This window comes from Cannabis sativa, chromosome 9 (genome assembly GCF_029168945.1).
Source record: "Cannabis sativa cultivar Pink pepper isolate KNU-18-1 chromosome 9, ASM2916894v1, whole genome shotgun sequence".
NCBI lineage: Eukaryota > Viridiplantae > Streptophyta > Magnoliopsida > Rosales > Cannabaceae > Cannabis > Cannabis sativa.
Window position 1 is genome coordinate 2,834,058 of NC_083609.1, and position 134,878 is coordinate 2,968,935.

Sequence of the window (134,878 nt, forward strand, 5' to 3'; positions counted from 1 at the left end):
CTCAAAAGCCATCTTTTATTATCTCACAAAGTGAGATGTTCACCACCATATTGAAAAAGAATTTAAAATATTCTTTATTCACAAAATAGATGATAATAATTTCCACATCAATAGCAATAAACAATATTATATTATTACTATCAACATTATTATCATACTACATAACTCATACATTAATATAATATGTATGTTACTAATCAACATCTTATATGTAACATACACACAATGTCAATATTAAATTCACAAATAAATATGTTACATATCTCATATACATGTAACATATATACTTTAATATATATCATATAAACATAATATATATTAATTACACAACTATATATGTTACATACCTCACACATATATAACATATATACACTTTAATACACATGCATGATATATATTATATACTCATAATATATATTATATATGCATGTCTCATATAAATACATAGAAATAATTATTTCTACATATTTAATCTCACTAATATATATTATATATATCACATGCTCTACATATATATAATATATATTACTCATATATATACATGTTATATATTATATATCTCACATATATACATATAATAACATATAAAATTCAAATATCATATTATATATCACTATATATATTAATATGATATAAACACATGATCATGTATATGTCACATATATATAACTCATATATATCATATATATTACTATCATATAAAATAGTAAATCACATTATATACCACCATGCTCATCCATGAATAGTTTACACACAAAATCTCTTATCCTTGTATTCTCTCAATCTTGATTTATCACCTCTTCCATTGAAAAGGAATAAGCTTTTGATTGTTAGAGATATTATTACAATGGAAGAAAATCAAGACATTACAACACTATTGCAATATAATACAAGGATCAACAAAGAGATTAAATAAATGTTACAACAACATAATATACAACATATATACACTATATATATTATATATAAGAAATATAGAAGAAGATAAGAACACATGTAATATAAAATATGTATATATATAACAACAGAATAATATATATACACTCACTCACAACCTTGAGTGTAGATTAGTAGGGATCACCATGACTTGAACAAGGTATTACACCTTTGTCCAAAAGCTTATTTCCCCTATCTCTAAGCACTAAGGGAACTCTCTAGGAAATAGCTTTGGGAATTATCAAGCCTTTTAGGGTTTTCTAGCAAAGTGCTTTCTTGATAGAAACTTCATCTCAATGAGCACATTAGACTCCTTTATATAGTGTTTAGATGATCACTCTTAGGATTCAAAATACCACCTCATTTCTCTCCCATAAATGAGTATTACATTTTGTAACAACTATATCATCATAATTTTGAAATCCTTAAACCAAATTGTGTAACAACCCTTTTATTACACTAATAATGTGTGATCAACACAAGAGTTACAAATGACAATGTAACTCCTCTCCAAGTTACTATGTAGGTTACAAAAGTGTAGGTTAAATTATAGGTTACACATTTATTTACCATACACTTAATATATATTATTCACATAATATTATATATTACCACATTTTAATCTACATATTATTATATTAAAAATAATATAACAATCCATTAACGGTGCAAGAGCGAGACATGCGGTCTCAAGTGAGCATTAGCGAGGGTGTGTGTGTTATCACCGGTTTGTACTAAAGGAATAATGGTTCAATGCTACGGCAACCAAAATTTCATCAAACTTTGTGGTAACTACACTAAGGTAAAATTCAAGTCGAAAGACATTTTACCTAATGCACCTAAGCAAGACTTCTTTAAAAGTGTGTATTTATTCAATCAAAGTGGGGGAATGTTATATTTTGATATAATATTTTGATTGATTAAATAAATGTTACAAGTGTGTCACACATTTTAATCTAGTGGGGGATTGTTATATTATTTTTAATATAATAATATGTAGATTAAAATGTGGTAATATATAATATTATGTGAATAATATATATTAAGTGTATGGTAAATAAATGTGTAACCTATAATTTAACCTACACTTTTGTAACCTACATAGTAACTTGGAGAGGAGTTACAATTTGTTGTCATTTGTAACTCTTGTGTTGATCACACATTATTAGTGTAATAAAAGGGTTGTTACACAATTTGGTTTAAGGATTTCAAAATTATGATGATATAGTTGTTACAAAATGTAATACTCATTTATGGGAGAGAAATGAGGTGGTATTTTGAATCCTAAGAGTGATCATCTAAACACTATATAAAGGAGTCTAATGTGCTCATTGAGATGAAGTTTTCTATCAAGAAAGCACTTTGCTAGAAAACCCTAAAAGGCTTGATAATTCCTAAAGCTATTTCCTAGAGAGTTCCCTTAGTGCTTAGAGATAGGGGAAATAAGCTTTTAGACAAAGGTGTAATACCTTGTTCAAGTCATGGTGATCCCCACTATTTTACACTCAAGGTTGTGAGTGAGTGATCTTTTCTTCTTCATATTATATATATGTTATATAATATTGTGTAATCTATATATCTTCTTCTACATTTCTTATATATAATATATATAGTGTATATATATTGTATATTATGTTGTTGTAACATTTATTTAATCTCTTTGTTGGTCCTTGTATTGTATTACAATAGAGTTGTAATATCTTGATTTTCTTCCATTGTAATAAAATCTCTAACAATAATTTGTTTAAAATTTTTATTATTAATTTTTAGTTGAATAATAATATTGTTATTGTTTATTATATATTATTATGATTTATGTTTGAAATGATACTAATAATATTTTACGTTTATTATAACAGTGGTTTAGAAATATTTAATAATATAAAATGTTTATAAAAACATAAAATAAACAATAGAAGTGAAATTTAAATAAATAAATATTAAACAGATTTAATTTTAAGAAACAAAAAGTTCATAATTAATTATTAAAAAATAAATATTTATTATTCATTTTATTTTGATTAATTATAATTTAATTAGTTTTTTATTGAAATATAATATCAAAATAATACATATTAATGTATATAAATTTTAAAAGTGTGTTTATTTAAAGTTTTATAAAACAATAAAATTGCTATTATATATTATTGTATTCATGTTTTACATGATAATAATAATGCTTTATGTTTATTGTGACAATGATTTAGAAATTCTTAATAATAAAAAATCTTCATAAAATACAAAATAAACAATTTTGTGAAAATTTTAAAAGTAAATATTAAATAGTTTTAATATTTATAAATAAAAAAATTATTAAGAAATAAATATTTATTATTTATTTTATTTTGAATAATTATATTTTAATTAATTTTATGTTGAAATATAATATTAAAATTATAAACATTAACGTGTATAAATTTTAAAAGTGTGTTTATATATAATTTAAAAAAACAATAAAATATGTATTATATATTATTGTGATTCATGTGTGACATCATAATAATAATGCTTCATGTTTATTTTAACAATAATTTTGAAGTTTTTAATAATTAAAAATGTTTATAAAAACACAAAATAAACAAATTTATAAAATTAAATAAATAAATATTAAACAGTTCTAACATTTATAAACAAAATAATTTTTTAATAAGAAAAAAATATTTATTATTCATTTTATTTAGAATAAATATAATTTAATTAATTTTCTATAGAAATATAATATCAAAACTATAAACATTAATATATTTAAATTATAGAAGTGCGTTTATTTATAGTTTTAAAAGTATCAAAAAATCAATAAAATTCGGATGTATGTTTATTATGTTATTCTAATCAATGTTTATAATTATATTATGTAGTAATATATTTTATTTTATATATTATTTATAATATCACATATTTATTTTTGAATGAAAGTAGAAAACTTCATTAATTAAGAACAGTCAAATCGGCAATTACATAGCATCATGGACATTGCTACCAACAAAATAATAATCTGACCAATAACAAGCACTGCGAGCAAGACAATGACCGACATTGTTAGCAGATCGTTTAACAAAACAAACATTAACATGAGACAAAGAGTTTAATAAATTAAGTCAGAAAGTGATTATTGAACCAAACGTAGAAGGCATGGTTACATTACTTTGAAGAGCTTGAACCACCACAAGAGAATCGGTTTCCACGATAACATGTTCCCACCCTTTCTTCTTGATCCAACTTAAAGCTTCCTTAACACCAATTGCCTCCACTAAGCTCGGTTGAACACAACCCTCTTTGTGTAAACAAAAAGCTTCAATAAATTGGCCATTCTCACCACGGGCAAGACATCCTACACCAAATGAATTGGAGGGTGCAAATATTGCACCATCCACATTAACCTTCAAAAAACCAGACATCGGAATTGTTTATTGAAATTTAAAAATAAACATTAAAAATAAATGTTTATTATCCATTTCAATATGAATTATTATAATATTATAATTATAAAATATGAAATAAAAATTATATAATATTATGTATATAACTTTAATAAATAATTTTATTATTATAATTATGGTAAGTACTGTTATAAAATAATATAAAATAATATAAAGTAGATGAGAAGAAAGAAGAAGAAGATGAAGAGAGAAAGAGAAAGTGAATGAGAATTTCTGAGTTCTTTATTCCAATGGGGTGAACCCCTATTTATACAAATACAAGAGTGAGATATTAAGAAACTAAGAAAAAGGGAAACTAAGAAAAGAGTAATGTTAATTACAATTAATGGTAATAAATAAAAGATTTGGACATCCACATAATTAATAATATTTATAACACTCCCCCTTGGATGTCCATAATAACTGCCTTATTAAAAATCTTGCTGAAAACTTGATCAAAGGAAAAAGAGTATAGTGTAAACTAACTCCCTCTCATTTAGGCATTTGTGGAGATCTTCTAATCGACGAATTTCGATCTTGTCTGCCGTCTTCTCAAATGTTGATGTTGGTAATAACTTTGTGAATAAGTTTGTAAGATTGACACTTGATTGAATATGTTGAACACCAATATGCATTTTCTTGAAGCGTATAAAGAAGAATTTGGTGAAATGTGTTCTAACTCTATCTCCTTCAATGTACCCTCCTTTTAGTTGAGCGATGCAAGCAGTATTATCTTCATAGAGAACTGTTTGGGTTGATACATCTTTATTGAGTGCAATCCATATGTTTCCCAAATATGCTATGTCAATGTTCTCACTCACACACATTCTCTAATTGCTTCATAAAATGCAAGTATGTAACATGATTTATAGTTGCCTCGTTAAAAACCTTGCCAGAAAAACCCAGTGGGACAAAATCTGAGCTAAGGGAAAAAAGAGTACAATATATATTTCATATTCATAACTATTTGTAAGTTGCCTCGTTAAAAACCTTGCCAGGAAAACCCAGTGGGACAAAACCTGAGCTAAGGGAAAAAGAGTGCAACATGAATATGTCTCCCCCTCATGCACATATGATCCATAATTCTTTTGGTGATAATAAATCTCATAAGATTATTGTTATCACTTTTAAAATTAATATCACAATATACAATCTTTGATCATATATTTTCTATAACTCTTCCAGAGTATGTATGGACTTCTAAATTATAGATGACGGGTTCGTGGAACATTAATCTTTATCTAACTAATTGTATCATTCATGTGTATATACAATCTTGTTCATACTAAAATTTAACATTTCAAGTAGATATGAACATAACACATTAATGATAATATAAATTTCATTTGTGACAATGATGGTACTCCAATACCATATATTTGTTCCATCTTGTTGTATGATCTTAATTTTCATATCAAATGATCATATATCTATAATTCTTGATACATATGAAGTACTTCAGGACTTCAATACTAATGAACAAACTTTATACATTTAATATTTCTCGATATACAAAAGAAATAAAAGTTTGTTTTGCAATTAATCAAAAACTCTTCAAGAGTCTATCACAACGTATAATTTACGTATTTATATTGCATAGACAACCATAGGTATTTTTTCAAATAATAATTTACTTACATGTCTTTATTTCATACAAAGATCTTTGTCATATAGTGCGCGCGACTTAGAATTTATATCACTTAAGACATGTATTAAATTCTTCTAGAATTTTTAGATAAGGCTTATTTCAAATTCTCACTATATTAGGAGCTCCAAATAAATAATCTTTTGTTGCAACATTTATGTGACGCTTATAAATCTTCATAAAATATATTCCAGGCTATAATCAAATAATGATTATATTTTCTCAATATTTAAGCCTTACTTCAATCAATCTCATGTCTATGCAAACTTTGTACAACAATTCATTATGTACAAATACATATATGCAAATTTCTCATTAGAAATATTTATTTGCACACCCTACAGGTCTTACTTCACTTTATGTGAGTAAATTTGCCTGGATTGCGTCATAATATTTTGGCCAAAAATCAAAATATAAGTCGATGATTCTCGACAAATCTAATACCATGATCCTTGCTATCTCATGTTAGTTTATTGCATATGCAAACATTCAATATTTATTGTCGACAAAAATTTCAATAAATGATAATTTCCTCCCATATTGACATAACTTATAGAGATCTCTTTAAATTACATATTTTTCAAATATGTTTATCATTTATAGGTACCTATAACGAATCACTTCAGGGATTCAATTATGATGAAATGTGTTATGTCTAACTTCTCTTGGGAGTCTTTTCGAGTACCGTTTTCATCACGGTTATCATTTTAATACTTTATAACATTAAGGTATCTCCATGAGTACCTCTAGATTTAACAACTTCAGGGCAAATCAAATGAACATTTATTAATAATTTCTACATTGTTCATTTACGCTTCGTGGCGTTTTCAACTCATTCTATCTCAACTTTGAATAATATTGATTTGCAGTTGGTATATATCATTTTGAACTATATTGTTCTTATATACTTTGTGCAAGGATCATTTTTCAAAAATTATCATCGATCCCAACTGCTTCTCTCCCCCTGATCGAGAGATTTTTTAAAAATTGTGATATCTAATAATATTAATACACCTGTAGGGATTTCAATATATCACAATGAATCAATATTTGTTTAAACTCATATATACTATATGACATTGAACTTTAGGTTCAATAAACTTTAGTTTCAAGTTCAATCCTTATGAACTTAATTCATTTCTAAGAATGAGTCATACGTGTATAATTAGAAATACATAAATTTACACATTTTGTAAATGCATGATTATATAATCTTATCACATCGATAAGAAACTATGCAATAAAAATCTAACAATAGCTCAAGATTGTTAAGGAAATATAATTTAAATATTTTCTATGTGCAAATATATGCACATTCTTCTTTTGAGCCTTATAAATTAACAATGAGAAGAATCTTCTGGTTCTTCAACAAAATTTAGTCAAATTCTTTGACAATTTATTGCATATGATTGATCATGTCAAAATAATTCAATTCATGAACTTCAGGTTCACTATAATTTGTATTTCAATGAAACTTTCACAAGGTAATGTAAAATCACTACAACATATAAGTAATCATAAAAAGTTTCATTTTTATATACACGAATAATATAATTATATTATTCTCCAAAACATATACACTCTTGAGGAGTCACTATTATGTTTATCAAACTTTATATTTCTTCAGGAATCACTATCATCAATTCAATGATGTGTATAATTTAAAAGATACATGACAACTTCATCATGTTATTGTAATGGTCAAATAGATATAACCATAATATATCATTCATTTTTTCTAGTATCTTTTTAACAAGTCGTCTAATTTATTAATAGACTATTCATCAGTCTAATTATCATGACTTGATATATTATATATTTAAATGTACAACCAGTACATATAATAAGTTATTTCTTATCACTTTTATAACTAGATAAAAGTTATACATCTAGGTACATACAAATATATTTTACTACTCCAAGTAGCAATTGTATGTAAGACTTCTTCAGGAAGCTTTTCAAATAATCATTTTGTGATTCTTTATCACTTTGATTATATTGGATCACTAACAAATATTAGTAAATTATGTATCCACTTTTGGGAATATGCAAACTGAATTATATAGTAACTATATATATACATATCCTGTGCCAACAATAGTTTGAAACTATTGATTTCAAGAAATAATAAAATATGTATATATTAATTTGCTTCTGGCATTACCAATATATGTGAAATCTATATTCTTTGAAATAGAATTTCATGTCTATTCATTCTCTTTAGGTAATGATATTTAAATATTCTAAATGTACAATAAGTTTGTACAATTCACATTCTATTAAATAATCAAGTATACGTTTATCTTGATTATAAGTGTGTCCGTACTACTGTAACGCCCCAGTATTTTGCCTTATTTTACAAAAATACTATTTTCATGCATAATTTGAAAAGATAAAAAAATAATTTAAATACAACAGTGGATTTTAAAAAAAAATCAAAATGCAACAGAGAAGGATCCTTCATTTGTAAAACAAGATACAGTAAGTAAATAATTTTAAATAATGCATTTCCACTGTGTTAGATTTATCAACTGCTTAAAATAAAACTAAGGCACCACCAGCGTTCTAGATCGTTTGTCCGCCCGTAGCCGCTCACAGTATACGTACTTAACCGACCCCGCTCACTATACATACTTCCCTGTCTAATACCTGTAGGGGGAAAGTAAGGGGGGTGAGCTAAAAGCTCAGTAAGGAAATGCTTATCAAACAATACCATATAATATCACACATACCATTAATGTATTTATTAAGTTTTAGCAATATCATACATGCTCTTTTATAACTATAACCAAATAACTGTACATATGGAAACCTTTATCATACAAGTCTATACTATTTGTTCACACCGTACACATATACAGAGATCATAACTCCAATATCATACTCATAACATAACCATATCAATACTATAAATAATAATAACATTATCACAACATTGGCATATCATAGCCATTACTTACATAACCCGGGCCTAGCCTGACCCTACAATATCCTGGGCCTAATCTGCCCATAGAATAACATGGGCCTATGCAGCCCTACCATTGTTATAGGATAGGGTATCTCTATATTCAACAGTAACATCACTGTATCATACCCACCATAACAATCTCATACACGACTCAGTAAAATGCAGGGTAGGGTATCTCTACATTCAACGGCCTTATCCCGTATCATACCCCACCATGGTCCCCCACTTTACCTGAGACGTTAGCATACAACATACAACATACAACATGCAACATGCAACATACAAATATATCATACAACATACAACCTGAAACATACAAATACAACATACAACATATACAAGACATACAACCATAATCTATGTATCAATTCACAAACTCATATTGTGTCCATACCACACATTCTCAGTACCATATACATATTCATAATAACAAATCATAAATCATATTTCAATATATAAAGAATTTAAATTTATGCAGATAAATACATAGAAAACTATCTAATTTCCTTACCTCAAATCCCGCTGCTTAAGAGTTGTTATCTCGTCACTACTACCTATAATAAGACATGGGTCAAGGCCCTAATATTAAAATTCGTACTCTTACAGTACAGCAGAAAGATTACTATTTTTGACCAACAACTACACTAATTCAGTAAAAGTTGTCTTCATAAAAATTATAGGAAATTCCATTATCTTTCCAACGATATAAAGATCATTAAAAATAGATTAAAACTGAGAGAGTTATGATTGTTTTACTGAAACTATTTCTGAGAAGGAATATGGAGTAACGAATTATACGACTTAGCAAAAATACAAACTTTTTGTATTGAAAGGTTCAGAACTAGAAGATAACATCTTCATGAAAGTTTTAGGAAATTAAATTCCCTTTCCAATGATACCAAAATCTCTGAAATTGGAATTATATTCAAAGAGATATTACAATTTTACCAAAATAGTTTTGGAAGAACAAGATTCAAGAAACGAATTACATGATACAGAAGGAAACTAACTTTTCGACATAGTATAACTCCGAATTCACGAAATGTTTCTTCATGAAACTTATGGAAAATTGAATAAGCTTTGAAACCATATATAGATCATTAAAAATGGACAAGAATTGAGAGAGTTATGGTATTTTAAGTGAAAATACTTTTTCTGGGAATATGAAAAAAAACGATTTACAACAACATCAGAAAGATGATAATTTTCGACATAGAATATCACCGAACTGGTGAATAGTTTCTTGATAAAAATTTTAGATCATCGAATAAGCTTTCTAACGATATAAAAATTGCTGGAAACGGATCAATATTGAGAGAGATATGACTATTTTACTAAGACAATAATTTTCAGAAAAAAAAAAACGAGATTTCATAGTTTAACCTAAAAGTTCACAACAATAAGTGGAAGAACTCTCTTACCTCTTGATGACTCTTCTTAATCAGTGCTAGATCTTGAAATCTCAAATTATTAGAATGGTGATGATGATCTCAATGTTATGTTGATGAAAATCATGAGTGTTGTTTGGCGAAGAGAATGAAACAAGAAGGAAAATTATAAATCTTTGATAGGTAGCGAGATGGATAACTTGTAGGATATAGGATTTTATGAGTGTCCTCTCTAAGAATTGTATTCAGGCTGAAAGAAAGAGATTGAGATTGAGTTTTTATTTTTCTTAGGGTTAGAGACTCTGCATATTACGTATCAAGAATGTGATAGATTTAGGTTTTATAATCTAATTAAATCTATAAAAGAAAATAATAAAATAACCCCTATAATCTGATGCTAATTTAACTCTAAATAGAATAATTAAATAAAAATCTTATTTGTTAGATATAAGTTTTAAATTTAAATTTTAAAACTTAGGGTTTCTATACTAAACTTAACAGGTCGTCACTTTGTAACCTAATTTTGACCCCAATAAAGTTAAAATTACGATAAATCTATTTCTACATAATTGATAGATCTTTGAATTATCTTTCCAACGCCACTGAAATCACCTCAATCCGAGCTCTAGAACTCCAGATATGATCGTTTTAGTAAAACAGTTTTTAATCCTGCGAATTTATCCAAACCTACGAATTTTTAACATTAATTAATTAAACTCACTAAATATATTATAAAACCCTAATGGACCTTCATATTGGGCTTTAATTAAACGATTACTTACTCTGTAAAAATACCATAATATTTTACTTTCGTAGTTAATACAACTTTAACTCTCTAGAAAATTGGTACAACTACTCTAAGCAATAATATCAACTCACTAACAACACAAAGAAACAAGATAATTATCCTCGCTCAATTAATATCCAAAAAAAAAATTAAATACTATTTTAATCTGGATATTACATTCTACCCTCCTTAAAAGAAATTTCGTCCTCTAAATTTAACTTACCAACACTCGGGGTGTTGAGTCGTCATGTCTTTCACCATTTACTGCATTACCTCATTATCTACCATATATATGGACCCAATAAACATGCATTTAACCTATGTCTTATCGGTCAATCCATAACACATAAAATATACACAACTTAATTAAGTATTATTATTTCTCTATGCATTACTTAAATACCAAAATGTACTCCATCATAATAACTTACATATACATGCTTTAAATACTAAGTTTTGCAATCACATGCTCGTAATATATGAAAAGTTTTTCTTTCTCTTATGATCATCCTTACATGCCATTAAGAGTGAAACTATTTATTCTTCTATGAGCATCCTTACATGCCATTTAAAGTAACACTAATTATTCTCTAAATGAACATCCTTACATGTCACTTGAGAACACATTATACAATACAAAATAACAAACACAAAGAGTAGGGTAGAAGACCTTATGCAAACTTGTCCTTAATCATTCCCATTCTTTAGTTGAATGATATTACCTATAAAAATCTTACTTCTCTACTTGATTTTCTACTATAAGGCTACAATGTCATTCTTTCAATTTCATAGGTGTTACCCACTCATCGATAGACACTTGTTCCATGACACTTGGAAATAACATTTAAGCTCTTTAAAAGGTCTTCTATATATAAATATTTAATGATCCATTTCGACCACCTTTTTGTCTAACATTCACCTCTTGATATCCTTTATCCATGTATTCATTGCACTTGTCACGCCTTCCCATTTTCCTAGGTAACCACTGTCGGTTCCTTTTGTAGTCTCTTTCTTGTATCACTATATTGTATTTTCTTTGCTAATCTCTCCTATGGTGCTTGGTCCTCCATTACCCCCTTCAATCAAGTTGACTTGATTATGAGATTAGCTAGTTTTCTATACTAACTTTTATCTACTTTGGTATTATCTTGCTATAGTGGTGAACTTTGAATCTGTAATGCCGATAGATTCTGATAGTTATGTTCAATGATTGCTTCTTCTAATATACTAGCCATCTAAGATATCACATAATTTCATACTTATCATAGCATTGATTATTCCAGCCATATTCATGCCCTGTATATTGTAGCCTTCTTTAATTCACCAAAAAAAAAAAATATATATATATCTCAACTTCTTAATTGTACCTCTAAATCTTCCAAATCTCTTAAACATACATTCCAATACTGATTATTTACTTAAGACTATAACATATATGTATTAAAACATAGAAAGCACACTAATAACCCCTTTAAAATAAGTTCAATCCTACCATAGCTTATCGTAGCCCAACTATTTATTATTTGTTGACTTTTAACAATAAGTCAACCATACCAATCTCATAATGTATTGATCATCCAAGTTATCAGGGTAAGGATACTATATATATATAATTTGCAAACTATGCCGAACAGACCTTACTCTGTCCATCACTATTATACCTCCTATACCCCTACTTGTATTTGATTTATTACTGGAGACTCACTATTTATTATAATTCCTTAGTCAGGAATTTTTTATTCTTACTTCCCATACTACCTTTAAGCACAAGTCAATAATTCGTTCAAGCGTCTCATTTTACATCCAAACGCCACCAAATTATCAATACCTATCTTGTTTTTTTTTTCTTCTTCTAACTTTTGCACTTTCAATTGGACAAGACTTAGTAGTGTGCAATAAGTTAGTTATTGTCAGCTTGAGAGAGTCCTTCCAAAGATCTCTATTACTGGCTTTTTAGATTGAGAAAAATATCTAATATTATTTTTCCATTTTTTTTTTTTTTGCTCTTAACAATTTTAGCTTTTGACAAATCCATAGTCATTTTCTTCTCGGGCATTATAGGACCTAGAAACACCATCTCTTTTCAGCAGGGCTGAACTTTGTGAGTTTTCCTCTTAGTTTCTCATTAGATGACACTCCAACATACTTATACTATTGCCCATAATATAAGTCGTAATTGGATTGTAGTATCCTTTGCTTACGTTGTGCCTTGAATTCCTTTATGTTGCATGAGTGTATTTTCTAATCCCAACACTTATCAAAAACTTGTATAGTCCTTGACATGCCATGACATTCTTCAATATATGTTACTTTGGTCCTAATTGTGTCTCACTTTTCTCCTGTCTCTAAGTGAGGCTTTCCTAACATTTTCTCATTGAGCTATACTCCACACCATTGTTGTTGTATCAGTGAGTATTTGGAATCTAGGGATGTCACCCTTGAATGCTAATTCCTCCTCTTTCTCAAGTTTTGAATTTGCGATCTACTCTCTATAGTTGTTTGTTGTACACCTGCCACAAAGCTGTATCCACAATCTCTTAGTGGTGTAGTTGTGATCAATTCGAGTAGTCACCCTCTTAGTTGTCTCTCATTCATGTTGTACCCAAATTGTTAGCCGTGCTGGACTTTTTGTCTTTCTCCTTTGAAAATGTCTCTGTCGAAACCATACACATTTTTCTCTGTTATCTCCTCCACCAAGTAGATGACCTTGAGTTTAAAGTTTACAACTTTCCTTCGGTAATCTAATATTTGTTGATGCTCTGCTTATCTCTTAGTGTTTAAGATACCTTCATAAGTTATTACCTCTAGTAATTTTATCATGTCTCTTTCTAACTTCTCATTTTGGATTCTATTCAGCACACCGCACTCCTTTCTATATGATGGCATCGTCCTCTCCTGACTCATTTCTATAACATACTTATCTCCAATGTCTTTGCATACAATACTCATACTTCTTACCATCTAACTTAAGAGTGTGTAACTTATAGAATATCCAACAAGATAGTACCTTCTCCTTAAAGATCTATTATTTCATCCTTCTTAATAAGTAAGTTTCGTAAATTATCTTGTCCCGATGCGGTATAGCGTCTACTATTCTAAGTCATCCCTACTTCCTATATGTTGGGCTTCCATTCATGGCTAGGTGTAGAGACTGCTTCTTCAACCATTCATAGATAGGTGAAAATATATGCGTCGGTACTTAGTTGGCTATTGGTACATTTCATTATGTGCTTCAAGTTCCACTACTAGTGTTGGTGATATTTTGCTGAGCCTGTGAAAACTCTTCAACAAATTGTCTTAGTCATGCTCGTAGTCCTTCCAATACCTCTATTAGATCGTTAGCCTTAACTATTATTGGGTTCTCTGGAACATCAACCATTTGTGGGTCAGCGGAACACACATCCTTAGCCCCCACCTCTATTGGTCGTTCCTTTCACATTGATTCTAACTGATCTTCTAGTTTCATGTTTACAAGAAAGGTTGATTTAAAAGAAACAAAAGAGTTCAATTATTGGAAGAGAAGATTCTATGTACATATCTAAACTTAATGTTGTCAAGCTTAACTAGTAATATTCTATTTATCAAATAAAGTCTTATGAACTCCTAATATAATTTATTCTAAATTTTCAAGAAAGGAACACGGTCCTTCCTAGTTAAATTCAAGACAATAAAGAAATATAAACCTATACATCTTCTTCCTAAAAAATGTAATCAATCATAAGAGATAGAGGGTACTATTGATGTCTCTAAGCACCACCTAAGATGAGGCTCTAATTATATGTATCACATATAAGACTATTAATGGCAATACCAAGAAAATTAAAACTAACACTTACATAATAGTGAGAGGGATCTTTTTCAGTCTTCTGTATGTATACCGTGAGTATCCTTCGGGCTAACGGACGATCGGCTCTGATACCAACTGTAACGCCCCAGTATTTTTGTAAAATAAGGCAAAATACTGGGGCGTTACAGTACTACAGGTACGCGACCACTATTATTCAATTCCACACATATATAGATTTCATGCACTTTGATTGTGTGTGGTATTTCATCTTTTGGTTGTTTCCAATTTCTTCTGGAAATATTTGAGTAGCAAACAATGCCATTGATTATTTAAAATCATTACATTCACTTCGGGGAATGACGTTGAACAAGTAGAACATTATTATAAATTTCTTAAAAATTTATTACTTGTTCATATATAAAAAGAAATTACTCAACAATTTCTTTAACAATATTTCAAAGAATATATGAATACAATTTTTGCATAATCTCCAAGATGTATGCAAAATTTGATCTTTAATATATGTCACATGTAATAATTTCCAACATTGCAAGTAATAACAATGTATAGTAACATGACTAATACAAACAATCTTTAAAAGTAGTTGAATTCAATTCGTATCATTCTCTGCAGGGAATGATGAACAATAAATACATGTCTCATGTATTTAAATAACATTAGTCATGCTCACTGTTATTCTTATACTTTGATGTTTCAATGCAATTTTCTTAATATTCTTTTTGGGTATTCAAAACCCACTATAAAATTGCATCAATAATAATCATTTTTAATGATTCTTTAGTTGTATTCACATAAATACAATCATTTTTTTTCTTCGATAAATATAAAACATTTACTTCAGGAAATGTTTGTCAAAATGTATATCGATATTAGATTACTTTTCATTGTCCTCAAAGAATACAAGAACATATATATAAATATGTATTCATCTCTTTCATTATATATCCATCAACTATATGATGAATATTACATTTGCATAATCTTCAGGATATATGCAAGATTTTATTGAGGACGCACAATCATCAGGATATATGCGATATTTTATCGAGGATGCATAATCTTCAGGATATATATATGCAATATTTTATCGATGATGCATTATCTTCAGGATATATGCAATATTTTATCGATGATGCATAATCTTCAGGATATATGCAATATTTTATCGATGATGCATAATCTTCAAGATATATGCAATATTTTATCGATGATACATAATCTTTCTAGATATATGTATAATTTATATAGATTTTCTCTATCATATCATAGGCAAACATATATTGTAAATATTATGAATGATAAGTACATAATATGTATATATATATATGAATCAATAATAAATATATAAAAATATATACATACATATATAATATATAGATATATATAGATAAAAAGAAAAAAGAAAACAAAGGATTCTTGAAATTGTTTCAGTCAGATAAGTATATATATAAATATATATTTAGTGTATCGTGACTTTGAAACAATTCAAGAATTTTAACAAGATACTTACATTGGGTCTTAGGAAGAGACTCATGCTTGAAGCTGGGCAGAGACTCGTGCTGATAACGTGTTATAAAATAATATAAAATAATATAAAGTAGATGAGAAGAAAGAAGAAGAAGATGAAGAGAGAAAGAGAAAGTGAATGAGAATTTCTGAGTTCTTTATTCCAATGGGGTGAACCCCTATTTATACAAATACAAGAGTGAGATATTAAGAAACTAAGACAAAGGGAAACTAAGAAAAGAGTAATATTAATTACAATTAATGGTAATAAATAAAAGATTTGGACATCCACATAATTAATAAATGTTTATTATCCATTTCAATATGAATTATTATAATATTATAATTATAAAATATGAAATAAAAATTATATAATATTATGTATATAACTTTAATAAATAATTTTATTATTATAATTATGGTAAGTACATTTATATTTAATTATTACCATATATATTATAAAAAAAAATGAAAAAAAATTCTAATTATGTATAAAAATGTATCAGAAAAGAAAATGGTAATAAGTTTTTTTTTTGTAATTAATTAAAATAATCTATACATACATTTATTTATATAAAATGCCAATAAAAAAAATCCTTTTAATCTATCCAAGAGAAGGGAGGAAGGTAGAGCCAAAGGGTCATACCGCGAGAACCGTCCAGATCGAATCCAAGAAACCCAACCCATCCAAATCCGAATCCGAATCCGAATCCGAATCCGAAGGTGCGTGCGGACGGTGAGATGCGACAACATCGTACCAACGGTAAGATATTGTTTTGGGTGGGTTTCTCACTCTTTTCACCAACCATTTTATTGCTTAATCTTCTGTCAGTAACTCATCAGCGCCTAACCTCGTTCACTTACTGATCGGAGAGGAGTATAAAGAATTACTTCACTCAAAGGTACGGCCTTTCATCTATCTTTACAGATATATATTCTTTGATGAGTGTTAATGCAATTAAATCAGCCTGTGTTTTGTTCAGAAAAATAGTTTAGAAGGAAGAAGATAAGTTAGTGGTTTTGAAATATGCTAATATACTGATTTGAATGCAAATTGAGTTCTCTTGTTGAAACATAGAAAGAAAAGATTGAAACTTTATCTGGTTGTTTGATTTTTCTAAGCCATTCTCTCTATTCTACATTGGCATTCTAGCTCTTTTTATAGGGATGATTTTTTTCCCCTTCTTTCTAAGGATTCTTTTAAACGTTAATAGTAGAAATATGTTGTAATATAGAACTGGACTTTGTTCTGGTCTAGATGGTTCCGAGATTTTGTTCTTAATCTTCTTCCATTTGAAGCGAAAGAAACTTCCATATTTGTTTGATTTTGGTTCGATGGGATTGCACACACCTCCAGAATAGAAATTTCTGCTTCTTTTATGCGAATTACATATTCACATGGTATTTATTACTTGTTTGATGAAGTTTTTGGTGACATTGAGAAACTTCCCTCCAAATAAAAATCTAATTTATGGTGTTTCTATTTGAATTGGAATTATTCTCATAGTGACAAATAAGTTACCTTTGCATTAAATGTGAAGCAATTCTGTGTGGGCTAAATGGTTTAAAGTTTTGTGCTTTGATTGATTGTATTATGTGGGCTTTCGTTTTTTTACTCATTTGTATTGAATTCAGCCTTGAATTTCATAAAACCGAGCTTTCTTATGTCTTGTGTTAATGGCTTTGCAGAGGACTTGTACAACTTAGTATTATATACAAACAATTGAATATGACTTCCGCTATTTTCAGGAGCATTCAAATGCTCCCTTTCTGCTACCATACAACAACAGCATTGTTCAGAAGAAAAAATAGGATCTTGTTTTGCACAATGAAAAGCACACAAGCCCAATCAGCCACACAAGAGAAGCCTCCTGCTCAAATCAAAGTTTCATCTCATCCTAATGCTAGAGCCATTGATAAAATCTCCAAAGACTATGAAGCAGTTATAGGGATAGAAACTCATGTCCAGCTCTCTACTCTCACCAAAGCCTTTTGCAGTTGTCCATACAACTATGGTTCTCCACCAAACACCAGCGTTTGCCCAGTTTGCATGGGTCTTCCTGGTGCTTTGCCTGTCCTGAACTCGAAGGTTATTGAGTGTGCATTGAAAGTGGGGCTTGCCCTTAATTGTAAGTTGTCTTTAAACTCCAAGTTTGACAGGAAACAGTACTTCTATCCAGACCTGCCAAAAGGGTACCAAATATCTCAGTTTGATATACCAATTGCAACTGGAGGATACATTGATTTGGATCTTCCATTGGAGTATGGTGGTGGGCATAGGAAGTTTGGCATTACAAGAGTTCACATGGAAGAAGATGCAGGGAAATTGCTTCATTCAGAAAGTGGAAGCTACTCTCAGGTTATTACTATTCCCCTCTTGCACTACATATTTCTATATTTCTTACTGAAGACTGAACTGTTTACTTCTGAATTATCTACTGTTCTAGTGTTAGTATATATAAACTCAAGAGGCAGTTTGGCAATAGGCACTCTAGAGAAGAGGGAATAAAAATTGTCCTTCATTGTGGAACTTTGGTTTTTTAATTAGAAGTAGTTTAGATCATTCAAATGACTGAAACTCGAATTTTCTGCTTTGTCAGGAAGTTGATCAATTTGTATGAACATTTTAATTGTGAGCTAGTAAATTTACATGGAACCAGTTTAGCCAAAATTTTGCACTGAAGCACTCTTGTTCTATCTTTTCAATATTGTTTCTACCTGCAGGTTGATTTGAACAGAGCCGGGGTTCCATTGCTTGAGATTGTTTCCGAACCTGATATGAGAACTGGTATTGAGGCCGCAGAATATGCTGCAGAGTTACAGCGTTTGGTTCGATATCTTGGTGTTAGTAATGGCAATATGCAAGAAGGTTCACTTCGTTGTGACGTGAATGTTTCAATTAGACCAATTGGGCAATTAGAGTTTGGGACCAAGGTAAAATTTCTTTCTTGAGAATTAGAGAACTTGGAACCTACTGAAAACATAGAAGACAATAAGTTGATAGGTGAAATGTAAGTGAGTGATCCATCACTATAAGTTTATTCCCCAATCACATATTTAACTTGTGTATTTCCAAAAATGCAAATAATGAAATAGGGGCCAAAACAGTTTTACATGGAATTTTTGTAACTTGCTGAAAAGACCACCGCTAATGATCCCCAGTGATATTTAGATAGTAAGATAATTTTTGCTATAAAATAAGTACAATACTACATTGTTGAATTGTTGTATCTGCTATCTGACCAGTTTTTCCATGTTTGAAAGAACCAACATTTTGGTTCCTTACTTTTCTAGGCAGTGGGAATAAAAACTAGATTACATAATGCCAAATTATGCCAACTCAAGAATCACTTAAGAAGCAGGAAATGACGCCTATTGGAAAAACATTGTCCCACATGAATTAAATGTAAAAATATTGAGTCATATATAAGAACCTGAACTACTCCACTCATCACTATTTGGTTTTGAGATGGAACCGCACGATTTCTGTGAACGCCTGTTTTTTAATTGCTTGTTATCTTATTATGAGTTGCGGTAATCATTTTTTTTTTCATGAGAATATGTTGTGCAAATTTGAAAAAGAAATGTATGACATAGACTGCTTATGTGATAAATTTGGATTAGTCTTCTGTAGATTGTCACAGCGAAGCTCTGAGGTTTATGTGGAATTTTATGATGAGTTTTCGTTGTACATTTTTTGGATTTGAATACCTGATTGCATTTTGTATTGGCAGGTTGAGATAAAAAACTTGAACTCCTTCTCTTCAATGGGCAGGGCAATTGATTTTGAAATTGCAAGGCAGGCACTTCTTCTCAGTCAAGGGCGGGGTGATGAAATTGTACAGGAAACTCGTCTCTGGGAAGAAGGTGGTCAGGTCATTGCTAATTCTTGCTACTTCTACCAGTACTTTTTCTTATTAAATTATGTAGCTTTCATGGTTTATTTCGTTTTGATATATACACTCCTGTAACCTTTCTTTTGTATTTCAGAAAACCGTTACAATGAGGAAAAAGGAAGGACTTGCTGATTACCGATATTTCCCAGAACCAGATCTTCCAGGAGTTAGTCTCACCCAAGAATTTGTTGATAGTATTCACACTTCTTTGCCTGAACTTCCAGAAATGAAACGTCGGAGGTATGAACAGATGGGTCTAAGCATGCAAGATGTTCTTTTCCTTGCAAATGACATAAATGTGAGTCCTCCAAAAGAATTTGATGGGATTGTTTCTGTTCAAAGCTTTATATCACCAATTCAGTTGTACATTGTAGTAATTTATTTTGATAAAGGGCTATAAGTGTTGATTATGTGTTTAGGTTGCAGATTTTTTTGATGCTACAATTGCAAAGGGTTCTGATGTGAAACTTGCTGCCAACTGGATTATGGGTGATATTGCTGCTTACATGAAAAATGAGAAATTGACAATTAATGAGATTAAAATTACTCCCCAAGAGTTGTCTGAGTTGATTGGTTCAATAAAAAGTGGGACTATCAGTGGGAAAATCGGAAAAGAGGTAAAGCGCGTAATTTCATTTCTATTTACAAATTTCTTCTCTCCTTAACTCCTCTCATGTGGATGATAACGAGTCTTGTTTGCAGGGTAGTGCCATATTAATTTGCCTAACCAAACCAAAAGGAAGAAGACCTTAGAGTTGCTTTGGCATTATATTATTGTTGTTCTGACTTCTTACAATAATAATTTGCAGATATTGTTTGAGCTTCTGGCAAAAGGCGGGACAGTGAAGGGAATCATAAAAGAAAAGGATTTAGTTCAGGTAAGTTAATCTATTTGTTTTTGGAGATCATATGTACTTAAGTAGGAGCACTAATCTATGCATTAGATGCTGAAAGTTCAGGAGTGTATGATTCTACAGGAGTGTATAATAAACAAAGGGTTTTTTTTTCAATGAAAGGTTATTAGTTATAACATTGCAGTTATGTACCTAAAGGAGAAAGTTTAGAAACTTAACGATCGTTACATGACAGATTGTAGACCCTGCCGAGATTGAGAAAATGGTGGACACGGTGCTTTCGGAGAATCCAAAACAGCTGGAGCAATATCGTGGCGGGAAGACCAAGTTACAAGGATTTTTCGCTGGACAGGTACTATAGATTTCGTGTTTAACTTACCTTTACATATTTTCCATTTGCCTTTTACAATAAAGTTTATACATTTATGAGTTATAGTTAGTTAGGAACAACTTGCCTTATGTGCAGATCATGAAAATGTCTAAAGGTAAAGCAAATCCCGGGATTCTGAACAAGATCCTGCTTGAGAAATTAAATGCCAAGAGTTGATGAAAATGAAGGTAGTTTTTACATGATATAGACAAATCTTGTTCCCTAGTTTAGTTGCATGGCTTTTCATGGATCTTTTCTAAGCTAAGTGATTATTAACTTCACTAAGGCCTCAACACCGAGCTGGCTGAGACCTGTAAACCAAACGATCGCTGCACGTGAATGAATTTTCTTGCTCATTTCTGGTAGAAGCATGTTGAAACCTCTTGCTCTTGAATTTAAGAGTGAAGTTTTTTTTGTTTAGGATTTAATAATAGTGTTATTGATTGTAAGCTTTGGCTAACAATTGAGATGAGTTGTAATTAAATTGTAGCTTCATATTCATCTTTTTGTAATTTATAATTGACTTGATATTCATTGTCATCAAGAACAAAATCTGTGGAAAGGGTACCATATTTTCAATACAATTTGATAATGGAGTTCTTGGCAAAATTTTGTTACATATTTTGTATTCAAATTAGCATGTTGAATTGAGAAATAAGGTAAAATAAAATGTCTTAAGGCCCAATGTTACTGTTTTATCTTGCAAATTAATAGGGGTTTTTGTCCTAAAAGGAAGCTAATTTCCATTTGGCAATTGACCAAATCTCAAGGAATGAGCCAGAAAAACATCTTCCCCTAAATATAGCATAGAACCCCCAAAAAGCATATACATGTGAATCACACATCAAAGGGTAGCTGTTGATACAGTTTTCTATTATGGACAAACACAAACATGTAATGACCAATTCACATTTTATGTCCATTTCCATCTTCCATTCCAAAATCCTCCTCCTGGTGTTCTTGAGGGCAACACTAGAGGTAGAGGCGGATTTCTAGCTATTCATGGTTGCCATGGGAGACGGATCAGCACGTAGGGTAATGGTAGTGGCTGATCCAACGAGAGAGTCTGCAGGTGCGCTCCAATATGCCCTATCTCATGCAGTTCTCGAGGAAGATGAGTTGATCCTTCTCCACGTGGAAAATCCATGTTCATGGCGAAACACACTGTCCACGCTCCTTAAGTGGCCTAACCTACCGGTTAACTCCATCTCTGCCTCCTCTACTATAGGCATGGAGGGTGGCTCGAACGAGGTTGATTTCCTCGATGAAATGAGGTATGCTTGCAAACTTGCGCAACCTAAAATACGTGTACGTGTTGAGAGATCACCGATCGAAGGCAAAGAGAGGGCATCCACCATTCTCTCACAAGCTAAAGCTATGGGGGTCGACATTCTTGTCATAGGACAACGCCGGAGTTTCTCCTCAGCCATTTTGGGGTGAGTTTTTTCAAGCTCATTACATTGCATTTTTTCTTTACGATGGTGAAATGTAGTTTATAAACTTGACTCATTATATGAGCTTTTGATTGCCCAAGTTTTATGACATAAGATTATCTAAAAAAATCTTGAAACTAGAGAGAGAATTCAACCATGGAATACACAAGAATGAGCCTAACATTGTAAACCAGATAGTTTGTGTAAAAGTTTGTAAAACATTGGAAATTCAGATTCTGAACCGCTAAACCTGAATAGGCTTCAATGGCAACTTTTGCAATACCATTTTTGACAAAAATTTCCCTGATTTTCCTCTGCTCTTTTTCCATGCTTGAATCATTTGCCTTCTTTTTGATAGCATGATTTTTCTTCGGAATGCAGTCCGCGAAAAGCATCGAGTCAAGTAAATACCAACTATAACTAATAATGCTACAATGAAATTTGAACAGTCTTTGGTACTTAATTCCAAACATAATTCTGTGTATGCAGATATAAGCGATCAGGAGGATCAATGAGAGGTATAGACACAGCAGAATACTTGATTGAGAATAGCAATTTCACCTGTGTTGCAGTGCAGAAGAAGGGCCAAAATGGAGGATATCTTCTCAACTCCAAAACTCAGAAGAACTTCTGGCTGTTAGCCTAACACGCCAACCTAACTCGGGCTTGGTTTGTTCTCAAGCTTGCGAGTCTTCTTGAGACATCAGATGCAGGTCAAAATCGACTCAAGCTGGTTCACTGATCGTATCGTTATGAGGTTGATCAAGTCTACCACTTTCTCTGGTCATAGAGTGAACCATATGATGATATTTCTCATTTCCAAGTACTAAACGTGTGCATGTTTGAACACGATTGGCTCTTAACCACTAGAAAATGTCATCAAAATATATGCTAGCAGTAGAAATGAGAACTTCCCTTTTCTTTTTTCTGACTTTTATCACTTTTAAATACGAATGAGAACTTCCCTAAAAGAAAATGGTAAACACAAGGAAAAATATAAGATTGTGTGCCTATTGTTATCACACCACATATAGAACATTGAAACTATTTAAAGGAAAAAGTACTGATTTTCAGAGCTCATCACGAATAACTCTTTCTAATGGATCGTCCAATATATTAACAACATTATCATCGACCACAGCTCTTGGTCCGTTCGCTGCTTGTCGAACCATACCAGCCTTAATAGCAGCAGTAACTGTCCTTTGCAACTTCAGTAACCCCATACGCTTTGAGACAACATATAGAACGGCACAAGAGAATAAGAAAAATCCCAAAGCAATTATCATCCTGTTCAGATAGAATTAATCATGAGTTTTTGACAGATATAGATAGTAGTCATTAGGAATTTGAGAGTTTTCTCTTTCTGTACCTGTCCATGACATCTTGCCTCTGCATCGTGGAGAGTAAGTTTCTGGTTCTCATCAACAATGACCGGTGGCCCTTGTACTCACTTTCAGCCTTCAACAGTACTCCAGTTGATTCATCTGAACAACCCACCACCACATTCATAGTTTTAATTTAAAGGCAATGCAACTAATCGAAAACATATTTTGTGTAAATCTACGTTGAGTCATGAATGAATCAAAATATAAGCATGGAAATCCCTCAAACTGAGAACCCTATAACATAGATGATACTATGTATCTGGTAAAATCTGTAAGACTGGATATGAAACACTACTATGTCCAAATGAAATTGTTGAGCGGCTAATTCTAGACCATACACGTACAAGCTCGTTAATCATGAAAGAGGCGGTGAGATGTAAAAGCTAATCACACAAAACAATTTTCAGCAATGGTTCTTTTCCTTCTTTTCTCTAACTATGCAAACATCTCAATATTTGCTCATATAGATTCTTGTTCCCCTGAGTTTATTAAAGTATCGAAGGCCATACAAAATCCAAACCGAAAATATCCAAACAGATAGGCTGCAATGCATGGCAGAGAAGAAATTTACACCTAATCTTGAAATTAGACAAACTCACCAGTAGTCATCAGTGTACTTGCAGTTCTTTCAACCTCCTATATAAACAAAGAAATTAACTCAGAAAATCTGTTCCAACACATCCCACCCAATATCTTATATGACTTAGAATAATGGAACACTAAGAACTAAAAAATGGGAAGGAGCATTTACTAGACCTGAACCATCAGTTGACGAGTTCGACGAAGGCTCTCTGTGATGCTTTCTGCAGCAGATGTCATACCTGCTTTAGTTCTGGAAGACAAGTACAAAAACAATTTTTACATCATAATCATAAAGAATACATATCAAAATAATGAATGAATGAAAGCCATTTCAGGAGAAGTATATATATATACATATTTCGAATAACATAAACATAAACATACTGTAGGTTGCGTCTGCGGATTGTAGACTCTTCTCCTCCACCTAGAAGTAATTCTCTCTGCAATATCACATTGAATCATTTTCTTTTTATTCAAAATATATTTATCAAAGAAAATCATATATAAAGAACTATAGCAACATCTAACAATTCCTAAGCTTCATGGGTTTAAAAAAAACAATGACCACTTTATTGAAAATAATCAAAATTGAGTACATCATGAAGAAAATGATGAAAAAATATCCATCCAAACTAGTTTAATATTCACCATAAGTGATGTTAATTCACGAGAAATCTTATAGGGTGTACTGTGAACATGAATTAGGGACGCGGAAATTGAAAAGTAAACTAGTACTATTGTCTTACAATAATTCTAATTTAATACAAATTGAGGATCTCATAGAGATTGATAAAACCAAACAATGTCAGCCTAAAAAAATGAAGAGGAAATCCTAATTGAGTTAAATTCTAATTGATACATCAAAATTGAGTAACACCATCCATAAGAAACGAGTCTAATACACATACATGTTTGGTAAAACTTCATTATTCCATTATGAAAAAAGTAAGACCAAAGCATAAAATATAGCAAAAAGGGATAAAAAGAAAAATGTCCATTACTTCATTACCTCTTCCTGAGCAGCTTTTCTCATATTTTCCTTGGCTTTCAAATTAGCATTTCTCAAACTCACTCTCAAGCTGATAATCAAAGACAATGAAATAAATTCATTAACACCAAACCCCATTAAGAATTCGACAAAAAGATTTGATTTTTGTTACCTCTGAGATCGATTCGTCCATGACTCGAGCAAGGCCTTAGCCGATTCAACCTGATCATCGTTGGGCAACTGAGGAGCGAGTAGATCAAGCTTGAATTGCAGGGAATTAAGCAATGCCAAACAATCTTGAGCAACCCCATTCATCCTGGGAAGAGAATCTTTGGTCGTAGTAAGATTACTGTCTTGTTCAATCGATTTTGATTTTCCATAGTTCTCGATTGCCTTAATTTGGTTGACCAACTTAGCGAAAGTCTCATCCCACTCGTTCTTGGCCTTCTCAACCTCCTCTTCTACAATGTCCATTCAATCGATCTTCTTCAATTCAACGCCACCACTCACACTCACATCACAATTACGTCTCGCTCTGAATCCCAAGTGAAGTGTGTATATTAAAGGTGCGGGTCGGGTCGGTCTTTTGGCCCGTGACAATCGATTTGGTTCTAAAGGTGCTTGATTTCTTTATCAAAATTAGTTTTTTAGTGCTGGGGTTTCTGTACTGGTTCAAATCTCCGAACAATCATAACCTCAGAGCATGGATTTGGTTGTAAAGGTGCTTGATTTCATCTGGGTTTAGGCATTCAATCACTTTTTTCTTCTTAAATGAAATGAAAAATTTGTGGATTTATCTGACTACTACTTCATGCCATGTTTGGTAAATGGTAACAGGTAATAACGTTGTTCCAATTATTATTTTTATATCTTTTGCTGCATATCCTCATATATGTATATACTTTTTTTTTTTTCTTTTTGAATTATACTGTATACGAACTCTGACAAAACACTCACAACACAATTTGAAATGAAACTTTTTTATTTAAAGTTCATAATTGAGGAAGCCAAATGGAAAAGTTCTATTCTTAGTCGGGTCATGAAGTTTACAAGGTTAAAATTCCAATTATTTTAGTAAGAACACGATTGATGGGGTTAAAAGGGGAATTAGAGGGGCCATTGGAATCAGTGTTCCAGAGATGAATGTAAGGTACCTGGGCCTTCCTCCGTACTAGACAAAAAGATGCTGATTTTAATTTCATCATGAACAAGCTTTCCAATAAGTTGCAACGGTGGAAAGCGACAACTCTCTCTAAAGCTGGGCGAGCCACCCTTATCAAATCAGTGGGACTGGCTATGCCGGTGTACTCCATGCAAACTACCAAACTCTCGAACCGACTTGCGACTAGAATTGATGGAATAGTTTGTGATTTTCGGTGGGGATCCAACAAAGGTAACCACGGGGTCCACCTCAAGGCCTGGGACAAATTGTGTCTTCCCCACAAATAGGGCACACATTATCTTTAATAGCCATACGATGTTCAAGAATCATGCAGATGGGGAGCATATTAGAAAATATACTCCACCACAGAATTTTATGTCGCTCGAGAATTATATTCCTCCACAACCTGTTTCATAAGGAAGGGGCAACATCACAATGAGTTGCACGGTCTAACGCTTGGATCATATACGCAGATTTGGTAATGAACTGACCATTGAATTCTTTAGTCCAAATCCAGTAGTCCCTTCCCTGTCCACTAGGTCTCCCACTCTTAAGGATGGTGGAAACGGTACTAGGATCAAACAGGAGACTTGCCACAAAATGAAAACCCTCAGTAGATATGGGGTGAAAACGCGACGCTGACAAACCCATGGGTCTTTCCATGCATGAGTATTTTGACCATCAACTATCATTTTGCAAGCGCCTTTCTTTAAAATATCTTTCGATTTCATCACATTCTTCCAAAACCAAGAATCAGATCCCTTATAAGAACAATTGAGGAAATATTTCCCTCTCAAGTACTTGGCCCTTAAAATATCACAACAAAGCGATTGATGCCCAGTGATCAAGTTCCATCCCCATTTGGCCAAAAACGCTTAATACATCTTCAAGGTCTTACGAAAACCCGATTCCCCCTTGCTTTAGGGAGACATAACCTATCCCAGGCCTTAAGATAATACCCTTATTACCTTTTTAACTATCCACCATAAATTCCTTACTAGACCATAATTTTGGTCGCCATTCTATTAGTAAGTTTGGTGGTCAGCATAAAACAATCACATTCATACTATAAGAGTAATATTAAATAAAAATATGCATTCCTATTATGCCAAATGTAGTAAACTATTGCTGAAAAAACAGTTGCAACAAGTTTTGCCTTGACATTCTTGTTCATATCTTCAATCCAGGAGGTCCAATCTCTGTACAACAAGGGCCAATTGCAGCCCATCCAAGCATGAATCTGGATAACAACTTGTTGAGAGAAATCACAGTTGAAAAGTAGGTGAGAATGGTTCTCATCAGCCTTCTCACAGACCGGGCAAAGGTAACTATCAAGTTGCATAAGCACCCATTGCAGATGATCACAGGCTAATAACTTGTCATTCACAATCTGCCAACAAATAAATCGATGCTTTGGCACACTCATCTTGTTCCACACAAAATGTTGATACCTGATCTTTTCTTGGTTAATAAAGCTCCTGTAAAGCAAATCAATTATGAGCTTCCCATTGCAGCTAGCATTATCAATATCTTGTTGAGAAAAGTATCTCGAATGTGGCATAATTTGCATCAATACCAGCTTTTATCTACCTTAAATTGGTATCTCCAAATGCTTTAGCCTTTGAAGTACACATTGTTTATTCATTTGACCCATAAAGTCTCATGTTGGTGACTTATGGCTCAAATATATTTAGCAAGCATTGCCTTATTCCACTTAGCTCCTTCACCAAACTTCAACCCCACATATACTTTAGGTAAGCACACTGTAGTCCAAGAGGTTAGGTGAAAATCACTCTTCGTACCATTATTGCCTCAAAGGAACCACATGCATAACTTGTCTATCTTTCACAATGCTTTGAGGAAACAAGAATATATTCATCCAATAATTCTGCAACCCAAAGAGCACTGGGTTAATGAGTTGGGATCTCCCTGCATAGGAGAGATGCCTCCTTGCCCAGGTGTGAAGACTAAGCTTTATCTCTTGAGAATAATCCCACAATCTTCCGCTTTCTATTTTGTAGGCCTCATAGGGACCCCAAGGTATTTAAGAGGAAAAATTTTCTCTTCAAACTGTAACACCTGAAGCAACATAGCCTTGTCAACAATTGAAACTCCCCTAAAGTACACCTGGGATTTGCTGAGATTAGCTTTCAATCCTGTGCTACCATAAAATTCACCAAAAATCTTCTTAACATGAGTAACATACCCTCGATTAGCTTTACAGAAGATGATGAGATCATATGCAAAGCATAGGTTAATTATCTTCAGATTTTGGCACTGAGGGTGGAATTTAAAATCATGTTGAAGAGCCCCATGCTGAAGGATTCGAGTAAGGTACTCCATGACCAAAACAAACAGTAAGGGGAGATTGGATCTCCTTGTCGAATACCCTTTGCACCCTGGAAACTCCCTTGCAATCTACCATTCATCATTAAAACATAAGAAGTACCACAAAGACACACCCTGACTTAATGAATGAACCTGGTAGGAAAATGCAAACACACTAAAAGTTTCTCCAAAAAACATCAATCTACTTTATCATAGGCTTTGCTTAGATCTATCTTCAAAGCACACCTCGAGGAGGTATTTTTTCTGTTATAAGTCATCAAGTCTTGAAAAATGAGGATTTTATGAGCAAGAGATTTCCCCTTGACAAATGCACCCTGATTTTGACCGATTAAAATAGGAAGAGCTTAAGCAAGCCTACTGCAAATCATTTTAGAAATGCACTTATACAAAGTGTTACAACACACATTGGTCTGTAATCCACCGCTCTACAAGGCATCTCAATTTTTGGCACCAAAGCTATCACTGATTCATTAAACTCGAAAGAAATTTTCCCAATGTTAAAGAAATCGAGGATGGCCTCTGAAATTTCATCTCCTATTTATTGCCACATTGCCTTATAGAACTTTGAATTGTAGCCATCGGCCCCTAGACTTTTGTGCCAAGAATGCTAAACAAAGCCTTTTTTTTTTATATCTTCTTTGTTAATCTTTCTGATCAACCACAATTACATCTCAATATCAAGACAAGGCCTAACATCAATACAATGAGAATTTAATAGGCTTTGTTGCTGAACTGAAACTTCCCATGAATCCGTTGAAATAGTCCAAAAAATGTTGAATAACATCATTATAATCATCTATAACTTTCCTCTGCTCATTCTGAAACGAGACAATTCAATTCTACTCTCTCCTTTTTAATACAAGTGTGGAAATACAAATTGTTGTTATCTACCTTCTACAGCCATGTAACTTTGCTAAGCTGAATTAAAAAACTTATTAACATAGCAACATGAATTTGATACCTAGCAACAGCATGCTTTTCAGCCTCCTGGACTGAGGCATCAATTGGAGAAGCCTGAGCTCTAGTAAGAGCAAGTTGATACTCTCTTTTAGCTTGATAAACCCCTGCTCAACATCTCCAATCTCATTCTTGTTGATGGCTTTTAAAACATGCTTGAGTTGAAGTAGTTTCTTAAAAAACCTTGTAACCCTCTCTCAACAATAGGTTTATTAAAGTTAGTCATAACAACCTCTTTGAATTTACTGTGAGCAATCTAGAGATTGAAAAACCTTAAAGGTTTAGTTTTCGAATTTCCATGCCTATGACTTTTAATGAGGCAATACCAATGGTTTGAGTTCACATCCCACTGGAAATCAACCTCATCATTAGGCATTTCATCCACCCAATCTTCATTAGAAAAAAGATGATAAATCTTTGAGTAAATCGTTTTCCCACCATCCTACTTATTAGACTAGGTATATTTAGAGCCTAAGCTCTTAAGAGAATCCACCTTATTTTGAGGAAGCCAAGTTGTGGAGTCAATTAACTCAGCTGAACTAATTGCCTTATCCACACCACTAGAATTCTCCCTTCTGTGATAGTACAACAGTAATAATGTCAACCATGGAACAATCTAGAGTCATCATGTCATCAACTTTAGCCTTCTTCAACTTTACCCGCACTAATTTGTTGTTCTCTGAACTTCACCCAATACTTTTAAGCTGAAGATTGGAAATCTTCCTTCTCAGCATCCTCAACCTAGTTTGAATTGGGCACATCTTTTTCAGAGCTCTTCAATCTACCACTCACTGACTTTCCGAATTACTTCAAAACTGATTGTTCTATCAGTTCCTTATTCTCAAGCATCTACAAAATCAAATTTATCTCAAGCATCACAATTCCCTCATGTTCCACATTAGTAATCGTAGCTTCCTGGTTTGAAGGGGGCTCCTCGATTCTAGATCGATACGCAAGCTTTCAAGTAACCTACTTCTTCATCGAGAGAGAAGCAAGTTCCTACGCACGCCTTATTTAACTATATATTGAATTTTCTTATTTTGTTGTAATATTATATTTCTTTTTTTTCATTTTATAAAAATTTGGCTGAGTTTAACAGTAATTTTCATTTTTATCTCAGTGTCTTGCTTAAGCATAAAGTTAAAAAGTAAATATAGATAAAAAGACACAGCAAACACATTGCATTTCTTAGGAAAAACTTGATTAAATAAGAAATTGTCTATAATTAACATTCCATAACATATACATCTAAACAATTTCAATCTGTCTACCTACCTACTGAGGTTTGACAATGGAGAATCAGAAACAATGGAGCAACAGTTAACAAAAACCAAAATTGCTGCAGCCACTGCTTGTTCAAATTAGAGCCACATTTTTTCAGCAAAAATTACAATCATATACATAAATTTGGGAGGGAGAGCACAAACCATTCCACTGTCTTCACTGATTAGTGTAGAAAAGATTAAACCGAAATCGGAGATGCGTGACGAGTCTGACGAGTTTTTCTTTAACAAACAGTGATACTCTCCGGTGAAGGAGTGGAAGTACCAAAATTCCTATGTTTGCCATCAGCAATATTAGTGAGATTTAATCCTTGGTTAGGAAGCTGATTGATGAGAAGGGTCTCAAGTTGGCAGGCTAGACTCTTTCCCGGGACTGTGAAATAAAGGAATCTGGCCTTTTGCATCCCGTCCTTTGAGCGGTGGGTACGGATTCGTCCCTCCAAATCATCGGTCTGTGGTAATGGCAATGATGAACATGGAAATTTGTTTTTCAAATTAGCATAACAGTATAATGACAATGGTACAAATGAGGTAAATAAATAGATTAGTTCATTGGAAGAATACCTGTCCCACATATAGTTTTTTATCAGGCCTGAGCATCACATAGACACAAGAAGCACCTACAGTAGAAGGAGGTGGTTGTTCCCTAGGACCAACCGGAACACAATGGATTTCGCTAAGTTCGGGTATCTTTTCTTTCTTGTGGAGCTCTATCAGCTTCTTTTGACATATCATAATTACATTTGTCTCAACTTCCTTCTGTAAGACTTCCATTTGATTTAGTGACCTGCTCCTTTCAGAATCTTTTCTTCCAGAGTTATTTGATTGAAAATCGGGTCTGTCAGAACCATTCAAACTTTCATAAGAACACAAGTGTTGTATTTCGGTGTCATTTTCCCCTGGAATCCCTTCTTCTGCATAAACTGAATTATAAAGCTCTTCAGCTCTTTGAATTATTCTTTCAGAAATTCCTTCTCTCTTAGCTGTCTCAAATGCAAGGCTTTCTCTACAAATCCCGTCTAGCAATTTCCAAGTCGGTTTTGTTTGGCCGTTAACATTTACAGATCCCATTGCTTTAAACACAGTGTTCTTTGCATTGAGTGGCAAACTAAATATCCCGTGCAAATGAGTGGATACAATTCCAAGACAACCTATTTTATCAAGAGTTTCAACAATGCTACCGGCAATACAAGTCCCCTTTGCTGTTTCTGTTCCTCGGCAAATTTCATCTATAAGCACGAGACTTCTTTTACTGGTAGAAGCAATAATAGATCGAATCTCTGACATCTCCACCTGATATATAGAAAATGAGGTAATGAATGCCATTGTTAGTGATAGTAGCAAAAACAATCGGTGTTTAAGTTACACTGAAATTTCAGATCTACTGCAATTTCTTACAAACAAGCTGAGAACTACAAGCTATTGTGCCTACCAATGAATGTTCAAAGGTTAAACAAAATGAAGAGACGAAGATTTTCATATACTGGGGATCGGAATTGTAACTGCCATTAATGAACATCTTATAGCAATGTCAGTGGAAAGAAGCATGTAAAGATACCTGAAATGAACTCTTTCCATCAGCTGGACTATCGTAAGATTTCATGTGAAGCATAATTGAATCAAAATGAGGAATTAAAGCTGACTCTGCAGGCACCATGAATCCACATGTTCCAAGCAATGCAGCAGCACAAATTGATCGAAGTAAACTTGATTTACCCCCACCATTTGGTCCAGTCAAAAGAAATAGTGACTGCATATCAACAGTATTATTTACAGCACTACCTTCTGCAACCTCAAACCAGTATGGTGATAGACCAACTAGTTTCATCCCATCTGTTCCATTGAAAGATTCTACATCCTGCATTCAATTCCTTAATACACATGAGATGTCAAAACAATTTAATAACATAGTTAATATGATATTAGATAATATATCTTACATATTAGGATGCTTAAAATATCAGATAAAAACAATATGAAAACAACAAGGTGCTCCAGCTAAAGGTAATCGAGACATCAAATATTCTAGTCCATTATTGTATTAGTGATATAGTCTTCTAACTTCCCCAGACTGGCCTAAACTGACAGACATTTTAATATAACATGGACAAGTTGATGAACGTACTGTGTAGGTGGCAGTATCTTTAACAATGCCGCAAGAAAATGAAAATTCAATCTATATGGACTTACACAAGAACAGACGCAAATTCTCGCTAGGACAAGGGCAACAATATATTAGCTTAAATTTGAGAAAATCTGTCAATAATTCATGAAGTAAAACCATTATAACAAAAATATGTAGTGCCTACTTCAGCAACTGTAGACCATAGGATAACACCAGTGGGTCCACACTCTTAGAGCAATAATATTAGGAAGCTCAACCTCCTCAAACACAGAGAAGCAGTTTATACATGGCTGACAAATTACATTTCACAAGCATCCCGAATTTCAGTGTTCCTCCTTTTTATTTAAGTGAAACATAAACCAACTTCATTAACTTACTGATTCAGCTGAACTTCCAAACTTAGTTTCAATATCCCCCACGGCTAAATTATCCAAAATTATTTGCATGATATTGAAAATCCTACATCAGAAGAAATTCTACTTAAAAATTATTTGACAGTTTTCAGAAAGAAACATTTACTTCACACCAGGCAGGGGAAATAGTTCAGCGATTCGGCAGTTAGAGCATTAGCATTATACTATCCTTTTCTCTCCGTTTTTTTTTTTTTGCCATTTGTAGTATTAATTAGAGTAAGAATACAAAGGTACTACCTTAGATTTAGAGGACTCGATAAGCATTGGAAAAACCCACTGCCTTCTTCTGCCTTCACTGCAAGATATCAATAATGCAACAGTTGAGGAGTCTGAAAGATAATTATTGAAGTAGCATTGTTTCTGTTAATGGTCAAACACTGAATATTTTACAACAGAAAGATGGCAAACTACAAAATTCACAAGCTAAAGAAAAGCATCTAAGATACAAATTAAATACATAGGACAAACATTTCTTATTTTTGGTGGCTAATATGTCTTAATTGACTGAACTCTTAGGAGGCGTTTGGTTGGGAGGAATGAAAATATAGGAATAGGAATAGGAATAGAATGGAATAAAATTTAAAATGCATAAAAAAAATTGATAAAAAAATAATTAAATTTTTTTTCTTGTTACATTGGAATGGTCATTCCTTTCTTTTTAAAATGAAATAGTCATTCCACTAAAATGGTGGAAAGAGCATTCCAATTCCAATACTTTAAAATGCAACCAAACAAAGGAATGAAATGAAAATTGTTTCCTTTCCATTTCATTCCATTTCATTACCTCCAACCAAACACCACCTTAGTGTATTATTGCAACTTTTGTAGGTTGTGGTACTTTTGTTATTATTTTGTCAACTAAGAATTAGGATTTCTATATTTATTTAAGTTTTTGTAGTGTAATTGAAGCCAATTTGACTATCCAAAAACTAAAAAGACAAAATGAGACTAGTCAGTTATTTTAAGCCACCATTTAACATACCTATTGTAAACACATGAACCAATGATTGGACATGACAATAAAAGACTACACTAAACCTCTTCCGCCATGTAATTGAACAGCATTGAAGAGCTTATTAAATTATGAGACAACTAACCTCACATGAGAAAATAATGCCTTTGCTATAACTAGAAGCATCGAAGAAAACACTAGAATATTGGTTTTTGCTTGCAATTCAGAAGAAAGTGTCCTCAACAATTCCAAGACCCTTGCTTTAGCCTTGGCACCTGCTTCGTGGTACCTAAGGGAGAAAAAATATTTACCATATAATTGTATGTTTGAAAAACAATTAGAGAAGCTTAATTAAGGCACACAAAAAACACCTTGTTAAAGCATCCTCAACCCTTATTGTAGTAAACCACTCTTCTCCAACCTTTCTGCCTTTGGAATCTAAAGCTGGTTTAAGATTTTTAATCTGTTCCTCCCCAGGGGTACCAGCCCATATAGCAGGCGAAAACCGTTTACCCTTAAACCAAACAGCCTCATGCTCCCTAGCATATAATATTTCCCCCTTTGGGCCACCAAGTGGGGCTGTGGTAGCCTTTATTCTTGTAATGATGGGCATGAAAGCTTCAGTAACCTGCCAAAAATTGAGCAGACAGATTAAGGAAAGTGAAAAACACGACCTTAACACAACACTCAAATAATTTTTTAGACTGGAAAATGCATATTTCATAAAGCCATATATATTTTTTTAAAAAAAAACCCAACAAAAAGTTCACCTGAATTTAAAAACAACACCACTGTCCAGGGACTTCCATGAAGTTTCAAAGTAATTAATGTAGAAAATCAGATAAATCATGGGATGTTAATACCACTGTCTAGGGACTTCCATGAAGTTTCATTATTAGGGCTAGTTGTATGATACAAATCTACTGGATGTTTTCCTTATTTTTGGCTTATCTCTCTTGTAGGTTCTAATCATATTCAGGGATTGTTATCTAACACTATGTCTATAAATAAAGTTGAAATCCTGTTAGATATAAAACAATAAAGTCCAATTTTTCAAGCAGCCTTCCTATTTCGTTTACAACTAATAACTCTAAGTGAAATTTGTCCTGAAAGGGAGCACATGAAACTTCTAGTCTTTATAAATGCTTAAGTAAGGTGGATGATTATTGTTTAAAAAAACAAATGCAATTTAAGGTACATTGCATTTGCATAAATCATTGAGATAAACTGTAACAGGTGAAATTAAACTCTAAAGACTCACAGCTAGAATTAAAGCCTCAGCAGCCCTTTCCACTTCCGCAAATTCCTCCTCTATATGGATCCTCTTGACACGACATTTCCATGAGGACTCCATGTCCTCAAAGAAATCATTAGGAACAACAGAAGAGTAGCCTTCATTGTGATCCATTTCGCCATCTAAAGTGATCATTTCACCAATCTTATCCGAAGCCCATTTACAATTATCAATCTGGAAAAAAAAAATCTTACAATTTCATGGCGTGCATGAAAATTAAACCTGGAACTAAAGTTACAGAGATAAATATATTCAAAGCATAATTTTTTTCAGCAAGTACTAATACATTTAATCTAAGTTGAAACGTTAGGCGGCTGATACAAATTACAAAATCTATAAATTTACTATGATGTGATGCAATCATGCTTTCTTCCTTTGTCAACAAGTATTGAACAGAACTTAATACACCACTCACTAATGTTTCAAAGTCAATTTTCAATCCGGTGGCCACCCATGTAGGATCCATCAACAACTTTAAGATTTCATTGAGCTCTGAATTTTTGTGCATGTGCAATACTTCATCAACTACGTTTTTAATCCTACAGAACTCGATATGATTGGCCTCCCTTAATTCAAGTAGCTTCACAAGCTGCTCAACAAACAAAAACTTAAGATTTAGATGCCAAAAATAGAAATACAGAGTGTTGTAATGTAAGTTGTTATTTTTACTTTCTAGGAATCTAATTTAAAAGATTACCTTTGCAGGTGAAACACAAGTGAACTCAGGAATTGAGCAGGTGACAGTGCTCATAAGTTTGCAAGTTGCTGCTCAAGTAAATTATATAAATTAGAAAAATATTAAAATTTGAAAATAGTACGACATTCCAATGAAAAATCATGAAGTAAAAAGTATGAAAATCTTCACCGTGAGATGCAATACATGTCAACTTACCATAAGAATAATGCAAACATTTAAAAGCATTAGTGACAAGTAATTTTTTAAACAGATTTATGACAATGTTATGTTAAGATGATCTTAGAATAACATCAAGCATATTGAAGGGCCTAGTGTGGCTTAAATCTGAGCCTTGAAAAGCTCATTACCCTCTTGGCGCATAATAACAACAAAATAATTTAAGGAAACAACAAAGAGAGAGAGAGAGAGAGAGAGAGAGAGAGAGAGAGAGAGAGGGGAACCACTAGTCTTAGACTGGCCCACACTTGAATTTATTGAAAGCCCTCACTTGTGGCGGAGGAAAACCGTGGTAACAAAGGCAAGGCTCAAAATAATAAAAAAGAAAAACAAACAAAACAATTACATTGAAACTATAGCAGTGTTTTCCAGTCTTTCATTAACTATTACTATAAACATTATTAACCTGAAACCTATAGTGGTTTCAAAGACCACTAGTTACTACTTTAGCCATAAAGGTTAATCTTTTCAATTTGCCTTATCATCAATCTTTTGTATTCAGTATGAGAATGACAGGAAGAGAGACTTGACATGGAGACATCATTAAGCCACAGTGCCATTTAGATTGTGACATGCGAAACAAAACTAGAGAAAAATCTTGCTTCACATTAACAAGCAAATAAAATTAGTAGTTTTGTGATTCACAAGTAAATTTAAAGGTCTAATGAGTAGCATTGGCAAACAAAATGCATATGAAATTGCAACCAGAGAATGAATCAATTTAAAAATAGTCACTGCTCACCTTGAATAGTGAATGCAATGTCATATGCAGGAGGATTGAGAAGAAGATCTCTAACATAACTGAAACAATAAAAGAATAACAAATAAGCAAGCAAAACATTGTGGTGCTCAACAGAAAAAAGAGGTGGGAGGAAAAAACAGATACAATGTGAGAGCTTTTGGAAAATGTTTAACATACTATTCGAGCTATAGTGACCTTTTCAACAATACCATTCTTAAAGAGAGGAACATGAATAATGAATACTCACATCAGTGGTAGACCTGTACAATTTGATGGAAGTAACACCTTCAACAAACAAGGTATTCCCTCGGTCGGAATGGCACCTGAGAGAACAAAACCAATTAGGATTGTTTGACACATTATTTTATCAGGATTCTTAAATGTGTATATGTGGTACGTTATGAAACAAAACCAACCAATCTGAGTTGCTGTTCCAAGGGTCAAAGGCCGGGGCCTATTTTCCGAAGAAATAGTGACATTCCTAAATGTAACTTCATCATCAAGACCATAAAGTTCCTTCACCTAAAAGTTCATGGAATGACCATAACATCCAAAACATAAAATGACACTGAAAGTTATGATAAACAACAACATGCCACAAATATGAACCTTAGACAAGAGGTCAGTCACAGGATTGCCATCAAACCATTCAAAATGTCTAGCAACACATTCTCCCCATAGTAGGCCTCCCTCACCATATTCTCCCCAACGACAAGTGCCTGCAAAGGAGCAAAAGAGGAGAATAAAAACATGAACATCAATTACATGTTAATATGACTACAGTAGAAGTAAGAAAATTATAGCAAAAATTACAGATGACATTTTTTTTTTAATTAGGCTCCCCGCCTAACCCTACAATATTTGCGAAGAAAAACATTACAACAATTTCCATGTACGTGTCAAGGAGGGACTCAAACCGCAGACATTACAGGAGTAAACCAAATGCTTGATCGTTCGAGCTACCCCTCTTGGTTATGAACAAACAAAATTTATGTAAACCTTCAAACACTAAATGTTAGATTAGATGTTGGGTCTCCATGGTTTTTATAGCTTTGATTTAGCCCTTAAATATTTAATATTCTGCTCTTTCCCTTCTTCTCAAGTGTGTGACTATGACCTGACCTAATTGTTTATCAATCATGTCACATCACCCAAGATTCTATGCAGCCAAATAACAAACTGCAAATCGAAGGGGCATCAACATATTGAAGCTAGATATCTAAAATACATTGAGATTAATGCCCTAAAGCCCATGCATAATCACGAGCACTGTAGGTAACCGCCCTTGTGAGGGCAAGCTTTTAATAGAACAAGAAATTATATCCTCGTGGAGCTTTATGTAACCTATTACTAGGCCATATAGCAGCTAGATATGTAGACAACTAATGAACTAGTTAAAGTAGTGAGTTGTGTCATTGAAACAAAGAGAAGCTTGATTTTTCATTGCAGAAATTGTGAAAAGACTTCATTTTATCACGGTACATTATGCAACATTTCGTACAATTGTCATAAAGATGCATGTTTGGCAATTAGTTAAGAAGTTTGAACAAACCTGATGAATTGTGCCTCAATGATGTGTGCAGAAATAAATGATGGCACCGACACGTACGAAGCTTGGTAACCAAGGCCTCCTCAGTCAAACCATCTTCAGATGAGTATGTTTTCATAGTCTCTAATACTAAATTTATGCAATATCCTCTGGCAGAACGAGATATACCTAAAATGACAGTATAGTTTATTATCTAATCAATCAGAATCCCTTTTAATTGATGTTAAATAAAATTATTTCCTCTGATGAAATGAAGCAACGTATGTGACAAAGAAAGCAATTTGACTTCATAAAAACACCAGGAGACAGGGGCATAAATGATTTGTATACAAAGGAAATAAAATCAACATGGAACAAAAAAAAAATTATTAATTTAAGCATAATATCTTCCAAAACAAATGCATTTTGTAATAATGTGTTTAAGTCATACCAACAACAGGCATTGGTTCCGGAAAGTCAAGATCATGATCAAGACCAACTAGTCCAAAGACATAGGGACTACCAGGATGTGCATGCCTGCATGCTTAAGAAAATAAGTCAGAAGCAAGATATACACGTCTACCATTTGAAAATTGCTTGATGCACATCAAGCATAATGAACAACAAAAGTCAGTTGAAAAATTTGGACAGCAGATTGAAAAATTGAATATTAATATGTGCACCTTTACTTAACAAAACTTAACTAATTAGGATTATAAAAAAGTATGGACTGCTTGAGACTATGAAACTATCTAAGCAACTAAGAAAGAGAGAGCAAAAAAATATGCACTACATGATATTAGAAATATTTCAAATTTGCAGAAAACAAATCGGGTTTGTGACATGGAAAATTGTTTGAAGAAATCGTGACAGGAGGTTTCTATATCAAAGATGACATATGCATGTGTGTCCACAGAACAATGCTCTTTTCAATTTTTTCAAAAGTGTGACTGCCTGTTAACTATGACACATCATGTACATATAAAATGGAATCTTCTATAGATTTACACCTAACCAGCTTCTGAGTTCAATAATCTTTTTATCAATTTCTTCTAACTAATCAATTTTACTACTAAATCCCTTCTACAACAACATCAATAAGTTCAATTAATGTAAAGCATAAAACTGCATGTTATTGAGTATGGACCATGCAAGTATATACTTTTTTAAGAAAATAAAGATACCCAGATATGAAACGATTTTTCCGAGAACGAGCATTTGCTGGACCCTGAACTTCTTCAACTATGCACTACAATGACCAAAGCAATAGCACTCAGCAAATATTCAATTCATTTGAAATAGCTATGCATGCATGGAAGGAAGATGAACAGAATCTACAAGATGTAGAACATCATAACATCAAAGATCAGAGAATCCGTATTGTATGCTCAGTTAAGTACTCACATCCCCCAAAATATGCTACTGCATGGATGAGTATGGTGTCGACATGAAATATATATATAGAAAAGGAAATAAAAAACACTTAAAAACTTTTAAAAGTAAACTTCAATGAAAAATTTATTTTTTAAAATACTTTGCAAAAATCCTTTTTGCATGGACTTAGTATAGTGTTGAGTGTGGTTAAGCTTAGTTGAGACTTGAGAAAGACTACTTCGCAAGAATTTTAAAGTCTTCTTAGTACAAGTCACATTAAAAAAGGTCTAGTTCATAGAAGGGGAAAAAAACCATTCATGGGACCTAGGAATGACAAGGGACAACAAGAGAAAGAACATGTACGGCAAAAACTTATGGGTGGTTATATTAAGTATGCCAACATTTTCATAGAAGAAGTAAGAATAACCGCATAACATGTTACCCTACCACTGAATACCCATTACGTGTCAGGTCATCCAATGTTTGTCGCAGGTTCTGCAAATACATTGCATTGAAAGAAACAGAGTTAAGGAATAAGGAAATAGATGTAAGGAATTCACTGTAAAAAAACTTAACATGTAAAAAGTATATTTATTTTGGGTTTAATGGTTGAACTTGGTAGTTGGTACACAAGAAAGGAGTCATTGTGGAAAAACAAAATTGCAAAGACTAAAAACAATCTTGATATACCAAACTATTGAAGAAGTCTCTCAACTAATCATTTCCTAAATATATAACATACTGCAAATGTTATGATCAAATGGTTACAAACCATTTAGGATAAACCTATAATCGCAATAAAATAAACACAAGATGCATATTAAATAAATTTAATTACCACAACAGGGCAACCAGCTCTTGGAATACTATCTGAACGAAGACCTCCAAAAGGATTCAAACCAGCATATTCAACCAAGACACAGGCATCTATCCCGAGTGCTTCATAGAATTCACCAACCTATTCAAAAAAATAATTATGCACCCATCACTGAATGAAAAAAGTTAGACTTCCACAAATCACACAGATTCGCAGTGACGTGAGACAAATTAAAAAAACTTCCACCAACAATATGGCAAAAAAGACAATACATACTCTGCAGAGCAAAACCTCACGTGGAAACTTTGACTTGAACTGCAAGATCTCCCAGTTGAGTGACCCCTCTTTCAAACTAAGGCAATACATTTCTTATTAGTGATTTATAAACAAGGAAATTAGCTCTACGATGATTTAAGAAACAGGGGAGGTTACTTTTCACAGTCACAGAAAAACATCTTAATAGAGGATATAGTTGGCTGGTTGAATACCGTTGTTTGTACTACAGGCAAAAAAAAATCCAGTTCTTTCAGAGAAGATAAGATTAAGCAAAGAAATGATGAAAACTAAGTATAGAAATTCACAGGGACAGCACAAATCGAGGATAACAGAAAATATAATAAGAAAATTTCTCTTAAATCAGATGCAACACACCTATAAGAGCAATTGCTTGACCAACTCACCTTTTTAACCACTTCAAATGTATTTCTGTATATATTTCTTATGAAACAACTGTCAATAAAATGACAATGCAAGGTTTAACTTAATTGATGGTCAATGTATTTCATTTTAATGACAATACAACAAATAGACAATTACATGACTTATTTTAAATTTTTTTTATAGTTCAGAAACAATGAAATATTATCAAATAAAAGTTTAGAGAAGAGAAGACTTCCAATACCTATACCACCTAAAGAATGAAAAATACAAGACACATTTTCCAAAATAAGATCATAATATAAAATCAATGAAAGTGGAACCTTACTTCCTAGTGGTAACAAACCAAATTTTCAGCATCCTCAACTTTTTTAAAAATCTTCCGTCTTTACATTTTGTTTTTTCGAAGCACCCAAAAGATGGCAGGATTCCAAGACATAAAAATATTATTTAGATAGACAAAGAACTCACTTCCCATTTTTCAAGCTAACATCCAAGCCTAGCAAATTGGAATACTCAAGCCTTTTAATTAGCTGAACAGTTGAAGGCTTTCTGCAATCTTCCATCCTCTGCGATTAAAGAATGCCTATTAGAAGACCTAACAGTTAGCTCTCTAAATTTTCAATGCACAAAAGATGTAAAGCTAACATACCTCCTTCCACCAAAGTATATTAGAAAGCTCCTTTTCACTCAGAACACTGTCCAAAGGCTTAACTTTCTTCACGGTTCTTGCACCTCGTCTCAAAACCTTTTGATCTTTGAAACAAGAAATCTTCCCAAATGCTCTTCTTTTGTTGTTTGTACCAAGACCAAGTAATGTTAGAAGTTAAATTTGAGTTAGCAACAATGAATATGCAACTGAAGGAAGCAATCAATTACAAATGAAACTGTTATTCTATATCATAGGTAACTAAGGCACCCCTCTCTAATCTAATCAAAAGGAGAATACTATTGCTTTTTCTACAAAGGGAAACAAACTACATTCGTATAACATTGAGCACGACAAGGATTTAACTTAAGTTCCATCGTTTCTGCAATTCAATATCCAAACAAAAATAGTCTGGTGGAAAATTAAAAGACCCCATCAAATTTTGAAACTCAATACCAGCAAACCAAAACTCAAAATTGGACAATATTTAACACAATTCTCACTACAATTTTTATAAAAAAGATGACATTTTCCATCAAAACAAACAGAAGAAAACTGGCATAATCAAGCATAAAAGTAAACAAAAATGCACACGGTAAACTCAGTCAGCTTCAACAAAACAAAGCAAAGAAAGAGAGAGAGATTACAGGGCGACTGGGGAGGGAGTGAAGGAGCTGTAACGAGAAGGATGAAAACGAAGAAGCAGAGCGAGCGAGCGCCAACGAGGAGAAGAAACGACGACGTTTCGCGTGGCCATCCAATACATGTTGTTGATGAATCGAGGAGATTGATTCACATGGATGGAGAATATGTTGTTGAGCAGAGCAAGGTTTGTCTAGGGTTTATGAGTTTCTTCTTCTGAGCTCTGTGCTAAGTTGATGCTAACCTCTCTTCCCGCCAGAACCAGAGCCAGAGTCAGAGCTAGACAAAAGAGAAGAAAAAGACAATTTACTCCTCACTCGTGTGCTTTGTACGAACTCGATAAGAGAAGATTTTGTCCTTTTATTTTTCTTCTTTTTTTTTTTTGGGTAAAAGAGAATTTTTTTTTAAGAAAAAATGAATTACTTTGTGCAGATTAGAACTGAATATCGGTGGCTTTGGTCGGTTTTTTTTTTAAATAAAAATTCAGAATTTGATTTTCGATTTGGATTGGTGCAATTCGAAAACCGACCAACCAATCTAGAACCTATCTTAAAACCGACCTTTTTGAACCTCGGTTTGGTCGATTTAAACCGCCCAAACCAAACTTTTTTAAAAAAAAAATATATGATACAATTTATTCTATAAACACATTATTCTACATTTTACAACTATAAACATACAAATTAATTGTTCAAAAACTAATTATCTTATTCTTTTAACTTTAATATTAATAAAATAATAATATATTATTATTATATATTATTAGTAACTACAATACATAAAGCAAAAAAAAAACTTAATAAATTAATATATATGTATAACGGTCGGTTTTAGTTTTTTCGGAGGGTTTATTACCCAAAAAAAAAAACTGACCGTTCAATGGTAGTTTTAACCGTTAGCGATTTTTTCGGTTTTCGGTTTCAATGATGTTCGGTATGTCGGTTTGAACGGTTTTTTTAGTTTTCTAGATTTTATGCTCAACCCTAATGCAGATCTCGTCCCAATCTCTTCAGCTTATGTCAATTTCGGAGATCACGTGCTATCTATAGGAGTCTTTTACTTTATCCTACTTTACTTGGGTCATCGGTCATATACCTCATGAGGGTTCCTATCCTAAAGATAGTCCACCACACATAAGTCAGTCTTCAAGGGCAAAACATAATCTCTCACAATTGAGGAATCGAGTGAGAGTCGAGCCCTTAACCCAAACAAGAGAGGAGGTTACTACAAGACTCCGTAGAAATATCGTGTTATGGTTTGGTAATTACTAAAAGCATTCCCAATAGGAAAAGGTAAAATAGCTCATTAGCTAAAATTTTAAAGAATTGGATAAAATTACACCTCCAACAAGTTAAGTAAATGAGAGCTAAAATAGTTCATAACTATTCTTTTAGCTACATATGGCTCAATGAGAGCACTCTCATCAGCTTGTCTACTATATTCATTAAAATATTTTACTAATTTTTTTTTTTTTTCTATTTTACCTAGCACTACATTAGCTTCTCTATTTTTTATTTATTTCATTTAAATATTATATTTTTATTATATTATATTATTTTTTAAAAATCAAATAAATTAGTATAATAATATCACACATATATTAAAAAATGTTTTAATAAAACTAATGTTTTAAATCTCTCTCTGGGATGATTTTCGCTGCCAGTTGGGATGATTTTCGTTGCCGACAAAGTCTCACCGTCAAAAATAGAAGTCACAGGCCTCCCCATCGTTCTCTAGAGTCAAGGCAACCATAACCTTCGTTATGTTTCAAACGACAAACTTCGAGGTTCCTAAAGCTCCTTTTATCATTTAGTCACAGTTAAGATCTCGACGAGTAGAAACTTTTGAGTCCGATCTAATCCTGTCTGAGATCCATTGAGTAAAACGACTTTCAGAAACGTGATCTTCTCGTAAAGATCTTTTATATCTCGTTGATGGTTTCCGCAAGCTTTGTCGTTAATGGTTGGTGGCCACCGCGCGTGGTGGAACTCCAGTGAGCTTAGAGATCAGGGTGTGGCTGGCGATGGGGTGGGTGGGGTTCGGGGTGCTGGAGGAAGTTGATGAGATCGGGGTGGTGTGGCTAGAGGAAAATGACGAAAGAGACAAAAAAAGAAAAAAAAATATGATTTTAAAATATACATTTTTAGTTTTTTTTTTTAATTAAAATTATTATTTAGACTAATAATACTTTAACATGTAGTATTTTTAAAAAGTTAACGAATCAGTTAAATTTAGGATTATCAGACTTATAAAAAAATGTAAGACTATTACTACTATTTTTTGCGATTAAAGACTAATTTACATCAAAGTAAATTTTTTAGAGACTTTTAACGTAATTTTTCAAATTAATTCAAGGATTACACATCTCTTCATTATTGATTTATTTTGTCAACAGATCACATATTAACATCTAACATCTTCTCCATTAAATTAAATAATAAAAAAAAAAACATCACACATATAATATAACCTTGTCACACCAACACAACAACACATGTACCCATCCCTCTTTCTATAACTAAACAAAGCATAAAATTAAATAAAAAAAGACCAAAATAAAATAAATAAATACAACTCTAACAATATAAAAAACAAAATACTTGATAGATTAATAGAATATTTCATATTATAAGCTTATATAAACTAATCACTCATTTGTTTTTTTGATCACATGATTGAACACATTGCTGTGGTGGCCGCAACAAGATTTCCCAAACTCACTGCAATCTGCATTATCTGTAATGCTCGATCCACTTTTTTCTGATCATACATAATAACACATATTCCAATTAAATATTAATATACTATTATTACTACTTATTAAACTAATTTTCATGAAAATTTTGTGGAATTAAAAAAAGAAGGAGAATAATGAAAATTGCTATATATACTTACATTTTTGGGGGGTTGTGTGTGTGGTACAATTGTCCCTGAAGTGCTGGCCGACGATCGGAACGAAGACCTACGACGTTTGCTTCCACTTCCCTGTATTTTTATGATATTTTTATCACATATTTTAATTTAATAATTATTATAAAAAATTATTTAACACTGTCTCATCTAAGTCACATGTGAGATAAATGTATTAATTATATAATTAACTAATGATAATTACTAAGTGATTAGCACCACTTAAATTAATATTATATTATTATTAGTGTAATAAAATATTAGAAAAATTATTAGATCTAACTCAACTTAATAAAATGGACTAGCGTAAACTATGTCAAACAATAATTGTGAACAAATTGATCATATTAGGGCACCCAACATTTCAAAATTGATCCCACTCCGATACCATATTAAGAAAGTTATTGGACCTAACTTAATTTAACAAAATCGATTTGTTGTCCTCGCTTTATTAAGTGAATCGAGTATATATTTTTACCGAACTCTAATATTAAATATACTTAATTTAATGTAATGAATTTTATAGAATATGACTAAATCTTCTTAAATATTAATAACTAATAAACATGAGCAAAAATCATTATAATTATGCAAATGAAAAATTATTAGTACGTACCTTGTCATCATCAGAGTAAAAAGTATCATCATTGACCCCTTTTGATTTATCTAGCTTAGTCTTTAGCCTAAGCATAACAATTGGATCCAAAAACACTTCATGGGAATGATCATAACTTTTGGTACGAAAACAATCAGGGCAAACATTGAAGATGTAATTGCAATCATTCTTGAAAAAGCATTCTACACAAGTAAAATACAATCCAACAATGAATTTATTTTTGCAATCTAAACCATTGCAAAATGGTCTACCGCTTTCGATTATGTAAAGTAGAGTTATCACATCAGCATAAATCAAATGATCTTTTTTTCCTCGCTTTAGTTGGTCGAAGAAATTCTTCGATCCAAATTGGGGGAATCCAATATCTTTCATGTAAGCGGAAAATTCCCGAAATTTGATCTTGTTTGGTAGGGATTTTGTTTCCATTTGTTCAGAGAAAGTTTGAATTGATTTCTGAGTTTCATGGTTGAAATGCTCGTAGTATGCGTATGCCGTGTCCCGCAAGTCATCCATAATTGAGACTCTTTTCTATCCTAAAATATATATAAAAAAAAAAAGTAACACAAAGAGAAATAATTATATAATTATTAATTAATAATGAACAAAATGTATAATATTATAAGTACCTTTTCAAACAATAGTACTAGTAGTATTGAAGAAGAGCAGCACAATGTTAAACACAGAGATCTCACACAAATGGATCATGGAACTATTTATAGAGAGATTTATTACTTATTACTTTTAAGGCTAAACTCTAAATTATTTAAGTAACAAATTATTACTTAAAGTTATTTGCTGTAATTTAATAAAAAGTAGTGGGAGAATTAACCCAACACAAACAGTTATTCTTCAGTTTTTGGTCTTTTCTTATATATTAATGGTAGATCACTAGATCTATATAGATATATATTATATATAAATAATTTATGTATATGACAACGTACGTATATCGAGACACATGATATATATTCATAATAATAATTATATAAAAAAAGTCAATTATGATCATATACTAAAATGAAGTGAGAATATTATATACTAAAATGAAGTTTCATGACTATGTATAATTAGATTTCCATAGATCCATTTCCATCCATGATGATCTATATTTTGATCATATATAGATCTAATATCTTGTTCTTTTTAATTACGATTTTGCTTTCATAAATTTAGGTGAGTTTGGAGTGTGTGTATAAGTAGTGTAATTATTAGGGGAAGATAGTAATTACATAATTATACTATATTTTAAAATAAAAAGTATGTTTAGACATTATAAGATAGTATTTACTTATAAGTTCTAAAAAATTTATTTAGTAAAATAGTTAGTAATTATATTTAAAAATTATAATTTTTAATATATTTTATGTTTAAAATTGAAATTTTTTAGTAATTACACAATATAAGTAATCTCTCAATTACTTGTAAATACTACATAATTATATGTAATATATTACGTGATACAAATATGCAAAACTATGTAATTATTTTTAATTTACACCCAATTTTAATTCTCTTGGCCTTCCAAATGTGCTCTTAGGATGAGTTTTATTTTTTTTAGTTTAGTAAGGTGCCACATTAGTAGGTCCATTGTAATTAATAGTTTATTATATTATTTATTTAATTGAGATCTAATAACAAATTATACTAATAATAATATATGACATTTCATATATAGTTCTCAATACCTTAAGTTCCCCATAGCAATATTTACATAATGTTTTATATTTAGGTGTTATTAGAAAACATATTAATACTTAAAATTTATTGCTAATTATAATTTTAGTTTAATTGCGGTAATACTTTAAAATTTATAATATACTTTTCATTGTTTTTGAAATATCATATATTTTTTTTTAAAAAAATATTAATAATAATAAAATATATTTTTTGGTAAAAATAATAATAATAGAAATATATATTAATGTTTTTTAAATATGTGCAATGGATTTAAATTTAAATTGTAATATTAAAAAAAGCTTATGTAATTATACAGACACATTTAATATAAGATAAAAAAAAACAAGAGAAATATGTTGAGTTTAAATTTAAATTGTAATATTTTTCGAAAAAATATAACACTTTTTAATATAACCATATTTAATATCACATACACATAAATATATGGAATAATTACATAAGGTACCATTTTTTGTAAAATATTTACATTTTTACGTTCAAAAAATGTATTTTTACATTTTTACGATTTTCCAAAAAATAACACGAAAACAACATAAAATCAACAAGAAAACAACATAAAAGTAACATCAAAATAACAACAAAAAAATAACAAAAAATAACATACATATAACAAAAAATAAACAACAAATGAACAAAATTTCAACATAAAAAGACCGTATTTTATGTAAATAAAATCAAAAAAATCGTAAAAATGTTTAAAATTCTGTGAAACCGTATTTTTGTTGTTTTTGTGCATTTGTGAAATTAACCCTAAATATATATTATAAAACTTTTATTATTTTTATGTTACATTTCCATTGCACAAGAGAATTTCTTATCAAATATAAAAATAGAAAGCTCCATAATTATATGGTTTGGCATCTTACATTATATTTTCAATAAAAGAAAAAAAATTATAAGTTATATTGTTTTTCACATGATTGTACACATTGTTGTGGTGGCCACAACAAGATTTCCCAAACCCACTGCAATTTGCATTAGTTGTAATTTCCGTTCCGCTTTACTCTGATCAATCATTAACAAATAAATAAACTAGCATTAATTAAAACTAAATTAGTTTGCTAAAACAAAAAATAAATACTTGACTGACTTAAATGTCATCAGAAAAATATATTAAGGGCTCGTTTGGAACGCCGTAGGTCGTATTGTATTGTATTATATTGAACTGAATTATATATCATATTTTTATATAATACTATGTTAAACTTTAATTTATACTAAAATATTATATATTTAGGTGTCTATAAAAGTTAAAACCACATATAGTTTTACATAAAAATATTTCATAAAATAAAATTCAATATAATACAATACAATACAATACGATCTAATACGACGTTCCAAACAAGCTCTAAGATGCTTATCTATACTATTTATTAAATTAAAATATATAAATATATAATATTAAAATTCAATAATATATAACGGAATAAGGTAACTCTTAACATTATTAGACCAATTCTTGTCCAAAAATACATTTTATTGGATATGTCCCCACGCTATATGTTTACATTAATAATAAAATTCCAGGAAAAAAACATTAATAATATATAAATTAATAAATGAGAATTTTATTGGTAAGAATGTTATAAGAATTGTAATGTATTTATATAAATTTATTAATGATTTACATTATACTATACCACAACACTATTCTATCATTTTTAAAAAATTTAGAAGAATTATTTAAGGTACTCGTTTGGAACGCTGTATTAAGTCGTATTGTATTGTATTATATTGAATTGTATTTTATGCAATATTTTTATGTAAAACTATATGTGGTATTAACTTTTATGGACACCTAAATATATAATATTTTAGTATAAATTAAAGTTTAACATAGTATTATATAAAAATATAATATATAATCCAATTCAATATAATACAATACAATACAATACGACCTAATACGACGTTCCAAACGAGCCCATTATACACCTTAAATAATTAATTACACGCAATGCTCGAAAAATTTAAAAACTAACATGCCTAGAATTCTGATTATTTAAACTTTTTTTTCAATACTGTAAATATTTTTTCAAAATGTTCTTAGAAAGGCATATGCAATACATGCTTGTGATATATAATACACATACACAATATTTTGATTATAATTTTTCCACATATATTAAAATTTTTTAAAAAAAAAACGTTGCTGGCAATAGAGAAAAAAGTGATGATTCTACTATGAGAAATTAAAAATATATATTTTGAAGAAATTAATATAAATAATAAAGAAGATTGATTATTTATTATTATAATGAGAAGTACACTTACAGTTTTAGGCTTTTGTTTATTCACAACAATTGCCTTTGAACTGCTCGCCCAGGACTGAGGTGTACTATTTTTGCTGCCTTTGAACTGCTTTTATATTAATATATATATATATATATATATTATTAATTTATCCAATCATATATATGATATTTTTCTTTTGGAGAAAATACATGACAATAGATGATGGAAGAGTGGATATATAATTTTAGAATTTTTTTTTTTTTATGAATGAAAAAGCTGAAGAATAAAATGGCCTATGTTTTACGAGATTTTTATATAATTTATTTATGATATTATTACATTTTATTTAAAAATATATTCATATTATTTTTGCACATATATTAATTATCATAATAATATATAGATTTTCATGATAATTCCAAATTTACACTTAATAAAATCACATCTAAAATAAAATTAATGAAGCAAATTATAAACAATAAAAAATCAGAACTGTTGAACAGTACCATATAAATAAATTTTTCTTTGTTAAAATATAGTCAAAATCTTGTTATATATGAAATTTGACCAGAGACAAATCACAAAATTATATATTCTCTTAATTTTTAAAATAAAATTATATATGATATATATTAAAAAAAACTAGCTCAAATTCATATGTATTTATTTTACCTAATTAAATAAAAAATAATACAAAATAAGATAGGAGCAAAAATCAAATTAATTAATGTTATGTTATGTACGTACCTTCTGATAGGTAACATCATTATTAGATGATGATTGATCTTGCTTGGTTTTGAGCCTAAGCATTACAATTGGATCCAAAAACTCCTTGTGACAATGCTTATAATGTCCATTGTAAAAACATTTAGGGCAAACATTGAAGAAATAATCGCAATTGTTCTCGAAAAAGCATTTGACGCAAGTAAAATACATTCCAGGAATGAAATTATTTTCGCAATTGGTTCCTTGGCAAAATGGCCTACCGCTTTCTATTATGTACAAAAGAGTTATGATATCCGCGAAAATCAAGTGATCTCTCCCTCTTCGCCTTAGTTGGTCAAAGAATTTTTTCGAACCAAACTGTGAAAACCCGACGATGTTCATGTACTTGGAGAATTCTTCGAAACTAATCTTGTCAGGTACTTTAGTTTCCATTTCTTCACAAAATGCTTTGATTGCTAGCTTTGTTTCATGTTTGAGAAGATCATAGTATGCGGTTGCCGTGTCATGCAAGTCATCCATATTATTATTGCAAACCCTAATTAACTACTATTAATATCTCTATATATATATGGCAAGTAGTTACTATATATGTATATATATTTAGTTTTGAGCTTAATGTTTTGCTATTTATGTTGTCTACATGCATTAGCTATATTATATATAGTGAGTTTGGACGCGGAAAATAAATTTATATTAATTAATATTAATTAGGAGTGCCGCGTAACTCAAATTAAAAAATTCAGATACAATTTCGTGTGTATATATATATTTATATTAATTTTATAGATTGAGAAAACTTCTATGGTGGGAATTTATAGGGACATATTTTAAACCGTTAATTATGTAGAATTATTGATCTTCAGTACCATATTTATTGTATATACCTAGCTATACACAATTCTAATCTAATTCAAAAGAGTTTACGTGTTTAATAAATTATCAAAAAAAAAAAAAAAAAGTAACCTCCAATGACAAACATGGCCCACCATCAAACAAAAATCTGACACTCTTTGTAAAAAAAAACACATAACCTGTATAAATATATAAAAAATTTCTCAAAAAATATATATATATTTATATATATAAAATAAAAGAAGAATTACATTATATACTTATTTTTTATTTTTATTTTTATTTTATTACTCTTTAATTTATACCTAATTTTATAGATTATATTTCTATTATATGCATTAAAAATTTTAATTTAATAAGTTATAATTTGTGACAGTCAGTAGTCCCGTGATCCGTAAGGGGAAATACCGGGTAAGCTGTGCAATCCCACACCGCCTGGGGAAGGTCAAGCGCGATGATTCTGAGACTGTGTAGGTATGGGACTACACAGTTGAAGAGAGCTTAAATGGATTGATTGGTACTACCTATGTCAACAAGGTGCATCTTGTTTTTCGGTAGCCCATCTCGAAAGAACTCCACAGTTAAGCGTGCTTGACTTGGGAGCAATTTTAGGATGGGTGACCTCCTGGGAAGTTTTCCCAGGAAGCGTGCGAGTGAGGACAAAGCACGCTAAAAACACTCGTGTTGGTCTGTAGGGCCAGTCGTCAATCCAGGAAGCAGCCAGAGTGACGTACTCGTGTATAAGAGCCATTCATTCCGTGGGTGTAAGGACCCAATGGAGGCTTGAAGCGGGGACGTTACAAAATGGTATCAGAGCCTTGACCCAGCCGGAAGTGTGGTCGACGAGGACGTCAGACCCCGTAAGGGGGGGTGATTGTGACAGTCAGTAGTCCCGTGATCCGTAAGGGGAAATACCGGGTAAGCTGTGCAATCCCACACCGCCTGGGGAAGGTCAAGCGCGATGATTCTGAGACTGTGTAGGTATGGGACTACACAGTTGAAGAGAGCTTAAATGGATTGATTGGTACTACCTATGTCAACAAGGTGCATCTTGTTTTTCGGTAGCCCATCTCGAAAGAACTCCACAGTTAAGCGTGCTTGACTTGGGAGCAATTTTAGGATGGGTGACCTCCTGGGAAGTTTTCCCAGGAAGCGTGCGAGTGAGGACAAAGCACGCTAAAAACACTCGTGTTGGTCTGTAGGGCCAGTCGTCAATCCAGGAAGCAGCCAGAGTGACGTACTCGTGTATAAGAGCCATTCATTCCGTGGGTGTAAGGACCCAATGGAGGCTTGAAGCGGGGACGTTACATAATTATAAAAAAAAAATTTATCAATTAAAATTATTTATCATGTAAACTTTATTATATAGCTTTTTAAATGTAATGAAAATTCTAATCATCATTATATTATAATTCCATTAATTATTTTTTAAAGCAAACTAAATATTGTAATAATAATTCTAATTCCATTAGTATTATCATTACAATAAATCAAATATAACCTTAGTTATTATTAGATGAGTTATAATTAATTCATTAGTGGCTATGATATATATTAAAAATTAATTGGAAGTCTTTTTTTTTTTAATATTTCCTTAGAAAACACCAAAAGTCATCTGTATTATATAAAGACACATTATTGTCACGGAGACATTGTCACTAACAATTCTTGTTAAATTTAATGAAATGAATCTTTCTCTTACATATATATATACTAGCAAAAAATTACGTGCGAGGCACGTATACTAAATTTTATAATAGGTATTTTCTACTTTATTTAAAAGTGATATTAAAAATTAAAGAAAAAATATTATTAGTTATTAGGTGAGATTATTAAAAATATAATAGATGAATGTTACGTGTCAAAAGCCATGTATGATTAGTAATATTTAAGTTTTTTTTTAATGTTAAATGTAATATTAAAATAAATAATTTATGAATGATAATTGTAAAAAAACATAATAGTAATTTGATAAAAAAAAATAATATATTGTGCAAAATTTTAATAAATAAAAATTAAACTGAAAATGTTAGTAAAATATAACAAAAGCAATAATATTAAATCTATGAAATTAAAAGCTAAATAATATGTAAATTGTTGATATTTTTGTGAAAGAAACAAATCTATATCATATTGTTAAAGACAATAAATTATGGAGATTTTCAAAATTAAAAAGAAACATATACAATTGAAAACACTATTGAAAAAGCCCCTCTAAAAACTTCCTCTGGATATAGTCCTTTGACCGAGCTTGTTAAAGAATGAATGCTTTAGCAATATTTTTGCAGAAGGGAGCCTTAAATAGTCTTTTATCAAGCAAGAAGCAACCATTTGCCTAAAGCTCTAAAGAAAGACACCAAAGAGAAAGAAGCTCATTCACATGTATAATCATAATGAATGAAAAGTATAAATAAGATATTAAGAGGTAAAGATCATACATAAGAAAACATATCATCCGAAGGATTAGTAACGCAAGGAGGTCCACTTTGCAGTGTCATTAGTAGTATCTACTCACAATTTAAAAATTGGTTCAGATTAAACTCTATTCGTAATTAAAGTGATTAGAGTCCAATAAATTGAGCAAGCTATGCACCTTTATTGGAGGGTATCTTGAGAAAGGAACATGACCATGAGCAAGCTCTGTTGCAGTTATACCAAAAGACCCTAGAGAGAGCTAAGACCCTGAATTGATTCACTTAAGTGTGCATTCGTTACAAATATTAGAACACAGTTAGACCAGCAAGATGTCCCAACAATCGTGTTCCTTAAAGACCAAGGGGGCAGCAGTAATTTCACAGTTTTTATCTTGGTTGATCTGAGAGTATCGATAGATTTACACTTCCTGAATCACTTCATAATGGTGGCAAAAATTTGAATCTGAATTCTTATATCTGAACTTTGTAAACACATAACAAACAGAAGAATGTTCAAAAAATTTCCAAAATATATATACAACAATATTTTTTCTCTTTAACATAAGCTGTATGAAGATAACCTTTTCCAGAATTCTATATAAGTTGAAACAAGGAACCTTCTTTGCCCATTAAAATGATCTTGGTAACTGAAAACACAAGCATCATCATGCTACTTGGAAAACTTCATCGCTTCCTCCTGCCTAGGAAATGTAGACCATATTTCCCTACTAAACACACAATAACACTCAAGTTACAACTCACTGAAATGTGACTTAACAGAAGTAGAGATATCAGTAGCAATGTAATAGGAGAAATACAAAGAAACACCTTGAGCTCAAAAAGATCCACACGAATTTCATTCAACAATCGCAATAGCAACCACAAGTAAATACTTTGTCAATGGAAGATTGTATTTTGGGTCGTTTCTTGAGTTTTTGGGATTGTAATTCTGGAGAAAGAATTGATGGGCATGTAGAAACACCATGCCTCAACTTTCTTTTACTTGCCTTCCTCTATCCTACATCAGATTCCTACATTGAAAGCACATAAGAGAAAACCACACGAATGAGAATGAATTTCTAACACCCTTTCGCCCTAACAAACAGAATCTTTAAAAGACATTGATGAATGAAAATGAAAAATGGATTGAATAGATTGAATGAATGAAATGATGATAAGAAAAAGAAATTGCCAAGAGTAGAAATACCGCACTTGAAGAGGCTTCATAAATTTTTATATCTGCTATAAGTAATAATAAAAACACCATCAGTATAAACTTTTTTTTTATATAAAGTAGTGAACAATACATGATTATAAACCAATTAAAATAGCAGCAAAAAAATATTAATGGAATAGAATGAGTATCATATGAACCAGTAAAAAAAAGAAGCATTGCATTGCAGTCTTATTTATACACCAGTAATATTCCAAATTTACATCTTTGTATAGGATGATACAAACTTGGAATGACTTAACCTTGTCATGAAACTTATCTTCTGCAAGTGTTGCCAATAAAATATAATTTATGATATAAGGCTGATGTTTTCTACTTCATAAAAGTCCAATTAATGAGGATTACCAATATGATTCTCATGATTCTCAACCTCGTCTTCAATCAGCAAATGATCCCAAAATTGAATTAAATATGTAAGTAGTAAAAGTAACTAAATAATTAGTAAAAAACTACCATCTATTCCGTATTTTTGAAAACCAAACAATCATAGTTTTAATAATGTCCCATTTAAACAGAACAAGGAAGCAAGGAAAATCAAATTAAAAATTTAAATAATCCATACAAAGATCAAGTGTAAATTGGAATTCTTATCTCTTATTTAATGGTGATTTGATTTGATTTGATGAAGCACTCAATTGAAGATGTAGATATACCTAAGAAAAAGGAAAAGTGAGATTTAATTCAGTCAGACCCAATTGAGAGACTATAAAATTTTTGAAAAGAAAAGCAGAAACAATGGTGAATGAAGAAGATGAAGAAGAGAGTTGGGCTGGACTGGCTGGATTTTTTTTAATCTAAAAAGGGACGAACTTATATGGGAAATAGTCACGAAGAAGAAAATAATCTACCAAATCAAAAAGAAAAAAATTAAACATGAAAGTCGTAGAATAAAATATTAGATTGATTGATTTTTGAGAAAAATACCAGAAACTTGGATTTCAATTGAAAAAAGATTTCTTAAATGAAAAGAGGAGAATCAGCCGCAACAAATGCTTGAGTTATTGTCACAGCCCGTAGTTGAGGAGTGAGATGAGAGGAATGCTCGATTTAAAAAGTTACCAATAAGTGATTCTAGAAATATGGTAGGCGGCCAAAGAATCGGCTTCCAATATTGTTTAATTTTTTTTTTAATTATTGGGTTTATTTTTTGAAATTGGAATGAAACCGTATAATTTGTTAGAGAGATATGTGGGTAAGATATTTTTTTTAATTTTAAAAAAGATCGTTTAATTTTTTGGGTTTAATTATTGGGTTTATTTATTTGTTAACGTTTAACGTTAACAGTCTGTTAAGTTAATCGTGTAAGGCTAAATAAAAAAAAGAATCGTTAAACCAAGAATCGTTAAACCAAGAATTGCCGTTAGATAGGCACTTTTAATATATAAAGATATATATAATAATTATATAATTAAACCGTGTTAAGTGTTAAGTGTTAAGATATACTTTGATTAATAATATTGTTTTGTATGTAGGAATAATTAATGATAAAAAAGAATTAATCAAAGAGAGAATTAATCGAAGGATATTTTTTTTTTTTTTTGGGAAAATCATGGCCATTATGAAAGCCAGTGAAGAGAGAATACACTATAATCATTCTAATATGTATATGTAATTAAGGAAATAATTAATATCAAATAACAGAAAACTAATGAGACAAATATTTGTATGTTATTATAATTAAAAGCAGAAGTACTAATTTCATTCAAAAAAAAAAAAAAAGCAGAAGTACTTAAAATAATAATAATAATAATAATAATAATAATAATAATAAGTACTTATCTTGAAAACGCGGTATTAATTAATAAGAAACTTTCAAAGAGGTTACATATTAAATTTTATAATGCATCCTCCTCTAAAAGATACACGAGCAGCTATTAAGCACGATGCTTAACATTTTTTAGACATGTCGTTTTGCGATTAGCTAACAATACTTCTAAAAAATTATTACATTTAAATATATAAGACTCAATACTTAGTTAGACCAATAATGATATTGACACGTAGAAATGTGCTAAACACTACTAGTGCCCTTTAACATTTCTTGAGATACACTAATGTATCTTTATTTATTTCAGTATTTGAGAAAAACTTTTAGTACAATTTTTTATAGTCATATTTGTTATGAGAAATACTAAAAGACACTAGTGGTCTCTAACACATTTCTATGTGTCAATATTGTTATTGGTCTAATTAGGTATCAGGTCCCATATAATTTAATATAATAACTTTTGGGGAGTATCACTAGTCAATCGCAAGGCGACATGTCTAGAGGTGCTAGGCACCACTGGTGCCTAATAACAATGCTCATTTGTTATAGTTATTTAAAGATGTTATAAAATTTTGAGAAATTTGAAAAAATAATTACCACGTTAAAAACAAGGTTCATTCAAATAACCTGTTACAGCGTGACTTTTTTTATTTTATATGCGTGTGAAATAGATTGTTTGAACATTGGTTTTTATATTATAAATTATTCTGAACTTATTAAAATTTTACAGAATGTCTTAAATAACTATAACGTATATAACTATGAAAAAAAAAACAAATTAAAAAATTATTCTAAATATTAAAATAAATAAACTTACATCGATTACAATTTTTTAAAGAAGTGTATTATAGCAACCTATATTTATGTTGTCACCATAAAATAATAACAAAAGGGATATGAATCTTTGTCCCTTTGACAAAATTGTATATAGTTTACAAGTAACTTGTTAAATATAAAACCAAAAGCAAAGAATTACTGTATATTAGAATATTTTTCAATTATGGAATAAAATATTAAAATTAATTTTGAGATAATGAAAATTTCATATTTATTGAATTTAGACAAAATTAATTAGATGATATACTATGATCATATTGTGATATTCATTACTCGATTTAATTTTCTAATTAATTGTCAAAATATTCTGACAATTAATGTAGTGTAGATACTGATGTAGTATCTCACCTATAAATATAGGGTCTTAGTCCCCGAGCTCTTCACTCATTCTGTGTAAATAGCAAATTCTATCTAAAGAGAGTTGAGAAAGCTCGGAAGTCTGATTTCCCATATGTGACAGTCAGTAGTCCCGTGATCTGTAAGGGGAAACACCGGGTAAGTTGTGCAATCCCACACCGCCTGGGGAAGGTCAAGTGGGATGATTTTGAGACTGTGTAGGTATGGGACTACATAGTTGAAGAGAGCTTAAATGGATTGATTAGTACTACCTATGTCAACAAGGTGTATCTTGTTTTTCGGTAGCCCATCACGAAAGAACTCCACAGTTAAGCGTGCTTGGCCTGGAGCAATTTCAAGGATGGGTGACCTCCTGGGAAGTTTTCCCAGGATGCGTGTGAGTGAGGACAAAGCACGCTAGAAACACTCGTGTTGATCTGTAGGGTCAGTCATCAATCCAGGAAGCATCCAAAGTGACGTACTTGTGTATAAGAGTCATTCATTATGTGGGTGTAAGGGCTCAATGGAGGCTTGAAGCGGGGATGTTACAAATGGTATCAGAGCCTTGACCCAGCCGGAAGTGTGGTCGACGAGGACGTCGGACCCCGTAAGGTGGGTGATTGTGACAGTCAGTAGTCCCGTGATCCGTAAGGGGAAACACCGGGTAAGCTGTGCAATCCCACACCGCCTGGGAAGGTCAAGTGGGATGATTCTGAGACTGTGTAGGTATGGGACTACATAGTTGAAGAGAGCTTAAATGGATTGATTGGTACTACCTATGTCAACAAGGTGCATCTTGTTTTTCGGTAGCCCATCACGAAAGAACTCCATAGTTAAGCGTGCTTGGCCTGGAGCAATTTCAAGGATGGGTGACCTCCTGGGAAGTTTTCCCAGGATGCGTGTGAGTGAGGACAAAGCACGCTGGAAACACTCGTGTTGATCTGTAGGGTCAGTCATCAATCCAGGAAGCAGCCAAAGTGACGTACTTGTGTATAAGAGCCATTCATTCCGTGGGTGTAAGGGCTCAATGGAGGCTTGAAGCGGGGATGTTACACCATACCAAAGCTATCACTGGGATTGAAGCTTAAAGATCAATGACTGGAGATATTTCGATCATTTTATTGCATATACAGTTTCAATATGTTTATAATTTATTCTTCTTTTCATATCATTCATATATACTTTATTTTTCATATCAAATTAAGTCTAACAATTGATATCAGAGCGTTTTTTATCTATGTCTTGATTAATATTTTAAGTTTTTTTACATGTATATATATGTATATGTAACGTCCCCGCTTCAAGCCTCCATTGGGTCCTTACACCCACGGAATGAATGGCTCTTATACACGAGTACGCCACTCCGGCTGCTTCATGGATTGATGACTGACCCTACAGACCAACACGAGTGTTTCCAGCATGCTTTGTCCTCACTCGCACGCTTCCTGGGAAAACTTCCCAAGAGGTCACCCATCCTTAAATTGCTCCAAGCCAAGCACGCTTAACTGTGGAGTTCTTTCGAGATGGGCTACCGAAAAACAAGATGCACCTTGTTGACATAGGTAGTACCAATCAATCTATTTAAGCCCTCTTCAACTGTGTAGTCACATACCTACACAGTCTCAGAATCATCCCACTTGACCTTCCCCAGGCGGTGTGAGATTGCACAGCTTACCCGGTGTTTCCCCTTACGGATCACGAGACTACTGGCTGTCACAATCACCCCCCCCTTACGGGGTCCGACGTCCTCGTCGACCACACTTCCGGCTGGGTCAAGGCTCTGATACCATTTGTAACGTCCCCGCTTCAAGCCTCCATTGGGTCCTTACACCCACGGAATGAATGGCTCTTATACACGAGTACGCCACTCCGGCTGCTTCATGGATTGATGACTGACCCTACAGACCAACACGAGTGTTTCTAGCATGTTTTGTCCTCACTCGCACGCTTCCTGGGAAAACTTCCCAGGAGGTCACCCATCCTTAAATTGCTCCAAGCCAAGCACGCTTAACTGTGGAGTTCTTTCGAGATGGGCTACCAAAAAACAAGATGCACCTTGTTGACATAGGTAGTACCAATCAATCTATTTAAGCCCTCTTCAACTGTGTAGTCACATACCTATACAGTCTCAGAATCATCCCACTTGACCTTCCCCAGGCGGTGTGAGATTGCACAGCTCACCCGGTGTTTCCCCTTACGGATCACGAGACTACTGGCTGTCACAGTATATACGATCAGTTTATTTTTATTTATGGCCGATTGTGAATTCTTTTTATTTTTTTGATCTTTTGATTCATGTAGTTGTTAATTTTATTATATATTAATATTTTATATATATCAAAATAATTATTTTTACATATATATACATGTATATTCATATTTATATATATAATATATTGGCGGACTCGGAATTTAAAGTGAAGGGAGCAGGAGGACAAAAATAATCTCAGAAAGAAAAAATATAAATGTTATATTAGGATTTGAACCCTTGACCTCTAACACATATGTAATCTGGCTTAACCATTACACCCAGCCTATTATTATGTGTATGAATATTATCTTTTATTACAAATATATGTTGTAACTAACTAAAATACATATACATTTATTTTCCGATTTTTCTTTTCAGGAGCGACTGCCCCCCTCGCTACAATTTGGGTTCGCCCCTGAGTATATATATATATATATATTTCACATATATATATTTATATATATATTATGTTGTTTGCATAATTATTATAATCCATTCTATATTTATACCACATGCCCGTTATATGAACTTTATACCTCATTCTCTCTTAATTGGATCATCAGTATTAGGGTTGAACAACATGTAATTTAATCCAATTACGAAAAATTGAATATTGTATATCCACTTACAATTGGATTGGATCGATTATTGGATGTCAATATCAAAATCCAATTAAAAACCAACCCATTCCAATTACGTTTATGTATATTAAAAAATTATTTATATAATAAAAATATTTTAATTATATTTTTAGTGATTTTTTTTTTTGTGTTGAATATGTAACACTAGGTTATTTTATGTATTTATTTTCATGATATTGTATTCTATTTTATTTCTTAACAATATTATTGTTTTAGTTATTTCAAACTTTTAGTTGCCTTACACTTGTAACAGTGATATTTTTATGGAGTATTAAACTTAAATAAAATGTGATATTTAATTTTTATGTTTTTGTTTTCTTCATATTTTTAAGTTAATATTAAAATTTAGGTGTGTAATTAGATATGTAATTAAAAAACTGATTCAATCAAATTAGCAATTGGATTGAATTTTGAGGTCAAATTAGATTGGATCGGATGATAATTTTTCAAATTCAATATCTAATTGAATTGAATTGGATGAGAAAAAAAATGTTGGACTAGATTAGATACCCAACCCTAATCGGTATGCACTTGGAGAGTATTCTCATCCCATTAAGGATGTCACCGCTACAGTAAGCTAGTCTCTCAAAAGGCCAAGCATAATCCTTCTCATGAGAGACTATGGTGGGGTTCGAACCCTTAGCCCAAACAAAAAAAGATGATAGTAAAAGCATTCATATTACTACACTACACAATATGCGGTTAATTTTAAAGCATTATTATTATTATTAGAGTATTGCTAGGCATCAGTAATGTCTAGCACCCCTACATATGTCGTTTTGTGATTAGCTAACGATACTTTCTAAAAATTATTATATTAAATTATATGAGACCCGATACTTAATTGAACCAATAACGATAATAACACATAAGAGTGCTAGATATTATTGATGACTTTTATTATTTCTCAATATTATTAAAAAGGCACGTTTTTTAAGAAAAAAAATAGAAAGAGAAAAAAAAAAAGGAAAACACATGTTCTACCTTAGTTTGTTTGTCGTTGACATATATCAGTAAAGATAAAAAAAAAAAACGTTGGAGAATAATATATTATTACTCAACATAATTTACAAACACGAAAATAGAAGTAAATTCATATTTTGTTTGAATTTAAAATAAAAAAGTAAAATTTAAAAATAAACAAAAGATTCACAATGACATGATAATTAGCTGTGCCTTTGTTCAAGGTAATTAACATAAATCAGTGTAATAGAAATCAAGAAGTAACATATATAAAAGATGAGCATTGTCATTAGGTATCACTGGTGATTAGTACTTTTTCTACATGTTGTGTTGCGATTGACTAACAATACTCACTAAAAATTATTATATTAAATTATATGAGACTCGATACTTAATTAGACTAATATCGATATTAACATATAAGTAAGTGTTAGGTGCCCTTTAACATTTCTGATAATAGATATTATAAATGAGAAGCTTGTGTATAAGGAATTTTCTTTCTTATATGTGTCGGTGTATTTTTATACGTTTTTAACATAAAATAAAATATAATATCCTACATTTTGAGTAGAATAGAAGGATCAAGGATCATTAATTTATAGTTTAGTTAGTCCATGTTGACGGCTCCAAAGTACTCTTCTACATACTTTTCCATTAATTACTCTAGTATTTTTTTTTTTTTATTTATTGGTGTAGAAAAAGAATCTTAAAAAGAACCAATGGATATCTAGCACTAACTAAAAATGTCTACAGTTCTCGTTTGGTTGGGAGGAATAAAAATATAGGAATAGGAATGAGAATGGGAATAGGAATAAGAATAGAATGGAATAAAATTTAAAATGCATAAAAAAAATCGATAAAAAAATCATTAAATTTTTTTTCTTATTACATTGGAATTGTCATTTCTTTCTTTTTAAAATGGAATAGTCATTCCACCAAAATGGTGGAAAGAGCATTCCATTGGAATGCTATTCCAATACTTTAAAATGCAACCAAACAAAGGAATAGAATAAAAATTGTTTCCTTTCCATTCCATTCCATTTCATTACCTCCAACCAAACGCCACCACTTGTTAGGGTTTATAAAACACTTGAAAAATATATAAATCACAGATCCAAACATATTCCTATAAGTGCTTTAATATAGAAAACCCTAAATCATAAATCTATAAAGCCTTTGCTAAATTAAAGAAGAAGAAGATGATAAAATATGAGCGGAAGCACTAACCTGAAGCCATTGTTGGAGATTGCAGAGAAGGTTTTGATCTTCCAAGAATACACTATTTTCTAGAGTATTTTCTCTGATGGGGAAGGAGAGAATACAGAAAACCCTAGTGTTTCTTGAGGACCACTACCTATTTATAGACTCATCTTAGAATAAGTTTTGGGTATTTATAATTTGGCCCCTCAACAAATTATAAATTAACTTATGGTATCTACACATTAATTCCATGACACTTTAATACCCTTTTGATACCCATAACATAATTGGTCACTTAATTTTGTATCACACTTTATAATAGCATATACATTATACATATGTGCCCACATAGGATTTTTAATCCAACAATCTCCCACTTGGGCAACATATGTTACCTGATAAATGTATAACCTTATGAGCTCAAAATTTGCTATTATGTAAAGGTATTCACAACAATCTCGTCCATCAACTATACCCATATAGGATCAAAGCGATTTTCGTCATATCAATCATGACTAAACCCATCAATGGTCACATATACAAATATAGCCAAATGACATAGATCAATCATGGATGTGTAGCATGGAAATTACATGCAATGTGAATCGAACATGCCTATTTCCAACTGGTCCTCCTTAAACCAAAGTGAGCCAATAATACTACTTATGATCAAGTAGTCTAAAATCGGTGTGCAAAATCTAACCACCATATTTTGAGGAAATATTAGACTCACACATTACTAAGGTAAAAAAATATAACAATATATATAAAATTTAAGAACTATACCATCCTAGCTAGCGTTCCCCAATAACATTACTCATAGACAAATGTAAAGGGCATCTGTTTAAATTATAGTGTCATTATAGTATGAGAAATGTTAAAGGGCATCTGTGGTATCTAGCACTCTCCTACATATTAATATCGCTATTGGTTCAATTAAGTATCGAGTCCCATATAATTTAATATAATAATTTTTAGGAAGTCGCTAACCAATCACAATGCGACATGTCAAGAAGGTACTAGGCACCACTAGTACTTCATAACAATACTCTTATAGTATTATCTAAAACTTCTAAAAGTAGAGTTAAATAATGGAGAGGAGATAGAGATACCATTTGTAGTTGAAGATGCACTTATTATGTAACAATATTTTACTCATTGTCATTACTATGTATATAAACACATGTTTTTCTTTTTATATTGTTTTGACAAGAGTATGGGATACGTAAATACGATCTTGTTCAGGCATGGGATCCTTTGACAGCTAACATTATTTCCTTTTCCAACAAAAGTGTCTTCTTATAAATACAAGCACCAGTAATAAAAAAAATTAACTAAATAAATTGTCTTCCTATAAATCGCCATGGCATATTAGTATTTAGTGGTTTACAAAAACTTGAATAGCACTTCATGATTAGTTAGTGATATACTCCTAAGAACTATTATTCTAAGGTAAGCATTTAGTTGAGAGGAATGAAAATATAAGAACATGAATGGAAATGAGAATAGAAGTTGGAATAGGAATAGAAATGGAATGAAATAAAATTTAAAATGCGTAAAAAAAATTATTAATTTTTTTTTCTTTTGTTACATTAGAATGGTCTTTTCTTCTTTTTTAAAATGGAATACTCATTCTATCAAAATAGTGGAAAGAACATTTCATTAGAATATCATTCCAATACTTTAAAATGCAACCAATTAACAAAAGAATGGAATGAAAATTGTTTCTTTTTTATTCCATTTGGCCATTTCATTACCTCCAACCAAACATCACTTAAGTTATATGGAATCCGACATTTAATTACACAAATAATAATATGATACTGAGGAGGATTAGGCACCAGTGGTCTCTTTTACTAATTCTTTTATTATCTTAACAAGATTTTAATAAATATCATAAAAAGAGTGCTACTGTCAACCCCCTAATATAATTTTTTAGTCAACTTCTATGTTCAAAAACACATGCAAAAATACTTTTTTTAAAATATTTTTATAGCGGTATTCATTATACTTACAACATCATTCCCGTAAATTTTTGAATATTTTACAGTGCCGAAAATATGTTTAAAGGTTTTTAAACGCGCGTGGTAAACTAGAATATCGAAAACTCTATTTTTAACATTGTAAACTATTCGAAAATTTTTCAAAATTAATTGACAAAGATGATATTGTAACTATAACAAATACTGCTATGAAAAAAAGAAAAAAAATTTCTGAGATGTAATTTCGAGCGTTAAAATTAACTAAAAAATTATAATAAGAGATTATAATTATCCGTCCTAATATTTTTTTAGAGAATCGTTACTTTAGGGAGAAGAGAACACGTGCTTCTTTCTATATTGTTTTGATAGTAAATTGAAACACGTTCTTCCTTTTCCAACAACTTGTCTTAAACTATAAATACAACACCAATACTAACCAAATTTATTTAACAAATCAAACTAAATTAAATTATGACATCAATTTTCTTCTTCCTTCTCTCTACTCTTGTTTTCATAATCTCATCCTCAGATTCAGAAGCAGCCATTGTTTTCCCACTCACCAAAAACATAATCAACTCAACCAGTCACTACTACAGCACCACAATCCAAGTAGGCACTCCTTCAACCACCATCAATTTATTCCTCGAAATCGGAGTACAACTCACAAGCTTCACTTGCGACGACACAGGTTACGATTCCTCCACTTACCGTTTCATAAATTGCAACACCAAAAAGTGTGGACGTTTCTTGGGACCCAACCAATTATCAGGCGGTTGTCTTCAGTGTGCTTCTCCTAAACCATGGCCTCATTGCTCCAATCAAACTTGCGCTTTAGCATTTGGAGATACCGGTGGATTAAGCGAAGATTTCTTCAAGCTCAAAACGACGTCGTCGTCCTCCTCCAATCTCCTTCAAAATTCTCCTCGTCGTCTTCCTTTCGCTTGTCTTAACTCCGATTTCACAATCGGTTTCATGAATCGTCTTCCTCTTGGTACTAAAGGCTCACTTGGTTTAGGAAAGAACCCATTCTCTTTCGTTGCAGAGCTTTCTTCGGCTTTTAATCTTCCTAAGAAATACGCCTTTTGTATTCCTTCCAATACTAAATCAACTGGGAATGTTTTCATCGGCGGAGCACCTCATAATTTGTCGACCAATCTCCTCAGAACTCCTCTTGTGATTAACCCCATTTCTTCGGTGAATGAGTTAGTAAGAATATTTCATAGGAGTCAAATCCATTAAAATAGACAACAAAAGAGTTGTTAATTTTGATACTTCTTTGTTGTCCATTAATGCCACCGATGGAGTTGGTGGCACTACCCTTAGTTCTTCAGTTCCTTATGCCGTTTTGCATAGTTCCATCTATAAGGCTGTTGTTTCGGATTTTGTTAAGAAAGCCGCTACTCGGAATATTACCAGAGTAGCGGCTGTGAAGCCCTTTGGTGCGTGTTTCAGCACTAAAGGGGTTCATTGGACGAGAGCGGGACCCAGAGTCCCGACTATTGATTTAGAGTTGGAAGGGAAGAATAAGAGCGTGAATTGGAGAATACATGGTGCTAATTCGATGGTGGGAGTTAATGAGAATGTGATGTGTTTGGGATTTGTGGATGGTGGGTTTGAGCCAAGAACTTCAATTGTTATAGGTGGGATTCAATTGGAGGACAATCTTTTGGAGTTTGATTTGACAACCTCTACACTTGGATTTACTTCTTCACTTTTAGTCAAAGACACTTCCTGTTCTAACTCTCAATTCTAGGCTATAGCATTATACCAGCATCATCTTTAAATTTTCCAAAAATGTCGTTTTTCTTTTTAAAGCATTAGTCCTTGATTAATTTTTTATTGTGTTCTTGAATGAACCAAAAAGACAAGTGAGTTACAAAGAAAACTTTCCTCACTTGTGTTCGATCACTCTCTAACTTTCATCTCTCTGAATTGGATTACAAGTATAATTTAAATGATATAAGTAAAAGGAGAATGGTATATATAGCTAAACAAAGTCCCAAGCCTCTAACAGAAATAATTAAACTTCCAGCTAACAAACTCTATCCAAGTTAGTGAGTAACTAACTGAAAATGGTAACTTATAACCATTCCTCACAAATCTTCACCTTGGTTCAAGTTAAGATGAGCCAAACATAGCTCTAATTGCTGTCCAATCAAGACCTGAGGGCTTAGCTAACCCCAATATTGATCAATTCCAAGCAGTACTCAAACTTTCTGCTTGGAACAACTTTGGTTAACATGTCAAAGGGGTTATCTTTAGTGCCAATCTTAGCAATATTGACAGCTCCTTTTTCCACAATCTCTTTTATGAAATGGAACTTTATATCAATTTGTTTTGTCCTCTCATGAAGCACTTGGTTTTTTATCAATTAAATAACACCTTAGAGTATGTTTGGTATTGTTTTTTGTTTTCAAAAAAATGTTTTTAAAGTTTTCAAAACACAAGTCGCGTTTGGTTAGTATTTTCTAAAAACAATATTAACCAAAAGTGAATTAGTTTTTAAACAGAAAACAACATTTTGTTGTTTTCAAAATTCTTGATTTTTGTAACTTTGTTTTCTGAAAACAGTTTTCAAAAAATAAAGCCAAACAAGCCTAATTGTTTTCAAAAAACAATTTTTCTGTTTTTAAAAACAAAAACAATTTTTAGTTATGATAATAAACATGCACTTAGTTGTCACAAAACACAATGATAACCTTTTGCTCAATCCTGAATTCTTCAATCAAACCAATCATCTAAACAGCTTCCTTTATAATTTCAGTGAGGGTCATATATATTCAGACTCTATTGTAGATAAAGTAATAACCACTTTTGCAAGTTGCTTTTCAACTAAGAGCACTCCCACACATGTTGAAGAAATATCTTATCAAGGACTTTCTAGTGTCTATGCAACTAACAAATTTTATTGTGGAACATCAATACAAATTTTAATAACAACATTTTTTTTATCTTCAATAAAATAACATTCTTATATTTTGCCACCTAAACTTTTTACCTCTATTCTCCAAAATACTATTGTTAAAGATGCTTTAATATTGCTCATGTGAGTGATTTGTGTTTGGTGAGATTTAATTAAAAAACTTAATGAGCACGTGTTTTTCTATATTCCTTTTGGAAATTTTATTATATAATACTTAAAAATATATGCATTATCAATTTTTAGACTTTTAATTAATTTATATTGAATAATATTTATTTTGGCTTGCTTTTTCCTTTTTACTTCTTTATATTAATAATAGCATCTTAAAAAAAATAACTCTCTCTAACTCACTCATCTCTTTGCTCACTCTTTCTATCAGTTAAAAAAAAACCTATTAATGACCACAACGTCCGGCGGTGACAGCGGAGATTCCACTAATGTCATGAATCACGCACAATGATTGTACAAAACTCGCAACACTCGCAATAATGGATAAGTGTTTTACAAAATAATTTTTTAAATATTTTAAAGAGCGTGTTGTTGTTGTTGTTTTTTTTTTTTTTTTGCGAAATGACAGGATCTGGTTTTTCCGGTGAAATCTAGAAATTTTTACGTTATATCGATAGTTTTCGATAATATGTCAATGTTTCATCGATGGTAAGTGTACCAAAATTAAGAAAGACTCTTATCGATAATTTTTCGATGGTTTCTCGATTATCTCCATAACGGTGTGAATTTTTTATGTTTTTTTTATTTATTATTTTTTTTTTGCATTTTTTAGTTTCTTATCGATGTTATAATTATATCGATGGTTTCTCGATAATTTTCATGATTGTGTGAATTTTTTGATGCTATAGAAATTATCGAAAAACCATTTATATACCATCGATAAGAAATTGAAAAAAATACAAAAAAAAATACACAACCATAGAAATCATCGAGAAACCATCGATAAGAAACTGAAAATGAAAAAAAAAGTAAAAAAAAAATAAAAAAATTCACATAGCCATGGAAATCATCGAGAAACCATCGATATACCATCGAGAAACCATCAAGATACCATCGATATACCATCAAGATACCATCGATATACCATCAAATAGAAACCATCGATAAGAAACTTAAAAAATAGAAAAATAAAAATCACACAACTATGAAAATCATCGAAAACCCATCGATAAGAAATTGAAAAATGAAAAAAAAAAGTAAAAAAAAAATAAAAAATTCACATAGCCATGGAAATCATCGAGAAACCATCGTTATACCATCGATATGCCATTGAAAAATTATCGATAAGAGTCTTCCCCAACCTTGGTACTCTTACCACCGATATATTATCGATAAACCATCGATATATATAACGTAAAAAAAACAGATAACACTAGAAAAATCAAATTATGTCGTTTTGCAAAAAAAAAAAAAAAATAGGAATTAATTGGGTCATGCAGTTACAACTCTCGATAATACATATTGAAACTGATGCTTTGTGAGTCTTCAATGCTTTAAATGCTTTATCTTTAGATTTATCATGTACACGGATTTAATTTTTTATTTACGTTGTTTCTCTTATCTTTTTTTGTTAGAGTTATTGTTTCTCATTCTAAGAAAAATATTAATCAAGCTACACATGGATTAGCAAAATATGTTTTAGAGTTAGATAAGATATTTGTTGAATAGGAGAAATTTCTTATTTAATTTTCTTTGTTATTGTAAATGACTTTTGATTTATTAATTATAACGTTTAATTTTCTAAAAAAAATAAAAAATAAAAATCAATCTTTGTGTAATAAATAAAAATCAGGTATAATAAAAAGTTAGAAATTATATGTGTACAGAATCTTTTTTATAATTATGTGAATTTTCATTTTTATATATATAAATTATAATTATGTACAATCAATTAAGTACTTTTTAAAATACATGGGAGTGAAGGAGTGATGACTATAATTGCACTTAACCATAACATTAAGTAGTAGTGCTAGACATTATGATTTAGCATTTGTTTAACTATTTTTACAAAAGCAACGTTACAAATAATAATTATTATATTTAGATATATGCAAGTTGATAATTAAATATTGAGCATTCTTATTAGCACTATCTAAAAAGTTATATTTTATAAAAAAATTATTATAATAAATTATGTGATATCCGATATTTAACTGCATCAATAACGATATGACACTTAAGAAGATATTAAGATATATGCAATTTGATATTTAAATATTGAATATTGTTATTAACATTATCTAGAAGTGGTATCATATGATTAGTTAGTAATACTCTAAAAAAAAAATTATTATAATAAATTATATAAATCTAAATTAAGTACATATCTTCTTCTAAAGGGTTCGTTTGGAACGTCGTATTAGGTCGTATTGTATTGTATTGTATTATATTAAATTGGATTATATATCATATTTTTATATAATACTATGTTAAACTTTAATTTATACTAAAACATTATATATTTAAGTGTCCATAAAAGTTAATACCACATATAGTTTTACATAAAAATATTGCATAAAATACAATTCAATATAATACAATACAATATAATACGATCTAATACGGCGTTCCAAACGAGCCCAAAATGATTTAAATTGGTTTAATACACTAATTTTTAATATTGCATCTTCATTCCTATTGATATTGTTGATGTGAGCTGAACATCGGGCAGGTTAACTGGGTTTCGGGTTCGCGGGTTTTGGGTTTACGGGTTTCGGGTTCAAAAAAATGAAACCGAACCCGGACCCGGATAGAGCACGGGTTGGTGGGTTTGCGGGTTTCGGTTGGCCGGGTTGACCGAGTTGGCGGGTTGACCCGGTCAACTCGGTCAACTCTTTAAAAAAATTAATTTTTTATTCAAAACTAATAAAAATAACAATAAATTAAAATAAAATTTATATATTATTTAAAAATTATTATATATTTCTGAATATAAATTATTTAATATAATATATATAAATTTTTAATAAAAAATTATATATAAAAATATATTTAATTTATATTATTTAAGAAAATAAATTTATAAGAAAATCAAAAAAAATAAAAAAAATCTGAGAGTTTAAATTTTAAAACAAGTTTGGGATTTTTTATTTTTCAATTAATATTTTAAAAAATATATATAAATTGTAATAATAAAATAAAAATAAATATAACATATTTAAATTGTAGGTTGGCGGGTTCAATCCGAAACCCGGTATTCCTAAAAACTCAACTCGCGAACCCGCCCGAAGGGTACCGGGTTGACCCCAACGCGCCCGAATATTTTTTCAAAAAAAAAATTTGCAGGTTCATCGATTCGGATTCGGGCGGGTTGCTGGGGTTCGGGTCGAACCCGCTAGAAATGTTCAGCCAGTGGTTTTTGTTTGGTGAGATTTAATTAATTAAAAAACTTAATGAGCACGTGTTTTTCTATATTCCTTTCCCAACATCTTGATTCTTTTTTAAACTATAAATACAACACCAATACCAATAGTAGGCACTAAGAAAAATATAATAAGAGCAATATGGCATACTCATCATCATATTTCCTCATCACTATTCTCTCAACTCTCCTTTTCATAATCTCATCATCACAATATTCAGAAGCAGCCATTGTTTTCCCACTCACCAAAAACATAATCAACTCCACCAGTCACTACTACAGTACCAAAATCCAAGTAGGCACTCCTTCAACCACCATCAACTTACTCCTCGAAATCGGAGTACAACTCACAAGCTTCACTTGCGACGACACAGGTTACGATTCCTCCACTTACCGCTTCGTAAATTGCAACACCAAAAAGTGTGGACGTTTCTTGGGACCCAACCAATCATCAGGCGGTTGTCTTCAGTGTGATTTTCTTAAACCATGGCCTCATTGCTCCAATCAAACTTGCGCTTTATCATTTGGAGTTATCGGTGGATTAAGCGAAGATTTCTTCAAGCTCAAAACGACGTCGTCGTCCTCCAATCTCCTTCAAAATTCTCCTCGTCGTCTTCCTTTCGCTTGTCTTACCTCCGATTTCACAAACAGTTTCATGAATCGTCTCCCTCTTGGTACTAAAGGCTCACTTGGTTTAGGAAAGAACCCTTTCTCGCTTGTGGCAGAGCTTTCTTCGGCTTTTAATCTTCCTAAGAAGTACGCCTTTTGTATTCCTTCCAATACTGAATCAACTGGGAATGTTTTCATCGGCGGAGCACCTCATAATTTGTCGGCCAATCTCGTGAGAACGCCTCTTCTGATCAACCCCATTTCTTCGTTTTATGAGTTAGTTCTACCATATACTACTTCGGAAGAATATTTCATAGGAGTCAAATCCATTAAAATAGACAACAAAAGAGTTGTTAATTTTGATACTTCTTTGTTGTCCATTAATGCCACTGATGGAGTTGGTGGCACTACCCTTAGTTCTTCAGTTCCTTATGCCGTTTTGCATAGTTCCATCTATAAGGCTGTTGTTTCCGATTTTGTTGATATGGCCGCTACTCGGAATATTACCAGAGTAGCGGCTGTGAAGCCTTTTGGTGCGTGTTTCAGCACCGAAGGGGTTCGTTGGACGAGAGCGGGACCCAGAGTCCCGACTATTGATTTAGAGTTGGAAGGGAAGAATAAGAGCGTGAATTGGAGAATACATGGTGCTAATTCGATGGTGGGAGTTAATAAGAATGTGATTTGTTTGGGATTTGTGGATGGTGGGTTGGAGCCAAGAACTTCGATTGTTATAGGTGGGATTCAATTGGAGGATAATCTTTTGGAGTTTGATTTGACAACCTCTACTCTTGGATTTACTTCTTCACTTCTAGTTAAAGACACTTCCTGTTCCAACTCCCAATTCTAGGCTCATCTTTAAATTTTCCAAAAATGTCATTTTTCTTTTTAAAGCATTAGTCCTTGATTATTTTATGGCAGCAACTTTTTTCGTTTTTAGTGTTTGTAATTTTTATTTTTTTTATCATGGCTGTTGTGATCGAATCACATAGACAGCTCGAGAAGAATACAAACACACAAAAACCTCAACAACACAATAAATAGAACCAATAAAAAGAGATTAAATGAGGGAAATAGGCGCGAAAATTAAAGAAAGATAACACCAAGATTTAACGATTTCGAGCCATGTGCAAGGCTATACATCTCGATTGAATAGCAACCTCAATCCTCTTCATTAATCAGACCAAGTTTCAGGGAATACAAGTCTTGTAACTTTCCTTAGTACTTGTGTTCGATCACTATCTAACTTTCTTTTTCTCTCAATCTCTCTGAATTGGATTACAAGCAGGGGCGACCCTAGGTTAAGCGGGTTAGGTCTGCACTTAGGGCTGACTCATTTTAGGAGCCCAAATAAAAAAAATATCTTTTAAAAAAGAGATAATTACATAAGGTACTATTTTTTTTTGTAAAAAAATTACATTTTTACGTTTATTTTTATTTTTTTTTACATTTTTACGGTTTCTATAAAAATAACACGAAAACAACAAAAAAAACTACATAAAAGTAACATGAAAATAATATTAAAATAACAACAAAAAATCAACAACAAATTAACAAGAATACAACATAAAAAGACCGTATTTTCTATAAATAAAATAAAAAAATCGTAAAAATATTTAAAATTCTGTAAAACTGTATTTTTGTAATTTTTTTGTTATTTTTGTGTATTTGTGAAATAATCCCTACATATTTTTTTAATAATTTTTAAAAATATTTTTATCTTTATAGTAAGGGCTCAATTTTTTATTTTACCTATAATCCATTTCAATTCAGGGTCAGTCATGATTACATGTATAATTTAAATGAACAACATCAAATTACTAAAAGTGGAAATCGATCAAGGGAATCCAATCAAACAGAACAGAAAATGAGAAGACAACTTATACAAGGAAAACGCAAATGGCGAAAAAGAAATGGTTACGGCTGATGGTAATAATCATATGTAACGTTCTTGAATAAGGTAATTGATTTAGTATACGACAACACATCTTGAAAGGAAGAAGAAATATCTATAACAGAAAAGTTCTCAAAAAAGAATGAAGAAATTAATCAACGCATAAGTGACACACGAATTAGAAGGTATAAGCTTAACCAACTTTTTAGATCGCGATGCATCTCAATGCCTGAAGTTAAACTTTGATGCTGCTGTGAACTTTGATGCAAAAATACCTAATGTAGGTGCACTACTACAAATATCAGAATTCGCGACGATTCTAAAAACTATTTTTTTCGGGGACCGTCGCTAAAAAAACTAAGTAACTATTTAAAACCGTCAGGAAAAATTTAGTATTCTCGACGATTTAAAATCGTAGTAAACAAAATAGGTGATGTTTTTTTTAATAAAATGCGATTTTTTAATGGACTCTTATAGGCGATGGTTTTTAACCGTCGCTTATAAGGGTCTATTAAAAAATCGCCACCTACTTCTCGCCACATTTCCCACGTGCCCACCTACTTCTTTTTTTATTTCTCACATGCCCACCTATTTCTTCTCCATTTCCCACACCCTAAAACAAAAATCTTAACTCTCCAAAACTCCACCCACGCCTTCGCACCATCACCCTCCTCTCTCGCCGTCTTCCTCCCTTTCTCAATCTCTCTTTCTTCTCGTCTATCTCGTCCATCGATCTTCACCCACCCCTCCTCTCGTCGGTCTCCCTCTACTGTTTGTTGCATACGTCGGACCACCACCACCTCCCGTCAGTGTCCCTCTCATCTTCATCTCATACGGCGGACCACCACCACCACCACCTCTCGTCCGTCTCACTCTCTCTCTTTCTCTCTCTCTGAGCTCGGTATAAATGCATTTATTTATTTATGTACTTTTTTATTTATTATATATATTTAATTTGTTATCGTATAAATTTAATGTGTTTTAAAGTTAGTTGTTACTGTAACAAAATTAATTAGTTGTTTTATTTTAATTTAGGTAAAATTATAAAACTAATGCAGGAAAAAAATAGGGGAAAATATAAATTTTTCTGCCATTAATGGCAGAAAAATCTGTATTTTTTTTTTAACATTCCCGACGGTTTAAAATTGTCGCCTATAATAGGGTATAGGCAACGGTTTTAAACTGTGCCATATAATATAAGCGACGACGGTTTTAAACGGTCAGGAAATCCACATTAGCGACGGTTTTGAATCGTCACCTATTTTGTCTGTTTTACAACGGTCATAGAAGCGACGGTTATAGAAATTGACGGGAATACTTTAAACGACTGTTTAAAAACATCGAAAAAACCTATTTTTGTAGCAATGATGCAATCATACAAGATCATAATGGCCATGTCATCACTGCCCTTTTAAAAGTTGTACAAGGATGTTTCATATCAGATGAGATGGAGGCTAAAGCCCTTTTTCATAGCCTTAATTGGGTCACGTAGTTACAACTCTCGATAACACATATTGAAATTGATGCTTTGCGAGTCTCCAATGCTTTAAATGCTACATCTTCAAATTTAGTATGTTTTACAGATTTAATTTCTAATTTACGTTGTCTTTTATTCTTTTGCCTTAGAGTTATTGTTTCTCATACTATAAAAAATATTAATCAAGCTGCACATGGATTAGCAAAATACGCTTTAAAAGTTAGATAAAGATATTTGTTAGATGAGACAAATTTCCTACTCCATTTTTCTATTATTGTAAATGAAATAACAGTTAATTCTCTAAAAATACAAAAATAGATCTTTGTGTAATAAATAGAAATTAGGTAAGAGATAATAAAAAGTTATAAACTATTTGTGTAAAGAATCTTTCTTATGTGTCGGTTCATTTTTGTATTTATAAATTATAATTATGTACAACCAATTAAGTACATTTTAAAACATATGGGAGTGAGGGAGTGATCACTAGTTGCACTTAAATCATAACACTAAGTAATAGTGCTAGACATTATGATTTAGCATTTGTTTAATTAACTATTTTTTCAAAGCAACGTTATAAATAATAATTATTATATTAAGATAGATGCAACTTGATATTTAAATATTGAACATAATATTCTTATATTTTGCTACCTAAACTTTTTACCTAGTCAAATATTCTCCAAAATACTATTATGAGAGATACTCTAATATTACTTATGTGAGTGATTTGTGTTTGGTGAGATTTAATTAAAAAACTTAATGAGCACGTGTTTTTTAATATTCCTTTTCCAACAACTTGTGTTAAACTAGAAGAGAAATTTTATTATATATATTCTTAAAGATAGAGAAATGCTAAAAAAACATTAGTAGTGTCTAGTACCTTCTTATATGTCAATATCGCTATTGGTTCAACTAAGTATCAGGTCTTATAATTTATAATGTAATAAGTTTTATGAAGTATCGCTAGCCAATTATAAGGTAACACGTCTAGAAGGTGCTAGGCACTACTGGTGTCCAATAGCAATGCTCTTAAAAATATACACATTATTAATTTTTAGACTTTTAATTAATTTATACCAAATAATATTTATTTTAACTTGTTTTCTTTTTTTATTCTTCTTATATTAATAATTGCATCTTAAAAAAAATAACTCTCTCTAACTCACTCATCTCTCTGCTCTCTCTTTCTATGTTAAATAAAAAACTCATTAACGACCACGACGACCGACAGTGACAGTAGAGATTCCACTAAAGCCATGAATCACGCACAATAAAAAATCAAGATCGATCTTTAATGTGTTATAGATAAAAATGAGATAACAGATAATAAAAAGTTAGAAACTATTTGTGTAAAGAATCCTTCTTATAGTTATGTGTCGGTTATTTTTATATTTATAAAAATTATAATTATGTACAACCAATTAAGTACATTTTAAAACACATGGGAGTGAAGGAGTGATCACTTTAATTGCATTTAAACCATAACACTAATGGTATGTTTACTAATAAGTAATAGGAATCAATAGTAAGGTAATTATTCCCTTACATTTGTTTACTTACATTATTAAAATTACGAAAGGGAGAAGTTGATTAAATAAGGGAGAAAAAAAATGGAGAACTTCTCCCACCAATTTTGTAAGGAATGCCATTAAGGGTAATGGATTTTTATTATTTTTATTTTATTTTTTAATATTAAATATATAATGACAATTTTGTCTTTTAAAATATGTCTTGCAAAATAACTACTATATAATATAGTTTAACTCAAAAGGGCAATTTAGTCAATTTAAGCATTCCGATTACGTTTCCTAATAAAGTAAACAAGATAAATCACAACTATTCCATTTCTAAAAAATTTTAGTATACAACATATTACAAATATTGATTCCGATTATTTTTCATTTATTCCGTTACATTTCTCCATTAATTTATTCCGATTCTGATTACTGTATACTAAACGTGCCATTAGTAGTGCTAGCTAGACATTATGATTTAGCATTTGTTTAACTATTTTTTTAAAAGCAACGTTACAAATAATAATTATTATATTAAGACACATGCAACTTAATATTTAAATATTGAGTATTTTTATTAGTAATATCTATAAAAATAATATTTTATCATTGATTAGTGATATTTTAAAAAATTATTATAATAAATTATGTGATATTCAATACTTAATTGCACCAATAACAATATGATACTTAAGAATGTATAAGATCTATTCAACTTGAAATTTAAATATTGAGCATTCTTATTAGTACTAGTTAGAAGTGACATCTTATAATTAGTCACCAATACTTTTAAAAAAATTATTATAATAAATTATATGAGAACCGATAATTTTTTTTTTGAACAAAATTAATTCATTAAACAACAATATCCGCTATCACAATAGACTGAAGAGCATGTGGAACATTGCTCTCAGTAAAAAGACGATCAGACCAAAAACAAGCACCGCGAGCAACACAATGTGCAGCTTTGTTAGTAGATCGTTTAATATGACAAATAGAAACATTATGTAAAGAAAAAAGAATCAATTGACACTCCTGAACAAACAAACCAAAAACTGATAGAAGAGCAACCAAGCTATCAAGAGCTTGAACAACAACAATACAATCTGTCTCAACTAGCACATTGGACAAATTCTTCGACTTCAACCAACTAAGGGCCTCCTTGACGCTCAATACTTTAGCCACAGCCGGCTGACAAGCCCTAGAATGCAAAGAGGAACTAGCTTCGATTAACTCTCCATGACAATCCCTAATGACCAAGCCCGTACCATATTGAGGTGTTGCCTCAAAAATCGCCCCAACCGTGTTGATCTTTAGCTTCCCAGCAAGCGGCTTTACCCAACAAACACTGCTACCAACAACAGTAGCATCAAACAACAGCGGTTCAAACCTGTTCTCTTGAGCCAACAGCCAACTAGAATGACACAATCTTGCCACTTGAACCACATCCGTAGCCTAAGAAGAACGACCCTGCCAAAGAAGCTCATTTCGAGCTTTCCAAATACCCCATGCTATCATCAAGAGCTCATCCACCAAAGTCACTCTACCTCCTGACAGAAATGCTTTAAACCAATCAGCGAAGGTAGATTCTGCAGAAAAATGTAACCCCACACCCGACCTATGCCAACATGATTGAGCAAAATGGCAGCCAACCAAAATATGAAAAATGGTTTCTTCATCAGAATTATAAAACGCGCAGCGAGAATCAACAGTAACATATTTTGTACGCAATTGGGTACGAGTTGGGAGACACCCCGAGATAGCTTTTCAAGCGATGTGAAGAAACCAATAACAATATAAGAAAGTATTAATTAGCTACCACTCATATCTTATTTTAATATTGTTGATGTGTGATTTTTGTTTGGTGAGATTTAATTAATTAAAAAACTTAATGAGCACGTGTTTTTCTTTATCAAAAAACATCTTGATTCCTTAAACTATAAATACAACACCAATACCAATAGTAAGTACTAAGAAAAATATAATAAGAGCAATATGGCATACTCATCATCATATTTCCTCATCACTATTCTCTCAGCTCTTGTAGTTTTCATAATCTCATCATCACAATATTCAGAAGCAGCCATTGTTTTCCCACTCACCAAAAACATAATCAACTCCACCAGTCACTACTATAGCACCAAAATCCAAGTTGGCACTCCTTCAACCACCATCAACTTATTCCTCGAAATCGGTGTACAGATCACAAGCTTCACTTGCGACGACACAGGTTACGACTCCTCCACTTACCGCTTCGTAAATTGCAACACCAAAAAGTGTGGACGTTTCTTGGGACCAAATGAATCATCAGGTGGTTGTCTTCAGTGTGCTTTTCCTAAACCATGGCCTCATTGCTCCAATCAAACTTGCGCTTTGTCATTCAGTGAAGACACAGGAGGATTAAGTGAAGATTTCTTCAAGCTCCAAACGACGTCGTCCAATCTCCTTCAAAATTCTCCTCGTCGTCTTCCTTTCGCTTGTCTTAACTCTGATTTCACTATCGGTTTCATAAATCGTCTTCCTCTTGGTACTAAAGGCTCACTTGGTTTAGGAAAGAACCCATTCTCTTTCGTTGCTGAGCTTTCTTCGGCTTTTAATCTTCCTAAGAAGTACGCCTTTTGTATTCCTTCCAATACTGAATCAACTGGGAATGTTTTCATCGGTGGAGCACCTCATAATTTGTCGGCCAATCTCCTCAGAACTCCTCTTCTGACCAACCCTTTTGCTGCCGGGAGCGAAATAGTTCCAAGAGGTACTACTTCCGATGAATACTTTATAGGAGTGAAATCGATTAAGATTGACAAAAAGGTTGTTGATTTCGATACTTCTTTGTTGTCCATTAATGCCACTGATGGAGTTGGTGGCACCACCCTTAGTTCTTCAGTTCCTTATGCCGTTTTGCATAGTTCGATCTATAAGGCTGTTGTTTCGGATTTTGTTAAGAAAGCCGCTACTCGGAATATTACCAGAGTAGCGGCTGTGAAACCCTTTGGTGCGTGTTTCAGCACCAAAGGGGTTCGTTGGACGAGAGCGGGACCCAGAGTCCCGACTATTGATTTAGAGTTGGAAGGGAAGAATAAGAGCGTGAATTGGAGAATACATGGTGCTAATTCGATGGTGGGAGTTAATAAGAATGTGATGTGTTTGGGATTTGTGGATGGTGGGTTGGAGCCAAGAACTTCGATTGTTATAGGTGGGATTCAATTGGAGGATAATCTTTTGGAGTTTGATTTGACAACCTCTACACTTGGATTTACTTCTTCACTTTTAGTCAAAGACACTTCCTGTTCTATCTCCCAATTCTATAGGCTATAGCATTTTCAGCATCATCTTTAAATTTTCCAAAAATGTCATTTTTCTAATTAATGCATATTGTCCTTAATTATTATGGTAGCAGCTTTAATGTCTTCTGCAACTATTTTGTTTGTAGTTTTTTTTTTCTTTTTTTCTTTTACATAATCATGGCCTTTAAGTATTTGGAGTGCTAAAAGAAACTGTCTTCTTCTCTCTATATTACAATATACAATAGTAGTATGTTTTATGTAAGTAAATGACTAATATACTCAAATAAATACAATTTAAACACTCAGTCCTAATCCACACGTTTAAGACTATTTTTTTTTTCTCTTCTTCGTGTTTCTTCTCAACGAACCCTAATAATAAGTTTAATTATTATTTTTCTTCTCTTCACCTCATTATTTTTTCTTAAGATTTTTTTCTATAAACTCATATCTATCTCTTATCTTTAAATCTATCATTTACTTTCTTAAAATCCTTAAAAATAAAATCCTAATTTATAATCAATCCAATCTCTATAGATAAAACTAAAGAAATTATTTTAGTTTAATTACTATTCCAGTAAATTTTATTATATATATATTCTCTAATTTATATACATATATCATATTATACTAGACAGTAACTACGTGCAAAGCACGTTGTATTTTTTTTTTGGTAATTTTTTATTTAAAATATTTGATTAATTTATTAATAAAAATATTATTTATAAGTTTTATTAAATATTTTATAAAATAAGATGTTTGTTCATTTAAAAATATTACATAGGATAGGTATTTTAATTGTTAAAATATTACTTATATGTAAATTATAATCTAAGATGGAGATTTAGTAATTTTTTTTTGTTTTACTTTTTCAATAGAGTATACATTAAAATTCTTGTATCTTTGAGTCTTCATCTTCTCTTGATCAACATAAATTTGTAGTATGTAATACTTAGTTGACAATTTATTAGAAATACTTTCAATATATTTAATCTTTTTTTGAGAAATAAATTATAAAAATTAGTATTAGTCTTCAATTATTAATGATTTTACTATATAAATAAATAAGTGTAGCTTGAAATGCTACTTCTTTAAAATAATCCATTATTTTCGTTACATTAGATCTTAAAAGTTATTTTATTTCGTGACCAAACATAATCACAGATACGATTCTAGTATTATCATTTATTTGAGCATATAATCTTGCATTAAAAATATAGTTATTTTTACACTTGGATGGACTTGTATGTACGAATGACTTATAACCAATTATCACTTTTGCTTTCCAGTCATATATTGTTGGATCGATATTATTGATTATGGTCTCTATATTGTTTAATTTTTAAGATTAATAAAATTAAAGGTATATTGTTACAAATATAAATATTTCATAATAGTATGATTTAAAAATAGGCTAATTAGGATTTTTACTTCTGAACTTTGACATGTATCAAATCATGCCCCTTGAACTTTTAAGATCGTTAAAAATACCACTGAACTATTGAGATTGTTGAATTTAAGGATGTTAAAGTTTGAGGGGCATGATTTGGTAGATATCAAAGTCTAGTGAGCATGGTTTAGTACATAAATAATCACTGAAATAATAAAATGAAATGAAATTAGAAAAAAGTCCTTAAATCTAACAATTTCAATAATTCAGGGGGCATGATTTGATAGATGTCAAAGTTCGGGGGTAAAATTCTAATTAGCCTTAAAAATATTTAATGCATATTATGATATAATTAATATATTAAACTTTAAAAAATAGTAATATTGTGTTATAAATAGTAAAATACAATTATAAGATATATAATTATAAAATTAAAAAAGTGTTTCTTTAAATAAATATAAATCTTGTTTTACTTATATATTTGGATGTTCAATCTTTTAATTTTATTTTTCTCTAACTTTCAAATTTTTTTAATATAAATTAATTATTTTTTATATAAATTTAACAATGAATTTTTGCATATATTTCCACATGATGGTGTTGACATTATTATTTTTAAAAATTTCCCTAAAAATAATAAATAAATAAATAAAACTTGACAAATTTAAACGTTTTTTTCAATTTATTTTATTCTTTTAATTGCAAGGACAAAATACAGTGCACCATCTTCGATACATTTAATTATTATTTATATATTTAATTATTATTTATTAATTCATTTATTTATGAGAAAAATATAATAATAATAATAATAAAAGAAAATATCTCAAAGAAAAAAAAATATCCCAAACAACCTTTGATAATTTTAAATCAAAGATTTAATAACCTAACCATTCTAATGATCCTCTCTTTCCCAGAAAAACTACTCTTCTTCTTCCCAAATACCTAGTTTTATATTAATATATAAAAGGAATGGATTCAATAAACATATTTTATGATATTAGTTTTAGACCATCAGATTAAATAGAATCTATGAGCCCAAATAAAAAAAAAAAATTACCCCCATAAATGCATCTTTCTCCCTCATCTCATTTGCATTAGTTTCATTCTGCACCAGTACTTTGTCTATTAGATTTTATTTATTTTAAATATCTTAATTGGTGGCCGGTACTTTATCTATTAGATTTCATTTATTTTAAATAACTGAATTGGTGGTCGACGACGTTAACTGAAGAGTTTTAAATACAAAAATCCGATTAGGCGAGGGAATAGATATAGTTGACAAAGCTTTTAATTTTTGTTTACTTGTTTGTTTTAATTTTTAGCAGATACCCATTCCACTTAATGCTTATATATATACATAGAAAGTTATTGAATCATTTGTGATTTGTGCGAATAGGTGTTTGTGAATGGTTGTCTCTGTTAAAGTTAACTTTTTAGTATATTCTGTTAAATATATAACAATCTGTTAAGTACACAACAAAATCTGTTAGATAGACATTTTATATATTAGGTAAGATATGTATATAAATATTTACATTACATAATACATATACATAATTTTGTTTAGATTTATCCTTTACTTTTGGATTAGATTGGATCGGATACTTACCTCTAAGTCAGATTATTATTAAATTTTATTTTGATAAAAATCAATTCAGCATTTATACTATTTTAAATAATACAATATTATTTGACTTTTAATTTTTACAAAACACATAATTTAAAATAATATTTACTCTTAAATATATGTATAGTTCAAGTTTCCTTATTTGACTTCTTTTTCCATAATATTATGTAGCATTTGTCAATTTTTTTCACCCCTAAATTAGCTTCACATTCACAATGCCGTGTCATAATTGGTCTTTTCTTTCCATAATACAATCTTATCCCAAGAATCAATTTCTTTTGGTCATTTTACTTCTCCTCACAAACTATATCCAAAAATATATAAAAGGGTTATTATCGAATAATATTGAGATAAGATAATTTGAAACCTATGAAAACTATATAAAATGATTTTGCCTTCTTCTTCTTTTATTTTATTATTTTAGTTTAAATGTTTTTAGTGAGTCTAATGTTGTTCTAATTTATTTGTTTGTTTTTACGATTGTCTGTCGTTTTTTTTCTTCCACTGAATACGTGGCTCTACTTGTAGTCTTAGATTGAACTCCTACAATTAGACTTATTTTATTGAGTCAGATTATTTAGCTAGCTATTGTTAATATTTTTTTTCTAAGGATTCTTCTTTCTTTAATGATCTTGGTTCATTACTTGAGGATATTGCAAGTTTGATGTCTAGCTTTTTTAGGTTATTTTTAATTTATATTCGTCAGTCAATCAATATAGTTATACATGATTTAACTCAGTATGCTTTTCGAGTAAATAAAGAACTTGTATGGCTAAATGAGATTTTTTTTTGTAAGAAATTCGTATAATGCGTTTACTTATAGAATTATAGAATGTGAAAATAAAAAATAAGTGTGATTAAGTTTTTATTTTCCTAGTTTTATAAAACAATGGGAGAAAATATGTTATTATAGGATTGTCACTCACTCACCCTCAACTATTTATAAATTATAAATTATTATTTTTACTACTTTAATCAACAATGTTTTTTTGTAATTTAAAATAATCTATTTCCATTTGAAAGTAATTTCGATTCCAATTCTTAAAAGTCAAACGAATAACTTTTTCTAATTTTGATTCCATTTCATCAATTTTATTTTGGAAAACTGTCAAAAACACCCTCTTTGATGTTTTATTTATAACTTCACAACTTAAATTTTTTAATAAAATAATACATTTTACTCAACAAAAATAAAAAAAAAATAATTAAAAAACAATAAAAAAATTAACAAACAACTATAAATCAACTATAAAATAACCAAAAATAACCAAAATAAAAATCATAATAACTATAATACAACTATAAATAAACTATAGAACAATTAAAAAACAGTTTAACATTTTTACTGAAAAAAATATTTTTATAAATAAAAAAGTTCAAAAAACAAAAATAATTTTTTTTTTTAGTATTTTTGTAATTTTTTTTTTCAAATTTTCCGTACATTATATAAATATTTTTATATTTTTTTTAACAAAAATATAATAATAATAATAATAATAATAATAATAATAATGTTTTATTTATATTTGATTAGAAAAGAGGAGTGAGAGGCTTACATGTATATCTGATTGGACACAATTTCCTTCACATAAATCAAAGACTCAAACATTAACACTCCAACACCAGCCTCCTTCTTCTGTCCACGCACATACACGCCGCCGCCTCCTCTGTTACAATCAACTCTCATGGCTTCTTCTGCAATTGCTCCAAATTCAGCTCCTTTTCTAAAACAGGTGACTTTTTTAACTTACCCACTTCCCATTTCCTTACCATTTTCATAACCCATGTTTTCTTTTTGTCTCAGAAAGAGTTGGGTGCTGCTCTCTCTTCTTTCTCGTCATCACCGGCATTTTCTGTTCAGAGATGCAAGAGAACGGTCTCCAAGAAGATTTGTTCTGTTATGACTCCGCAGCAATCGGAACGCAAGCCCGCCACCACTGGCTCGGTTGGGGTTTCTTCTATATTTGATTTTGGGGGAGATTTGCGTTGATGGGTATGGTGTCTTACTTTTTTTTGGGTTTGGATTGTTTTTTTAATCAGGTCAAGACAGCCATGACTATGACCGAAAAGATTTTTGCTAAGTCTTCTGAGAAAACCCATTTGAGCCCTGGTGAGAATGTTTGGGTCAATGTTGATGTTTTGATGACTCATGATGTTTGTGGCCCTGGTTCCTTTGGTATATTCAAGAAAGAGTTCGGAGAAAATGCTAAGGTATTTGATTTTTAATGGCTTTTGGATTGTGGTGATTTTTTTTGGTTGAACTTGTGTTATTAATTGGAAATGAATTGTTGCAAGTTGGCGTTTACATCTCTTGATTGACCGAAGTTATATAGTAATGAATGTAAGAGTTTGTATATGAATTCAGAGAAGTAATAGTTTAAGTTGTAGAAATGATTTACCCAATAACCTTAATTATATGCTTAAATCAATGTAACAGTGTCTTAGATTGGTAGAACACATATTTTAATTATGTATAGGGAGTGGATTTCGATAGATTATACTGAGAGAGAGAGTGAGAGAGAGACTTGGTGCTGGCAATTCTCTTCAGTCAGTGTCACATTTTTATAGCTAACCTCTTAAGTTTACAATGTTCTGATTAAGCATTTGTTGGAGGAAGCGTGTGTCTGAGTGGCTGTTAACGTTGCGAAAGAGGCTAGAGTTATAGCTAACTAACTCAGACCTCTCTGTTCAAAGGGAGGAACCCTTCTTATGTGGTTTCCAACTTCATAATGGCCGATATATCTCTTCTCGTTTTACATGTAGCTGTTTTGGAACTAATTGTTGTAATTTTTAATTTAAGGTTTGGGACCGTGAAAAGATTGTGATCATACCTGACCATTATATATTTACAAGTGATGAACGTGCGAATCGGAACGTGGATATCTTAAGGGATTTCTGCACTGAACAAAACATCAAGTACTTTTATGATATTAAAGATCTGGGCAACTTTAAGGTATGACTAACAATTTTCACTATCTATTCTGTTATTCTAGTTTTATGCTGCTTTGTCCCTTAGTTATGGATATTGAAATAAGCTTGGTATATATTTGACAGGCTAATCCAGATTACAAAGGTGTGTGCCATGTAGCTCTTGCTCAAGAAGGTCATTGCAGACCTGGAGAGGTACAGTTTCTTTGTCTTAAGATTTCTTAGTCTCCTAAGAAAACAGTATAATTTACATTGCACTTGCAGATATTAATTTAAACCCCTTAAATTGGTTTCCAGGTCCTGCTAGGTACAGACTCTCATACCTGCACTGCTGGAGCTTTTGGACAATTTGCTACTGGAATCGGGAACACTGATGCAGGTTTTGTGTTGGGCACTGGCAAGAGTCTGCTTAAGGTTACTTTTACTTGATTGAATTTATTCTGCTCTTCTAATGCAAATACAATAATCTATTTAGTCTGCATGAATAGAATAATAGCCCAATGGGGCTTTCTCTCATCTGTAGCCTTCTAATGTCTCTCAGTGCTTTGATCTCTCTTCACCTTAAGATAATTACAGTTTTCTGATGTATTTGGTAGTATTTTTCTACTGTTCATAAGTGATATAGCTTGTAGCTTCAGATAAGTTTCCTGTGAGCTTGGTGCTATTCTTATTCATGACTGTTGATTGATATTTGGAACTTTAGATTAGTTAGTTACCAGTGAAGTTTCTAAGCTTGATGCAGGAAATTAAAAAATAAAATCCTCGTAAGGATCTAAAACAATAGCACTTCTGAAAAGTTTCCTGTGAACTTATTCTACTCTTTTGCATGAGTATTAATATTTGGAACTCTAGACTAATCACCAGTGAAGTTCCTTTTTTTTTTCCCTTTTTTTTCTTAACTCATTCACTCTCCAACTTGAGATTCTACCACTTTTGTGGGATCTAATTTCAATAAGAAGTGCTTGAGTATCTAATTCTTATGTGCCTCACCGACAGCAAATAAGAGCTGCGCGCTATCTAATCTCATAAAATTGCTAGTCTTCTTGACCTTAGACTGAAATTCAAACGTCCTTGTGTGCTGAGGGTATGGAAACTGATAATAGAAGAGGGCTACCACAAAGAGTATTTCGCAAAATAGCTTTTTTTATTTTTAAAGGCCTATAGTCACACTTGACATCCTTACAGAAATTCTCAACACCCTATTTGGAAGGCTATTTTCCAAAAAGAATACCAATTTGCAAAGTGACATTATAAAAGAGTTTATTTTTACCAATTACTTCAAAGAATGATGAATTTAATGCTGCCCATGTATACATGTTTTCTCATGTTTGCCACAAGATGTGTTAGTTCTCTTATATAGTTTCTCTGTTTTTTTTCTTCTTCTTTTAAATTTGCAGGTGCCACCTACCTTGAAGTTTGTTATGGATGGTGAAATGCCAGATTATATTCTTGCTAAAGATTTGATTTTGCAAGTAAGATTATCGAATCATGTGTCTTCTTTGTTTTAGATTTTCAAGTAATAATGTTTACTGAGGTGATACTGATTTTAGTTAAGTTAATTGGTGTATTTCTTGAGTATTCTAGCTTTCCATATCATTGTGCTGTATAAGTAACTCTTTTTATTCTTGTAGATTATTGGTGAAATATCTGTTGCTGGCGCAACATATAAAGCTATGGAATTTGTCGGCTCCACAGTTGAAAGTTTAAGTGTACGTAAAAAAAATATTCAATTCAAGCATACATGAAAGCTCATATCTGCTTTCAATTTTTTTACCTTGATAGAATATGTATCTAATTGGTTTAATTTTCTCTTTAATAGATGGAAGAAAGGATGACATTGTGCAACATGGTTGTCGAAGCCGGGGGAAAGAATGGTATAGTTCCTGCAGATAGCACTACATACAAGTACCTGGAGGTGAGTACAATTGCTTAATAGGTGCAATTCACTAACTTTTTCATATACATGCATAACTCATTGTCTCATCATAGATGTTCATTTACGAGTTGTATTGCGGTATGATTCTCTTTTTTATTTTAATCCGTCTTTTTTTTTTCACAGGATAAGACATCTGTACCCTATGAGCCTGTGTTTAGTGATGCTCAAGCAAGGTAATTTATGTCATTGAACATAATTAAAATTTATCTCTCTAATATAACTTAGATAAATGGAGTTTTTTCTTGAGGTGTTTGAACAAGTTATTTTGCTTGCATTTAGGTTTCTTTCTGAGTACAGATTTGACATCTCAAAATTGGAGCCTTTGGTGGCAAAGGTGAGATTTTTAAACACCTTCTAATTATAAATAGATGAATAACTTATAGCAAGAAATCATGTGTCAAGAAAATTTAGGACAATAATCTCTTGTGGATTGCCTTAGGCTTGCTTAGGAACACCCTTTTTAAAGAATGTTAAATAAAATATGTTGTTTTATCTATTAGTATCTTCATGTTCCATGCAAGCTCCTCATGTCTTGTATTTCAATGTATCTCGATAATATCCTCTCTTGTATTGTCAATATTGTACTTCACCAGGGTTTTGACTATACTTGCAGCCTCATTCTCCTGATAATCGTGCTTTAGCAAGAGAGTGTAGAGACGTGAAAATTGATAGAGTCTATATCGGATCTTGTACTGGTGGTAAAACAGAGGATTTTCTTGCTGCGGCTAAAGTTTTCGTAGCTTCGGTAAGGCATCAAATTTATTTTACTCAGTCATAAAGAGTATTGGAGTATGCTATTCACTTGCTGATACAAAGCTATTATTTTGATATCTGGGGTTTGATCAGTTAGCTAGAATCTCCATAAATATCATTTACAAAATAGAAGTGTATCCTTTGTTTCATCATCAACTATGTGTGTTTGAAAAGTATGTCTTTTTTATCGATCCAGCTTGGGTACAGTTTATGATTGCAAGATAATGTGTCATAGGAATGGGAGCCAATTTTAAATGTTATTGCTGCTGCTAGCACTTTCTTTCTAGAACTAGTTTCCATTGATGAGTGTCTTTCAATGTAATTTTGATTAAAGATTCGGGCTCAAGGCTGAATGGTATTTCGTTATGTACAGGGCAAAAAGGTTAAAGTTCCAACATTCCTTGTCCCAGCTACCCAAAAGGTTTGTCTACGAAATGCAATGCTAAATAATTGGTTGGTTAATGTTGCCAATAAGAGGAGAGAACTTAGTCTAACATGTCCTAATTTACAGGTGTGGATGGACTTATATAGTCTCCCAGTGCCAGGATCTGGTGGGAAGACTTGCTCCCAGATATTTGAAGAAGCTGGTTGCGATACACCCGCTAGCCCTAGTTGCGGTGCTTGTTTGGGGGGTCCAAAAGACACTTACGCACGCATGAACGAACCTAAGGCAAATTATTTTCTCAAGTGTTATTCTCGTTTCTCTTTTAACCATTAAAACAATCTAGTTTGCACAGCCTTGTCTTTAGTTAAGTACATAATGTCCATTTTATAACTTTGGAGCATGGTCGGTCATTGCAGGTTTGTGTGTCAACAACAAACAGGAACTTCCCAGGCCGAATGGGACACAAGGAAGGCGAGATATATCTTGCTTCACCGTACACAGCAGCAGCGTCTGCATTGACCGGCTATGTCACAGACCCTAGAGACTTCTTACAGTAAGATGTTCATAGTCGTCGAGTTGAATATGAACTCGAGCCGTATGCTGTTTTTCCGTGGAGACTAAGGAGGGTAAAGCTTGACTTAGTTTCTTGTCATATATCCAATTATTATGTTTTGTTTAGGACATCATTGCTTTATGAGTCTTGAGTGTAGTCATTGTTTTGCTGAATAAAAGTTTACCCTGTTTCGAGTTCTTTCTTGTACTAGGAGAATTGCTGTTTCTTACTTATTAGCTAGTAGTACAATAATTCTTATCTTTGAGGCTCAATACATATATGTATATGTATGTATACATATGTATAGCAATGGGAGGACGAGTGAGTGAAGCATGTTGGTTGGAGGTGTAGCATTGTATCCTATGAACCACTTTTGCCCAAAACACTTAAATCTCACTCTAAGCAAGATATATAAATATGACATGAAGAAGTTTCTCTTGTGAAATGTCTTGCAAACAATACCAATGGGCATATTTAAATTATTGTTTTTATGTATTTTATTTTAATTTATTATATCATTTTAGAATTACAATAGGTAAATTTGCAGTAAAAATTCTTAATGTAGTTTGTTTTGTTTTACTTAAATTCTTATTGCAAAAATTTTTACGTTCTTGATAAATGGATTAACATTGTAACAAAATAATTGCATCAGAATTTTTGTTAAAAAATTTATAATTTTCTCATAAAAGAGATTTTTGTTAAAAATTTTTTACACAAGATCATATTTTTCACTCAATAACGTTCATCTTTTGTGATATGATAATATCCACTACTATCATAAAACGACATCGTTATTGCAGAAAGTAAGTAAAGCTAAAATTGAAATGTGGAATACTCATTATTAGCATTCTTCATTTCTTTCCTCTTTCACCCAACATAGGAAAATCAGTCTTATTGGAGCCATTAGTACTCTCATATTATTTTATTTGGCATGGTTTTCTGCCTTGGACCTTAAAATATAACTGTTAGGGTAAAATTTCATCGAAAATTATTTAGTTTGTTTATTTTTATGGAAGTTGTGTTTCATATTTTTCAAAATTGTCTTTAGAGGAGCATTGCTATAAGATATTACTTGTGTCTAGCCAGGGCTGGCCTTGAGTAATAACGGGTCAAAGAAATTTTTGTGTTATATCTAAAGTACGAGTATTATTAGGTATTTTTTTTTTATAATATTTTACAAAAAATATAATTTTTTTCAATGTAAAAAAAATATACTATATAAAAACTTTGGACCTTGAGTTTGGGTGGGCCCTAGGCACGAGTGTAGTCCACCTTAGTCCAAGGTCGAGTTTGTGTCTAGCACCACCTAGATGTACTCCCTTGTAAATAGTTAGTAATATTCTATAATAATTATTAAATTAAATTATATGAGACCTGATATTTAATTACTCCAATAGTGATATAACACCATAATGTATCTTTTAACATTTCTCTCTTTTAGGAATGAGAAGCGAAAATAATTTTTGTAGTTTTCAAAATACAAGATACTTTTGGTTAATGATTTCAAAAATTGTTTAAGATTCTTTTTACTAAAAAAACTTCAATATTTCACACCTCGATACAAACCCAAACTCCACCACGACTCCTACACAAACTTCGAACGTCAACCCCAATCCTAGTCTCGAACTTGGCTTTGTACCCCGAACTGAACCCGGACACAGTTCTATACCTCAGACCGAGCCTTAGACTCGAATTTTGTGGACTCGAACCCCAAACTCTGCCCTGGACCTGTCTTTGATCCCGAACGTGGACCCTGAACCCGACCTCAGCCTCGTGTCCCGAGGTATGTGAGAGAAAATGTAAATAAATATGTTGGACAAAACAATAAAAATTATTTTTAATATAGAAAACAACATTTTTATATTTTTATTCTTTAACTTGTTTTTGAAAAATTATTTTAAAATATTTAGTCAAACATCTTCTATTGGTTTTTAGAAGAAAATTTTTATTTTAAAAAGGAAAAATAGTTTTTAGTTATGAAATCAAATATCCTTTAATTTTTATGTTATATATATATGATAAAAATATATCAAAAAAGAAAAGGAAGAAAGTAAAGAAACACCATGAGAGATAGAGATATCGACCATAAGAGAACGAAGGAGAGAGATAGTCAATTATCTATGTTGCTATTGAGTGAGAAAGAAGATATAGTAATTATAGAAATGAAAGACAAGTAGTATGTGCATTCAAATATTATGTACAATTTTTATCTTTTCTTAAGGATAACAAAAAGTTATTACAAACCTTGTTAACAAAGAAGATAATTCAAGAACCAATCTTACAAAAATATAAATATAAATATAGAAAATCAAGTCACAAAAGTACACTCGAACCTATACAACTAAAAAAGTAAGACTTTGTTGCAGTAAATATGTTTGCGTCTATTTGTTTAGAATAAATACTAACAACACTCACCAACATTATTAAAAGTCAATATTTATTTACAACGCGGTATATAATTCACTATCGGTTTTTAATAGAAGTGATATTATAGATTATAATGTTTAAGTGCATATTTTAAGTGCACACATTATTACTCATGATTTTATTTTAGATTAATGGATCATTACTCATTGATTAATTATACATATTAGTTTAAAATTTATTTCTTAAATGGGGTATTGAATATTGTTATTTTTGTCAATAAAAAATGTGGGTTTAGTAACAAGATGTGATTTATGTTAGACATTTATATGTATAAACTGAAATATATATGTTTATGTATAAAATGCGGAATTAAATCAAACATATATACACTATGAATAAGGATCGAAATACCTCCAGCCATTGATTTTTGAGCTTTAGTCCCACATAAGCTTTGATCTGCAAAGAAAACTGGTTGATGTGGGTAATCGGGCTTCCTCGCTCTCTCAACTCTCTTTAGATGGATTTTGCTGTTATGAACAGAATGAGTGAGGAGCTCGGGGACCGATACCTTATATTTATAGGTGAGATACTCCATCAGTATCTGTGCCACATTAATTGTCAGAATATTTTGACAATTAATTCAGGAAATCAAATCAGGTAATGAACATAGAAATCTGACCATATATAGAATATTACGTAATTGATTCTGTCCAGATTCAATGAATATAAAATATTCATTTATCAGAATCAATAATATTATTTTATTTCCTTAATTAGAAATATTCTAATATTCTCCCACTTGGTCAGCATTTAAACTAAAACATTCAAACCCAAACGTTCCTCATTATATAATAAACATACGAATCATAGCGACACGTCCTCATTATAAGTCGAGTATTATCTTCCATGTATTACGATATATTTATTATATAACAATGTACTTTATGTGGCAATGTAATTAAGCGAATAAACCCTAACCCTTATGTTTATTCAGGTCCTCTTACGATAATTTTCTCAGATGAAATTAAGGTGCACATAAATATAAGAAATTATCGAAATTAGAGTTTCATTAAATATTTTTTTGGTTGTACAAATAAAAAAAAAACTGCATATGGGTTAACTGAATCCCATATTTACTTTATGATCCTTGAATTTGTGTTGCGACATGCCTTTAGTCAAGGATCCATGCGATCACCTAATTCAGTTTGTGTGATTAATGACCACTTATCACGCCTTTTTATGGCTAAATACTTAATGTCGATATGCTAGCTTCGACCAGTACTCTTAGAGTTATTAGCCATAAATATTGTAGCTGAATTTATCGCAAAATTTTCTTAATGGCCTAATGAAACTGTAATTCTGAACTTTAGGCCTACTATGAAACTCTATAATACATCATACGAGATGTATCCTCAAAACGATAAATGAATCTGACTTCTATAGTGGAAATAACAATCAAGATTCTCTACAATATAACTTACTGGTAATCTTAAGGACGTAATAAAATATTGATTTACGTGAATCAATACAACCAGTGAAGTATGTTAGAATCTAATTGGTTAACTATATTTCCAGATGGTCAATTCATCTTAAAATATGTATGAATATAATTTTTAGTATCTTAAAGATACCTCATCACTTTGTATGAAAAATAAAGTGGTCTTAACTTAAGTTATTTTGATACTACTTAACGATCCTGAAACAAATGTAATGCAAAGTCTTATTCAGACTCTTAGGCATACATTAGGCTTCTAAAATAGAAGCAAATGAATGTTCTTAATTTATTCTCACTCGAGATCATTTTTCAGATGCTGGTTCGAGTTGAATTTATCACACTTAAAGATAAAAGTTATATTTGATGAATAATACATAATTTTATTTAATCAGAGATGCTGTGGCTACTCTCTAATTAATTAAAATTATATATATTATTTATATTCCTTATCTCAAAATAATAATTTGAGATATGAATTATTTCAACTTATATAGAAAACTTTTATCATCATTTGCAAGTAACATATTGTCTACGTATAAAATAAACATTACTCCCACTAACCTTCTGGTATATAATTATTTTCATAATTCTCTTTTCAAATCTAAAGGAAAAGATAATGAAAATACCAATTTGTGAGATGTTTGTTTTAATCTATAGGTAGACATCTTAAGCTTGCATATGTTCACCACTATTAGAGGAAAAATTTTATGGCAGTCTGTATACCTTCTCCTCTAGTTCACTGTTTGGAATTGATTAATGAATTAAAACAAACAACAAATGCCAAGGTCTATAATAGAATCTTTTATAAAAACAAGTGAGAATGTAATTCTCCTTTATTATTGATTCTTATTTTAAAAATGAACTTCTTAGCAATGAATATTCTTTTATATCTTTATGTTTCTCAATGTTGCCTAATGAATATTATTGGTGAAAAAACCTATGCTTAATTAATGTTCTCCACCCCATTAGGCAACTTACTAAAGATAAACTTTATTGCTCTTTAAGATATTCATTTCTTCATTCATGGCATGTTGTACTACAACTTCAATTCTTTATCATCCTATTATTTAATTTGTGTCTCAAATTAATATTGTAGTTGAACTCTTATTGTACAAAATGTAATCACTAGAAAACATTGATCTTACTGTTCTAATAAGTCATCTTAAGGATGGACCAACAAACTCTTAAAAGAGCAAATGGTTCAATATGCATGTTATTTTAAAAATTGTTAGCAATTACTAAATAACATAACTTATTAGAATTTTATCAATGACTTGTAGATTATTAATGATAAGTTATGAATTCTCAATAACCATTAATCTTAAGGGTTGTTGTGAATCATAATTAATCTAACACTTGAGGTGAAAGTTTGAGAAAATATGAATGATCTTTCTCAGATCCTAGGTTCCTAGATTGATCACTCCCACTGATCAAGTCAATTCTTAATTCCACAGTTCTAGTGTTGTGAGATGGATAATAAAATATGTAACCCTTAAACCTTATAGCTTTTCAAATGAAATATGTTTATTTATGGTTTTGGGCCCAGATCTTTTCTTTGACAATTTTACTCTAACTATATATGGGTATTTTTAAAATGTGTACATGTCATCAAGTCGGTTTTCAACCTTATCACAACTCAAAATATGTTTGAGAAACAACTTTGGTTAGAACACGATTCGATATGTACACCCCATTGAAGAGTATCAATAGAGAAAGATTTAGGAAAGTTTGGAGTTTGCTATGTAGGCTCCACCCCATGTCCAAAAAATGCTTAGTTTCTTAAATTTGTCACACACTATGATTTAGGTGTACCAGGCATATGTATTGGGCAATGAACCCATGCTTTTAAAGAAACTTTGCAAATGGACTGGGAGTTTATCCATACTCATGAATTTTAATGTAGTATTCTCCATTTTATATTTGATCTCACTATCTTAATATGCAAAATGCACCATTTCTCTACTTGAGATTTAAATGTCTTTGAAACATATAAATCTATACTTTTGTAGAAAAATTATTTATGTGAGTAATCGTTAAAAAAGAGATGCAAAATTTGAGTCCATGTCTTCAAAATTAATTGACTTGTATAATTTCTAATATGATAGAATTCTAGTATGCACCGATTTTGACTTGTTGGAATACATATTCTTAATGAAATTCACACAAGTTCTAAATAAAGTTAGTAAAATCTAGTGTAATGAAGATCCCCACCATTTACTAACATTTATTCTATTTATGGAGATATGTTCCATAATTTTGGTGCTATAATGTAGAAGAATTCTTATTAATAACACATTTCTTATTGTCAGATTGAACTTGCATATCTTTATGAGTGACGTCATTTGTAGTAAAGACCTCTAAATGTGTCTAAATCAAGTTTCAATAGAATCTTGGAACATAAAGGTCTTTGCCAATTTTAAAACAAAGTCACTACTATATTGCTTGTTCCTTAAACTTCTAAATGTGAGAACTTATCTTGTCTGTGGATAAGATTTGCTCACGATTCTTGACTTTCTTAGGTTTATTTGTAAACCTTGCAAGAAATTATGAATGTGGAATAACAATCTAAAATAATCCACTATCTGTTAATAATCACATTAACTATATTAGAATGAATTCATACACAATAAATTAAAATTTATTGGTGATAATAAAGTGATTTATTTTTCTTAATTATACAGTAAAAACTGTATATTCTAAATGAAGTTATCAGAATAAATTTTGAAAATTTCTACTGGTATGGAAGAAATTTATGAATAGTGATGTAATAAAATTACATATAGTTTTGATGTTTAAATGAATCATGTTTTTACCAATGAATAAACATGCTTAAATATGAAATCTTATTAAACAAAAATTGCCTGTGGGCTAAATTTTTAATTTAATAAGATTAGATTTAGATGTAGATTATGATAGATTTACACAATTTATGAAAAAACTTAAAGTTTAATATTTCTATCTCAATGAAAAGTATGAAACACTTAATTATTTATAAATGTTTCAAAATTTTATACTTTTTGATAAAATTATTAAATTAAATCTACATAATTTCCTGTGGGATAAATTAAGAGAATTTAATTTAACATATTAATTATGTAAAAATAATAAAATCCCTGTAGGGTAAGATTATTATGTTCACATAATTCATGTCCATTATGTGATCTTAATCCACTTAATATAATTTTATATAATTAAGGATGCTGTGGCTACTCCCTAATTATTTAAAATTATGTGGTTCACTAGACACCAAAGTATAAACTGAAGATTAAAATTTTACTAAATCTAAAATTGCCTGTGGGCTAAATTTTAAATTTAATAAAATTAGATGAACCTTATGATAGATTTAATTAAACAATTAGTTTAGGAAAATGAAGGATTATTATCTATCTTTAATTAAATTTGTGATAACACTATTAAATTAAATCCCCATAACTCCCTGTGGGGTAAATTAAGAGAATTTAATTTAACATATTATCCTAATTAATTATACAAATATAATAAAATCCCTGTGGGGTAAAATTATTATACCTATATAATTAATTACAAGTTATGTCCATTAAGGTGAATTTTAATTAATATATAATTTTATACAAATAAGGATGCTGTGGCTACTCCCTAATTATATAAAATTATATTTTCACTTTGACATTAGGTATTGGGCTCTACCTAAAAGTAATTTCGTTATTAACATAATAAACAATCACTGAGATTAGTGCTCCTAGTGTGGTCGTCCGAAGATCATTAAAAACCTTTCTAGATATGAGCATTTGTCCCAAGTTCATGTTTTCTTATGTCAAACCATAAAATTACTTACATTTTATTCATATTTTATTCATTTTAGGAAGTTTTATGAATATTTTATGAATAATTTTATGAATTTTTATGAAACTTAATGTGCTATAATAAAATATTCAACCTATCTTAATGTTTGAATATTGCTAAATATATCTAGCACTATAAAAGGAATTTATGTATAGCATTTAAATCATACAAATCAAATTTAATTGTATTAAAAATAAATTTGCCAAATAAATACAAATTAAAACAATTATTGTATGATAATAAATTAAATGCTTAATTCCATGACATTTAATTAATTATGCATTTATAACCATATAATATCTTAAATATTTATACTAATAATTAATTTGTATAAATAAGGTAAATATACAAATTAGTACAATTAATTATATGGAATGAATTAAATGAAAAATTAAAGAATATACTTAATGACAGATTATCAATTAATTTAATCAATAAATTACTTAATTGGTAAATAAATACAATAATTGCGCACTTAATTGTAGAATAATTAAATATTCACATTCTTAAAATATCACAATTATTGTAATTACATGAAAAAATAAAACATGTAATTAATTTACCAAATTAAAAACTTTCCATAATAATTTATTACTAGATAACATATAATATATGAAGATATATGTTCAATAAGAATGGAAAGTTTAAACAAATGTAATTCAATTGACTAAATCAACAAAAATAAGGAAATAAAATAAAATTCCAAAAATAATAAAATTTTGGAATTTTCTTAATTTTCTTAAAATAACCAACTGTTATTTTGAAAAACTGCCATGAAAAACAACACCGATGACCAAAATTCATGAAACCAATTCCAAAATGATCTAAATGAATAAATTAAGAGATCCATATTGATTTCAAGCATCGAAAACACGTAAAATGTAGATTTTAATTTCATAAAAAATTCTTTCGGGTCCGATCGTGTTCTTAAGAGAATTTTTTTCAGTTTTCAGATGGGTTTTAAATCCTTTTCATTCATAAAATCGATCTAAAATATTATATGAATATAGTAATGAATAGAGTATTAAAAATAAATACCGAAAATGAAAACGGAAAAATTATAGACCGAAAAATAAAATTTTCATGTATATATACTCGTATACAATGTATATATACTGCATAAAATCATCATTAATGTATGAAAGAGAGTATTACATACAATTTTATGCAACAAAAATATGAAAGCATTGAGTATTATACATAAACATATATACATAAAATTATATGTATACACACAGTATATGAATATAATTATGAATGTGCATATATATATGAACATATAGATTATGAAATATTAATATAAAAGTATATATATATATAAATATGAATATATATACGTAAATGAAAAGAAAATGTATATAAAATACATATACAAACAAAAACTAATACTGGATATGTATATATATACATATATACTTACATATACACATTAAACCATATAAAATATCATAAAGATATATAAAAGAATATGATAATCAATTATATGGAAAGAAATCAATGAATATAATATGAAAGTGTATACTCAGAAACATATATATATTATACGGTATAAATGAATATATATAATATATATATATGAACGTAAATATGAAGATGAATATATATATATGTATAGATTAAAAAATTGAGTATATGAATATATATAATCGGGAATTATATAATATGAAAATATATATATAAAATATATATTATATTATAAATGAAGAACCCCGTAAATGTATGTATATATATGAAACTCAAAATAAATCAAGGCAGAGATATATAATCCGCTCTGATACCAACTGTTAGACATTTTAAATGTATAAACTGAAATATATGTATGTGTATATAATGCGGAATTAAATCAAACATATATACACTATGAATAAGGATCGAAATACCTCCAGCCATTGATTTTTGAGCTTTAGTCCCACATAAGCTTTGATCTGCAAAGAAAACTGGTTGATGTGGGTAATCGGGCTTCCTCGCTCTCTCAACTCTCTTTAGATGGATTTTGCTGTTATGAACAGAATGAGTGAGGAGCTCGGGGACCGATACCTTATATTTATAGGTGAGATACTCCATCAGTATCTGTGCCACATTAATTGTCAGAATATTTTGACAATTAATTCAGGAAATCAAATCAGGTAATGAACATAGAAATCTGACCATATATAGAATATTACGTAATTGATTCTGTCCAGATTCAATGAATATAAAATATTCATTTATCAGAATCAATAATATTATTTTATTTCCTTAATTAGAAATATTCTAATAATTTATTTATTTATTTTGAAAAAATAATAAGAGAACTACACCAATGTGGCTTCTTATCACTTGGTTCAACAAAACACATGAAGTTGTATTGGGTGTGAATAAATCTTTCTTGTATTCTTATGTACTTTCACTCAATAAAGGTAGATAAAGATATCATGTATATTACAAGGCAATTTTTATTTTTATTGTTTTTACAGCATAAATTTGTAAAAGTGTGGCTAATTCTTAAAAAAAATAATTTTATGAGAAAATTTAAAAAAATATATATATTAAAAAATATGAAGAAAAAAAAAAACATAAAGTAACTGATTTTCCTCTTTATGGTAACTAATTATTCATCTAGTTACTATAAGAGCATCTGGTTATCCTTACTTGATTTTCTCATATTTTTTAACTTTTTCTTTAATTTTTTCATAAAATAACATTTTTGGAGAAAAAAGAACCATAATTTTGCATAAAATTTGTAATTTTCTCCATTATATAATATATTCCAAAAGCTCTTATGAAATGTTTCCTCCCAAAAATATACCTTGAAGCCATTGTTTTCACCTTGGCATTTCCTAGCTAGAAACATTACTTAAAGTCTTTTTTACATTGGTAGTGCTTCAAAAAGAAATACATAACAAATAATGGTTTGTTTGAAGTTAGATGAACTAGAAAGAAAATCTTACTGAAGTGAGTTTCAGTCACTCAAATTTCACTTTCACTTTGGCCAAATTGAGAGAATGTGGTCATGTCCTGAAAAGTAATAACCTAATTTTGTTTTGAGTGAAACTTTATAAATTACTTTGAGAAATATAAAATGGAAACCAGCAAGAAAGCATGACTATCAAATCAAAAAAAGAGCTTGAAATTTTTGATATATTGTAAAATACAGTTGTCCCACAATCATTTAAAAAGAAGGTAATTATGCCTAAAGCCATTACCACTAACTATTCCTTGAATTGGGTAGAAATTAGCTTGAGAGGTCTAAAGTGTTATGATTGCATAAAGTTAATTAACAACATTGTCCAATTTTTCATGAGCAAGGACAACAATTTTTCATGTAAATGTTTCTCTTTTCATTTGGGATTTTTGAAGTAGATAGTGATTGATATAGTAATCCTTGATTATAACATATTTGTTAATAAAACACCGATTCTTCTATTGAGATCGAATAAGACTAGTTTAAAAAAATAGTTGGATACTTGATGTATAAACGACTAAGTAATAAAAAGATGTTCGTTCAATCTAATCTGCAATAATACATAAATTGGTTGTTTTAAATTTGTTATTTTCTCAATATTAAATATTTCATATTTATTAATACTTTTCTTTAAAAAACCAAAATATTAAGTATAAAAAATAAAATAATTTATTTTTATTTTATATCTCCAACAATAAATCAAAATAAATAAACAAAAAAAAATTGAAACTTCTTTATACCCTTTTCTCATGATGAGATTCATTTGTTAATAGAAAATTTTCCAATTTAGTTTGAAACTTTGTCAAGACTTAAGCTTCCTCTATGAGATTACTTGCTGTAAAAGGCAAGTTTTCTTAGCTAGTTTATACATAGATGTAAGAATAAATAGAATTTTTACCCTAAACTATGATGTAAGAATAAAAAGAATTTTTACCCTAAACTATGACTGCTATAAAATTTTACCTTTTTTCTTGTTGCGAAAATTCTTCCTAAAGTATGCAAATTGTTAAAAATGTCCTCCAGTTACATTTTGATCATCTTTCAAAATAATTTATTTATATAGCTATAAATTATAAGTATAATTGCAGTACATTAATTTATTTAATAGCTTAAATCAAGTTACCTAAAATCCAATTTAATGGCGTCAAATATACAAATAGTAACTTTAAGAATACACATATATACTCTCGTTATTTATCATTAGACTGCTATTTATTCATTTAACTTGTTATATCAACAAATTATTTAAAGAAATGAGCAGAATGCAACTATAGGGGATATTCGCAACGATTTTTATAGTTCGAAAGAAATCTTTGCAAAGACAAAAACTTTACAAGAGTCATAGTTCGAGTTTTATAAATCCTATTTATTCTAGATGTAATTTTTGATGTAATAAAAGAGTAAATAAAATATAAAACACAACCAAAAATAATAGGATTTTTTTAACAATAATCAAAACAACACCAAGATGTTTCTTTCAACAAACTAAAACACTCTAGAGATATAATATATATATATATAAAGATACTCCAATATTTACAGTATGAGAAAACCAGCAGTTAACCAAGTAAGCAGGCTGTTCTGCTAGCACTGTATATGAAGTTGTAAAAGTAAAAACTAACATAGCCCTAATATTTCACCATAAAAAAGAAGATTAAAGGCAACAAGAAGAACCAAAGAGTGGTTTTTAAACCAAAATGAAATAAAAATATATTTGGAAAATCAAAAAAAAAAGAGAGAGCAAACATATAAAACTGGTTGTGAAGACCAATCTCAGCAAAACACTATCTCATCAACTTCTCTACTACTTTGCTTCTGTTGTAAAAACTGTGGCACATTATAAAGAAAAGGAACAAAGAAAGTAGAAAATCATTCTATATCGGTTTGCACCTTTGTCTTTCATTCCTTTCTTGAAATCTTGGAGCTGCTGCAATAGATAATCCAACTTGACTTGAGCTAAAAAATTGCTTGAAATCGAAACTAAACATAAGATTAACTGCGAATTAACATACCGAGTCCATTAGCTTCAGAAGTTCTCATGATTCGCAGCCTTTTCACCGAGCCGAGGAACATCCTAAAATGGAAAAATGAGAAAGATGCAATATGATAAGCAAATACTAAATTGATCAATTATCTTCCATGGACAACATAGTGCACTCAGGGTGGATGATGAGCTAGTTTGGATCGACGATTTCTCATATTTTCGTTGTTAAAAAGAAATGAAACTACAATTATCTAGTTAATTAGTATAACTAAAGAGAATTAGCATACCCCCAAGGGACATCTCCTACAAGCATCCAATCACCATCTTTGTCTTCATAAGTCAAAGCAAACTCAGAAGATCCATCCAAAAGCTTGGAAGATTTTGCTGCTTGCTCCTTCTCTCCATTTAACCCTAAATAGACATTATTTACAACAGTCAATACCAAAACAACAAATTAAAGAAAGATCATCCAAAAGCTTAGTAATGGTAACTAACTAAGTAACTAACCATTCAAGTTGACAGTCAAATTTGGTTTGAAAAACATGTCAACCAAAGTTTGGGATAAAGTTTCATAACAAGAGTGAGCACTCAAGTCAACTTTTCTCCCTATAGCTACACCATCTATATTGACTTTGACATAACCAAGATGCCCTTGTTCTTTGCCATTAACATCATTATTGTTATTATTATTCTTCTTCTTCATCAAACCCTCCTTAGATTTTTCTTTTTCTCCAATCACCTTCTCATCTTCACCTGTCCTTGAACTCTTTGATTGATTATGCAACCTTGAAGCTCTTATTGGTGGCCAACCCACAACCTGACTGTTTTCACAGCACAAATCATAATGAAATCATCAAAACATAATCTTGGTAACAATTTCAAATACCCAACTGCTTATTTTCCTCAATTTTCCCAGTAACCAAACAGAAAGAGAAAGAGAGATAGAGAAGTTAATACCTGACCCTAGGAGGAGAAGAGCCACCATCTTGAGAAACAGAGTCAGCAGCAGTTCTTTTAGTCCCAACAGCAACAGAACCAGTCTTAATATTAGTCAAACGAGAGTTTGGTCCACGAGAAGAAGGGAAGTCCTTAGCCATCAAAATACGACCACACTCACCCCAAGTGGACGGCTTAGATGATTTCCCACCAACACAACTACCAAGGCTTAGCCCCAAACCCAGTTCAAGATCCGACTCAACTTCAGATGACATACCCACATACTCTTCTTCAACCTTAGTATCAGCTACTACTTTTCCCACTGATGACTCCTCATTAGAAGAGCTACCCAGAAGACCAAGAGTTCCTTTCATTAAAAAAAAAAAGAAAAAAACAGAGCTTTTGATGAATAAAGTTTGAGTCTTTAAGGTTAGAGAGAAAAATGGTGTGAGAGGAGAAGTAAAGATGGAAATATGGGAAATGAGAGAAATGGGGTTGGGTTGGAGAAGAAGGAGAAGAAGGTGAAGGGGAGTGATGATGGTGATGGTGATGATGATGATGATGGGACCCAGATGTCTGGGAGTGCGCCTAGCACTCTCACCACCCAACCCCATTTTTCCTTGACATGATTCATATCTATTGAGAATCTGTCTATCTCTGTTTTGGTAAATATTTAATTTAACTCATTATAATATTAATATTATTTTTTTTTAAAAAAATAATATTAATAATCAGAAAGAGAAGAGATAGATGTCATTATTGACTAAAATTAAGGTAAATAAATGTATAAATACATTAAAATTTTAAGTTTGTAAGTGGTATAAATTAAATAATTTTTTTAATCGCATAAATAAATAATAATTATAATTTTTTTTTTAATTTTATTTGTAGAGGTTCAATTTTGAATTTATTAAAAAAAATTTAGAAGTAACTAATACTCTATGTTTCTAATTTAGATTCTGGACTTTATATGTATCATATTTAAGATAATAACAGAATTTGTGTTGACGAAATTAGAAAAAAAAAATTACAATTTTATAAATATTTAGTACTTATGCCACTAAAATATCATTAAGTTTATGAAGAGATTTAACACTTATTTTCTCTAATAATATATTTCGTAGTGTGGAGAGTTTTTTTTAAAAAAAATATATTAGAAATTAATTTTTAACACGAACAAATTCAAAAAAAAAAAAAAATAGTCAGACTAGTAATAACATCTTCAAGTTAGGTTGTTAGTAAATTTTATTTTGATGAAAATTGAGCTCAGAATATTATTTTTCATAATTTTTTTTTTTAAAAAAAATAGAATCCAAATTGTCATTTAATAAAACAAGAAGTTCAGTGAATAATTTTTGTAAAATACAAAGTCAAAATAATATTTGCCCTAATATAATATTTTGTTTTTTTGGCATTTCTCTTTTATATTGGTGTCAATTAGTTAGTTTTGTTGTCTCTAATTATGAAGAGTTTTAGCACTTGCTTTCTCTAATGGTGTATTTGGTAATTGGTAGTGTGGAGAGTTTTTTTTTTTAAGAAAAACCAAAAAAATATTACATGTTAGATACACATGACACATAACATATCAATGAACAACTTGAATATATTTAAATTCCAAACCCCACATCATAGGTAACAAATTTTTGGTTAGAGAGTCATATTAATAATGTGTAGAAAATTTTAAAATGAATGAGTTATTTTACTCATTGTTAATTAATTTTAAAATGAAATTTCATACATTTTACCATAATCTCATTCTACTTTCTCAATTTTATTATCTGATTCAAATTTAATTACTGAGCCAAAAAAAAAAATCACTTATAATTCAAAATTAATACATACAAAATAACTTAACTTATGATGAGACCGTTCAAAATTATCTTTTATTTATTTAATTTGCTATTATAAAATAAACTATATTTTGTAATCTTATACTTTTGATCTTTTAATTCATAAGTTGATAAAATGTCCCTTTTTCTTTTTCAAAGTGTTTTGTTCAAAAAGTGAAAGATTTTATTGGCGTTTTGTTTTCATTCTTATTAAGACATTTGGGTTGAAATAATGTTCTAAATGCAGTCTTAATTTTGACATAAAAAGTTAAAAAAAAAACTTTTTTTTTAATTTTTATTTTTTAAGTTTATTATTATTATTTGTTAGGTGTCTTAAATTGACCTGGTATTTTGGAAATGGACCACCAAAAACCAAATTTATGTTATATAAACAAAAACAACATTAAAATTAAAATAAGATAGACACCAAACAAACAGCCCCACTTTCTTTTATTATTATTATTATTATTATTTAATAATAATAACTTATTTATAAATTTTTGAGTAATTTGCGGTGAAAATACCCAAGTTTAACTCGGAGTTGCAGATAAATACCTAACAAAAATTTTTGGCGGTAAAAATACCTTTCCGGCATGATTTAACTTAGTCGATCATGGCCGTTAAATGCCAGGTAAGGGTCCAGCTGTCATGCTCTTATTGGTCCACATCATTAATTAATATTTTAATTAAAAATTCATTTAATAATTTAAGAATTAAATAAAAAAATATTTTTAAATCAAATAAAAATAATAATATATATTAAAATTCGTATTTTAAATTGATAAATAAAAACATACAATGATTAAAATTAAATTAAAAGTAATGAAAATGTAAAAATCACAAACCCAAAAAATTCAAACTTCCATCACAACAAAATCAAAATCAAATTAATTCAAAATCAAATTCATTAACCTGATTCCAAATCCCAAATTAAACAGAAACTAATATACAAAATCATTCTTCATACATATAAATCTAACAAACTCACACAAAATCAAAACCTAAAACCAAGAAAAAAATACAAACTTACACATAAAAACCATAAACCTATAAACGCAAACCCAGCACTATGAAGAACAAATAAATATGAACTCTGAAAGTTCATCCAAAATCCGAAATCAAATAAAAAATCTTCGCTACCAACAAATAAATCTCAGATTTTTAGATTTAGTTTTTCCCTTACCTAACAAAAACCAATTTTTTTTCACACGTAGAACACTTACTGTTTGGGTAGGTAACATTCACCATTTTTGTAGTAAAAAAACTCAGATTTTTTTTTTCAAATGCAGAAAACTCTGAACTGTACGTCGAGAGCCTTTCACCATGGTGAGCTTTCAGATCTGGGTCCTGTTTAGTAGGATCTCTACCAGTGAGGTTTCTTTTCAGGTGAAGGTTCGTCTGCTATGGTGGAGATTGGGGATTTCTAGGGCTTTGAGATTTGATCTCCTCCAGTTTTGTTCGAAGCTTCTCCAATTCCCAGGCGTCTCTCCCGTGCGTTTGAATCGATCGATTCATCTGTTTGTCTCTCCTGCATTTGAGTCGACCGATTTCGTTTGAGTGGATCTAAACCTCAAAAAAAAAAAAAAAAAAAGAGAGAAGAAGAACGAAGAAGTGTGAGATTTGGCGTTTGAGGTTCAGATACTTTTTTTTTAATTATAATTTAATTACATCAAGTTTACCCAGATGTCATGTGGCATTAGTTTAGGGATTTAATTAATGATTATTAATTAAAATATAAATTATTAATGTATATTATTATTTTTGTTTGATTTTAAAATACTTTTTATTTAATTCTTAAATTTTTAAATGAATTTTTAATTAAAAAATACAAATTAATGATGTGGGCCAATAAGAGAATGACAAGTTGACGCTTATTTGTACTTAATCTTGAGAGTATCTACGGAAGTTCCAAAACCTTAACAGAAGGTATTTGTACCGCCAAAAACTTTTGTTAGGTATTTATCTGCAACTCCGAGTTAAAGTTGGGTATTTTTACCGCAAATTACTCTAAATTTTTTATAATGAGTTAAAGAGATCGGAAATGATGCAAAGGTCTTCCCTTTTTCTTTTGTAGAATAATTAGTTTTTTTTTTTTCTTTCCCTTTTTAGTTTTTTTTTCCCTATCTTTTTGTTCTTGGCATGATGGTTAATGATATAATAAACAACTTTGGACTCTTTGGAGCTATTAACTTGGACAACCATGGCTTTGGCATAATTATTATTATTAATCTTATTTTACCAAAATCATGCACTTAAATAGTAAATTAGTATAATTTTACTGTATTGTAGGAGTGAATTTTATCCCCTAAAAAATGTATTTTGTTTATCTCTATATAATTGTTGGATCATAATTAGTTTGATTTAATCGTTATTAATTATTGAAAAGCAAAAAGTTATTAATCTTATGAATCACGCTACTAGGGTTTCTCTCACGTTTCTATTCTTTTCCCTAGTCGTCGTTGCATGGGTGTCTTCCATTTTTCCGACCAAGGCTTGTCGCCCTTCTTAGGGCTTAGGTGTGGCCCTGGTCGGAGTTGATGATTCTACACAGATACTTATCCTTTGCATTGTTGTTTTGCTTCTCCTTTCCTCAAGGATTGGAGGGGCTTTTGGTTTTTGTTGGGCCCCGTTTTTCTACTTTGTTGGACCGCTATCAACTTTGACTCCTATATTAGTATGATAATGTCTGCTTTGGACTAGATTCTCATGGTTTTATTTTTGAGAACCTTCCCAAAAGCCTCATACTAATGAAATAGGTAAAACACTTATATTCAAGACAACTCTTGTCTATTCTTCCAATGCGGGACTTGAGTTGATACCCCAACAATTTTTTCTTATCTGTCTCGCTAGAAATCTTCTTCTTAGGTGAATCTTTGCTGGTTTGGGGATGGCAATGACGGGGTTGTGGTGTTTCTCGGGTTCTGGTTCTCTTCCGGGAGGTTGGGTGGGGGATCAAATAATTGGGCATTGTCGATCTGCTGAGTGGTTGATGAGTAGCAATCCCTTGCTATAGTCATTGGGTCTATTGCGATGGGGTTTAGAGACTGGGGCTAGATTCTGGTAATTGTCTAATGAAGAGGGTTTGTATATTGCTTTTGGTTTGATGAGTGTCGATCATGTGTGGTAGTTTTTCAGTCTTTGTTCTTATGTTTAATTTTTATTTATTTAGCCTAATAATAGTGGTTATCTACCTCCCTATTAAATTATAGCGGTTGTTTGTTATTGTACTGGTGAGAGACTTAAAATTTGTCTTGTATTGATTTTTTTTTTTGGTGTATCATTGATGGATCCAATGCGTTTTGGTAAGGGCTTCTTGTATTTTTTTTTTTTTTGAGCTATATTTTTATGTAATAGATTTTGTCTGATTAACCTATTAATAAATATTTCCATTTTATCTCAAAAAAAATATTAAAAACCAAAATACATTAAATCAAGCATAGAATACATTTTTAATTATATAGTACATAATGAAAATGAAATACATTCCATTTTTCACAAAGAGAGGGAGAAAAAACATTCCCTATATGTATATTAGAATACTTCTATATATTGTTGTTAAAATGACATAAAAATCACCATATCTTAATCTTTAATCACTATTATTATTTAACAATGTAAATAAATAAAGAAATACTTTATATTTTTTACAATGAAAATGATTTTCTCATTAAACAAATGAAAAGAAGTTGAACTGTCAGTACCACATTAATTTATTGTGGTTTTGTTTTGTGGTCTCCTAAACAACTTGATAGATTTCTTGAAAATAGAACAAAGAAGATTAAAATAAAATATAAAAAAAATAAAAATTGAAAATTTAATAACTTTGGAGTGAGAAAAGTTTGGTAATGTTAATTTCTAGTGTAAAATAATATTAATAATATATACATAGGAGCACCACCATTTCAAAGGGGTCCTTTTTGTGTGTCTGATTATGTCTAATTAAATAGATAAATTATTAAAAAAAAATCCATGTATTGGGTAAGCATATTCATTATATTTCACCTTTTAGGCTCTAACTAGCTTTTATATGTATATTTTATAAAAAAACACACTCAAATATTGAGATATTTACACCAAAATTCATAATATTTACAATTATTACACACATACATGACCTTAATAAAAAAAGTAACCGTAAAAATATATTATTTTACGATTTTTTATTATAGTTGTACTATTTTTTAGCCATTAATAAGTATCAACTCAAAAACATGTGGTAACATATTGTTACACTACACATTAAATAAATTAAAAAAAATATATCACCACATATTTCAAAATTGACACTTAACAAGTTTAATTTGTACTTAACATCCAAAAAAAATACAGCTGCAATAAAATCGTAAAATAAAATATTTTTATTGTGATTTTTTTATTAGAATCGTAACAATTATAAATCAAGGGAATTTTACTCCAAATATTATACACAATAATGTATAAATTATTTTAACTAATTATATTTATCTAAATTAATATTTACTATTTCAAAAAAATAATGTCACTAAAACAAAAGAGTGAGTAAAACAATAGTATATAGGGAGGGAAAGGGGGATTTAATTTAATTTAATTTATTAATAATGGGATTTGATAGAGATCATCAAGTCAAGAAAAACAGTAATTAAATTATAATAATTATAATTATTTGATATTAGGTGTCCTAGTCCTTTTGGGTAAGCTTTATCATAAAAAGTAGTAATGTTGGGTTTAGTCTAAAGGTAGAGTCAATGAGAAGCAAAAGCAAATTATGCTAAATTAATAATAATAATTAATATTTATTATAAGATATATCTCACTTCTCATTGCATTCTTTTCTTTTTCACCTATATGTTGTCTACTATATAGAAGACAAATAGCACAAAACCTTGTTTTAGAAAGTTGAGACCTAAAGAGATGCAATTTGACAGTGGATGGTGGGCCTTTCACAAAAGTAGTTCATTTATTTATTATTAATTTATATATATATATTTATCATAAATTAACATTAATAATTAAAAGAAGAAAAAAAAAAGGACTATAGAATATTAAATAAATAAATATATGTATGTTGGGGTGTAAACTTTGGACAATGTGTTTTAAATGTATATATTGTTAAAGAAAAATTGTATATAAATTTATCATTACAAAGCATACCAATTAGGGAGCACAGCTCATTAAGCAATCTTTTTTAGCTTTGTACAGATAAGTCTAATCAAGTGATTGTTTAGGAAAGAAAGGACCAAAATAAAAATAGTCAATGTTGCATTCCTAATTCCTACTACTTTTTATAAATGCAAACTTGTTTTATTAATATATAATAATAAAAAAAAAAATCTTGTTTAAGTAAAGGACCAAAATAATTTTTTTTTTAATAATTTATAATGTTGAAAATAAATTTCAAATAATTATTTATTATTAGTGTAATAAAATATTTAAATATTATTTTCGATATTGTAAATTATTCAAAAAATTTAGTAAATTTACTAATAATTCTATACAACTATAACATACTTAATTATTAAAAAAAAAATTAGACTAAAAAAATCACATAAATATCAATCTGTAGTCTATATATAGGATATTTTTCATTAAATTATAGTTCATTTATTACTTCGGTTCTTTTCCCATATCATTACTTATAATAAGTTTTTGGAGTACATCGTTTATTTATTTTAACATTAAAAAAAAATGGTCTATTTTTTAATTATTATATATGTTGCAATTATTTGTAATTATTTATAAAAAAAAAATTAAAATTTCTGAATGATTTATTCTTTTTTCTCTTATACATTTGGTAAATAATTGCTTGAATTTATTTTTTATATTACAACTTACTTATAATTTTTTTTGAATATTTATGAGTGATATTAAATAATTACAATATACAGAATTACGAATTTAATTGAAAGACTCAAGTAAATACTGAAACTTGTAAGTGATTACTTTTTTTTTAAAAAAAAATAATAAATAAACCGTGTATAAAATAAGAGAGTTAGGCCTCCCGGTCATTACAAAAGATAAGGTCAGGTAAAGAGAAGGGCTCCACTATACTAGCCCACTTAACCACATTATGGGCCGCAAAATTACAACATCTGTAAATAAATGAGAAATTACAACATAAAAAATAATTAGAGAGTTGATTACAAAAATTATTATAATTATCAATGTTCCGAATGGAGTAGATTCCTTTCAGCGCTTTGATAACCTTCTTCGAATCACTCTCAACCAAAACAAAGCAGTGCTTTATCGAACCAGCTGATTCCAAACCTAACTAACACGTCGCAGCTTCGCCAATTAGTGGATCCGAGAAGTTGAGCATGTTAACTACTATCCACAAAACTGTCCCCGTGTGATCCCTAGCCAACGTCGCTACGCACATGGACTCGCTACCAACCTTAACATCATAGTTGATTTTGATCCAATCTTCAGGAGGAGGGGACCAAGTAGGAGACACCATAACCAACGCCGGTGCAAATAAGCAAGATGCATAATCAGTATAACATAAAGAGATGGAATCAATAGCAAGTTTAATGTTACCCGAGGAGTAATTGTGAACTTTTTCATTTTGGGTCTTCCAAATTGTGTTTACTACGATCGAGGCATAAAGGAACAACTTTTCAGATTCCACCCCTTTCGACCTCAAGTTCCATAGAAAGGTTACCCAATCCCAAACTCGACCTCCCGAATCAAGAATCGGAATAACTCGCCAAGGGAAAGACCGCCAAAGATGGCACGCAAAGTTGCAATAAAGAACAATGTGCTCCATTGATTCCTCACCTTTCCCACAAAGGGGGTACAACACCTCTTCATTTCTAATTCTCTGAGCTATGAGGGCACGGACAAGCAGAGCATCAGACAAAATGCTCCACCAAAGGACCTTATGTCTCTCCAAAATGTTTGAGTCCAGAGTTTGTTCCACAGGGCTGGAGCAACAACGCATGTCGGGGCACTCTTTAAAGCTTGGACCAGATAAGCAGACTTAGTCGTGAATAAACCATTCGGCTCTTTCGTCCAAATCCACCTGTCCCTCCTAAAACCACTGGGTTTCCCTCCTTTAATGATGTTACTAATTGTTTCCAAGGTAAATAAGGCCTGGAGTTTAGGAATGTCCCAATCCCCATTATCCAGGAGTAACTCTACAACTTTAGTCACCCTCTCAGGTCTGGGGGTAATGGGCTTCGGATAGAAATCTTATCAATGTGAAACCCAAGGATCAGTCCAGATCTTAGTATCATTCCCACTAGCAATAACTTTACAAACACCTTTCTTTAGGATATCTTTAGAATTAAGTGATTACTTGAACATTGTTTTTGAATATATACTGAGGATACCCATTATTTACCGTCTCAATAATGATATTTACATTAAGATTTTTTATTTCCGTATAATTTTTTAGAATATATATAATAAAAATAATAATATTATATTAATTGAAAAATTTATAGTAATCCTTAAGAAGTTGGTCCTCTTAATTATTTTGATATTTATAAGAAATTTTTAGTTATGTTTTTTTTCTCATATCTGTGTATATAATATATATTGTAATTATTTAAAATTAATTATAAAAAAATCACTTATAAAATTTATAAAAAATGTCTAATAGTTTTATGGTATCAAAAATAAAATTTAAACCATTATTTACTATACGTATGAAAATAATCACTTCATCTATTTTAAATGGCTAATTAGTAATTTTTCCCCCCGAACTTTGACATGTACTAAATCGTGCTCTCTAAATTTTTTTGGCCGTTAGAAATTTCTCCTGAACTATTGAGATTAAATTTAAGGAGTTTTGTCTAATTTCATTCAATTTTACTGTTTCAGTGATTGTTTATGTACTAAACTATGCTTCCCAGACTTTGATATCTACCAAATTATACCCCTCAAATTTTGATATGTACTAAATCATGCCCCTTGAACTTTCATCCATGTCAGAATTTTTTTACTAAAATAGACAAAAGTTCTTAAATTTAACAATCTCAATAGTTCGGGGTAAATTTTTAACAATAAAAAAAGTTCAGGGAGACGATTTAATACATGTCAAAATTCGAGAGAAAAAATTACTAATTAGCTTTTAAATAATTATAACGTATACAATAAAATAATTAAAAAAATAAAATTTTTCTTAATTATCCAAAATTTCCTAAATGGATTAATGAATTTTTTGAAGTTGCCTTGTAAATGGTAAAAAAGTAGTTTTGATATGAAAGTGGTAAGAGAAAGGTCAAAGGTTGTCGTTATGAATATGAAGGGGACAAAGAGACAAAGGTGGGACCCAAACCACATGTGTGAAACCCTTTCTTGAGCGCCACGTAAGCCGACAAGGTACGCGGCTGACCTTCCCAATCTCCCCTGCGTGGGGACCACTCTCTCTTATTCCTTCAATTACGTTTCTTTCACTTTCACTTCATAAAATCCTTAAATCTTTCTTCTCACGCGCTCTTTTCTACCTTATTTATTTATTTTAAATTTGTTTCTATGTTACTATTACTTTGGTTATTTTAGTGCTTTAAATTCTCGTGTGTCATCCTAATTTAATTTGACACATAGTTAATTTTGTGTTAATTTAACAAAATATTTGCTATGATTTAAAATTTACACCATAATAAATGTATTACTTTTTTATTTACGTTTATGTCATTTGTATTATTAGTATATTTAATTATGACATTAAATTTGAAACATTTATATTATTTTTTATTGTCTTACAGATTAAAATAAGGCTAATAAGTAATTTTTTCCTCCAAACTTTGACATGTACCAAATCATGCCCCCTGAACTTTTTTGACCGTTAAAAATTCTCCCTGAACTATTGAGATTGTTAGATTTAAGAACTTTTGTCTAATTTTAGTAAAAAAATTCTAACATGGATGAAAGTTCAGGGGCATGATTTAGTACATAAGAAAGTTTGAGGAGCATGATTTGGTAGATATCAAAGTCTAGGGAGCATGGTTTAGTACATAAACAATCACTGAAACAGTAAAATTGAATGAAATTAGACAAAAGTCCTTAAATTTAACAATCACAATAGTTCGAGGGGAATTTTTAACGACCAAAAAAGTTCATGGGGCACAATTTAGTACATGTCAAAGTTCAGGGAGAAAAATTACTAATTAGCCTTATTTTAATCTGTAAGACAATAAGAAAATAATATAAATGTTTCAAATTTAATGTCACAGTTAAATATACTATTGAAATAATACAAATGACATAAACATAAATGAAAAAGTAGTGCATTTATTATGGTTTAAATTTTACATCATAGCAAATGTTGTGTCAAATTTGGTACAAAATTTGTTATGTGTCAAATTTACATTATTTTTTGGCACACTATTGGAGCATATTTTTTGTTAAATGAGCTATATTTTAGTTTTCTACTATTTATTTACATCTCCATTGAAAATGCTCTTACTGCACATATAAAAATAGTCTTGTGTACAATAAAATAATTGAACTTTATTTTTGACACTGTAAACTCAGGTCTAACTTTAGGTATAAGCGGGCTACGCCTGTGCTTAGGACCCACCTAGCCCAGGGGCTCAAAAAAAATCTTTTTCTTTTAAAATTATATAATTTTTTTTTACTAATTTTGAAAAATATTATATTTTTTTCTAAATAAAAGTCCAAAAATAATTTTTTATCTATTACTCACTAAATTTTAAAGCCAATCGTGTGTAAATTATTTAAAAAAATTTAAAAATTTACAAATAATTATAAATAACTACTACCTACCCTATCGTACCAAAACATCCATTTTAAAAGATGTACAATAAATTGTTGAGACAATTTTTATGGTGAATAGAAATGTTGATAAATTTGGTAGCCCTAAATTTGGCTTGGAGAAGAGAGTGTATGTGGTGGCGCGTGAGGTTCACGCATGGGGTAGGGAGATGGTGGAGCCGGAGAGAAGTTGTATATTGTGATCTTTGATCTTTGATTTCCCATTATTGGATTTAGATTTAGACAGCTCTGCACTACTGCAAGTCTGCAACTTATATTTATTCTTTCTTTTCTATCATTATATAATGTCTCCCCCACAACACAACAACACCAATCTCTCTCTCTCTCTTAACCAAATCCAAACTTGTCTTTTTCAAATATGTGAGCATTACTATTTATAGCTACCTAACATTATGCCAACATCCTACAAATAGTTAACAATTTTCTATACCATTAAGAATAAATAAGAATTTTACTTTTTAAATTTTCACATTTGTATGATTTTACCCCTAAATTATTTCATTGTAAAAAAATACCCCTTAAAATTTGAGAACAGTTATAATTTTGCTATTTCGATTGTATTTTGTTTATTTTTACAAATAATTTTTTTGATGTAAGACTGATTCACGGTTATTTGCTGTAATTCGAGAGTCAATACAAAAATATAATTACATAAATAATATTTTAATGATAAATATGAAACTGTATATTTATAATTTTAGAATTAATATTTGAATAATTAAATACATTATACTTAGTTTTAACTAACTTAAGTTAATTAAGTACCCTTTTGTAATTATATGCTTGGTCTACGGTCACTAGAGGTGCACATTTAGACCTGCAAACCCGAAAAATCCAAACACCCGCCTCGACCCGCTGCCAAAAAAACCGACTGCCTAAAAACCCGTATAGTCGGGTCGGGTTCAACCCGAAAAGGACTGTAACCGGGTTTCGGGTTCGGGTCGGCCTATGCGTTTATTTTATGGTCAGGTTATAACCCGTAATCCGAAAATATAAAAGTAATTTTTTTATTAAAAAATTAATACTTAAAATAATTAATTACTAATTACTTTACTGCTGCCTATTCGTATTCTTCTATAGCACCCGAAGCACTACTATTTGAAATTTTTAATCATGTTCATTGAATGAATCGATTAATTTCAAACAAATACAAAAACCCTCATGTCACTGCATGTCTATTCGTATTCCTTCACTATCACAGTATCACTCACTATATTCACTTCACTTCACTTTCATTTAAGTGACAGACTCAACCACACCCACCGGCGTCCCACCCACACGACTCACCCACACCCAGCGTCCCTCCCACACCAGTCCACTGACTCGACTCGTTCGACTCACCCACACCAGTCGACTTGAGTTGTCGGCACCCTACCTTTAAACCATTACCACGCATCAGACCAAAGCTTCTTCTTCTCCAAGACCGGCGACGGCGAGTCGGCGACTGGTTCTTTTCGCCGGCGGAGTCCCATCCCAGAGCAGTCGCATCGTCAGTCGGCTCAGTTGCATCCCATACCAGTCGGCTCAGTCGCATCCCATAGATTAAACATTCGGGCTCAGCCTAATAGGACCCGAACCCGACTACACCCAACCCAAAAATAACCGACCCGAACCCGACTATACCCGCACACCCGAAAACCGGGTCCGGTTGTGCATTTCCAAGACCCGAAGCCCGAAAACCCAAACCCGAAACCCCGAAACCCCGAAAACCTGATAACCCGACCCGTGTGCAATTGTAATGATCACATCAACAAATAATCTTGAAAAATAAGCAAAATGCAAGTGAAAATGATCAATATATCTATTCTCATGTATGAATTGATTGTTTTCATATTACAATTATTTTCAAAATTAGAGAGATGTTTTTTTAAAAAAATCAAGGGCAAATTTATATATGTGTCAAAATTATGAGAGTAAAAATTATATTTATTTTATTATTTATTAAATAAAAATATATAAAAGTGGATATTAAAATATAGAAATTTTTACATGAAAAATCCATTTTACACAATTTATTACAAAATTACTCACACACGCCTATGACTTCATTTTTACTTACAAAGTTGCTTTTATTACACAAATACCACTTAGTCATCATTCCATCCATCATCAATCAAATCCTACTCTCTTCCCTCTCTTTTTTCATTTTCTATCAATCAATCCATCATTTCACTCTTTTTTTTTTTCTTTTTATTTTTAATTTTATTTCAGTTTTTAATTTTTTATTTTTAATTTTATTTCAGTTTTTAATTTTTTATTTTTAATTTTATTTTCAGTTTTTAATTTTTAATTTTTTTTCCATAACAATTCTTCTTTTCTTTTTATTTTTAATTTTTAATTGTAAAACTAGTTTCTTATATATTGTTGCTTAGGTCTAGGATTGACTTCTATCAATCAATCCATCATTTCACTCTCTTTTTTTCTTCTTTTCTTTTTATTTTTAATTTTATTTCAGTTTTTAATTTTTAATTTTTAATTTTATTTCAGTTTTTAATTTTAAATTTTTTTACATAACAATTCTTCTTTTCTTCTTATTTTTAATTTTTAATTGTAAAGCTAGTTTCTTATATATTCTTACGAAGAAACGGACCTTGATAACATATGGAGCGACTGTGTAGAGAATAAAGCCAGAAAGAGTATAGAAATCATTGTGCTTCTTATGTATGTTTGCTCAACAAATAATGCAGAGATTTCATTGTCAACGTTTCTGGGAAAAAAGCTAATGTTGGTGCTGATGTTCGAACCGAGGTTTGTTTTCGGTTTCTTTTTGGTTTTCTCCCATATTTGAAATTTTACACCTTCTATATGTATTTTTTTCATATGTTTTTTATCTAGTTGTTTCCTGTCCATTTTTATATCATCAATGGGTAACAATGAGATTTATCATGGATGTTGATGTTCAAAGAGTTTTTCCTGTATTTTAGTTTGTATACAGTTGTTTTGTAGTTTTATTATAGTTTTGCTACTTGCATATGTTATTTCACTATAAAATTAATATGCAACTATTTGCACAAAACTTACTATGTATAACTACTATTTTTTAGTCCCCATCAAATTAAATTCTTGCATAATATATAAACTATCATAAAACGATAATGCAACTATAAGGCAACATACAGTTGTTTTGTAGTTTTATTATAGTTTTGCTACTGGCATATGTTATTTCACTATAAAATTAATATGCAACTATTTGCACAAAACTTACTATGTATAACTACTATTTCTTAGTCCCCATCAAATTAAATTCTTGCATAATATATAAACTATCATAAAACGATAATGCAACTATAAGGCAACTATTTGCACTTGCATACAGTTGTTTTGTAGTTTTGTTATAGTTTTGCTACTTGCATATGTTATTTCACTATAAAATTAATATGCAACTATTTGCACAAAACTTACTATGTATAACTACTATTTCTTAGTCCCCATCAAATTAAATTCTTGCATAATATATAAACTATCATAAAACGATAATGCAACTATAAGGCAACTAAAACAAAAAATAAATCAAAATGCAACTGTATATAACGTAGATGTATTATTCATGAGGTTTTTTTTTAAATTTTTCACATCATACATTGTTTTGGATTTAGTGGGAGCTCCAGATCTGTTTGTTACAGATCTACATTTCATGAATATAGATTTCGATATTAGGGGGAGTTATTTTGATCGAATAAAATAGAAAACAAATGTGTAATTTCAGTTTCTTCACAGTTTTTCTGATTTTTTTTTCGTCATTTTCAGTTTAGATCATTGCAGGTATTCTTTTCCAGTTGATTTTGCCAGAATTAATAGTTGTATTTTTCTCGTTTTGGTTTCATTTTGGTTGTTTTGCGGTTTTGAAACGAGCGCGTATTTTCATCTTCATGGTTCGCTCTCGTGTTGAAGGCTTAGTGCATGTGGTATTTTTGTAAATATTTGTATGTGGACTGTATAAATGTTTAATGGGCCGGCCCAAAGTATTTTTGTAATTTTTTTTCCTTTTTTGTATTTTTTTGTTTTTTTCCCAAAAATATATCAGTAATTATATATCACCTTTTATAGTTTTTAATATCTTAATGTGTCCATTAACCTTTCACATATATATAAAAATTTGGCTAATTAGTAATTTTTTCCCCTGAACTTTAACATGTACTAAATTGTGCCCCCTGAACTTTTTTGGCCGTTAAAAATTCCCCTCGAACTATTGAGATTGTTAAATTTAAAGACTTTTGTCTAATTTCATTCAATTTACTGTTTCAGTAATTGTTTATGTACTAAATCATGCTCCCTAAAATTTGATATTTACCAAATCATGCCCCTCAAACTTTGATATGTACTAAATAATGTCCCTTGAACTTTCATCCATATTAGAATTTTTTTACTAAAATTAGATAAAAGTCCTTAAATTTAATAATTTCAATAGTTCGAGGGGAATTTTTAACGGCCAAAAAAGTTCAGGGGGCACGATTTAGTACATGTCAAAGTTCGGGGGGAAAAATTACTAATTAGCCTAAAAATTTATACTGTTTTCTTTTTCTTGGACAAGATTTCTTTCCATTTTACTAAAAAAGTAAAAAGAGGCTCTTTTATTAGAAACGGGTGATATCTAATAATGACCCTAAAAAATTATACTATATTTAACATAAAAAAGATGCTTTTTTATTTATACTTTTATAATTAATTTTTTATTCATTTAGAAAAATGAAATAACATCATTTTTAAATAGAAAAAACATAACTTCAAAATAAAAACATTATAACCTCGAAATAAAAACAACATAACTTTAAAATAAAAATAATTTTTATAAAAATTAAAAAAATTATTTTATATTGCACATAAAAAAAATAGAATTTATCTCTCTCAAAATATAAAATAATAATAACTTTATTTATTATTATTTTATCATATAAAATAATAAATAATAATAATAAAAGAGTAGAAATAGTCCATTATTTAATGCTCTAGCCAAATATATTAATAAAAACGACATAAAAGTAACAAAAAAAAGTTTATTTATGATGATACAAAATTTACATCATAGCAAATATTGTATCAAACTATACAAATTATTACAAATATCTCCATTCAGTTACATTTTGCTCATTTTTAAAAAAATTAGCTTATGTGGTCACGATATATAGGTATAGATGCAACACGAGAGTCTATTTAACAATTTTAACTTACCCAAAATCTAGTGTATTAAGATTAAACACATAAATATTAACTCTAAAATACATATTCTCATAATTTATTATTAGTCCACTATATGTATAATATAGATTTATTTTTTTATTTAGATTTTTAAAGTAGGTTAGATTAGCGTCATCACTACAAAAAATTATTACTTTTAGTGATAATTTTTTAATCACAACATAATTTTTTTTGTGATTAAATGTGACTTTTAGTCACATCAAAATATTATTTGTGACTAAAACATAGTATTTAATTACAAGTTGTCACTAAACTAAGTCTTGTCTTTTGACATGGTAATGTTGTTTTCTCTCTAGTACTGTTCTTGTTTGTCGTCTTTGTGTATTCAGTCTATTGGGATTGTAAGTGTTATGGCTTCCACAAGTGCTTCGCTTAAAGACGTGGAAGAGCAATATGCTGACATACTGCTTGAAGGAGAAGATGATGGGAATACTGTGTATGACATATTTGAGGATTCAGACCAAAGTGGTGAAGATCGGTGGTGCATTGTCGGGAAGTTCTTAACTGAGAGGGCTATTGATTTTGATGCAATGAGACATATGATGGCATCTTTGTTTCAACCAGGACGCGGTATGTACGTCAAGGAACTCGAGCCAAATAGGTATTTGTTTCAATTCTACCATGAGATTGATCTTGAAAGGGTTATCGAAGGAAGTCCTTGGACTTTCAATCGCACTCAGTTTGTCTTTGAAAAACTTCAACGGGGACAAGATCCTCGCTCTGTTATTATCTCCAAACTAGATATGTGGGTTCAAGTTCATGGCTTGCAACCCGGTTTCAAAACCGAGAGAACTCTTCGTGAGTTAGGAAACTTTATTGGCACGTATGTAAAGACGGACCCAAAGAACTTCCAAGGTATTTGGCGTGATTACTTGCGAGTTCGTGTTACACTCGACATTAACGTCCCTTTGAAAAGGAGGAAGAAGCTTCGTCGTATTGCGACTGAGGAAGGATTCTGGGCTACCTTCAAGTATGAATATGTCCCCACCTTTTGTTTTATTTGTGGCATATTGGGTCATTCGGATAGGTTCTGCCCCCAATTGTTTGTTGTGCCCGCTGAAAAAATCGTCAAACCGTATGGGGCTGGTATGCGTGCCCAACCACGAAGACGGAATCACTTGATCGGCTCGAAATGGCTCAGAACCGGCGATGAGGACGTTGACTCCTTCCATGGTGGTGCGACTGGTCCAGGTTCACTGCCCTCAATTAACGTTGAAGATCAATCTTCACATTTAGGTGGAGTTATGACCACCAATCAAGGGATACCAACAGGTAAATTACCTGTTATTATTTCAAATAAACATGAAGGAGTGAATATTGGTAAGTCAAATATTCAAGATATTGATGTTAATGCTGATCCTATTCACGTGGAAACCATTATGGAAACAATTGAGGCCTCTCCTTTGATTGTTATTGATTCTAAAAGAAGAAGGAAGAATGAAATAAGCTCTAATGGGCCGGCTGGAGTGGGCTTGGGAATTAGTGACAATATGGACATCTTAGTTGGAGAAAATGATACTGAAGAGGGCTCAAAAAATGGGCTGTTGGTGGGTACTGGTTCCCAGGCCCACCGCTCATTATGAATATTCTAAGCTGGAATTGCCGAGGGCTTGGGAACCCACGGGCTTTTCAATTCATTTCGGATCTTGTTATCCAAAAGCGGCCCAATATTGTCTTTCTTTGTGAAACATTATGTCGGAAGAATTTGGTGGAAAAACTTAGAGTCTCTATCGGGTTTGAGGGTATGATAGCTAGTGATGCTCGTGGTCATAGCGGTGGTGTTGCGGTGTTGTGGCGGTTTAGCGATGAAGTTGTCTTATTGGGTTACTCTTTGAATTATATTGATTTAAAGGTTACCACGGCTAGAGAAGCTCCTTGGAGGCTTACGGGGTTTTATGGTGAACCTAATCGTTCGTTACGTGCTAGAACTTGGGATCAAATCCGCGCTTTAAAGTCTGACTCTCCTTTACCTTGGTGCATCATCGGCGACTTGAACAATGTAACGTCCCAAGCGGATAAAAAAGGTGGGCAGCCGTATCCACAATGGTTACTTGACGGATTTTGTAAAGTGTTGGAAGACTGTAATCTTAATGACTTGGAGCTCTCGGGTTATCCATTCACTTGGGAAAGGGGTCGTGGGTCCAATAATTGGATTGAGGTTCGCCTTGATCGTGTTCTAGCTTCCCATGATTGGTCTCAACGTTTTATCTCAGCCCAACTATTTAATCTTGAAGTGTCAATCTCGGACCACTAAACTATTCTTCTTCGTACTGCTGCGATCAACCTTCATCAATCAAATGCCCAGTTTCGATTCGAAAATGCATGGCTACGTGAGCCATTGTGTCGCCAAGTAATCCTAGACAGTTGGGAAGTTTGTGCGGGGATGACTTTAATTGAAAAAATAAAGTATTGTGGTGAGAAATTGATGGTTTGGGGCCAAGACTATACGGGCAACTTTAAGAAGAGGATTGCCAATTGTAAGAAGGAGGTCCGAAGGCTCAAATGGTGCTCTGACGAGGACTCTATTGCTCAATACAAACAGTCTGTTGCGACCCTTGGTGAAGTGTATACTCAGCGTGAAGTCTTTTGGCGCCAGCGGTCTAAACAACTTTGGCTTCGTGAGGGTGATCAAAATAGCAAATTCTTCCATGCAAAGGCAACTGCTCGTAAGAAAAACAACTCCATTAACTCTCTTTTAAATAATTCAGGCGTGTGGGTTGATTGGGAAGGGGGTCTTTCAGATGTTATTGTTGATTATTTCTCTGATATATTTACTTCCACTAGTTCTAATTTTGATCCTGTGGTAAGTGGTATTCGGTCGACTATTACTGATGCTCAGAATGACTCTTTGTTACAACAAGTTACACCTGAGGAGATTAGAAAAGCTTTGTTCCAAATGCATCCTGATAAGTCGCCTGGACCTGATGGAATGACACCTGGGTTTTATCAAAAGTATTGGGATGTTGTTGGTGTGGATGTTATATCTCAAGTTGTCGACTTCTTTGAGACTTGTTCTTTTCCTGCTGATTTGAATCAAACCAACATTGTTCTCATTCCTAAGAAAAAGCATGTTACCACTATGAGTGAATTAAGGCCTATCTCGTTGTGTAATGTGGCTTACAAAGTTGTGTCTAAAGTACTCGCGAATCGACTCAAGCCTTTATTGCCTTGTGTTATTTCTGAAAATCAATCTGCCTTCATAGCGGGGCGTCTTATCTCTGACAACATTATGATTGCTTTTGAGGTTATGCATTACCTCAAACGCAAGCGTAAAGGGAAGACGGGATTTATGGCTCTAAAGTTGGACTTAAGCAAAGCTTATGATCGCATTGAATGGGGATTTTTGAAAGCTATGATGCTTCGTATGGGCTTCCACCCTCGGTGGGTTGATCTTATGATGGCAACAGTGATGAATGTGAAGTATACGGTTGTCCATGGTGGTCGGAGTATGGGTCCTATTACTCCGACTCGCGGTATTAGACAAGGTGACCCCCTGTCACCTTACCTATTCCTTCTTTGTGCTGAAGGTTTTTCTTCTTTGATCAAGCAATTCGAAAGAAATGGTGAATTGAAGGGCTGTAAAGTAGCTAATGGAGCTCCAACTATCTCACATATGCTATTCGCTGATGATAGCTACATTTACTGTCGTGCTACTGAGGAAGAGGCTCAAAATGTCCTTCGTTTGCTTAATTTGTTTGAAGCTGCTTCGGGTCAAAGGGTAAACTATGCGAAATCTTCTATCTTTTTTAGTGCTAATACTCCGATGGATTTGCGAGACAGATTGTGCAATCGTTTGGGAATGGTAGCTGCTGATGAAAATAGCTTCTATCTTGGTCTTCCTTGTATTATGGGTCGTAAGAAGACAGCTATTCTTGGCTTTCTAAAGGAAAAGATGGAAAAAAGAATTCTTAGTTGGGAAGGCAAATTTCTCTCTAAAGCGGGTCGCAAAGTTTTGCTGAAGACGGTAGCCCAAGCACTCCCAAGCTACGCTATGTCTGTGTTCCTTATTCCACTTGAAACATGTGGAGCACTAAGAGAAGCTCATGGCTAAGTATTGGTGGGGTAATTCTAAAAAAGCTAGAGGTATAAGCTGGATGAGTTGGGATCGCTTAAGCAAACACAAAAGTTCAGGAGGGATTGGTTTTAGGAATTTACATGACTATAACTTATCTCTTTTGGGCAAACAAGCTTGGCGATTATTAACTAATGAGCAGTCCCTTGTTGGCCGAATTTACAAGAGTAGATATTTCCCTCATGGTTCTTTCCTTACTGCTGAGATTGGCAACAATCCTAGCTTCATTTGGCGGAGTATCTATGAAACACAATCGATTGTTGCAGCTGGAGCTCGGATACGCATTGGCGCTGGTTTCACTGTGCCTATTTTGCATACTCCTTGGCTACCTGACCCGACTGATCCGTGTGTTTTAAGCACACATCCAGGCCTTGTGGGGGCTACGGTCAATCAGCTCATGAATATTGAGAGGGATCAATGGGATTTGGAAGTACTTGATGATCTATTTCAGCAACGAGATCGTGAGCTTATTAAGAACATTCCCATTAATAGTAATGAAGTGGCTGATGTATGGTACTGGCAACATGAAAATTCTGGGTTTTACTCTGTCAAGAGTTGTTACCAATGGCTGCAAGTTTCGAAAGGAAGATGGTCCGCTGATATGGAATCGAATCTTTGGCGATCTCTATGGAAACTTAAAGTACCGCCCAAGGTTATTCATTTTGCTTGGAAAGCCATAACCGGTTGTCTTCCCACTCGTACTCAGCTCTACACCAAACATGTACCTGTGCAATTGAATTGCGTCTGCTGCAACGTTGAAGAGGAATCGATTTACCATGTGTTAGTATCCTGCGTTTTTGCTAGATCAGTTTGGAACCTGTCTTGTGTGCCTACTGGTGCTTTTGTGGCATCAGATTTTGGGACCTGGGTGGAGAAAATTGTGAATAATGGTCAAACCGTGGTGTTGGAAGAGGCTATTATGGTGTCTTGGGCTGTTTGGAAAGCAAGGAATGAGTTGCTTTGGAATAAAAATGTTACTACAGCCGTGGAAGTGATCAACTCAGCAAGAACCGTGTTGAACCAATGGAAATCAGCTGCTGCAAACAGGTTCTCTCCACTCCCTGCTGTCATCAACGACACCAGCAATCTCAGTAACAATTGGACGCCACCTGCAGCTGGTTTTTTGAAGGTAAACACTGATGGTGCTCTATTTTCTGCATCTAATTCTTTCGGCTTAGGGGGTCTCGCCCGTGATGCTAATGGCCAGTTCATTGAAGCTTTTTGTTTGCACAAACCGGGTTGTGTTCAACCCAGCTTAGTGGAGGCTTTTGGTGTCAAAGAAGCTTTGAGTTGGATAAAAACGAAAGGATGGGAACATGTTATTTTGGAAACCGATTCACTTGTGGTTGTTCAAGCTCTCCAAAGTAATGTGGCCATGCAATCTTTGTTTGGATCCACTATAACTTATTGTCGTAATCTTTTAAAGTCTTTGCCTTTTGTTCATGTTTGTTTTGTCAAACGATCTGCTAACAACGTCGCTCATTGCCTTGCTCGTGGCGCTTGTTTTTGGTCAGATTGTAATTTTGTTGATAGCAATGTTCCTGATGTTATCAACAATGCTGTAATGGCCGATTTGGCTATTCTTTCTTAATGAAGTTATCTACTTTCATTCAAAAAAAAAATTACAAGTTGTCACTAATTTAGTTTTAGTCACAATAAGTAATGTGACGAAAAATACATTTAGTCACAACAAATTATAATTTTTGTGACTAATACTTTTAGCCACGAACCTTTTAGTCACAACATAAAAAATACTAATTTATAATTAGTCATAATTTTTTCACTTTTAGTCACAAGTTTTGTTAGGACTAAAAGTAAGATTTTTTGTAGTGCATGTCAGTACTATATCAATTAATTATTTAAATAAATAACCATAATATAATTAGAACCTAAAAAATATTTGCAATAATTTTTTATAATTCATAGTAAATTTTTGCCAAAAAAAAAGTAAAAAAAAAAAATCAAAGTGCAAAATTCTACAATAAAATAAGCCAATAAATGTAAACTTTATAAACTTTATGCAGCAAATACCCTTCTATTTTTCTCATCCATATCAATAGTCTAGCATTTTGTTTAGGATCATACAACTATTCTTAGTATAATTAAAAATCAAATTCATATAACTTAAAAGACAATAATTTTTTTAAAAAATATTACTAATTAAAGTATCACCTATAAATAATATTGCAATGTTTTTTTTTTCTTCTAATATTAATTATATTTTAATTGATCTATTATACATTACATTCTTTAATCAAGACACTGACAAGTTACACTAAAATATTTGGTATTGTAGATTATGTGTATCTTCTAGCTATAATGATGTCGAGCCTATGTTTATGGATTGGTGGTCAAAGCAATTTTTAATGATCACTCTTCCCAAAATTGTATATAAATATTTAATTTCTTTCTTTATTATTATTTTATATGAAAACAATTTTATGTTAAAAATATGTTTAAATGTTAATATAATTGAATGAATAGAATATCTAGTCTATTTAAAATTTTATAAATCATCACTCTTGTATAAACAATATAATTTAAATAAATCCCTTGAAAAAAGATATATACTATTTAAATAAATATGCTGTAAAAAATATTTAATTAACTATTTATCAAGTTCTGGATAATGGACATAATTTTTCCATTTTTTTTTTTCTTTCTTTATGGGAAAAAAGAGTTAAACAAGGAACAGCTTTTTTATTTTATTTTATATACTAGTACATTAGAAATGGTGAAATTATTAATTAATAAACCATGTACATCTTTGATTGATTAATATATAACACTATTAAAAGAGGGTGTTAATAATTATATAAAGAAAAAGCAACAAAGTTGCTAGATATTTATGCTACAAAAAAAAAAAATGGTAGATAATTAATCAATCTAGATCGTAGCTCCAATTTTATTTATTAATTTATTTAGGTGCTTCCAATAATATTTAATTTTTACAAAATTTCTTATAAATTTTCAGTATAAATGGGTGTTATAAAACTTATGTTTTATTATTTTATCCTCTCATTTTTGTCATAGTATTATTTTTCTCCAACGTAGAAAATTAAGTATTATTTTGTTTCTAGCTTTATAACTATTAAAATTAAACTTCAAATTAATAGTTTTAATGAGCATAAAGTCTTTTACCATAATTATTTTTTTAACTATAATTTAAAGAACGTTATATTTACACACTAAAATTTGATTATAATTAAATTTAAGATAAAATGAAATAAGATGAGAGAAATGCTAAGAACTTATAAGTAAAATTCACAACTTATATGTCGCACCCCTCAGTTTTACTGCGAAGCATTAACATTTTACTTTGTTAGTGACCCTCTTCATCTTAATCACTTGGTTGAAGGCATTTAGGTAGTATTTTTGGGTTGGTGACTCTGTCCTAAGGAGCTATATTGGGCTCTTTGAAGTTTGGTGGTAACGACTCGACTTAAATATCCCTTGAGAAAGGTGATTCATCATCAAAGTCATCTTCATCCCAGTTGCATTCCTTGGAGGCGACAGACGCTATCCTCTTTCGGAGATCCTCCATTTCTTTGTCAAGCTCTTGTCTCCTCTTTTTGAGCTTATCCCAGAGGTCAAGTTGGGTGGATTTTTGCCTATTCGCATTTTTTAGAGATGTCGTGGGAGGTACTGACCTCTGCATGGCATCTTTTTGATTAAGCTTGTCTCGTAGATCCGGGGCGGTTCCCTTGGTCTTCATCTTCTTTAAATGTGTAGGAGCTTTTAATTTCTGTCCTTTGGTGTGCTCTCCATGCGGGGAACTTTCCCTCAGGGCTGATTGGGGGTGTTGCTAGAGGAGTGTCGAGATACCCCTCCGTCTTGTAGGGTACGGTCATCTCGATATTCTAGATCTCTATTCTTGGGTGGAACCATGGGCGTCAGAGTGTCCTTTGAGCAAAAAATTCAACACCTCTTGCATATTTGTCATTGTCTCTTCCATCCTTTGATTTTTCAACTGTAGGTCGTTCATCTCCTCTAGGTAAGGATGGGCTCGGGAGCTTGGGCTCACTGAGTACACCTGCTTTTCCTTCCCAGGTCACCTGGAGGTGGAGAATACCCCACTGGAGATGGCCTTCTTGACACATGAGAATTATCTCTGTCAGGGGATGTGATGGAGGCGGTGGCTCTATCTTGCTGCTCTTTGTTTTGACCTCCTCCACCATGGTTGTCTCTGACCATCGTTGGGGGTACTCAGTTTCCCTCGTTGTCATGACAACTTTGAGGGTCTTCTTCGTTACCTTCTCCGACGACGGTCACTGGTAGTTCTCTCTAAGAGGCAACCAAATGGTTATTGTCCAAACGTATCTCAACCTCTTAGAAGCGATGAGACTGCCTTGGCATTTTATGCTGGCAATGAATAACTTTAGAAACAACCTAGCTATGACTTGTCTTTTTCACAAACTGCACCAAATTGTTTATGGTGAAAACTCGTCAACCAAAAAGTGATAAAAAAACTCAAGATGTCACGAAATAAGATGAGATGAATGCTAAGAACTTGTAAGTAAAACTCAAAACTTAAAAGAGAAAGTTTGTGTTGGTTTAATAAATGTTCAGTTACAAAAATTTTCCAGTCTCTTTCAAATCTAAGAAAGGGAGTATTTATAGGTGAGCTCTATTGGATCCCATTTACATGATGAATCCTCTAGTGGTTCCCAAGTGTCAAGAGAAGGATGTCCTGCTTCTGCAGGTTGTAGTTGCAAGACGTGGTCTTGCACCATTTATCGTTGTTGGGTGTGAGGTGGTCTTGGGGGGCAAGAGTTGTGGCTACAACGTACTCTTTATCGGGTCATCGGAGGTTGCAGGTAAGACGCCTCCACTACCTTTCCTTTCCCCATGCTCAGGTATTGCACTGAAGCATGGTTGTACCCGCATGCAATATCCTTTTGATTCTTCTTCTCACGACCAGTTAAGTGTTGGCCACCTCGACGAGAGATGTGATGATTTGTTGCAATATCCTAATGGGTATGCGAGGTTGAGAGGCATGCATGTGTGTAGTCGAGGGGCACACATGCCTTAAGAAGCTGAGAGTGGCGAGTGTCCATCATGTGAGTGGTCGTGAGGCTACGAGCAGCATGAGGCTCGCGGTAGGCCTTGTGAGAGGCCTTTGGCGTGCGAGTGGCCTGTGAGAGGCCTTTGGCGTGCGAGTGGCATGTTGTCTGCGAACGACATGTAGCCTGCGAGTGGCTTGGTGCCTACGAGCGACATGTGGCATGTGGTGGCCTGGGCCTGCGAGAAGCCTGATGCCTACGAGTGGCACAGCCTGGAAGAGGCCTGATGCCTACAAGTGGCATGGCCCGTGTGTGGCATGGTCTGTGAGAGGCCTCAACAAGTGAGTATGTCGTTGAACCATCTCGTCATGGTTAATCTCCGAAAGCGAGCTTTATCATCCTCTCGAATTGGCCTGGGCAAATCCTAAAAGTTAGAGGTGCTAATTTTGGAAGTTAAGAGACACCAGCTTGACATACATTATACATAAATTGAGTTATAATTTTTTCAAGTACAAAAAATAAGGACCTTCCTACTAATAAGTGAATTTTTCAATATTTATTATAAATTTGAATCACTCTTTACAAATTATATTGGACATTAGAAATGGGATAATTATATTTATTTCCCATATATACACCAATTATTTATTGCCATATATTTTGCATCTACAAAATACAAATTATTAGTAGAAGACAATATAATCTTGTTATATTTTGCATAAAGTCATTTGTTGGCTCAATAGGTGTCATAACATTATTTACCACCCAAAACTAGATAATCTTAAAGAAGAATAAAAATGATCAAGAATATATATACATATAGTCATAATTATATATATATATATATATGTCCTTTCAATATTTCCAATGGACAAAATAAAAAAAATTAAAAAAAAAAAAAGCCAAAAAATGAATCTACAAAAGGAATAATTTTGATAGGAGAATTTATACGATTTAAAACACAATAAGTCAAGCAAATGAATATTGATTATTTATAATGCTATAGATATAGCATATTATAATGCTAGATATATATGAATTGACTATTATATATTTATTTTTTTATATGATATATATAAAAGGAGCATGTCTCCTAGCTAATACAGTAATCTGTATTTATGCTTAAGCTAGCATAAAAATAAATTATAAACGTGGAAGAATATTAATATGTCAATTAACTGGTTATATAAATATATACATATAATATAATTATTATAAATTTATAATTATGTTTAAAAGCTTAACATACTTTTGATAAAGATAAAATCCACTAATGTTTAACTAATTATCTTTCAGAATTAAGTTCCTGGGGCCACTTTGAAACCAAATAGAATCTTAATATATATAATGTATTTATATATTTATATATATATCATCTTTATATGCTTCTCTTTATTCAAGATGTTTTTATTGTTAGCGAGTTTATTATAGTGGAAAAAAATTAAAATATTACAATTATTTGATCTATTGTAATATGAGATATAAGGACCAATGAAGAGATTAATAAATATTACAATTAGTAATTTTTTTCTTTGAATTTTGACATGTATCAAATCATGCTCCTTGAACTTTTTTGGCCGTTAAAAATTCCCTCCGAACTATTGAGATTGTTAGATTTAAGAACTTTTGTCTAATTTCATACAATTTTACTGTTTCAGTAATTGTTTATGTACTAAATCATGCTCCCAGACTTTGATATCTACCAAATCATGCCCTTCAAACTTTGATATGTACTAAATCATGCGACTTGAACTTTCATCCATGTTAGAATTTTTTTTACTAAAGTTCAACAAAAGTCCTTAAATCTAACAATCTCAGTAGTTCAGGGAAAATTTTTAATGGCCAAAAAAGTTCAGAGGGCATGATTTGGTACATGTCAAAGTTCGGGGTGAAAAATTACTAATTAGCCTAATATATATTATACTCTATATATGTATTTATATATATATATAAGAAAGGTAGAAGAAGAAGAAGAATATGTATAGAAACACTCACTTACAATCTTGAGTGTAGATTAGTAGGGATCACCATGATTTGAACAAGGTATTACACGTTTGTCCAAAAACTTTTATTGTCACAAAATGAGCACTTTAGACATTTATTTATAGTGTTTGAGGATCACTTTAGAAAATCAAATTCCTTTCACCTCATGGCTATTACCAGCACTTTAATAGGAAAAAAACGTCAGGAAAGAGAGCTAGAAACGTGCTCAATAAATTCATGCACTTTCATAAACGTTATTTCAAAATTGGCTCCAGGTGATTAAAATAACCATAAAACAATAGATTATCAGCCATAAAACAATAATTTCCAGAAAATTCAATTTTGAGTTTTGTATCTCCTCTCTCAGCTACATAAATTCTCAACGTTTTGATACATCATAATCTGATATTTAATTGTGTTTATCTTCTTCCAACAACTATAATTTTATAGCATTGAATTTCCATAACATATATACAATTTACTCACTTAAATTAAGCATTTATGTTTATGATCCTAAGTTACAAAACAATTATTGTTTTGAATTCTTATTTATGTTACAATATTTAATTTATAATAGACTATAATTTATATAATGTATTCATCAAATACTATAATATAACAATCTCTCACTAAATCAAAATTTGTAACACACTATTGTAATATTTATTTAGTCAATCAAATAAATATTATATTAAAATATAACATTCCTCAACTTTAATTGGATAAATATACACTTTATAGAAGTCTTGTTTAGGTGCATTAGGTAAAATATATTTCGACTTGGATTTTACCTTAGTATATTTACTATAAAGTTTGATGAAATTTTGGTTACCGTAACATTGAACCACTATTCTTTTAGTACAAACCGGTGATAACACATATAGTTTATTTATAGTTGTATTATAATGTCATAAATTTGTTTTTTTTTTTGGTTATTTTATAGTTTATTTGTAGCCCTGTGATCCATAAGGGGAAATACCAGATAAGTTGTGCAATCCCACTCCACCTGGGGAAGGTCAAGTGTGATGATTCAGAGACTGTGTAGGTATGGGACTACACAGTTGAAGATGGCCTAAATGGATTAATTGGTACTATCTATATCAACAAGGTGCATCTTATTTTTTGGTATCCCATCATAAAGATTTCCATAGTTTAGAGTGCTTGACCTGGGGTAATTTCAAGATGAGTGACCTCTTGGAAAGTTTTCATGAAGCATGCGAGTGAGGACAAAACACACTGAAAATGCTGTGTTGGTTTGTAGGGCTAGTCATCAGTCCAAGAAGCCGCCAAAGTGGCGTACCAATGTATAAGAGTCATGAGTCTATGTGGGAAGGCCCAATGGATGCTTAAAGCAGAGACGTTACAGTTGATTTCCTGTTGTTTTTTTACTTTTTGCTGAACGAAATATATTTTTGTAATTTTAAAATTTTACAGTGTATTTTTGTAAATATTAATTTTAGACTATAAAATTGTAGATAAACATTAAAAAGGGTATTTATAAAAATTCACGATTCTAATTAGCATATACGTTATATATTATGTGAAAGTAATTGCCTTTTTAAGATCTTTTCCTTATACCTAGGCCTCTCCCTCAACTCACTTATGGCAAGGGTGTCTTTACTTGAGAAAGAAAAAACAACATGCATGCCAATTATAGTATTTGATTGACATTTACTCTTTCGACCCTATATAGAAAATTAAACCAAACTTTTAAGTCAATCCATACTAATAAGGTTGGGAGTAATTTTTTTGTTATGAACATCAACTTAGCAAAAAAAAAAGGAAATCTACATTTGGTGAGGTTTTTTTTTTTATTTTTTTAAATCATACTAAATGTAATATTTATCCAATTACCATATTTGGTGAGTGAGTTGATACATATATTTTCACAAATTAAAAAGTTTCATAACAACATTAACCATTAATTTATCTTACAAATTTTAAGGTAGAGTAAAATATGTAGGTGGATGCAATTTTCATAAAATAAAATTTAAAAAATTGTAACTTATTAGTTTATTTTACTTTTTTGAGAGAAAAAGAATATTCACTTATTATAATGAAGAACTTATTTTTGTTTATAAATGTCTTCAATATATGAGATTCTAAAATTGTTTTGACTATATATGTTTAATTCTAATATAGAAACACTAAACAAAGGTTTTACTATATGAACTATTATTCTATTATAATTACACTAAACAAAGATTTTACTATATGAATAATTCTAATATAGAATTCCACTAAACAAAGATTTTACTATATGGATACAACACTAAACAAAGGTTTTACTATATGAATTATTCTAATATATAGAACCACACTAAACAAAGATTTTACTATATGAACTATTCTAATATAGAACAAAACTAAACAAAGAATTTACTAAATGAATTATTCTAATA

The 134,878-nt window shown here is 31.0% G+C and overlaps 9 protein-coding genes, 1 long non-coding RNA gene and 1 pseudogene across 17 annotated transcripts; 6 read left to right on the forward strand and 5 right to left on the reverse strand.

Annotated features, from left to right (window-relative positions):
• The first annotated feature begins 17,063 nt into the window (after positions 1-17,063).
• Positions 17,064-22,186, forward strand: LOC115723466 (glutamyl-tRNA(Gln) amidotransferase subunit B, chloroplastic/mitochondrial). 2 transcript variants are annotated; one of them, XM_030652958.2, is made up of 10 exons: positions 17,064-17,359; positions 18,147-18,816; positions 19,182-19,391; positions 20,192-20,332; positions 20,448-20,651; positions 20,773-20,970; positions 21,163-21,231; positions 21,443-21,559; positions 21,674-21,765; positions 21,864-22,186. In XM_030652958.2, the coding sequence occupies exons 2-9, from the start codon at positions 18,187-18,189 to the stop codon at positions 21,752-21,754; spliced, it is 1,650 nt and encodes a 549-aa protein (XP_030508818.1). In that variant the 5' UTR covers positions 17,064-17,359; positions 18,147-18,186; the 3' UTR covers positions 21,755-21,765; positions 21,864-22,186. The 2 variants fall into 2 exon arrangements, with proteins under 2 accessions (XP_030508818.1, XP_030508817.1); XM_030652957.2 differs by having other exon boundaries at positions 17,069-17,220; positions 17,301-17,359; positions 21,674-22,186.
• A 134-nt stretch (positions 22,187-22,320) lies between these two features.
• Positions 22,321-23,945, forward strand: LOC115722664 (uncharacterized). The gene is made up of 2 exons (XM_030651927.2): positions 22,321-23,013; positions 23,500-23,945. Exons 1-2 carry the CDS (start codon positions 22,580-22,582, stop codon positions 23,654-23,656), a joined length of 591 nt encoding a protein of 196 aa, XP_030507787.2. The 5' UTR covers positions 22,321-22,579; the 3' UTR covers positions 23,657-23,945.
• Positions 23,911-26,927, reverse strand: LOC115723467 (uncharacterized). The gene is made up of 7 exons (XM_030652959.2): positions 26,138-26,927; positions 25,987-26,056; positions 25,362-25,417; positions 25,152-25,227; positions 24,995-25,031; positions 24,380-24,494; positions 23,911-24,297 (listed from the first exon to the last, which is right to left on the reverse strand). The coding sequence occupies exons 1-7, from the start codon at positions 26,437-26,439 to the stop codon at positions 24,081-24,083; spliced, it is 873 nt and encodes a 290-aa protein (XP_030508819.2). The 5' UTR covers positions 26,440-26,927; the 3' UTR covers positions 23,911-24,080.
• A 4,726-nt stretch (positions 26,928-31,653) lies between these two features.
• LOC115723230 (DNA mismatch repair protein MSH1, mitochondrial) lies at positions 31,654-44,154 on the reverse strand. 3 transcript variants are annotated; one of them, XM_030652662.2, is made up of 22 exons: positions 43,828-44,154; positions 43,184-43,319; positions 43,003-43,100; positions 42,151-42,226; positions 41,896-42,015; positions 41,505-41,552; positions 40,868-40,932; positions 40,135-40,220; positions 39,708-39,872; positions 38,765-38,874; positions 38,572-38,677; positions 38,403-38,478; positions 38,156-38,214; positions 37,198-37,265; positions 36,916-37,089; positions 36,468-36,674; positions 35,578-35,834; positions 35,352-35,495; positions 34,492-34,549; positions 33,275-33,574; positions 32,281-33,009; positions 31,654-32,168 (listed from the first exon to the last, which is right to left on the reverse strand). In XM_030652662.2, the coding sequence occupies exons 1-22, from the start codon at positions 43,944-43,946 to the stop codon at positions 31,941-31,943; spliced, it is 3,429 nt and encodes a 1,142-aa protein (XP_030508522.2). In that variant the 5' UTR covers positions 43,947-44,154; the 3' UTR covers positions 31,654-31,940. The 3 variants fall into 3 exon arrangements, with proteins under 3 accessions (XP_030508522.2, XP_030508523.2, XP_030508524.2); XM_030652663.2 differs by having other exon boundaries at positions 43,184-43,316; positions 43,828-44,119; XM_030652664.2 differs by lacking the exons at positions 42,151-42,226; positions 43,003-43,100; positions 43,184-43,319; positions 43,828-44,154 and having other exon boundaries at positions 40,135-40,227; positions 41,896-41,988.
• A 1,987-nt stretch (positions 44,155-46,141) lies between these two features.
• LOC115722665 (uncharacterized) lies at positions 46,142-48,456 on the reverse strand. Its single transcript, XM_061103855.1, has 4 exons — positions 47,975-48,456; positions 47,349-47,881; positions 46,718-46,807; positions 46,142-46,582 (listed from the first exon to the last, which is right to left on the reverse strand). Exons 2-4 carry the CDS (start codon positions 47,859-47,861, stop codon positions 46,490-46,492), a joined length of 696 nt encoding a protein of 231 aa, XP_060959838.1. The 5' UTR covers positions 47,862-47,881; positions 47,975-48,456; the 3' UTR covers positions 46,142-46,489.
• A 6,535-nt stretch (positions 48,457-54,991) lies between these two features.
• LOC115710281 (uncharacterized) lies at positions 54,992-58,368 on the reverse strand. Of its 4 annotated transcripts, XR_009684367.1 has the most exons (6): positions 57,435-58,368; positions 56,105-57,163; positions 55,858-56,004; positions 55,456-55,753; positions 55,301-55,369; positions 54,994-55,205 (listed from the first exon to the last, which is right to left on the reverse strand). It is a non-coding gene; the product is annotated as an uncharacterized LOC115710281 (long non-coding RNA). The 4 variants fall into 4 exon arrangements; XR_009684368.1 differs by having other exon boundaries at positions 54,992-55,753; positions 56,105-56,307; positions 56,484-57,163; positions 57,435-58,365; XR_009684366.1 differs by having other exon boundaries at positions 54,993-55,205; positions 55,301-55,753.
• An 8,552-nt stretch (positions 58,369-66,920) lies between these two features.
• On the forward strand, positions 66,921-68,327 carry LOC115722044 (probable aspartic proteinase GIP2; annotated as a pseudogene).
• A 4,572-nt stretch (positions 68,328-72,899) lies between these two features.
• Positions 72,900-74,326, forward strand: LOC115722039 (probable aspartic proteinase GIP2). Its single transcript, XM_030651163.2, has one exon. The coding sequence runs from the start codon at positions 72,924-72,926 to the stop codon at positions 74,235-74,237; it is 1,314 nt and encodes a 437-aa protein (XP_030507023.2). The 5' UTR covers positions 72,900-72,923; the 3' UTR covers positions 74,238-74,326.
• Positions 74,327-80,132: 5,806 nt separating this feature from the next.
• LOC133030943 (probable aspartic proteinase GIP2) lies at positions 80,133-81,861 on the forward strand. The gene has a single exon (XM_061104046.1). It carries the CDS (start codon positions 80,268-80,270, stop codon positions 81,585-81,587), a length of 1,320 nt encoding a protein of 439 aa, XP_060960029.1. The 5' UTR covers positions 80,133-80,267; the 3' UTR covers positions 81,588-81,861.
• Positions 81,862-86,102: 4,241 nt separating this feature from the next.
• On the forward strand, positions 86,103-91,573 carry LOC115722539 (3-isopropylmalate dehydratase large subunit, chloroplastic). The gene is made up of 15 exons (XM_030651774.2): positions 86,103-86,306; positions 86,378-86,518; positions 86,614-86,784; positions 87,374-87,526; positions 87,628-87,696; positions 87,799-87,915; positions 88,899-88,973; positions 89,133-89,210; positions 89,321-89,416; positions 89,561-89,610; positions 89,717-89,771; positions 90,051-90,182; positions 90,564-90,611; positions 90,702-90,860; positions 90,992-91,573. The coding sequence occupies exons 1-15, from the start codon at positions 86,259-86,261 to the stop codon at positions 91,130-91,132; spliced, it is 1,533 nt and encodes a 510-aa protein (XP_030507634.1). The 5' UTR covers positions 86,103-86,258; the 3' UTR covers positions 91,133-91,573.
• An 11,597-nt stretch (positions 91,574-103,170) lies between these two features.
• On the reverse strand, positions 103,171-105,338 carry LOC115723130 (auxin-responsive protein IAA13). 2 transcript variants are annotated; one of them, XM_030652557.2, is made up of 5 exons: positions 104,698-105,338; positions 104,248-104,561; positions 104,028-104,151; positions 103,769-103,830; positions 103,171-103,683 (listed from the first exon to the last, which is right to left on the reverse strand). In XM_030652557.2, exons 1-5 carry the CDS (start codon positions 105,288-105,290, stop codon positions 103,631-103,633), a joined length of 1,146 nt encoding a protein of 381 aa, XP_030508417.2. In that variant the 5' UTR covers positions 105,291-105,338; the 3' UTR covers positions 103,171-103,630. The 2 variants fall into 2 exon arrangements, with proteins under 2 accessions (XP_030508417.2, XP_030508418.2); XM_030652558.2 differs by having other exon boundaries at positions 103,171-103,680; positions 104,698-105,324.
• Positions 105,339-134,878: the final 29,540 nt, after the last annotated feature.

Coding starts and splice junctions, on each gene's coding strand:
- LOC115723466 (XM_030652958.2), top strand. CDS start 18,187: ATGACTTCCGCTATTTTCAGGAGCATTCAAATGCTCCCTTTCTGCTAC. Junction 18,817..19,181: donor AAAGTGGAAGCTACTCTCAG/GTTATTACTATT, acceptor TTCTACCTGCAG/GTTGATTTGAACAGAGCCGG. Junction 20,652..20,772: donor TCCTTGCAAATGACATAAAT/GTGAGTCCTCCA, acceptor TTATGTGTTTAG/GTTGCAGATTTTTTTGATGC.
- LOC115722664 (XM_030651927.2), top strand. CDS start 22,580: ATGGTTGCCATGGGAGACGGATCAGCACGTAGGGTAATGGTAGTGGCT. Junction 23,014..23,499: donor TTCTCCTCAGCCATTTTGGG/GTGAGTTTTTTC, acceptor CTGTGTATGCAG/ATATAAGCGATCAGGAGGAT.
- LOC115723467 (XM_030652959.2), bottom strand. CDS start 26,439: ATGGACATTGTAGAAGAGGAGGTTGAGAAGGCCAAGAACGAGTGGGAT. Junction 26,057..26,137: donor TGGACGAATCGATCTCAGAG/GTAACAAAAATC, acceptor TTTGATTATCAG/CTTGAGAGTGAGTTTGAGAA. Junction 25,032..25,151: donor CTCGTCAACTGATGGTTCAG/GTCTAGTAAATG, acceptor TTGTTTATATAG/GAGGTTGAAAGAACTGCAAG.
- LOC115723230 (XM_030652662.2), bottom strand. CDS start 43,946: ATGTATTGGATGGCCACGCGAAACGTCGTCGTTTCTTCTCCTCGTTGG. Junction 42,227..43,002: donor GTTAGCTTGAAAAATGGGAA/GTGAGTTCTTTG, acceptor GTATTGCCTTAG/TTTGAAAGAGGGGTCACTCA. Junction 37,090..37,197: donor CTTGTGTTTCACCTGCAAAG/GTAATCTTTTAA, acceptor TTTGTTGAGCAG/CTTGTGAAGCTACTTGAATT.
- LOC115722665 (XM_061103855.1), bottom strand. CDS start 47,861: ATGGATGACTTGCGGGACACGGCATACGCATACTACGAGCATTTCAAC. Junction 46,808..47,348: donor TTTACTCTGATGATGACAAG/GTACGTACTAAT, acceptor ATAAAAATACAG/GGAAGTGGAAGCAAACGTCG. Junction 46,583..46,717: donor ACACACAACCCCCCAAAAAT/GTAAGTATATAT, acceptor ATGTATGATCAG/AAAAAAGTGGATCGAGCATT.
- LOC115722039 (XM_030651163.2), top strand. CDS start 72,924: ATGGCATACTCATCATCATATTTCCTCATCACTATTCTCTCAACTCTC.
- LOC133030943 (XM_061104046.1), top strand. CDS start 80,268: ATGGCATACTCATCATCATATTTCCTCATCACTATTCTCTCAGCTCTT.
- LOC115722539 (XM_030651774.2), top strand. CDS start 86,259: ATGGCTTCTTCTGCAATTGCTCCAAATTCAGCTCCTTTTCTAAAACAG. Junction 86,785..87,373: donor AGTTCGGAGAAAATGCTAAG/GTATTTGATTTT, acceptor TTTTAATTTAAG/GTTTGGGACCGTGAAAAGAT. Junction 87,697..87,798: donor GTCATTGCAGACCTGGAGAG/GTACAGTTTCTT, acceptor ATTGGTTTCCAG/GTCCTGCTAGGTACAGACTC.
- LOC115723130 (XM_030652557.2), bottom strand. CDS start 105,290: ATGGGGTTGGGTGGTGAGAGTGCTAGGCGCACTCCCAGACATCTGGGT. Junction 104,152..104,247: donor TTTGACTGTCAACTTGAATG/GTTAGTTACTTA, acceptor ATGTCTATTTAG/GGTTAAATGGAGAGAAGGAG. Junction 103,831..104,027: donor GTAGGAGATGTCCCTTGGGG/GTATGCTAATTC, acceptor TTTCCATTTTAG/GATGTTCCTCGGCTCGGTGA.